The sequence below is a fragment of the Pseudonaja textilis genome, chromosome 1 (assembly GCF_049901715.1).
Source record: "Pseudonaja textilis isolate UNSWEBS1 chromosome 1, rPseTex1.2, whole genome shotgun sequence".
In the NCBI taxonomy this organism is placed as follows: domain Eukaryota; kingdom Metazoa; phylum Chordata; class Lepidosauria; order Squamata; family Elapidae; genus Pseudonaja; species Pseudonaja textilis.
In genome coordinates, this window is record NC_141990.1 from 259,166,593 (window position 1) to 259,310,771 (window position 144,179).

Sequence of the window (144,179 nt, forward strand, 5' to 3'; positions counted from 1 at the left end):
TTATCCAAATTCCCTTGCAGTTTTAAAAATTATCAGAAATACTTAACAAAATTTCCTTAAAAGGAATCCATTTTAAATCTTCTTGAACTTCAAGGGCAAATTTAAAGCAAAATTTTGCTTACAATGATAGAAACCACAGAATGTGATTATTTATTGGTTTCTTGTTTCTTATTTTAGACAGAATATATCTCAGAAGTCTTGAAATCTTTCTCAAATTAAGTCAAAAAGTTCTCCATCATCACTTAAATAAGATTAAGGTAGGTAAAAAATGACTATGTGGATTAAAACATATGAATGGTTGCAGGAATTGGATATGTCTACTTTAATGAAAAGGATGACTAGGGGCAATATGATAGTAGTGTACCAATATCTAAAAGGCTGCCACAAAGAAGAGGGGATCCACCTATTCTCTGAAGCAGCTGAAAGCATGAGCAGAAGAAATGGATGGAAACTAATCAAAGAGAGAACCAACCTAGAGCTAAGGAGAAATTTTCTGACAGTTAGAACAATTGACCGGTGAAATGATTTGCCTCCAGAAACTAGAGGTGCTTCAACACTGGAAGTTTTAAAGAAGAGATTGGACAACCATTTGTCTGAGATAGTTTAGGGTTTCCTATTTGAGCAGGAGGCTGGACTAGAAGTCCTCCTTCCAATTTTGTTATTCTATTATATTATACATGAGCCTTTGGATAGAAAAAAAATAGACCCGGGGAAGAGTTAGCAGCTTTCACTTCGTGTCTAGTTTTATATGCATATGCGTAAACCATATGTTTTGGAATATTCACTCTGTAAACTTTGTTACAGTTAAATATCCTCCTCCTACAGAATGACAATGAAGAAGAAAGAAGATCTATGAAGATATTGTGAAATAGTGGTTGGTGGTTTGGATAAAGATTGCTTTTCTACTTATAGTAGCTCTTTGAACTAATCCTTGGTTGTCTATTAATTCATCTCATGGGCTGAATTAGAGCTACTGAAATTCATTTCAGAATAATTCACTCACATACTCACAAGAGCCCAAAACATTGAAAGCTGTCATGCTAAATCAAATAATTAAGACTTTAAGCTCAATATTATTGATTCATGCAGCATTTCCAAAAAATCCAAGCAGAATATTTCAGCTCTGTCTGGAGATGCCAGGGTCTGAAGAAGGGACCTCTGCAAAGAAGTATAGCCTATGTTCTACTCTGCATTATAAACCTTCTAGCTATATCACTTTTAACTATGTTTGGATTATATTTTAGAAATCAATGCATACTGTGGTGATCCACATTTGTATTCCAACTACAGATGCAAAAATAAAACAGTTCTATGGTGACTATCAACATTTTTTGTTGATGCAATATCAAAATCATAGAAGCTAGTAAAAAAACATATATATTAATTGGAATATGCTGGAGTAATGGGATAATGACTGCTTTTATAGATTTATTGGTTTTGCATTCTAAGTCACTGTTGTATTTTCCTCCGAGTCACGTTTCTGTGAGATGCACTTATATTTATCTCAAATACAAATTGTATTTGTAATATATAAATGTGTTAAACAAATAAACAAACAAATAAATGTTTGGCCTTGGTTTACAAAATGAACAAAAAATTTGTAGAATTTTGCCACCGTAAGTCTACAACTAATATCTCCTTCCAACAATATAGATGAAGTAAACTAAAATATTTCAAACTACAAAAAGTAAACAAAAGCAAATGGATGTCTGTTAATATTGAAAAAAATTCAAACCTTTCTCCAACTTAATACCAACTTCAAGAGAAGACTGAGAAGAGACAAATTATTCCTAAAATGAAATGTTGTGGTATGGAGCATAACAATTAAATGGGACAATTACAGAAATCAAAGTGTGCAAAAATGAGCACACTAAAATATAAATAAGGAAAAAATTTACTTGAGGAAAAAAGATAAAAAAACAATAATGATGTAAATATACTATAGAAGAATTATACAAAACTGTAGAAAAGATTCCTGAATAAATGATACTTATGAATTCTTATACCAAAAAGGATCATCCTAGAAATTGGTGGCACATAATCAGCCAACGAAAAGGCAGTTCCAGAGGATGCTCAAAATACTGAACAATTGCACTTATCTCATATGCTAGCAAATTAATGCTCAAGATTTTGAATGTGTTACTACAGTTATAAATGGAATAAGAGCTGCAAAATATACAAGCTGGATTCAGAAGAGGCACAAGCACCAAGTTTCACATTGGTAAAATCCAGTGGATAATATTAAAGTGAAACATTTCAAAAAGTTATGTATTTTTGCTTTATTAATTTTAGAAATATTTTGTAAGCAACAATGAACATAGATAGCCCTTAGAACATCAATGTACCAAACAACCTCATCCAATTATTGAAGAATTTGTATATCTATAAAGCACCAAGTAGAATGGAATGTGGGGTACATAGTGAACAACTAAATTGGAGAATGAGCGTGCCATACTTATTATAGTATGAATTCTCTATTTTAAGTTATATGTAGAGTGAAGTGTGAACAGGGATGGGATTCTACCAATTTGGACCAGTTTTACAGAACCAATTGTTATGATTCTGCGCAGTTTGGAGAACCAGCAAATTGTGCCCCTAGCTGGCCCCACCCCGCTCCTCCTGCCCTACCCTTCCCTGGCCAGTCAGTCCTTATCGCACATGCGTGACATCACGTGCATGCCCAACATCACTAATTGCATTCTCCCCAGCCCAGTCACTCCTTAAGATATGTCTTTTTATCCACTCCTGACGATCAGCTGTTCTCATGATCAGCTGTGCCAGGGTCCTCCTCGCTGTCTTACTGCTTCGCCAAGGAGGCTTCCATGAGGCCCAGGAGGCAAAAATGTACATGGGGGAGGGATGCGGGGAATGCAGGGGTGGGTTAGAGTTAGGGTTACTGGTATTTTGCCTTTTGGGGCTCCAGGGGAACTTTCTGGGAGCAAAAACACCCCCCAGGAGGCTTATCTGAGGCCCAGAAGGCACAGACAAGGTGTCATGCTTAACTGAAAAGTGTACAACACTCAAAGAAAATTAGCAAAATCAGATATTCAAAAGCATGCAAAATGTAAGTAGATAAATAGGTACCATTTCAGTGGGAAGGTAAGTGTGTTCTGTATGCCTTAACATATAGTCATGCTGGCCACATGACTATGGAAGTGATTTTGGACATTGCTGGCTCGCTTGGCTAAGAAACTGAGATAAACACTATCTTCTAGAGTTGGGCATGACTGAAAAGGAGAAACTTTTATCTTTGCTTTTATATTTCTGTAGATAGTAAAGAAGATGAACCTTGTAGGGCTGTCAATTTCAATGTTTCTTCTATAAAACACTGAAATGATATGAGCAATCAGAAGTTGGTTGCAAAATCATGGATGGTCATTAGCTGGCAGCAAAGAAGAAACTGAAAACTGGGTTGTTGTTTTGCACATTTAGTGATTTCCCCAAATTTTTACAATGTCTTTTGCTGACATGAAGCAAAAACTATTACTCAGATATTTTATTTTCCTTCCTATCCATTCTCATGAATCCAACAGTGACAATTTCTATTTATTATGCAATATATTCTTAAAGTTCATAAATGTTGCCAGTTTTGAGAAATTCAACTTTGACTATTTCCAAATTATTTAAAAGCTATAATTCTTTACAGTTTAATTTTATTCTATATGGTTTCATATAGATACATATTTATTGTCCATTAGAATCAGCTCTTTTGACTATACAGCAATTATAATGAGCTTCAGGGCTGTTGTATGACGTTGTGCTCATGAAATCTAATACATATAACACTATGAACCATAAAGTTTAACTACTCCAGCCAAAATAAAATTCTTAATTAACTTTGCCTTTTTGGTCATTTCTGTCAGAAATGTAACATCTCCATTCCCACTTCAGGGAAAGGATATTGCAAAATCCCCATTCTCTCCCCACCCCACTAACCTGATTTCCAGCTTTGTTTTCCTGTGCAACAAAAGAAGACTCAGCCAATCTGCTGGGACTCAGGAGGCAGAGGATAGATGGGAGCAGGGCCAGTCAGATGTGGTATTCCAAACTACTCAAAATTTCCGCTACTGGTTTTCCGGAACTGGTCAGAACCTGCTGAATACTATCTCTGCTTCTGAGCTTTTGGACTCATGCTGGAACCCATCCTTAGGGAACTTCTCTCTCATCAGAATGTGAGATATGAGTTCAAAAGCTCTTGTCCCACTAAACCTCTAGACTGGATTAATTAGAAGACTGAGGGTAGTCTGCAGCACAAGTCCAAAAGCTCGGAAGACTAAATTTCTGGTCCTGGGGATTGATCCAGACTGGATCCTGCAATGTGTAGGTTGTAAAATTACTTTTTTAACACCATTGTTCCTTCAAATAGCAAGTAAACAAAGAGGTTTTTTAGCAAGGTTGACCTGGAGTCCAGTTGATGGATGTGAAGGGGGGTAAGGAGAAAGATAGGTTGTCCTTCCCTCTCTTCTCCATCAGGTAGAGCCTCCCTCAAATCAAAGGATTTTCTCTAAGTTTACATAAGAACAGGTATGGCTCCAAGCCAGGAACTATATAGTATTTGACTAATTTTTATAAGACAAAAATGTTCTGAGCAGTTAAGTTCATGATAACAAAAAAAAAAACAAAGAAGCTGAAGTTTAGTTTTTAAATTGGCTAACAGTCAATATTATATTAGGAAAGGTAATGAGGTTGGTCTCAGTTTTAGAATTTTAAGAATATTGTCAAGTGTAATTGTAAGTCAATATCTGCTTCCATGTTAATGAAATAGTTTTCTCCTGAAATATTTCAGTGCCAGAATTCCACCAAGCAAGTTTGGTCTAGTGGTACAGGCTACAAACAGGCAGACTGTGAATTCTGGTCTAACCTTAGCTGTGAAAGCTAGCTGAATAACTTTGTACAAGTCACTCTCTCTCAGGCCAACTCACTTTACAGGTTATTAGGAAAATAGAAAAATGGAGATATGTTTGCCAATTTGAATTATTTATAAAAATAATGAAGGTAGGACATAAATAAAATAAATATGTGATGTTATAAGCATTACCTGAATATTTGCCCTATCCTAAGATTACCTCATAAGATGAAAAGTTATACAAGTAAATTTCCAAATATAATGAATTGTTGACATATTTATTTATTCATTCATTTATTTGAGAATTATGTAACAAGTTGGAGACATGCATTTTGAAAGAGAAAATGTGGGCAAATTTCCACATAAATGTCACGATGGAATGAGTTCTTCACTCACTTTGAAAACTTCTCAATATATACTATGTTCACATAAAGTCCAAAATCTTCATCAGAACTGGAAAATCTGTAGCATAAAGACTGCATCCTAATTTTGAGATTATGCTAAATGCTATTTTAAGCAGTTATTTCAGACCACAGTGAGGTAATTTTTGGCACTTCAGATAGTGTGGAATCACGCTTCTTAGCCACAGTGGTGTATTAACCATTAAGCAGACTAAGCACATGCTTAGGGCACCAGTCCCAAAGGGGGCACCACAAAAACTTTTATGTAGCCTAAGTTTGGCTTTGTTTGTAGAGTATGTACAAAGGAGGGGGCGCCAAGGTTTGTCAGTGCTTAGGGCACCAGTGAGCCTTAATCTGCCACTGCTTAACCATGATTATGCTTCCCATGGATATTGGGGGTTGTAGTTCAGCAACAATGGCATGTCAGCTTTTAGAGTGACAACATTTGGAACATCTTAGATTACTCATCTCTGCATTAAATCTAAATTAAAAAGCTCTGCAGCTTCTAGGGTTTAGAATAATGGTGAGAAATAAGAGAAAAAAAGTGAAAAAAGTGAAAAAAAAAACTGTTTCTGGTCACATTTTTCTTACTTGATGTTATTTCTATATTTCCTTTTGGCAACTATCACTAAGACCAGCATAGACAAGAGTTTATAAAAGGTGTGTGAAGTAGACTGCTCCTACAGATCTTATTATACAGAGCAATTTATAATAAAATGGTTGCTATTTAACAACTAAAACTCCAAAAGCTTACAACAGGCTTCCCAAAGTTCATGGTATTACGACTCCTAAAATGATAAATCAACTTGTTTGAGAATGACATGTTTAGGGAGTTAGGGCAAGAAATAAGTACATCATTTTCTTTTAATCACTACAATTTCAAACTGGTTTTCATGAGTGTTGTTAGTGATTGGGGACAAACCCCCAAACAGAATGTGCAGCAGCAGTCAAGCCAGGCAGCCAAATGAGAGAGGAAGGGCCCTAGAGTTTACACACACTGATGACAAACACTGTTTTTGTAGTTTAAATAGTTGTTTAATCCAATTAGAGTTTAAACATTGTCAATCAGTCCATATGTCATTCACAAATATATCCATTCAGTAACTTAGTTCATTCACTAGTCAGTTCTATATCCTTATCTGCTTGTAAAGATATCTTCTCCTCTGATACCTTTCCTTTTGAAGACAACGCTGAGTATTCACAGGATATCAGCACATCAATGAAATAGTCCTTTCGTTCAGGTATTCAAACAGTTGTAGCAAAACAGTAGCAAACAAACAGTAGCAAGCAGATAAAACAAGCAGAGAGAGGTTACGTTTCTCTTACTGCCTTTTATTGCCGTTTGTAACCGCAACCTTAATTAGTTAATTACAAGCAGTTTGGTGCTTAAAGCTACAAGTTACAAACACCCAAACCTTGGTTTTATATATTTATTCACCCAAACTTAGTTGGTGTATCAATGTTATACCCAACATTCTCCCCTTTTGGGTGATATAAATATACAATACCCTTACAATCTAAAACCATACTTTACACAACTCTCTTGGTGCTTAATGGCACCTTGGGCTTTAGTAAAGTTATCAGCTATATTGTCCTCCGACATGCAGTACTCCAGCTGTATCATTTTACTCTTTACAGATTGTCTAACATTTAAATACCTTAAATCTGTATGCTTGCTCCTAGTTTTTACTGCAATATTTGTGGCCATTTGAATTGCTGCCTGATTATCTTCATGTACAATTATAGAATAATTTACAGTTAATCCCATGTCATTCATCATCTGCTTATACATGATTAATTCAGTATATAATAACGACAAACAGGAGAATTCTGCTTCCATAGTAGACAAACTTATATGCTGTTGTCTTATTGACTTCCAACCTATTAATGTCTTACCCAGCATTATGGCTGTTCCTGAAGTCGACTTTCTTGTGTCTCTTTCTGATGCAAAACTAGCATCTGCATAAGCACTCAGTATTAGATCACCTTTTGGTTCTAGATACAGTGCATGGTGTAATGTTCCTTTAAGATACCTTAAAATTCTCTTTAATGCCTTCCAATGACATTGAAGTGGATCATTATTATGTCGTGCCAGTTGATTAACACCATAAGCAATATCTGGCCTTGACCAATTGCTAATGTATGATAAGCTACCAATCAAAGATTGATATATTACCTTATCAAACTTGGGACTTTGAGTATCCATTTTGCAAATATCCTGACTCATTGGAGTCTTTGCAGTCTTACAAAGTTCCATCTTATAATCTATTAGCAATTTAGATATCTTATCCTCCTGAGATATCTTAAAACCTTTCTGTGTTTTCAGTATATTCACACCTAGATATTTCTTTATCTCCCTAATTGCTTGATTTTTATTTTCTTAGCTAATGATGCTATTATTTTGTTGGCTTCATCATTAGTTTCTGTAATCAAAGCAATATCATCTGTGAATAATAGTAATAATGATATTTTCCCATTTGTCTCCCTTTTAAATAGACATGGATCGGCTAAACCAGCTTTAAACCCTATATTGTTTAGTTCCTTTACAATATACTGGTTCCATTCATAGCCTGATTGTTTAAGACCATAGAGGCTCTTTTTAACAACCAATAATCATTATTATTTTCACCTTTAAATCCAATAGGTTTTTTCATGTATACAGTATGTCTTAGTGGAGCGTGCAAGTAAGCAGTTTCTACATCTAGATGGTTGACTATATATTTCTTACTTGCTGCCCACACTAAAGCTGCCCTTAATGTTGCTGCTTTAAGGCTAGGTGCAAATACCTCATCATAGTCATTGGCATCTTGTCTAAAACCTTGGGCTACTAATCGTGCCTTATGGATTATATTACCATCTTTTTCAGTTTTTATCTTAAAAATCCATTTGCAGCCAATGGGTTTTATATCAACAGGTAATCTCGCATTTTCATATACTTTCATATCCTTTAAGGATTTCAATTCCTTATTCATTGCTGCATACCAACTTTCCTTATCTTTAGTAGGATACATGTTTATTTCATCTACAGTATATGGAACTTTATTAATCTGGCACACTGTGTTAGCCTGGTATCTATCAGGCGGTCTAGATATTCGTGTAGTTCTTCTGGGAATTGCTGGGCTAGTATGAGGACTTTTTTGAATTACTACCTGTTCATGTTCCTCAGCTTGCTCAGCTATTGGTACTATTTCTTCCTTTATGGGCTCTATCTCTGCCTGTATTTGTCTCTTTACTTTATTCTTAAAGTTACAGGGATAATTAATGGGATTTCTATAGGATTCAATAATTACTTCTTTATTGTTATCCTTATCCCATCCTACGTGCTCTAGAAATTGGGCATTGGCACTACATAACACCTTAGACGTGCCTTTCTCCCAAAATCTATATGCCCTATGGTTTGCTTGGTAACCAACGAAGAATAATTGTTTAGCTCTGTGTTGCCCTTTACGCATGAGTTGTGTAGGGATATGCACCCATGCTGGTGCACCAAATGTGTGCAGGTAACTCAGATCAGGCTTCCTGCCATGCCACATGGTGAATGGTATTTCACCAGTAGTTGTATTAACAACGTTGTTTAATATGTTATTAGCACACATTGTGGCCTCCCCCCACAAAGAATCAGGTAATCCAGAATCAGTTAACATTGTTCTAACCATTGCCTGTAGTGTTTGGCCTCTTCTCTCAATAAATGCGTTGTGTTGTGGTCTGTATGGTGCAGATTTCTTGTGCTCTATTCCAGCTACCTTTAATCTATTCTGGAATTTGCTGTTAACAAATTCCGTACCATTATCTGTCACCAGGGTTATCAGTTGCCGTTTAGTCTTTCTTTCTGCAAATTTTAACCAGTTGAAGAAATGTTGATATGTTTCAGTTTTGCTTTTCATTAGGTAGCAAAACCCATATCTAGAATAATGGTCCATAATGCTCAGTATATATTGAGCACGCCCCATACTGGGTTTCTTTGGACCTATAATGTCTGCAAATACTACTTCTAAAGGTTCTTTAGTTTTGAAACCATTTAGCCTATTTGCAGGCAATATTTTACTCTTATCTTCACAGCAGACATTACAACGCAAATATTTATCACAAGGTTTTAACCTTATTCCATCAGATAACTCTACTGTACGTTTTAGCATTTTAAAATTTACATGCCCCAAACGCCTATGCAATAAATGGATACATTCATTATGAGGCTTTATATTGTTAAATACAGTCTGTGCCTCCCCTTTCTTACTATCATGTAATACATACAATGTTTCATTTAAAGCTGCAGTTACTCTTTTGTTATCTTTTTCAATTATGCAATTATTATCCTTAAATGTAATTACATAACCTAGTTTGTCTAATACCCTTACAGAAAGCAAGTTCACCTTTAACTGTGGTACATACAACATTTTTATATCCTGGTTTAAGCATGGACAGTATGCAATACCTTCTCCCTTGGCCTTGAGGTTCCAGCCATTAGCAAGTGATATATGTTGAGAGCTTGTAGACAGTTTTATAAATTTTTTCTTATCTCTCGTGATGCAGTGGGATGCACCACTGTCCACCACCCATAAATCATTCTTCACATCACAGTTGCTAAACGTGGCTAGTTCAAAAGATTTCTTTGGCTTTTTTACATTCTGGTTTTTTTCTTTTCTGCAGAATCTTGCCAAATGTCCTCTGCCTCCACAATTAAAATACTTTTTAATTGTGTATGCCGTCGAAGATAAATTCTCTTCTTCCGGGTGCTTTAATTTACTTAGTTGGTTTCTTTCAAGCTTTGAAGATAATTTCTCTTCTTTATTAGGTTTATCTTCTCTCAGCTGGTCACGTTCACACCTTCTTCTGGCTTCTTCTAATAGCCTGCCGGTAATCTCGGTTAATGATAAACTATCTTTTGGCAATACTTCTAAAGCAGTCACATAATCATCATAGCTTTGATCTAATGAAGACAGTATGATGTATACTTGTTGCAACTCATTAAATATAAGCTCTTTTTCTTGTAATTCCTGAAAAATGCTCTTCATACAATTTAAATGAGTTAACATGTCTCCATTCTTCTGAAGATGTGTTCGAAATAGTTTGCGTGTAAGATATATATGAGCTCCTACACTGTCCCGAACATATATCTTCCTGAGGTTCTCCCAGCAGTTTGCAGCATTTTCCTCTCCACGGATATGGATAAGTTGCTGGTCAGAGAGAGTCAGTCCTATGATGCATAAAGCCTGCTCATTCTTTCGTTTATAGTCTTGTATCTTTTTGTCATCCTCTTCAACATTAGGATCTAAGTTAGTCACATCTGGTGGGTTTGTTATTATGTCCCACAAACCTTCTCTTCGTAGAAGTAAACTACATTTCATTGACGATGATGAAACTATGATGAAACATAGTTCGTTCCATCTAGTCTGGATATCATGGACAGATTTGGCAAATTTACTTGTGCCATTGCTCTTCAGATATGTAGCTATTTAAAAACTACTGAAAAAAAAAAACAGTTTGTTTTTACAGTAATGTGCAACTCACACCAACTCTCACTGCTATATCCTCGTTAGTTAGACTGTGCGCACTGGGCCCATAACCAATGTTAGTGATTGGGGACAAACCCCCAAACAGAATGTGCAGCAGCAGTCAAGCCAGGCAGCCAAATGAGAGAGGAAGGGCCCTAGAGTTTACACACACTGATGACAAACACTGTTTTTGTAGTTTAAATAGTTGTTTAATCCAATTAGAGTTTAAACATTGTCAATCAGTCCATATGTCATTCACAAATATATCCATTCAGTAACTTAGTTCATTCACTAGTCAGTTCTATATCCTTATCTGCTTGTAAAGATATCTTCTCCTCTGATACCTTTCCTTTTGAAGACAACGCTGAGTATTCACAGGATATCAGCACATCAATGAAATAGTCCTTTCGTTCAGGTATTCAAACAGTTGTAGCAAAACAGTAGCAAACAAACAGTAGCAAGCAGATAAAACAAGCAGAGAGAGGTTACGTTTCTCTTACTGCCTTTTATTGCCGTTTGTAACCGCACCCTTAATTAGTTAATTACAAGCAGTTTGGTGCTTAAAGCTACAAGTTACAAACACCCAAACCTTGGTTTTATATATTTATTCACCCAAACTTAGTTGGTGTATCAATGTTATACCCAACAAGTGTGTTCAGACTTTGTAATATCTCAACTCTCTACTTTTAGGCTTCTGTGGACAAAATGAGGAACAAAGCTTACAGTATATTTTAATAGTGCTCCAGTTTGATCTGAATAAGTTGTGTTTTTATAAAACATGTTACTCTCATCTTAATAGCTCATAACCCCTAAGTGGGCCTTACCCATAGTTTGAAAATACCTTAGACTGATCTCATAGCTTTAAATGCTGGCTATTTGCCAGTAAAATTAATCATTTAAACTGCTGATCATAGCAGGTAGCAAATATTTGAGAGGGTTGTTCATTATCTCCCACAATGCACTACTCAGCAGCATTACAACTCTTTGTACAGTGAACAAATGAGGAAAGGAAATCTTTCTCTCTCAGTCTTCTGTTGATATATACACTTCTCTGATATGCATGATATGTATATATTTGAAATCAGACGTTTTGATTCATGAGCTTATGCTTTAAAAAAAAGACTCCTCAATTATAAGTGTGTATAAAAACAATTTTAAAAGCACTGGGCCTTTGGAAACAATAACAAAAATAGCAAATAAAAAGAAGGGCAATAGCAAAAAAGCCAAAGAGCAAAGAATTCCTGCCTGAGTTAAGGCTCTATTAGATCCCTTTCTTGAACAGCACAGCATTGGTGTAATTTGCCCCTTAGAATCCATATAGCAGCTACTCAAGAAATTGGTGAACATCCACTTCTGGAAGAATGAGCTTCATATTTTAACAGGGGTAGAGTGCCCTTTTGTATGACTTATGAGCCCAGCAGTGATGATAGCAAGCTATGCCTTCTGCTTTCTTACACTGGTTAACCACTTTTTTAATGTAATGTTGCTTAGTGTTGTCAAATAACATAAGATCAGGAAAATTCCATTGGTTAAATTCATACCTGGCATGAAGATGAGTAATTAAACAAACCCACCAAACAACAAAACACTGATAAAACAGAACAAAGCAAAAGTTATCAGTGCCAGAACCTGTCAGCTATCTCCAGGTACTTGTGATATTGAACGTGCCTCTCTTTCAGCAAGTTGATGCTGATGCAGGCAATGTCTGGAGATGACAAGAGCATAAAGAAAGAATGGCATCTCATTTGGTAATTCTGCCATGGGAAATCAATTACATATTGGAATTTTGCAAGGATGAGCACATTTGAAAGAGTACATGCAACATGTACCTGGAATGTATATTCTGCACCTAGAGACACCATCTGCACACAGATATCTGTCTGATGATTTCTGTCACAGACAGGCAGGTAGGCAAAGCTATAGGATTCTTACACTGTTCTTAACAAAGAGATAGTTGGGGAACTGAGTGTCTATATACTTTGCTTTTCATTAGATAGCCATCTCTCCTGCAGCCTGTAATCTACTTAGTTTTCCATGCTTCAATTAATAGAAACAAAATCAGAAATAGGTAAAGGACTGTACAATAACAGTCCTTTATTCCAAAGCTGAGATGAAGGTTTTATTCAGAACATTTGGATCTAAGCTCCACACAAAAATAGTGAATTGAATTATATGGTCTCTTTTCTATGTCCTGTGCTATATTAGTTAAGACTTGCACTATGCAAATCCAAACAAGCCCCTTTCTCTGGGGTTTCTCAAAGCAAGTAAATACAATTTAAGGTAGATTATCAGCAAGGTTTCTTCAATACTGGATGCAATTTATCTGACCTAGTAATTGTGAGAGTTGGTGAACAACAACATAATTATAGATCAGACCATTTTCTAAACAAGGGAGAGATGGAGAAAAAAAAATAACCCCCAGATGGGCAAATGAAAAAGGGTTGCAAATGTGTTGGGAAGTTGAATCTATACATGAATTTGTACTTGAAATCCTGTAGCTTTTGGAATTCTGTTGTTATGGCTTTATAATATTTCTACAATTTGATCTTGCCAAATTGGTTCCATGTCTTGCCTTACCAAATGAAGGCTAAGATAAATTAAAACTCTTTCATAGCCAATCAACATTCCTTTAAACTTGTTTTTATTAATGTCAAACTTCAGACCTGCCCTTTACTTGCTGATCTCAGTTGCCTGATGCTAGACAGATTTTCACCAAGCAGCTTATGTACTGGTCATGCTTTTGAATACATTTGAAGAAGCCCTAATTAGTATTTTTCCTAGCTTTTATTTTTTTACCTAGCTCTGCTTATGCTGAACTTTAGCCTTTCTGACACTCACTTTGAGTATTTTTTTTCTTGATGACTTCTCTTTTTACTTTTTATGCTGTTGTTTTTTCTTTCCATATGCTTGCTAAGTTTTAATTATCCACATCAGCTTCTGTAGCTCCTTGAGCATCCTTTGTTTTTTTGCTCTGTGTCCAACTTCAAGTCAACCTTCTATGAACTTCTTAGTTCCATTCACATTCTTCTCTTATAAGAGACTGTGTGAGACTGAAGTCTAAACTTCTAGCTTTTTCCAGCCTCAGATTATCATTGCAATGTGGTTTATAGTTTGGAGAGATCTCTTGACAAACTGCTGAACAATATTTACCTTCTCCATTCTATCACAGTTCCCAGTAAAATGTTCATGGATTTCTTAAATGGTGTTCCATCCATCATGTGAATGGATGAAGAGGACCTTGACATCTAACAGATTGTGGGCTGTCCACGGTGTGTCTGCAGGTGCCTGGTAAGGCCTATATGGGCACAAAATGTTCTGCCACATGTTAAGCAGACATGTGTGGACATCATTGTTGCAGCATTTGCATCTCTGGCTTAGTGGAGAGCTCGCTTCTCTTGTGCTATGGTTGTTCTTCTGTCTTCAAATGTCTGGCAGCCCTGGTGGATCAATGTGTGCCATGTCAATCAATCTTGTGTCATGGTTTCCCAGGAGGTGGTGTCAATATCCAGGGACTTGAAAGAAGATTTCAACATGTCTTTGTATTGCTTCCTTCATCCCCCTCCTTTGTATCACTTCCTTTGTCCCCCTTTCCTTGAGACAGCTCACCATAGAGGAGATGTTTAGGGTGGTCTGGCATTCTTGCAACATGGCCTGCCCAGCATGTCTGGGCTTTCATCAGCAGGGTGTGAACTGATGGCAGGCCTACTCTGGAGAGAACTTCTGTGTCTGGAACCTTGTCCTGCCATCGGATCCTCATAAGTCTGTGGAGGCAGATCATGTGGAAGTGATTCAATTGCCTAGCGTGCCTCCTGTATACAGTCCAAGACTCATTGGCATACATCACGGTAGTTAGCACTACTGCTTGGTAGACCTTGAGCTTTGTAGCAGGGCTTATTCCACAGCAGTCCCACACTTTGGTCAGTAGTCCGCCAAATGCATTTTTTGAGAGATCTCTTGACCAACTGCTGAACAGTATTTACCTTCTCCATTCTGTCATAGTTCCCAGTAAAATATTCATGGATTTCTTACATAAACTATCACAGTAAACCACTCATTCAGTGACCATTTTAAGTTTTGATGGACAGAAATGAAGATTTGCAACACATCATCAAAGTTGTGACTATCAAATTGTCCCTGTGGCCATGAAATCACAATTCCAGTGCTTGACAATCATCATGCATTTATGACAGGTGAAGCATCTTGGAAGCACATGATCACTATTTGTGATGCTCTGTGACTTTGACAAGCAAAGTCAATGGGGAAACCAGCCAGAAGGGCAAGATGTTTCCTGTGTGATTCATTTAACAACTACAACTAGAACTGATATCATATGTTGGGTACACTCACATGACATTTCACTTTGGTTTTTTTTAAATAGATTTTATTGAATTTACAATTTAAAAACACATTGACTATACATTTACAAAATAGAAAGAAAATGGCTAGGGGGAAAGAAAGAAAACACCTGGCCTAACACACCAGATAAAGGCCGGTTGGAGGGAAGAGAAAAGATATAGAGGGAGAAAGGGGAAGGGAAGGGGAGGGAGAATAGGGTAGAAAGTACAATTAAAAACAAACGATATCTTTTTGTGACAGTCTGTAAGGATCATTTCTCTTCATCATATCCAATCTACTCCTACATTTCACTTGTGTAATCATGTTTCCTAGTGGTGGAATTGCTGATCCCAGTAAATGAGGACTAACTGTACAAGGAGAAATATGAAATCTGGAATCAGACTGTCTACTATTGACCTCACCCCTTTCCTAAGAGGTCTGTAGGGGGTGTGCATAAGCGCACCAATGTGCCTACTGTCACTGTCCTAATGTTCTTTTTATTCATATCCATTTCATGTATTCATAGCCATGTTTATACTTATACCTGTTATCTAATACTTGCTTGACAAATCAATCAATCAATCAATCTGCTAGCTACTATATCCTTCCTTTTAGTAAAATTAAAAATATGATAGCATTTAAGTCTTGCTTTTGTATGATAGTAAACATAAGTAATCAGAAAGTGCAAACAGAAGAAAGCTATCAAATGCAGTATTAGATTGACTATGATATGACTAAAACATTTAAGACTGAAGAAGAAACCCCTCTTTGTAATCTACCACCAGTGGTGGGATTCAAAACTTTTACTACCAGTTCTGTGGGTGTGGCTTGGTGGATGTGGCCATGTGATTCCATGGCTGTGGGGTTTTTTGCACCCCCCACCCATTTTGGGGAGCTTCCTAGCCACAGAGAAGCCTCGGGGGGTGCGTTTTTGCTCCCCTAAGGCTTCTCTGGGGCTCTGGAAGGCAAAAAATGGAGGGGGGATGAGCTCCTCCCTCCATTTTTTGCCTTCCTGGGCCTCAGCAAGGGCCATCCCACCACAGCTGATCATATCCACAGCTGATTGTCGGGAGGGGGGGGGGAAAGAAATACCTTAGGCAAATGTCAAGCAGGCGGGTAGGGTGACCAAGCATCGGGTGGGAGGGTGACCGGGTGTGGGGCGTGGCCAGCCAGAACTTACTACCAGTTCGGCAACCCATGTCAAATTCTTGCTACTGGTTCACCCGATCCGGTGAGAACCGGCTGAATACCACTACTGTCTACTACATTGCTTTACCTTGACAAGCATATTGTTTATCACAGAATTGTAGGGTTAAAATGGGCATCTGGGACACCGTAGTCCAAATTTCTGCTGTATGCAGGAAAACAATTAAGCCATCCATGAAAAATGCCATCCAGCCTCTTCTTAACAAATTCCAGAGATGGGGAATTCAATTTTTCATTGTTCCATTGATATGCAAATATCAATCAGAATAGATTGGAATAGTTGGAGATATTCTAGTCCAACCCCTTGCTCAAGCAGGAGACCCTATACCATTTCAGACAAGTGATTGTCCAATCTCTTCTTAAAAACCTCCAGTGATAGAGCACCCACAACTTCTGGAGACAAGCTATTCCACAAGTTAATTGTTCTCACTGTTAGGAAGTTTCTCCTTAATTTTCACCTTGATTACTTTCCATCCATTGTTTCTTGTCTTGCCCTCTGGTGCTTTGGAAAATAAGTTGACCCCCTCTTCTTTGTGGCAGCCCCTCAAATACTGGAATACCCCTGGTCCTTCAGAATCGTTTTCCTTGTGTATATTTAAACAAAAATTATCTATCTGCAACTTATATCTGATCATAGTTTCAGTTGCCATGAGAATAATTCTTTAGCATCTTTTCCATAGCTTCCTTTTATGTACTTGAATATAGTATACAGAGCTTCCCTAAGTCTTCTTTTCTTCATTCAAAGTTCTTTCAGCCTATCTTCATATGGCATTCTTCAAGTCCCTGACTTGTCCTACTATGAATCCTTCATAACCTATAATATCCTTCTAGAGAAATGTTGGCTGGAATTTTGCATAGTACTCAGTCTCACTAGTGTCAAGGAATACAGCTAGTCCTCGTCATGAGACCACAACTGAATCCAAAATTTATGTTGCTAAATGAGACATTTGTGAAGTGAGTTTTGCCCCATTTCACGATACATCCTTGCCACAGTTGTTAAGTGAATCACTGTAGTTATTAAGTTAGTAACATAATAGTTAAGTGAATCTGGCTTCCCCATTGACTTTGCTTGTCAGAAGGTCACAAAACATGAGCTTGAGACATTGGCAACCATCATAAATATGAACCAGCTGCTATGCATCTGAATTTTGATCACATGACCATGAGGATGCTGCAATGGTCATAAGTGTGGGAAAAGGTCATAAGCCAATTTTTTTCGGTGCTGTTGTGACTTTGAAAGGTCACGAAGTGAACTGTTGTAAGATGAGGACTACCTATAATGTCTTCACATACTTTTCATAAAATATTTCTAAAGCATTCAAAGTGTGTTATTCTTTCTAAAAGCTGTCTCACACTGCTGATGGTATTTAATTATTATCCTTTTTTACTCTGTGAATAATCTCAAAGTTGTATAAAAAGATGAAGTGATGAAGTATGACTTATATGTTACCATCAATCTCATGCCACATCTCCATTATTTTTCACATGGTATCCATATTTCTTGGGAGGAGTGAGGAGAATGAATCTAGCCGTATTTAGCCCATATTAGGCAATAAAGAGTGAAGAATATGGGGGTCAAACCTTTCCAATAAGAGAATGATGAATGTGTGCTCTTGTTCAGGTTTATATCCTTAGGCTTAAATCAAAGATTTCATAGAAAATGTCAGAAAAGGAGCTCAAGGAGCTTCCTCACCTATAGGAAACAAGGCAAAGGAGGTGAACACTCATATGGCAGGATTAACAGCTCACAGTAAGGGATATAGAAAGATATGAGAACATTTTTTTGAGGGTGAAAGTCAAAGTTTTGGATCAAAGGAAGGGCCTCCAGTGACATAAAGAAAGACTCAGAAACCTTGAACGTCACTCCAGTTCACATTTCAGAACGTGCCTTGCAAAGAGAGGAAATAGCACCTTTAACGAAAAGATTCTTCAAGACCCTTTACAGTTCCAGTAATTTTTCAACCAGTGTTGCTTCTCTTGTAAAAACAATTGAAATAATAAAAATAAAAAATAGATATTATTTATTTCCCAGTGTTTTTCTACGTAAAAATGAAAGATCATAAAAATACACTTAAAAATAATTTCTTATGTTGGATTGTGAGGAAAATGGACAATAAAGCCATACTGGATTTAATTACCAAGGGTTGTTATGCAATTTTTTTCTCATTTTTTCTCACTTGCAACCAAAACTAAATAGACACTGTTACTATAAAGGGTGGTGGGTGAGAAACTCTAATATACAAATACTGGAAGTGCTTGACCTACAACTGTTCATTTAGTGACTGTTCAAAATTACAACATTGAAAAAAGTGATTTATAATCTTTTTCACACTAAAGATCATTGCAGCATCTGCATGATCATGTGATCAAAATTCAGACACTTGGGAACTGACTCATATTTATGATGGTCGCTGTGTTCCTAGGGTGATGCGAACATCTGTCATGACCTTCTGACAAGCAAGGTCAATGGGGAAGCCTGGACCACTTAACAACCATGTTATTAACAACAACTGCAGTGATTCACTTAACAACTGTGGTAAGAAAGGTCATAAAATGGGGCAAAATTCACTTACCAAATGGCTCACTTAGCAATAAAAAAATTGGTTCATTGTGGTTGTAATTTGAGGATCGCTTGTTTTTAGTTTTTAAAGACGAAGAATCAAATAATTAGAATAGAGCTGGAAGGGACTTTGGAGGTCTTCTAGTCCAATCCACTGCTCAAACAGGAGACCCTATATCCATGATGGCAAACCTATGGTATGTGTGCCAGAGATGGCATGCAGTGCCCTCTCTGAGGGCAAGCGAGCCATTGCCCCAGTTTAGCTCTGACATGCATGTGCACACACCTCCTGCTGGCCAGCTGGCCTTCGAGTCTCTACTGCGCATGCACGGGGGCAGGGAACATGGGGGCGCATGTACATGTGTGGGGGCAGGGTGCATGTGTGGGGGTTGGGACACATGCACAGAGGTTACACATGCATGCAGGGGCAGTGTGTGTGGGAGGGTCAGGCATGTATGTGCATGGGGTGCTTGCATGGGGTGCATGCATTGCATTTTGGGGGTTTGGACATGCACGTGCTCATTCGTATACATGCACACTTTGGGCACTCAGTCTGGAAAAGGTTAGCCATCACCGCTCTATATCATTTCAGACAAGTGGCTGTCCAGTCTCTTAAAAACTTCCAGCGGTGAAGCGCCCACAACTTCTGATGGCAAGTTGTTCCACTGGTTAATTGTTCTCACTGTTAGAACGTTTCTCCTTAATTCCAGGTTGTTTCTCTCCTTGTTTAGTTTCTGTCCATTACTTCTTGTCTTGACTTCTGGTGCTTTGGAAAATAAGTTGACCCCCTCTTCTTTGTGCAGCCCTTCCGTTTTATAATAAATTCTTGAAAACTTACTTAAATAAATATTTTGTGAATTATAGCTCATAAAAAGTATTCAGTTGGCTCATAAAGTTCAAGTAAGTAGTATAAAACAGAGTGCAATCTCATTTCTCACAGATGAGGCCCACATAGCTTCACTTCGGTGGATAATATGTTTCTAAGTATGTGTAGCAAACTGTAGAAATAAAAGTTCTTCACATCAAAGCAAAGCATCTCATCAAGGAGGACTGGATGGGCCTCTAACTTCAGGATATAGCAGTACATATTTTATCAACAAGATGCTTCACTTTCCTCAGGTTAATCTACATAAGTCTAATTTTGAGATGGATAGACTTATCACCAATAATCAGTGGTCTCTAATCCTGTGAAATCGTCTGCCTTTCTATTCGTTGAACTGATCACATTTGTTCTACATATTAAAATGGAGGAGAACAAGATCTGGGAGATGGGTAGATGTTATGTCCAACTTTTCTAATCTTCTAAATTTTAAATACAGATTTGTGATAGTAGTTTTTAATTTCATTAGAATGTATTGAAAAAGCACCTTTGGGACAATTTCATTAAAATTTCCAAATTGGGGTGGCTCTCTCTCTCTCTGTGTGTATGTGTGTGTTGTGTGTTCTAAAGATAAGAAGACTAATTAGTAAACAATGGAACAAAGTAGTACAGAATCTTCGTTGATTTAGTCATCTGACCATACCAAATGTATAAAATCACTTTTTGGCCTTTTGTTTAAGATCTAATGTGCTGTAGTAATTAATAAAGAGGAAGCAGTAAGAGAGAATAGAAACTGAGACAGAATCCTGAAGTTATTATACAGTCCAGGTGGTTGAAGCGGGTTTTGGTGAAAATGAATAGACTTCTTAATCTATGATCTAAGGGAGAATGAGAGGAAAGAACAGAAGACAGCAAATGTAAAGTAAAATGACTATATTTCTGTTTTAATCCTCTGTAAATCATATATTTTAAATATAAATAATTTGTATTAAATTAACAGCAGAATGGGAATAACACATTCCTACTTGTTCCGGACTAGCAGGCTCGAAAGCCTGCAACTCTGATTGGCCCGCAAATAGCAGACCGTGATTGGTCACCGCAGACTGATCTGATTAGCTAGTAAACGGGCTGCTGCGATTGGCCCAGCCAAGAGCGGCATACTCAAATCGCCTTCATTGGCTGCCTAGCCGCAGCCAGCCCTATATGAGGGGCTGCTGCTGCTGGGATAGTTCGCTCAGATCTGAAGTCACTAATAAAGAACTGTTGTTGTTATCTGAGACTTGCCTCCGTTCTTGAACCATCCTCCCAGATCTAACACTACTGGTCACTACATCTGAGAGAGATGAAAAGAGCTGAAGCTAACGGTATTTTCTTGAAATGTTAAATAGCTACACAGTATTCCTACCAGCAAATAGATTAAATAATATATCACTACTGCACACTTGATTATTATTAAATCAATATTCCAGTGAGAAATTCTTTTTAAGTAGGGTTGTTCTATAAAGGAAGTCAGAGAAATTTGACCTAGAAATGTAGCTTTTCACAGCTACTATTTATGTTTGAAATGAATTCCAGCTAATGCCATGTGAGACCATGAATATGTGCTGACGTTTCATTAGCCACATTGCAGAGTAGATCTGAAACTGGAGTTGGCAATAAATGACAGGCCTTTATATATTGCCTGTGTTCAATGGAGCAGAATGCCCACAACCAATTACTATCCACCAGTAGATGACAACTGATAACCTTTCTCCCTATTTAAATTGTTTGAAAGTTTACTAATTTTAATTGGCTCTGGGGAAATATGGCTAGCAAACATTAACTTATTTCTGTTGTCCCACATGATGATAGTCTGGAATCATTTTGTTAAATTTGATCTGCATTTCCCATTCAACCTTTGTGTCTAAAATTATATAGACATGGAGGATGCACATCAAATTTTATTTGGGGAAACTATACAAATTATATATCCTTGATAAAATCCTGCACTAAAATTGCAAGATAAGTTTTTTTTAAAAAACCACATATGCATACACAATGCACAATATAAGGACACCTGAGGTGGATGGAAATAAATGACTGTTGAAAGAATAATCGGAACTTTTTCACAAGGGCTTCAAATAGTCTACTCCAGTTTGGGCATTCTCCACATATATGAAATTCATCTTCTAGAATTCCCAGCTATCACAATCATTCTGGCATTTGTGTAACAGAAGTAAATTTTAGAAGCTGAGTCCCACGTATTGGAGAAGGTTGGACTACTAGGTGAATACTTGTGATATTGACACATAATCAATATAGACTGATCTACATATTAAGTTTTCCAAACACTTGTACAGGACTTTTATACATTCAATGTCATAAATAACAGCAATTCAGAAATGCATATTTTATCATTAGGTCCTTTTCACTGCTTTGAAATATCTATTGTCTTGAGGTAAAGAAAAGAATTATGCAATATTTTCAAAATGTAATAGGGTATTTTTCTCCAGAATTAATTAACAAAATAAAATTGCAAGATGCCCCAAGTGCTCATTCAGTAATAGAAGAAATAAAAGCTTTATATCACCAATTTCATTTTGCATTGCAGGAACAATGAACACAAGCAGTGAATATGTGTATAATATAAAAGTATACAAAACAAGTTATCTCAGATCTGACACTACAGATGATCCATTCTTTTGCCTCAGGTGCTTCCTATGGGTTTCCAGAAGATGCTTAGAGATTTTCTCAAAGGCTTCACTGGCAGCCATAGTGAGAAATACAGCAGCAAATTAGACACCTGAAACAACAAAGAACTAATATGACCAAACATATGGGAGTAAGAATAATGAAGTACATATCACATTCAGAGGCAAATATTCAATGGCAGTGTTTAAAACTACTAAACTACCATGTTTCTCCAACAATACGCCCCCCGCACAATAGGAAGACCCAGCATGTTTTCTAGGCATAAGGTGAAATTAAGCCCCTCCCCCCAAATTTAGGCCTCATTTAAAACATGCGAAATTGGGGGGTGGGGGGAATTTGCCGTTAGTAGCACCCCGCGGGCAGCTATGCCTCCCCACCAGCCAGTCCTAATGGCCGATCATGGTGGAGCACAGAGTGTGGAGAGCTCCCTACCCCTGCCAAATGCCTTAATCCTCTGATGAATCTTCCTTTGGGGTGGATCCTTTGGGAGAACCCCACAGGAGGATTCATCAGAGGATTCACCCCAAAGGAGGGGAGTGCATTTAAGGGGGTGAATCCTCCTTTGGGGTGGATCTTTGGAAGAATCCTCTGGGAAGCTTGGTGCTAAGGGTCTGTAGGATGATTTCTTTTCTCTTCTGTTTGGATTGGAAGGTTTGCCTGTGCTCAAAGGGCAAAGTGGATAGATGGTTCCCTTTTTAAAACTACCGGCAGGGGTGGGGAGGAAGTTGCTGGCCAGTCTGTATTCTTAGGGAACTGATGGAGGAAATGAGAGTAAAGAAAACTTAAATGGGGGGGAAGGTCCATGGGGGTTTCAGGCAACTGGAGCAAGAGGAGAGCACCCGACTGTACAAGGGATGAGACCATGACCCAAAGCTCTGGGGCAGGAAGCAAAACAAGGAGTGGGGAGGAGAGAAACGATGGCATCACCCTCCTGCCACTGCTTCCACCCACCCAAACCCAAAAGACTCACCAACTTTCAGGACCTTGTCAATGCAGCTGCTGTCAATCAAAGCGATGCCCCTGCGGGAGGGCAGGCGATTCTCATTGGCAGCGCGGTCTGTCTCACTGCTGCTACCATTGGAGATGGTGCTGGCGAGAGAGGCACCAGCGCCGGTGGGAACCGTGGAAGCTATGGCTTCCCTGCCTGAGAAGAGGCTGAAATGCTGCCAGTGGAGGAATGTACAGCACTCCAAACGCAGCAGCGCACAGGCAGAAGGGAAAGCAACAATGGTGGAGGAAGCAACAGCAATGGGCGCGATGCAAAGTGCCCCACCACCAGTGAGGCCAACATCCACACTGCTGCCACTTGCCCGCTGACCCAGCCTGCACCCAGCATCATACCTGGGTCTGCAGCAAAGGCGCTTGGTGGGGGTAGGGAGCTCTCCACGCTCCACCAGGATCGGCCGTTAGGAGCGGCTGGTGGTGAGGCGTGGCTGCCTGCAGGGTGCTCTAGGCAAGGGTGCACAGGGGGGAGAAATTAAGTCACCCCCAAAAAGACAGCCTAGACACTTTTTGTGGGGGTCAAAAGAAAATAAGGCCCAGCCTTATTTTCTGAGAAACATGGTAGCTAAATTAGCTGCTAACCATTGTGATTCATTTTCCTAGCAGTTAGAGAATAACATTATACATTTTCACTCAGAATTGACTTGGCAAGTCTAACTGAGATGATAGAGACCTTGGTTTGTAAGGTTATCTGGCAGCATTTTGCCTGATGTTTTGTTGTGGAGTCTGGATAATCTCAGAGGACACTTAAACACATTAGTATGCCCAAAAGAGAAAGTCCATATTTAATTCTGAATATAGTTGAAATCTCCAGATGTGCAAGCTAGCATTCTGGGGGTCCCTGGGACTTATAGCTTTGTTCAGTGATGGGATCCAACCGGTATAACTACCAGTTCTGTTGCTCTGTGTCATGCGCACATGTATGCTCTCTGTTTGCTGCTCTTCAGAGCAACTGGTTCTACAGAAGTGGACAGAAATGGTAGAATCCCACCCCTGGCTTTGTTGAACCAGGGAGCTGTGAGCAAAGGTTTCTTTCTTTCTTTCTTTCTTTCTTTCTTTCTTTCTTTCTTTCTTTCTTTCTTTCTTTCTTTCTTTCTTTCTTTCTTTCTTTCTTTCTTTCTTTCTTTCATATAGTCACCAACTCCAGCAAGTTTGCAAGGTTAATACACAAACAATAAAAAAGTAAAAATCATGCAAGCATTAAAACAGTTAAAAACAATTAAAGCCATACTATAGAAATAACAGGAAAGGACAATTAATTCAGGAACAATAGAACCATTCTATGGCTCCCCATTTTCATTACCATTACCTAATCTCCAGACTAGATGTCAAAACCACATATTCTGGTATTTCCAGAAGGCCATCAAGGTCAATTTGATGTTGCAGAAATTGATGTTCTGTCGGATGGGTGCTGTCACAGAAAATGCTTACCTCCTGGGTTCTGTCAGGTAGCACTCTTTTATAAATAGAAGCCACAATATACCCATTCTGCCAGACCTAATAGAATGGCTAGAGATAATTGAAAACTGGTCCCTCAACCAACCAACCTTTTCTTTTGGGGGGGGGGGGAAATCATTTTTGCCCTTGTTATTTTACATGCATTGCATCTGCTTTACATGAAGCTGCCCTTGAGGACCATTTTCAAGTTGATTTAGTTTGCAGAAGTCAACGTATATTATATCTTGGGTTGTTCACATCACACCTCTACTACAGGATCTACAGCTAGCTTCTAGGTAAAATTCAAGGTGCTTCAAGGTGGGTTATTTTTAAAGCCCTACGTGGCTTACATCTAGGCTATTTTTAAGACTACCTGCTCTGAGTACCTGCCTATACAATGAGATCAGGAAAAGAAGGATGTTGAAGATTCATTTCCCAAATGGAGCACCTCCAGGGATCCTGATGTTAAAACTTCTTTGTGATTCTTCTCTCTTCTGGAATATTATCTCCCAGGTATAAGAATTGTCTCTTCTCTATTGAATTTCTGAAGTGCTTTGAACTTTATTCTCTCAGAGGGCCTTTGGAAATGAGATTGATGTTTATTACCCTGGAATGAATGTTGTGGAAGCCTATATTGTGCTGAAAAATCCTTAGGTGGGGGTCTCATGATTGGAGACAAAGATATCTGAATAATACATAAAAGGATAAATAAAAGTTTGGACCTCGTGCAAATAAAAACATAGTATCTCTATACTATTAATTAAGACATATTTTTCAATCTTTCATATGAGCCTGGAAAAAAACAGTGCAGTTGCTTTAATGAATTAAACAAGTAAAGCAACAGCATCTTTAGTATTATTCTTAAAAGAAACACACTTTCTCTCAGGTTTCCATGAAAGCTGGAAAAATATGCCTCTGATTTAATCAATAGCAGAAGTTAATCAATAGCACAGAAGTTTTTTGTTCATATAGGGTCCAAAGCAGTGGTGGGATTCAGCCAATTTGCACCACTTTGGGAGAACTGGTTGTTAAATTTCTGAGCAGTTTGGTAAACTGATTGTTGGAAGAAATCATTAGGGCAGAGAACTGGTTGTTAAATTATTTGAATCCCACCACTGCTCCAAAGTACCCCCAAATAATGTTTAAAGAATTGATTGATTGATTGATTGATTGATTGACTGACTGACTGACTGTATTCTATAAAGGCAATGTAAGCTCTTAGTGACCATGTAAATAGATTTTCTCAAAACACACTTATATGCAGTTTTAACATAAACACTTCATTTGTCATCTTGTTAAAATGCTACAGTCAGGTCTTTGTTTTCCAGATCTTCTTAACTACATCTCTGTGATATTTACTTTCAGCTCTGTATATCCTGGAAAACAGACTGAGGTAGCAATTTGTTTCAGGTTCTGAATAATTGGTTCTAACTTTTCAAAGAATAGGTAATTCAGCAGTAACTTAAATAGGAAGTATGTACCTTGATCTTCAATAACTGCTTATGTCTAATTCATTCCAAGCCTGAAAATTTTCCAGCTATCAAAGACACGTTTAATTCTGTGTACAATCACACCGGTTGTCATATCAGCCAAGTTGCTGGTATTCTCATTACACATGATTAAATCACAACATAAAATGTTGAAAAATAAATGTATTTATCATACTATTTTAATAAAAGTTAAAGGAACTGAAATGTACATTCAGATATGGCCTCTATCACACTTCAGTTTATTGGGTTCAAAAATCCTCGTCTATGGAAAACAAACCCAACTGACTGACTGATCCTTAAAGTCAATGTCTCAGCTTCAGCTTTTAAATCTGCTGATAGAATGTGAGACTGGGGTGGGGATGGGGGGGGGGGTGTCTGGTAGGGAGATAGCCCACCAACAGAAAACAAAAAAAGAAGAAAATTATGTTGAAATACATGGCTCCCCACCAAAAAGTTATTTCAATATAAACAGTAGATTTGGCTGCTTACAAGAAACAGATGCTGTTTTATAGAAAGGGTTGTGAGAATGCACTGCATCAGAAATAAGATATTCCTTGTGTGTGATATTCTTTGTTAATTAGATATAGAGATGTGCAAATTACTTGGATTCAGTTCTATTTACTGCCAGTCTCATTAGAAGTGCCTCTGTTAATATTCTAAGCTGGCAGTTTTCTAAGTTCAGCAATTTGGAATTCATCCACCTATTGTCTTTGGACAACTCACATTCTTCTTTGAAAACAAAAGTAAATGTTTCAGTATCAAAAGCTTTATTTTCCACTAGCTTTTCCAAAGAAATTCAGAGAGATTAAACACATCACATGGACTGCTCCTTACATGGAAGTCTTGATGGTTCCAGTGGAACAAGACTTCTGTAAAAAATAAAGTTTCTGATTTTCATAAATAGAGTTGTAACTGCCTCCTGTTCCAAAAGTCTAAATTCTCTCCTTTTCACTGGAAGAACAAATGCTAGTGTTGTGTGACAAGGCTCTCTTTGCTTCTTTTAATGTGACCTTTCAAAGCAGCTCAACAACTGTAATACACTGCTCAGAAAAAATAAAGGGAACACTTAAACAATACAATGTAACTCCAAGTCAATCACACTTCTGTGAAATCAAACTGTCCACTTAGGTAGCAACACTGATTGACAATCAATTTCACATGCTGTTGTGCAAATGGAATAGACAACAGGTGGAAAGCATAGGCAGTAAGCAAGACATCCCCAATAAAGGAGTGGGTCTGCAGATGGTGATCACAGACCACTTCTCAGTTCCTATGCTTTTTGGCTGATGGTTTGGTCACTTTTGAATGCTGGCGGTGCTTTCACTCTAGTGGTAGCATGAGACAGAGTCTACAACCCACACAAGTGGCTCAAGTAGTGCAGCTTATCCCGGATGGCACATCAATGCAAACTGTGGCAAGAAGGTTTGCTGTGTCTGTCAGCATAGTGTCCAGAGCATGGAGGTGCTACCAGGAGACAGGCCAGTACATCAAGAGACATGGAGGAGGCTGTAGGAGGGCAACGACCCAGCATCAGGACCACTACCTCCGCCTTTGTGCAAGGAGGGACAGGAGGAGCACTGCCAGAGCCCTGCAAAACGACCTCCAGCAGGCCACAAATGTGCATGTGGCTACTTAAACGGTCAGAAACAGACTCCATGAGGGGGGTATGAGGGCCCGATGTCCACAGGTGGGGGTTGTGCTTATAGCCCAACACCATGCAGGATGTTTGGCATTTGCCAGAGAACACCAAGATTGGCAAATTTGCCACTGGCGCCCTGTGCTCTTCACAGATGAAAGCAGGTTCACACTGAGCACATGTGACAGATGTGACAGGGTCTGGAGACGCTGTGGAGAACGTTCTGCTGCCTGCAACATCCTCCAGCATGACCAGTTTGGCAGTGGGTCAGTAATGGTGTGGGGTGGCATTTCTTTAGGGGGCCGCACAGCCCTCCATGTGTTTGGCAGAGTAGCCTGACTGCCATTAGGTACCAAGATGAGATCCTCAGACCCCTTGTGAGACCATATGCTGGTGCGGTTGGCCCTTGGTTCCCCCTAATGCAAGACAATGCTAGACCTCATGTGGGCGGAGTGTGTTAGCAGTTCCTGCAGGACGAAGGCATTGATGCTATGGACTGGCCCGCCCATTCCCCAGACCTGAATCCAATTGAGCACATCTAGGACATCATGTCTTGCTCCATCCATCAATGCCACATTGCACCACAGACTGTCCAGGAGTTGGGGGATGCTTTAGTCCAGGTGTGGGAGGAGAACCCTCTGGAGAGCATCCACCACCTCATCGGGAGCATGCCCAGGCATTGTAGGGAGGTTATACAGGCACGTGGAGGCCACATACACTACTGAGCCTCATTTTGACTTGTTTTAAGGACATTACCTCAAAGTTGGATCAGCCTGTAGTGTTGTTTTCCACTTTAATTTTGAGTGTAACTCCAAATCCAGACCTCCATGGGTTGCTAAATTTGATTTCCATTGATAATTTTTCTGTGATTTTGTTGTCAGCACATTCAGCTATGTAACGAACGAAGTATTTAATAAGAATATTTCATTCATTCAGATCTAGGATGTCTTATTTTTGTGTTCCCTTTATTTTTTTGAGCAGTGTATATTTCACTGGGCTTTGATGGCCTTCATTCAATGAGAAAGACACTCCTGCCATCAATTCTGTTAAATCAAAGCAGTTGCAATAAGGGGATTGTGGTGGAAAGTTTTCTGGATTCCAGGGATGAAGGGAGTGCATTTCAGAAGAACAAAAGACACCTTGCAGTTTAGATAGTTTGTGTGGGAGAAAGAATGTTAAGATGACTCCTCTTATAGTCCCCCGAGACTATTCTTTATGGTGCCAGTAATCTGCTTTACTTTGCCAATATTTCTGCCTATAGGTAAGGAATGATAAAGGAAACTGTTTGGAAGAATCACAACATGTCTCTCTTGATTTTTGGAGCCTCACAGAGGTCTAAGTACCAGAGGCATTACTTTTTTGGGTACAACCACCACCAGTCCAGGTAGGTTTCAACTGTTGCTCTGTGTTAGTCTAGAAAAAAAGGTTTCTGGAAGCTTCTCAAAGGCAATAGTTGCAAGGGCATATTATATCTGCAAGGTCACAACCAAGGAAAATAAAACAAGTGATGCCAGAGTTTTGCAGTGCTGTGGCAATTCCATTTTTAACTCCTTTATTACTTTGTGGCATAGGCCTAAACTAATCCCGCTGTTCTCTAGATTGGCCCAATGAGACTTTTAATAAAATTAATCTTTTCATCCATCTTTTTTTTCAGTGTGGAGAATTCTTATCCTCTTTTAGAAGTTTCCTCATTTTCACTCTTATCACTTTGAGGTATGGCATTATTCTCTATATTCATCTGTTTCTTTTTCTGTATTTCCATAGTACTTAACAATAGGAGACAAATCTCTATATAGGGTCTCTAAGATCCTCTTCTTTTGGACTTATTTCTCTACTTTATCACAATTTCTAAACTTTTTCCCTTCCCCGCATCCTATAACTAGTCGTTCTCAGACAACTCATGTGCTTTATGGTCATAGAAAACTGAAGTAATGAGAAACCTGCAGCGACAGTTCTGTTCAAATCTACCAGTTTAGCATCTACTTCTAGCAAAATTTCATTAATAAAAAACTTTCTGGGTAGTTTTCTCCTTTGCTACAACTTTTCTAAACAAACAAACAAACAAGTATTTTGCATATTAATTTTTCGTTTTGTTTCACAATGTTTTTGAGCTTTAAGATTTTCTTGTAATTTTCCTAGTTCCTCCAATAAATCATATGAGTACTAGGATTTATGTATTTAAATATCTGCCAATAGAAGCTCTTTTAACTGGATTTAATTTCCCAAGTTCCATTTTTATCTGCTTTTTTCCTTAATATATGGTATGAGATGGATTTCAGGTCTCACACTTTGGAATGTATCTATGAACAATATGTTTTCCAGAACTTCCCTCATTAGGACACCTTTCCTAATCATATATGCAAGTATTATACTATTTAAAGTAATAATAGCAATTCCTAAATATAGCTTATTGACTTTATTAATATTATTGGGTATTTTGGGCCATTGTTCAGTAGCATACTTTGTATATTTGAATTAATAGAATAACAGAATAACAGAGTTGGAAGGGACCTTGGCGGTCTTCTAGTCCATCCCCCTGCTCCAGCAGGAAGCCCTATAAGCAAAGTTTGAAGACATGTTTGCCTATTTTCAGAGTTAACAAGCATTCCAACATCACAGCCTTTTTAGGTTACACTTTAAAATGAACTTTAGTAGCATTCTCACAGGTTTTCTTTTAATGACAGATGTTTCTTTTGTTGATAATTATATTATTTTAGGGCACTTTCAGGAGAAAAAGTGATAAAAATAAATTCAGCCATGATGGCATCAACAATAACATCATCGTTGTTCCTCTGGGTAGTTTTATTTGATTAAATTATTTGTTTTACTGCATAGTAAAACAAATCAAAGAAGTATTGTTGGGTTGATTTATTTGTCTCTAATAAGAGGACAATTCTTAGAGTAACTATTAATGCATCTCTTAGCTATGTGGAGATTTAAAAGGGTTTTTTTCTCTATTCCATCACCAATGTTGGTATTATCAATGTATTGACTCTTACTTAAAGGAATCATGCATAGGTAGTCCTCGATTTACAACATTTAGTGACCATTTTGAGTGAGAACTGCACTGAAAAAAGTGACTTATGACTGTTTTTCACACTTACGACCATTTCAGCCTTCCTGTGGTCACATGATCAAAATTCAAGCACTTGGTAACTGACTCATATTTAGGACAGTTGCAGTGTCCCAGGGTCATGTGATCACCTTTTGCGACCTCCTGACAAGCAAAGTCAACAAAGAAGCACTTAACAACCGTATTACCAATTTAACAACTGTAATCATCTAAGGAACAGAATGGGTTCCTAGCCATTATGTCCTTGCTACTATTATTCTTAGATACGTATATCTTTATGTTCTTATAAACAACTTTTTCTTCAGAAATGTCTTCTGGCTTCTCCAGTGGTATGTCTCCATCTTTAATTTTTGCCTCCACCCTTTTTTGGGAGGGTGGGGTGGGGACAAAGCTGCAAAAATACATTTATGTAGACAGTCCTTCTTTAGTAACCACAAAATGGATCTGGCAAAATGGTCGCTAAGCAACATGGCTGCTAAAGAACCTTATGACTGAAAGAGAGAAGAAGAGGAAACTACAAAGATCACTGGTGGCCAATGCCTCATTTGATAATGGTATAGGTCAGAATAACAGAGTAAGGTCAGATGTCTTTAGCTAGGTTGGGGCTTTATCACCTCTGGACTATGAGGAGAGAAAATCCATGCTTAAGCTGATCTTCCACACCTTAGCTGGTATTGAGAAGGCAAGCTTTTAAGTAAAACCACCTAGACCAGATGTGTCAAACTCAAGACCTGAGGGCTGGTTCTGGTGGCAGGATACTTAGATCTGGCCCACAGGGTCACTCTGGAAACAGTGAAGGACCAGCCCACAGTGCCTCTGCCAGCAAAAATGGAGCTTGGGAGAGCCATACATAGCCCTCCCAAGCTCTGTTTTCACTGGCAGAGGGTTGCAGGAGGCCATCACAGCCAAAAGCCCAGGCCACCACAGTCACCCCCAACATGAGTGATGTTGAGATGGCCATGCTCACCACAGCCATGCCCACCCCAGCCACACAAACCTGAAGTCAAACACAACACTGATGCAGCCTTCAATGAAATTGAGTTTGACACCCCTGACCCAGACTATCTAAATATTTGTGTCAGACAGTTAGAAACATAAAAGGATTGTCTAGAATAACGGGTACATCCTATAGATAAAATATTATTTGCATATTACTAATGCCAAGACTTAATAAATATGCACATTGGAATACCATAATAAAAAGTGCCATGTTGGAAGGGTTTACTTCTTATTATAATGGCTGCTATGAATCAAAATAGAAGTGAATTAGTGCATAAGCTTAATAATACATTCTAATATTTTTTTTGCTTATTTGTTCATTATTACTGATCCATTTCATTGTATATACTTTAGAGGTTATTTGATTTGTTTTCAGTGCATCAGTCTTTGATTAGTTCTGCACGTTTTTTGACAAGGTTTTTCTGAAGAGGTTTATTATTACCTTTATTGTCAGAGTACAACATGTGTACAATGAGATTGGCTCAGGTTTACCATTTGTCTGCTTTCTAGGGCTGAGACAGACTGACTGACTACCCCAAGGTCAAGCATTTGACTTTGTACCTAAGGTAGGAATATATAGCTCATAATTGCTAGCTTAGTGCCTTTAAACCACTACTCTAAACAATGCAACTGCTTAATTTATAAACAATCATAATACATTTTCCATTTTTCAAGAGCAAACATCTTTCAGAGATTGTGTTACATCCTTTGAATTGTCATAAGAAAGAACAATTACTACAAAATAACCCTTACATTTATAGTAAGAAAAAAAATCCTTCAAGGGGCAATAAGGTTGTTTACCCATAGATCCATATGAATACAATCCCTGTTAACATTATTCCATAACTGAAATTTTAAATCAATTTGATACCCACAATTCAAAGTAGTAAAACAATGTTATTTTGTAACCTTGGTTTCTTATGGGGTCTTGACTTCAGTTGACAAAAAACAATGGAGAAAATACTGCATTGGCATGCAATGAAATAAGAACTGTACAGCTGTGTTTGTTTTTATGTAAGAGTGTATATGAACACCCTTTGTGAACATCTGACATTGAGCCTTTCAGAAGCTTTTAAAGTCCATGGAATATTGTTCTGAAAATATTGTTTTCTTCCTAACATTTTTCCATAAATGCAGCATTTATTTATTTTTTTCATATCAATCAAATGTTCATCCATTTAGTTGTGGGAATTGACCAACTAGTTTGTCACCAGAAGCTAATATCATGTGCTGGAAGAGAGTTACCCTGTACGGTTTCATGGCTAAGGCAGGACTAGAACACATACGTCTCCTGGCTTTTAGTCTGGTGCCTTAACCTCTAGATCAAACTGACTCTCTTTGGTCTGAAAAAATAAATATACCTTTTAAAATAAATTATTTGCTGAGAAATATACAGGTTGAATGAGTAGCAAGCTGTGTAGTTTAGAAAAGCAAACACTACTTTGTGGAATAGATAAAAAATAATAATTACCTAGCATGTAGCTATGCAACTCCACCTCCTCTTTTATTCAATCTGTTTCTTTTAAACAATTTAAATTCTTCTGGTTGTATGTTCCAGTCATGAGTTTCATGATCTTCCTTAACATTTAAAGCCTTTGTGTGCATTTTTCCCTTTTACTTCCCCCTTCTTTCACAAATGAATTTCCTAAATTAAAAGGCTCCTTTTTCCATTGTCATTTTGGTTATCTTTGAACCTGAACTAGCAATAAAGAGCAGAAAACAATTAATACATGCAGAATCTCTAAGGATAATGGAGAAGAAACTCTAATTTGCAGAAGATAAGCACTGGTAGATGAATTAATCGGCTAACAGTTTATGGGCTTTTTATACATGTTAAAAATCTGTTGTTTTCTCCTTGACTTATACTAGACAAAATTGATAGCTAGAGAAAATGCTGTGACTGCTGGAGATACTTTGTAGTTTCCAGTGAAAAGCAGTCTTTTGCACCAAGCAAAACACTAGATAAGGAAAGTGCAATTTACTGCAATGATTTAATTCTAGAAGCAACTAGTTTATATACCATTTTGGAATGCAACTACATTAATAAAATGTTTGTAGCTTTTTTTGTCTTGATTGGCTGGAAACGTTGTGTTTCCTGTATTGGAGGCTTTTAGTGCAGCTTGGCTCTGAGTAAACGGATGGCTATCATTTATTAGGAAGTTAGGTTTCATCTGGGTGTCTGGTTGGGGTGTGTTTGAGCTGGAGGTATGGGGGGACGGTCTGTTTGTGCCCAGATTTGCCTGGCTTGTGGTGAGGAGATTTTTTTTCTTTGTGAGTGCAGGCTTCCAAATAATTGACAGTCTGGTGGAGTCATCTCTTCTATTCATGCTTTCAGTAAGGGGGAAAAAAAGCTACAAAACAGACAGAAGATATTAGAAACATCAATCAAGCAGAACACAGAAAACTCCAAGACCAATAAACACAGACCAAGACTCCCAACCAATTAGGATGAAGAAAAAACCATTCTGGCACAGCTGTAGGCTAGCACCAAATTTAAAACAGAAACGGCTGTGAAAGTCTGACTCACAGACGAACACAATACAGAAGCCTGATGATGGCAGATGAGATTCTGCCAAAACGTTGCTACAACTTTAAAAGCACAACTATAATGATGTGGGAAAATACCTGAACAAAGCTAAATACCATACACACACACATACACACACACACACACACACACACTAACACACCCCACACCTAGACTATATCAGTGGTTTGCCATTACTATTATGCCTAGGATTTAGAGAGAATGACTGGCTATATTCTTAAAGTGGGGGTAGAATTCATGGTCTTGTTCTAGCCTGAGTCTTTAGCCACTAAATCAAACTGGATCTCAAATAAAAATATAAAGACACACACACACACAAATAATAAACACAAAACCATGCACTAATACAATTTTTAGTTCACAGCATTGCACATGAATCTTACAAATTAGTAGTTTGGTGAAGTTGACTTAAAGCTTGATGTCATGTTTGGTCATCTCCATGACATTTGAATTATAAAGAGTTTTATTTTCTGTATCAAAATAAATGTAAAAAAGAATAAACCAGAATAATGGAAATCTGATGAAGTAGATGTAGCATAAGGCCTAACTAACAGAATCCATCTGCTGTTAAAAAAAATGGTATAGAACAGAAGCCATTCATGTCAAAAAACAATTGAGCTTGACAAGCAAAATGTGTAGCTTATTAATAATTGAACATGATTTCTATGGTCTGTTACTGATGGAATATTTAATCAGTGAATATCATTCCTCCATTTATTATTCATTAAAGATAAATACAAAGTAATGCCTCTGGATGGAAATATGCTACTGCAAGATTAAGAGAACCCAGACTTAATATATTATTCACAAATCAATTAAACTTTTGTGCAGAGTTTAATTACTTAAATAGAGCCTTAGCTCTTTTAAAGCACCACCAAAATGTTTTCCCCCTTTTGTTTAAGAAATCTACAAGAAGGAAGAGTTGGTAAACTGGCAGTTGGAAAAGGACTGCAATTCTGTAAGCAGTTTTCACAAAGAGAAAATATCAGCCCAGCCTGGTTCACACATCTCTAAGTGCTTTGTTCCAATTTTGATGTAAAGCTCTGTAAGTCTTCTTCCTTTAGCACATGCTATGTTATGTCAAGGTACCACTACCTTATTTTCTTCTAGTGTACTTGAAATCTAAAGACCTTTTTTGTTTCTTCTCCAAACTGTGTTCACTGATTCTTTTAAAGAGACTTTATGTAAGATTTCTTTTTCAAAAAAGTAACAGCTATTATTTTTTCTTGTCTGTTTGCATTTACTTTTAAATCTAAGATTAATGAAGTCCCTTCCTAGATTTTTTGGCAGCTTCAAGAGCAGCAGAGGCAAAGTAAATAAATAAAATAAAATCCCCCTCCACCACATTGATTGATTAATTGATTGATTCATTAATACTACTCAACAATCCAGCAGAGAGATCTTATTATGTAAAAGAGATAGATTGTAAAAGGACTCCTTTTTCTTTATTAATCATGACTCTGTACTTCACGCTTTTGCTCTAATTAGCTATTTGGAATTGAAAATCAGAGCAGCTTATTGAAGAAGAATTTGAATACATCCAGTAGGATTCATAGAAATTATAAGTTGAAACATTGTTAGTCTGTGGTAGCCAAAAATTAGAAGGAATCTAGCAGCATCTTTTCAGACTAATTCATTTTATTAAAAGCCATATACAGATATAGATCACTTCATCTGATGAATAGTGTGGCTATAGTAATGTAGAATTTAAATTGGGAAGAAGTGGCAGGGAGAGGAGTAGAGAAAAAAGTGATGAACAAAAACTTACAATTAAATGTGTTAGTTTGTAAAAGTGCTACCAGATTTCTTCTGATTTTTAGAGTCATAGAATGAATATTAATAATTTTTATGGACATATATTGTGGAAAAAGTGTTTACAAAGACTGCATTTTGCCTGTGCCTGCATTTTGTTTTAAACTTACAGACTTGCCTTTGCCTTGTGGCCTTGTCTTGCCTTGTGGACTTGTATTGGGTTTGTTCCTGGAGGGAACTGTGATCTCTTGGTGGGGAGGGTTATATGGTTGTAGATCTGGAGATTTTTGGGGAATACTATTTGGTGTGGAAAGCAGAGGTGGTATTCAGCAGGTTCTGACCAGTTCTGGAGAACCGGCAGCTGAAATTTTGAGTAGTTTGGAGAACCGTCAAATACCACCTCTGACTGGAAATTTTACAGTATCCTTCCCCTGCCACACCCACCAAGCCACCAGTAGTAAAAAAAAATTGAATCCCACCACTGGTGGAAAGCCTCACATAAAACCTTTACCCCACTTGTGACATGTGTGTGGGGGGGAACAGGACAGTAACTATCACAACCATAACAATAACAGCAACAGAAAGAATAATTGTTGATATCCAGGAACAAGTGTTATGTACAAATATCTTAAAGAAAAAAAAATAGAAGACCAGTTTGGAAAGTAAATTTGAATTTTGCTGGGATAAATATGAAAGAACTGACTATGCAGCATAATAACTGGATGTAACAAAATCAGACCGGCTGATTACAAAGGAAAGCAAAACAAAGCATTATTAAATTGGGAAGGTATTATTTATGTTAAAATTATCAATAAGAGAGCAAAAAACAGATTTTAAAATTCAGATTTATTGCTACTTGAAAGGCAACAAATCATACATTGTCATTGAAAAGAACCATGTTTCCTTAATTGATGTGGCCATTCTGAGATGACATAGAACTGGAGAAAGTTATTAAATATCAAAATTTGCAAATATTTAGTGAAATAATTTGGAAGTTGTTTGTTTTTCGAGTACTACATTTGGAACAATTTATGACAGCTACTTTTAGAGGAAGAAATGGCAGATTAAAGTTGGATCTGCAAAAAGTAGAGCAGTTGAATATGTGAAAAATGAAGAGCAAACAAATAGATCAGCACTTTGAACATCTCCAGACATGGAGAGGCTTAATTCACCCATACAAGTGCTCCAGATAGCTGCTGACTGGCAAGATAGAAAGACTGCAGTCTCAAAACATGGTCACACCAATGAAAGGCCACTAAGTTCATATGCTTCTTTTTTCTAGTCACTTTTGAAAAATGTTGATAATGTTTCTTTCAGCTATTAAAAACCTTTGAGGTTTTGCAGCCCAGGGTGAGTTTCCCTTTAATCCTTTGCAAAAAAAACCCCACCCATTTTTAATTACAAGTTTATTTTTTTTGGAAGGGTGATTATAACTTTGAATTTAGAAAATTACAAACAAGTTAAGGGTCCATATAATTTTGAAATAAGATTTTGGAATTATTCATAAAGAATCCTTCCAGTGGTAAAATACTTTTGTTTTGAATTTTGTAAAAATATTCAATAGTATAAGATTTTAAGAATTGGACGCTAGAGAGAACTAAAGACTATAATTAAAGAAGAACACATAAACACAATGTACAATTATAGAATGGAGCAAATATTCTAACATTGGGCATATTGAAAGATATTTTTGAAAAATTGACTCAGTAGTTAATATTAATAATGTCAATAGAGACTTTTATCTCTTTGAAGAGACATGCCTAAAATATATTAAAGAAGAGGAACAAGTTTTATCTGAAAAGATCAGGACTGAGTTAAACATGGATTTACAAATGCCAGGCTGCAAGAATGGAAACGTTGTTACCGTGGACATGCAAAATAAACTAGATGCTGTTTTAATAATTAAAAGTCAAATACAAACAATAAACCAAGAAAGCAATGTGAATATTTTTCCTATATTGGATTTACAAAAGAGGCCTGTTAAAGATGTGAAAAAAACCTCATGACAATGAATGAAGAAAATATGACAAGTAATCAAGCTCTTTATAATATTTGAATGGAGTAAAGATTAAAATTAAAGATTAAAAGTAAAGATTAAAAAGAAAAAAAAAGTAAGTTGGTTTATTTCATCAAGGCCAAAACAGATATATTGTTATTTCTGGTAACCCTTAATGGACTTAGGGACTGAAATTATTTTCATAGAATAACAGAGTTGGAAGGGACCTTGGAGGTCTTCTAGTCCAATCCCCTACCTAGGCAGGAAAACCTACACCACTTCAGACAAATGGTTATCCAACATCTTTTTAAAAACTTCCAGTGTTGGAGTATTCACAACTTCTGGAGGCAAGTTGTTCCACTGATTAATTGTTCTGTCAGGAAATTTATCCTTAGTTCTAAGTTGCTTCTCTCCTTGATAGTTTCTACCCATTGCTTTTTGTCCTGCTCTCAGGTGCTTTGGGGAATAGTTTGACTCTTTCTTGTTTGTGGCAGCCCCTGAGATATTGGATCCCTGCTGTCATGTCTCTCCTAGTCCTTCTTTCATTAAACTAGACATACCCAGTTCTTCATATGTTTTAGCCTCCAGTCCCCTAATCATCTTTGTTGCTCTTCTCTGCACTCTTTCTAGAGTCTCAAGATGATGATGCTTTATGGATTTGTTTATGGATAAGATATGGGATATGAGAAGAACTGATCATTTAATGTATTTAAAGAAGAGGCAATAAGTTACAAAAAAAATATTTATGCTTATTCTGATGAAGTCACTTTACATACAATATTTCTTGTGTTTTTTATTTCTTTTTTAATTCTTTTTCATTTGTCTTTGTATGTTTTTCATTGTTTTCTTTTCTGTACCTTCTACTCTTTATTTTTATTCTTTCTTTTAGCTTGTATTAGTTTTTACTACTGTAACTATAATCTTTAGTAAAAAAAAATAGTTTTTTAAATAAAGGCACAATTTAAGACACCCCAGCTATAAACAGCACCATTGCTGGGTGTCACATAAATTATTACATGCTTTGTTATGATTCCTAAACTTCAAATCATGAAGAAGGAAACTGGCTGTCAGGTGCAGCCCAAGAATGACATAGAACAGTTGACTGAAGATCAGTTCTTTATTTGCTCACACCAAATAGACAGAATCTTGCCAGATTAAATCTTTACTATTCTCACCATAATGGATATACCATGGGAGATTCTAGGGATTGGCTATCATAACACTTTTCCTCCTTTCCAGCCCTGGGCTGTGTTGCCCCTTTCTTGGACTGTGTGACTTCCTTCTGGGAAAGTGCCCAACTTCAGTATAGTATTACGCTGCTTTCCCCTCCATAAATCTCATCCTTCACATTGGCCAACATCAACTGTGACATACAATCTAAACATTTGACTGACTGCAGAACTAGCATCACCACCACCACCACCACCACCACTATCATCATATTCCAGGTCCTTGGTAAGGATAATAACAATAACAACAACAATAACAATAACAACAACAATAACAGCAACAATAACAGCAGCAACAACAACAACTAGTGGGATCATAAGCCTGAAAAAGTGGTAAAAAATGAGCATGCAAAACTACTGTGGGACTTCCAAATACAGACTGCTAAAGTTTTGGAACATAATACCCCGGATATCACGATTGTGGAGAAGAAAATAAGTGTGAATCATTGACATTGTAATACCTGGTAACAGCAGAATTGATGAGAAACAACTTGAAAAATATCACCAGATATCAGGACTTGAAAATTGAACTGCAGAAACTCTGGCATAAACCAGTGCAGGTGGTTCCAGTGCTACTCGGCACACTGGGTGCTGTGCCTAAAGACCTAGGCAAGCACTTAAAAACAGTTGGCACTGACAAAATCACCATTGGTCAGCTGCAAAAGGCCACCTTACTGAGGTCCTTGACAGAGTGAGGATCATCAATGAGGTCATATCCACCTAGCTTATATTTGGTGAACTGATTTTTTTTTTTACCAATGTGTAGGACAGAACATTTGTTGGTTGAGATTTGGAGTTGCCAAATGTTTGACCATTCAGACATATAATCAAGGTCACTTTGAAGTGCAGTAGCATTGTCAGTGGTGTTGAATAGTTTTACATCATCCGCAAAGAGGACGCAGTTGTTTATAAGGTGATCACAAAGGTCATTTATATATAGAGTATAAGGAGTGTGGGTCCTAAAATGCTGCCTTGTGGGACACCACTGTTGACTGCAGCAGGGTTTGATATAGTGCTCCCAATTTTTACTATTTGTTGCCTGTTTGACAGGAATGCAGTAATCCACTTATGAAAGGATCCGGAGAAGCCATAAGAGTTTAGTTTTAACAGTAGTTTGTTATGTACCACTGAATCAAAGGCTTTGCAGAAGTCTATGTAAATTGCATCTATTGCTTTACCCTGGTCGAGTAGAGTAGTCCATATGTATTTGCAGTGTAGGAGTTGTAGGTTGCAGGACAATTTTTTCCTGAAACCAAATTGTTTTTGGGAGAGTAGGTTGTTTGACTCTAAGTGGAAGGTGATGAATTGGTTAATGATTGATTCCATGACTTTATTTATACATGTCCATTTATTTTCCTTAGGAGCTGTATCACTGCCAGCTTTACTTTTGGGATCAGCAAGCCAGATTCAAAACTAGATTGCTTAAACAATTTAGAGGTAGATATAAATAAGTTAAAAGAAGTGCCACCTCCATGACAGTTTCACATACCCTTTGAGTGGTCAGTTGCAAAAAAGAGGAATTTTGGTATATCCCAAAATACCAAACTGAAGAAGACACTGTAATGCAGAAGAAAGTGTGGCCTTTGTCTGTATTCTAATACACTAGTCAATTTACAGCAAGTGGCCAGCAAGGCACCATCTCATTGCTTGTCATGCGAGAAGGGTGAAAATAATTCCCAGACTAGATAGATCCACAGAGAATTGTGCTAGATTTTTTTCTCCAGAGCATCTTCTCATTAAATGTGAAAAGAACAGACAAGGTGAAGTGACTTCACCTTTTAAAATGGAAGTTCACCAGTGGCAGCATTATTGTGTCACAATACATAGCTGCGGGAAGTAAAAAGAAGAAGCTGAAGAAGATGTGACTGAAAGCTAACAGAATTTTTGTCAGGAGAGGAGAGAACTTATATGCCCTACTTGTAGAGAATGTGCATGTAAATAATTTTATTACAAATTTGCTAAATTCTTATAAAGGGCATTGTTTAATTCAAAAACTTCTGTAATCCAAAATGTGCTTGCTAAAGTCAAGAAAAGCATTTTGTATCACAGTTTAGTTCTTTTTCAAACCAGTTAATTTAAATCTTTAGCTCCAAATATAAGCAACTGCAAGCAAGTATAGCTCTATGGAGAAAAAAGCTGGTTGTTTTAACCCAGATCAAATTTTGCTTCACCTTCCCTCCTCTTCTTTCCAGCATTATCCATTAAGAATGTGAGATTTGTAGTTAGGGATTTTTTTTCTCTTTCTTACCTATAAATGGATCGATTCTTATGCAACTCACAGCCTAAAGTTTGACAATTAAAATTCCAGAAAAACAGGGGGCAAGAGGCTGCAGACCAAATAGAAAAAGAAGTGATCGATTGGGTATGTTGGCATTGGTACCCCTCCTTTCTTTCAGATTAATCTCCAGTTCAACTTTAGTTTCAGTTGGGAGAGAAGAGTAGGTTATGTGAAATGGAAGAACTGCTTGGTTAAGATTATCAAAGACTATTCAGAAGAAAGTATTTGGCATTCCCCAAGCAGTAGGAAGGTCTATATGAAGATTTACAGGGCATTTTTTTTTTTTTGTGAAGAAGGAATGCTAGAAATCTATAAGAATGGACAAAACTGTCAAAAACAATATTATTCCTTACCGTTTTGTCCATCTTATTTTATCCCACTTCCACATGCACTTGCAGGTTTTGTTTTAATTTGAAGAAAGGAAAGAGAGAGAGAGAGAGAGAGAGAGAGAGAGAGAGAAATCTGCATCACATTTTCATGCTTATTTCTCTGATTTAGATATCTAGAATATTTTGCTAGATATTTTTGTTTCCATCTCTTCCAAAACCATTACTATTTTTGAATGTGATTTTGCTGCTGTAATTAATTTGGGACTAGAGTTAATTGAACTAGGTTGCTTGGATTACGTTTTTATTCTTTACTTTACTATCATATTTCCTACTCTAATCTTTCCAGGGTAAATCTGGAAAGAATTAAGTATTGCATTCATAGAAGAATGTAGCAGAATGGCATACATATTCCATCTTTCCTTTAGTTCTCATAATAGAGAGATACATATAGGTAGTCCTTGACTTAAAGCCATTCTTTTAGCAACCATTTATTTACTGAAGAATTTATTTAACAAAAATGTATATGGCCACCCCACTCACGCTCAGTGACTCTGAATGGCTTACAAAAATAAAAACCCAATACATAAACAATTTAAAAAATAACTCCCCCAACCCTTGGTGATAGCGATCAATCAGATAAGCCACTTGATGGACTCCAACCCACTAGGTTCCCTAGTCCCTTTGGCAAAAGCAGGTCTTCAAGACTTTGTGAAAGAGTATCAAAGCGAGGGCCAATCTAATGTCTTGTGATGTCTCCGGTGGAGCTGCAAATGGTCCAAGTGGTCTTTGAGTGGGATGTTGGAAACCATATTCTGAAAAGTAGTGGAGCCAAAGCAAAAAATAATTTTGCCTGAAATTGAATTTAAATTCAATTCAACTACATTTAAATGGCTATTTACTCAACATATATTTAGCCATCATGTTACATTAAACATTACAATTTGGATCACTAAAGTTGGGGGAACTCTAAAAATTGGGTAGACAAAAGGATTCAGTATTGTCCTTCTGGTTTATAGACATAGGATGAACTGTAGCTTTGTCCTCCAAGAGAGGTAAACAGCCAGGGAAGGACTGCTGTTGCAATTCCTTCCTCCATAATAGCCAAGGTCTATTACCTGAGGCAGCATTTACACTCTGTCTAAAAATAGAACAAGCCCAGCCCTTTCAAGTCTTGCCATTCATGACGTTAGAGCAGGAGCTGAGTAGACATTTTTATTTCTTTATGCACTTATATCACTGCCTGGCTCAAACTGCATGCAAAAAACCAATAAATAAATAAATGTTTTAAAAAAGAAACCACAATTAAATGATCCACAATATCATAGTTTATTAAACTATACTAAACAATAAAATTGAAACAAAACTGAAAACTCCTACAATCCAAAATCTGGAGGAAGAACCAGAGCATAATTACCAACTTAAAAGCCTGCACCATTGGGGACAATTGTATGCTCTGAGAAGATTACTTGAAGGAACAGAGGCCATGAGAATGTAATAGAGAGGTTTCAAATCTATGACGGGCTCAGATAAGGATAATAGAACAGAACCACGGTGATGCTCAATCTTTCTTAGATATTAGCATTAACCAAATAGCTAAACAGAACTGTCATGCTTATATGAGCAGAGTCTACCTCTTCCAGTTTAACAGAGCTTCAGACAGGTAGCAAAGCTTGTTCAGTCTTTCAGTTCAAACACATGTTTCCTATATTTTTAACTCTAGTCCCACAAAACCACACTAAAATATTGTCAACTTCTGTTGTATGGTGCAAAGCCCATCTGTTCACTCTGTCTGACTTTGACTTTGGCATATTAGCAACAAAGCAGTTCAGTTTATAGTATCAGTAAGGTAATGAGTTGCAATGTTACTTTCCCAAGGATTGTTATAGCAGGGGCTTGTTGTAAATTTGGGTTTAGTTCTTTTGTAGCCCAATATTGGCAGCAGGATGTCAAATGGTATGTAATTGTAACATAAATTTATCCAGAGCTGGAAGCTGTTGGGAGTTATGGCTGAGTTTATAAATTGATTTTTTAACATAAAATTATAAGCACTTAGAACATCTTGGTGCATACAAAATGGTACTACTTAAAATACTCTATCATAGTACTTATACACAAAATAATGCATGTCCTATGTTTCTTCAAATAAATCATGTATAATATCTCCATGCTAATGTGCAATGCTGCAATTTGCTTTTGAAAGACAGCTGACCATACACACTTCATATTGAATTCATAATATATATTTAACTCTAGATATAATAGAAGTGTGGGTATAAATGAACTCAACTGGATTACATTGGAAATATGGTATGCTTTAATGCTAATAATGTCTTGCTTTATCGGAGTTCAGCCACCTTGCAGAATTCACAGGGGAATTTAAATGTTTAGTTAGCACCAATATAACCTAACTCTACTGGAGAGAAAAGAACTGGTACTTAGTATAGAAAATAAATGTTTTGAACTATATCTTTAAAGGTCCCCCCTGAAAGCATAGAGTTCAAGTTCTCTAAGGATCACAGCCATAGGCCAAGTGGCTAAATAAGATTATCTTGAAAACCCAGGTATGTGGCCTCTAATTTTATTGTTAAAAAAGAAGAATGTATACCAAGGATTCTCAGAAGGATTTCCCTATTTTGTCAATGCTATTTCTTTCCATGTGGTCTATGCAAATTCTGAATGTAGTCCTCTCTCTCTCTCTCTCTCTCTCTCTCTCTCTCTCTCTCTCCCCCCTCTCTCTTATGCCATTCATCTCCTCTATAAGGGGACTCTGAGAGGCTTTGCTTTATTTCAGAGTTTTATCCTAGTTTTCTTCATTTTCAGGAAGAAAGAAAGAAAAGAAAGTAATCTTTCTATTCTAGTGGCTGCAAGAAGATAGCATAAGACTCTGAGCAATTAACAACGCATTACAGAAATATGTTTTTGTATTTTCAGAAGGACTGTAGTCTATGCTCAGGGTTTGTTTGTTTTACAGTTTTGGAATTATAATGTGAAGCAGTGTTAAAGATGAAGTGAGTGTTCTGAGAATGTGGAAATGCAAGTTTTTAACCTCCAAGAAATTTATTGAGGGTTTCCTTAAATTGAACCTGTCTTGTACACATACACACACACACAAAATAACAACTTTCAAGTAAAAGACTATACTATGTGTGTAATTCAATTCTTTATTCAAGTTTGAAAGCCTCTGAATAGTTAGATTAATGCCTTTAATAAGGCTACAATGTAATGGAACTGTCATTCATGAGTGTACACACAAAATCCTGTTTTTTTTTCATAACTGCAATAACAATGCAAGATAAGAACTGTTACTGATATACTGCCTGGCGCTTTCCTTCATATCTTCATTTACTCAAGTCTGGGACTGAGTGAATTTGTAAGAAAGTAATGATGTGTTTGGAGAGAAGAAAGTAATGGTTGCATAGAATTATAGCTCCCATTTTTTCCCCTAGCAGAAAAGATTCCCTGCAATTGATTCACAATCTTTAACTCTTATGGCATTGGCATTTATTTCTGTTTATTCTGCCACTCTGTTCCATTTGCTTATCCCAGTTGATTCCATTTCCTGAGCTACCCTTTTTCAAGGTCCAATGACCACCTTGGCAATGCACCAGCATGTTTATTCCCCCAGGTGCTGTGGTGAATAGCAAACATCTGTAATCAGCTCACTTCACAATTCATCAGCTTCATGCTTGTAAAGCTGGTAGGGTGAATGGTGTAAACTGGACTTCACTGTTGTTTTCTTCTTCTCCTCCTTTTTCTTCTTTTAATGCTGCCATTAAATGCACAAAGAAAGAGAGAAAGAGTTTAGTAGATGCTCCCTGCTGAAGAGTTTTCTGATTTTTTTCTTGCTAAAGGCTTACTAAACATCCCTTTTAAAAAGAGAGGTATATGCATCATTCCATGGACAGACCCAACTGTCCCATGGACAGTCCCTACTGTACAGACCCAACTGGACAAAATCAATCTGATTACTATTTACTCGTCATTATAAAATGCTATTACACAAAACATTATGGCTGAATGAGTTGACTTCCTTCCTTCCTTCCTTCCTTCCTTCCTCACAGGTGTGAAGGATGGGGCATATGCCTTTATTATACTTTTCTTTGGAAGAATGGGGAAGTTAAAGTAAATGTTTACCTGATTAAGGGCAGGCTTGTTCTGTTAAAATAATATTAAGATAAGGAAATATCAATTCCTAACAGTTGATGCGTTGTTTAATAAGAAGTCAGACAATAGAATAAATTAGCAAAGTTGAAAATGTAGGAAATGTAGGAAAGGAATGTTGGTGGTTTCTTCTGTGCTACTTTCCAAAATTAATGTGGAGGCCAGTGATGTTTCCAGTCTATTGTGCAATCAATCTCTGTGAGGTGCAAAGACTGAAATGAAACATTAAAGGAACAGCAAAAGGTTTGTAGAAAAACTAGAAAAAATGTGTGAAAAATAGTGCAATAACACAGAAGTGTGTATGTGTATACACTTTCAAGCCAGTGTTCACTAGTTGATTAGTTCCTGCAGTTTTTTTGGCAAAGCTTTCAAAAATGGTTTGCCATCTCTTCTTTCCTAGAGGTGAAATGGGATGACTGGTCCAGGGTCACCAAGTTGGGTTTTTGCCTAAGATGGGACTAGAACTCATAGTCACCTGGTTTTCAATCTGGTGCCTTACCACTACACCAAATTTGCTGTCACAGAAAGACTATGGGGGTGGCGAAGCATATCATAATGAGTGCTTTGTGTGATTATGTTTTTTTCAAAATCTGATTAATTGGTTTTAATTTTTAAAAAATCATTAGGTGTGCAACAGCCTTATACACTTTCTCTTTCTCTGATGGCTGCTGGCAGAGAGGAGATTTATAGCTAATAAATCATACATTAGCAGCAAAGGTGGAGGGATGAGGAGAATGTTTCACACTGGGGAATTGAAACCTGTCGTCTTTATTCATCAATTGCCTGTCTTTTGCTGTTTGTGCTTATAAATGAGGGCAACACAGGACAACATGGAAGGAAAACCATTTCTAGATGTTGCAGTTCTTTGATTATCGGCTCCAGTAGTCTTTTTTTTTTCTAGTAGACCTTTTCCTGAATATGTGAAAAGTGCAAAGTGGTGAGAACACTGAACTTTAGAGGCAATCCTGCCCTATTCTCCAAACTCTGTTTCTTTAAGTCAGAGAACTGAAGAGAAGTTACTTGTGAGAGAGATGGAAGAGAGTTCTAAGTGTGTTCTTAAATTCAAGTACAGCTGGTTCCAGATGCCATTGTCCTTGCATTCAGGTTCAACCCCCTTTCAGTTCTTGGGCCCTGAATATATGAAAGATAGAGTAAAACCAGAGAAACCTTTCCCTCCCTACATTCATCTCTTCATCTGTTTCAATGAAGGTATGAATTGAACCTATTGTGAAGAACTTTGTTCAGGTATTTATCATGAAAAATGAACAGATGTTGTCAAAAGGCAAAGCCCAAATATAATTTTATCAGGCTAACTAAATAAAATAATGCAGTTCTCTGTACATTATGACATCTATGTGTATGTTGCCTCCCCATATCTATTGAAAGGTTATGAAGAGAAGGAGATTTTACAGTTAATTGAGTGAAGCAAAATTGGTGAAGCAAAGTCTATTGTGATATTTATTCCCAAATAATATCTCTTTTACTGTAAGCTTTTATTCACTTTCTTAAAGATACTTTGTTAGTCTTTTTCAACCGCTTCCAATTCTTTTCCTTCCAACAAAACTGTTCTACTATATTATATTCTTCCAACCTCTTCATTTGTATTAACTCAGAACATTTTTGTTTAGATTGTATTTGTTAGAATGTTGCACAATTTATTTTCCAACTCATCTCTGATTCTTCCATTGTTACCATTCAATGGATCATAATGTGCATCTATTTCCAACCTACAGGTTCCTATATTCATATATGCATGCAAAAACCTAGTTGGCATCTTCATAATTTTTGATGTTTTATATATATATGTATGTATAAATTATGTCATATAATTTTAGGTTATTTTCAAAGACTTTCAAACAATATCAATAATCCAAACAATGTAAAAGAACAAAGAATATTAATTTAAAATAATGCACTCTACAGAACTGCATAAAAAAGGGAAATTGATCCTGACATAAGTTCAGGGAAATGCCTGAAAAATTAAATATTTTGGACTTTTTAGGATAAATTATTAATTATCTGTGGGGTTGTTATGAAAGGGGAATGTATTGGTCTCATAAAATATGTCCTCCTCACACTAGCTATGGCCCTACTATTCAGTGTTATGTCTGAGAAATGTAAGCAAGCTGAGCTTTATATGAGCTAATCTTTAATGTTCGCAATTTGCAAATGATGAAAAAACTAAATAATTGCTAACATTTATTCTGTGCTTTTGAGTGGTGAGGTGGCCTAGAGGTGGAGCTCTCGCCTAACAATCAGGAGGCTGTGAGTTCAATCCTAGGTAGATATTTCTTTCCCTGAGCTTGATGAGAATATATCTGCTGAATATAACTCCACATTGGTGACAGGAAGGGCATCCAGCCAGTAATCATTCAGCTCCATTCAGTTGCCCAGACTTCACTGTGCAAGGGATTATGGGGTCATTAAAAGATGATGATGATGATTTGGTCTGCACTTCTAACCTATTTTTAGACTTTTAAGTCTAATACTTAAAACAGTTACCTCTTGAGATTTGCAGTTGTCTGACTTTTGCAATCCCTTAATTTCAGGTCCAAAATACATATAGAAAATACATTTATGGCATTCAGCTTTGTTCGGGTATTTTCCCATGTCATTGTAGTTGTGCTTTTAAAATTGTAGCAACGTTTCGGCAGAATCTCATCTGCCATCATCAGGCTTCTTTATAGTACTAGTATAGTAGTATAGTATACAGAAGCCTGATGATGGCAGATGAGATTCTGCCGAAACGTTGCTACAACTTTAAAAGCACAACTACAATGACGTGGGAAAATACCCGAACAAAGCTGAATGCCATACATGTAAGTACCCGTGAAAACTTAAGAAAACAGAAAATACATTTCTATACATTTTCTGGAAAGAAAGACATTTGGGGTGAAATATAATAGAATAGGAATAGGAATAGGAATAGAAATAGAAATAGGAATAGGAATAGGAATAGGAATAGAATAGAATAGAATAGAATAGAATAGAATAGAATAGAATAGAATAGAATAGAATAGAATAAAGTCACTTTGGTATTGTTTTTAAGGCATCAGGCTACAAACCAGGAATCTGTGAATTCTAGACCTGCCTTAGGCACAAAGCCATATGGGATAACTTTGGGCCAGTTATTTTCTCTCAGCCCTAGAGAGAAAAAAATGGTAAACCATTTCTAAAAAAAAACCCTTGCCAATAATTTGTCTCTGAGAATTGGACATAGAATAATAAAAGAAAAAAAAAATAGAATAACATGGACAGGAAAAGTGGTAGACCTTATATAGATTAAATGATTGATTCCTAACCAGTTAAAGTCAATCATTACATGAGACTCCACAATCATTGTAAGTCAATGTAGTCAGTGCAGAATCAGTTTAATTTTTCAATGCATCCAAGTGAAACAAGGGGAGGCTTTCTAGCTGAACTGAATGTATAGGCGGAGGGCATGTCAATTTCTACTAATGTCCATTGATAACTTTTTAAAATCTTTTTATCTTTCAAGTAATTAATGTTTTATATACTGCATTTATTGTCTTTATCCTCTTCTTTCCTCTGTTTTGCTCATGCTGCTTTGTGGTGGCAGAAAATCATGTCAGGTGACTATTACCAAATTTAGCCTTTGCTACAGAAAAGAAAAAGTTGAGATAGTTGGCCAGTTCTGGGACCATGAAGCAGATGATGATATGGATACAGTGATATAACAGAAGCTGAGATTTAAGGAGTATGCCATTCTTTTCTCATTTTTCAAGCTTGGCGTGCATGAATACAGTCTCTTCATTATCCCTTCATAAACTGCTATAAATCAGGAATATTTGTAGTAGATTGACACCAAATCCTTATGCTGTTTTTCAAAAAAAGTTTTCTAAAGGGCACTTTTAAGCTCATAAGCATGTGAATCAGGGAAGATGTCAGCTTAATTTAAATGCTACAACTGACAGATATGGATCTCAAAGGAGGCATTCCCTAGCTATATGTATGTATTTTAATACTGTGAGTTTGCCTTTGTTGTCTCTCTAAAGTGATCTGCTGTGGGGCCTATGTTTTCCTACCACAGCTTTCAGGGAAGGATTATGAGACAACCAATGGTAACTAATGTTATGTGATGTAAGCATAGCTCATACACAAGTGAGTTGAATTCTGTCAAATAGCTTCATTATAGAAAAGATGCCTGACATCTAACTTATGGATAGTGAGATATGAAGGGACAGACCAATGCTGTCATTGTTCAACTAAGAGATCTGTGTTTTCATTAGGAATCACACATAACTATAGAATCCCATTGTTCAGCTCAGGGGTGGGCAATTAATTTCCCCCAAAAGCTGCATGAAAAACAGGTATTGTTGTAGAGGGCCAAATCAATAGGACTGTGAAGGTGTAAATTGCAAAAAAATAGAGTTGCCTTCAAAATAAAAGCAACACAGTTGGATTGGATGTATGGTGTACACTTAGTTACATTTGATTTCTAATTTTGGATTGACCTCCCAAGGGCCAGACAGGGACGGCCAAGAGTCAGGTGTGGCCCAGGGATGATAAAATACCCAGGTGTGGTCTAGCTAGTGGATATATTTTTCAGGCTCCTCTGGAATTTCTCTGTAGCCCCTAAAACTAAATTATATATAATCCTAAATAATATATTCATACTTGCTTTGCATAAATGCTAAATGTAAATCTTCCTTAAAGGAAATTACCTCTTCCTGAATACTAAAATTATAATACATAAGAATACAATCTGGATTGAAATTATGGTATGGACAGAATATAAAACTTCACATTATATCTTTCAGTCCACCATGATGACAGGAGAACTACGAGAAGCTCAAATCATTTGTGGCTTTATACTAATTGTAGAAACAAAAAAAATTAAATATACTTATACTTAAACCACTTAATGAAAAGTATCTAAGCCATCTAGATTTAACATCTGGGGGAGAAAGGGATGGAATTGAATTAATTGGATTCCTAAAAACAATCAAGACATCTGGTCTAATACGATTTTTCACATACTTTTAATTTAGCTGTTGAGACAATATTTTAGCATTATTCAATACCTAATAACATAGCAGAATTTCTGGAAGCAAGAATTTGGATTTTTTGGGGGCGGTGGGGAGGGAGGCGGGACTATAAAATATATTGCCACTATCACTATGATTGGATCTTCCCTTTGACCTTCAATAAACAAATAAAATTAAGACACTTTTATTTTAAGTGCTTTTAGTAGACAGAAGCTACTATGATGTTGATAAACTTTACTTTGTTTTGAAGTGGAGTTACTGAATAGGTTTAGGGGAAAATCAAAGTTTTAAAACGTAATATCTTGGTATTCAGCAGAACAGACCAAGGCTTCAAGAAAACTAAATGGTTATTTTAGCATTTCATCTAACAATCTTCCACTTGATTATTTGATAGGGATGCAATCTGGGTGAAACCAATATTTGGATTATTTTTTAAGAACTTTTGTTATTAATTCCCATGACCTCCAAAATTGCTAAAAACAAAAGACGGTAAGGATATGTGTTTGTATGAATGTTAAATATAGTATAATTAGGGCTGAAGTCCATTATTTTTTTTCTAAATACTTTTTATGCCTTTCAGTGGTGAATATTTTTGAGTTCACAGTTTACAACAGTTAATATTGTACAGATCAACAACTGAAGAAGATGAATGAAGCCAGGTGGAAACAGAAATTCAATAACCTAAAGGTGAAGTCAATGTTGTAGCTTGTATTTTATAAGATGTCTGAAAATAAGTCTTGAACCTCACCAGTGGTACATATTGTTTTTTTTTTCCAATACAGTAGTCTAAATATATTCTACTATAGAACAATATAGTAGTGTACTATATACAATAGTTTTCAATATTTCATAGCATCTGAAAACTTAAATGAAATAGAATGAATTTGGCCATTCATATGATTTACACATTTGAAATCTGGGAGATTAGGTTAATCAAGAGTTTCACACATACTAGTCTACACAAATACATGCATTTCATGATCATGGTGTACAATCTACTTTAGCTTTAAGACTTTTCAGTCACAGCATAAATAAAAAAGAAACATTCAGTATCTTTCAAATTTTGGCAATTATCCTAATTCCCAGTTGCATTCTTCAAAGCCATTATTATTATTACATTTTATATTTTGTTTTTGAGTAATGATAGAAATATTTTTCCCCTCATTACCTCATTGACCAAGTCCTCTATGAAGAAAACTATGCAGTTAGTTCTTCTTTTTCTTAGGTTAGCTGACTAATTGGTATCCAGAATAATGTTTGGGCTTTCAAGTTTCCATACTGTATTTCAAAGACCATGCAACTTGAACATCTTATATTAAAATGTACTTTTATCAGGGTGAGAAATGTCAAATGTAATATAATTTAGCAGAAAAAAAATGACTGCAGCGAAAAAGTATGTAGGATAATTCTCTTGTTTAAAAATATCACCAAAGTTCAAAGGAAAGTATGTCTACCTTTTATTAACAATTCTCCTCACTGCCACATGCCAAGCTTGGGTTTAATCTTCTCTGCTGGAAAAACTTATTTTTCATATGATCTAAAGTGGAATTGTGTCTTGGAATGTTCAATAGCTTTGTTCAAGCTGCACACCCATCATGTAGGCTGAGCATCTGCTAATTAGATAAAGTTTTTTAAAATCCTGCTCATGCTGACACAATTTCCACTACTATTCTTTCCTAGTGTTCATACCATCTGCTACAAGGATGGGATGTGTATCATAAAGCCCAATTACCTTCAGTTTGATTTGCACAACAATCTTTCCACACTCTGGCTTTTTATGTCTCCTGTGCAAATCACAGTGAAACTGTCACATTCTCATTTAGAGTTATTTGCTTCCACTGATTCAAAGCATGGGGAGGATTCTGATGCCTCTAGTTGAGCCATTTTCTTTAGAAATGTTACCAGCTCAAGAAATCCTGAAAATGCATTTCTTATGTCATTGGATCCAACACCATAGTCAAAGTGAATGTGTGTTGTGTGGGGGAGAGTTATAGCCTGTAGATAGTCACCTGAAATGATTCTGAATGATGAGAATCAGTAGCCATGTGCCAGTATTGAGCAGGTAACAGCTCACCACTGATAATCATAATAATAAAAAAACTAAGCAGGGTTGCGCCTGTTTTCTACTTGGAGGGAAGACCAGCAGAAAAACCTCACTGTTGTAGACTAGACTGGGGAATAAGAAGATTGGAAGAAGGTAATGACAAACTATCTTTTGACTTCCATACTCTTCACCAAAAAAAAAAAAAAAAAAAGAGTAGGAAGGGCATGTCATATGTCCCATCTGTTAAGGAATATCATCTCATGAGACCAAGGAGGCAAATCTTTAGTGCTGTAACTCTCACTCTTTGGAACACCATCCCAATCTTTATGGTTTTCTGTTTTGTTTGTTTGTTTATTCAACAGATCTGGAAATCCCGTATATTCTGCCAGAATATTCCATTCAGTTAAGTTTGCTATCGAGAGATGGACTCTTAGAAATCAGATCTTCATTTGGACTTGGAAAACTTTTGTATGCTTCCTGAATGCAGTATCTACTAATTCAGATGTCTACATGTCATCAAATATATAATCCACTGACACACCCAAGTAAGGATTTCATGTTTGTTCAAATCTGCCAGAAATAAGTAGTTTAAAACAAAGAACTAGAAATGTTGTAATTATAATTGCATCTATCTTTAACATGTTTGGATCTAGGAAACTAGAAACAAGTGGTTTACAACTAAGAACTAGAAATGGTGTAACCAGGGGTAGGATTCAATTTTTTAACAACCTGTTCTGTGGGCATGGTTTAGGTGGTGGGCGTGATTTGATGGTCATGTGACTGGGTGGATATGGCTTGGTGGTCATGCTATTGGCTGGGTGTGGCCAACTCAATATCACTCACATCGAGGCATGCATCTCCTCGCCTGGGCTCTCATGACTGAGGGGATGCTGCAACAGTAGTAAGTGTGAAAAATGATTATAAGTCACTTTGTTCAGTGCCATTGTAACTTTGAATGGTCCCTCCACACAAGCAAAGTACCAGCAAAGGAGGGGAAAAAAACTCCAGAGAAGTTCCTGAGACAGGAAGTCTAGTCTAGTGCAATCCTAAGTTGTATTAACAGAGGGATACAATCAAGATCAAGGGAAGTACTAATACCACTCTATAAAGCCTTAGTAAGACCACACCTAGAGTACTGCATCCAGTTTTGGTCACCACATTATAAAAAAGACATTGAGACTCTAGAAAAAGTACAGAGAAGAGCAACCAGGATGATTAGGGGACTGGAGTCTAAAACATACAATGAACGGTTTCAGGAACTAGGTTTGGCTAGTCTAGTAAAGAGAAGGACCAGAGGAGACATGACAGCGGTCTTCCAATATTTGAGAGGGCTGCCACAGGGAGGAAGGGGTCAAGCTATTTTCTAAACCGCCTGTAGGCCAGACAAGGAATAATGGATGGAAACTGAACAAGGAGAGATTTAACCTGGAAATAAGGAGAAACTTTCTGACAGTGAGAACAATCAACCAATGGAATAGCTTGCCCTCAGCAGTTGTGGGAGCGCCATCACTTGAGACTTTCAAGAAGAGATTGGACTGCCATTTGTCAGAAATGGTGTAGGGCAGCAGTGGGTTGGACTAGATGACCTACAAGGTCCCTTCCAACTCTGATTATCTTTTATCTGTTAATCCTGCCAAGAATGTAATAACGGTTAAGGAGGCAGTTTCTGTAAGCAACACCAGAATGTTTCCTTTCTGCCTTCCTTATAGGATTAGGCCAGTAATTTCTTCTAACAACTGGTTCTCCGAACTGCGTAGAATGTTAACAACTGGTTCAAGCAAATAGGTGCGAACTGGTAGAATCCCACCCCTGGGTATAATTATAATTGTATCTGGCTTTAACATGTCTGTAACAATGTATTTATACATCAGTCCCAAAATTCTATTTTGCTTTGATATATGGGCCTCAGACTTATTAATAAATGTCCTTGTCACTTCTGTAGGTGGATGGTTTCTTTGGAACCATTCCCAGTATTGCTGATCTAATGGAGGCTGGCTGATCCATCAATATGGAAACCCAATCACCTTAATATTAAAATTTAATCACGACCAAATTATTTTTGGTTCATAGGAACAAATGTCTGTACAACTTATATTTGAACAAAAATCCAAGCTCTGAGTGAATAATATTGGTAGCAAGGATCTAATAACATTAATGGGACTTCTGTAAAATCAAGGTTGCCTACATATATTAGGGCTTGATTAAAGAAATAAGAAGGATTTCATTCCACCTCTATTTCATTTCATCGTTTTTTTCTTTCTCCACAACAAAATGAAGATAGATCTGGGGGTATATGTAATTTTAACTAATTCCTAAGCACACTCAAATAATATGCAAAGAATGAAATCTTTTTTTCATTTTCAAAAACATCTTATGAGCAAGTAATAAGTAATCATTTATCCTTTTGTCCTAGATTGAAGAGCAGAGATACCTCTCACTGGAATGTGATAGGGGGTGGGTGGAAATGCATTGTGTCCCACCAATAACAATCTATTTTAACAGAACTCAATGTTAAATGTTGGGGGTCTTTTTGGCATGTCATCTTGTTTTAGGGGAGAGAAAGAGTATTTATATGACTAGGCACATTTCTAATTGCCAGAATTAGAATTCTAGTTAGAATTCTTACTCTCATAGATGCCTGAGTTGGCTGGCTCTGATTTATAAATAGTCAGAAACACTCGTAGGATTCAAAAAAAATGATTACTGGTTCTGTGGGTGTGGCTTGGTGGGCATGGCTTGGTGGGCATGGCTTGGTGGGCATGGCAGGGGAAGGATTCTGCAAAATCTCCATTCCCACCTCACTCCTGGAGGAAGGTTACTGCAAAATCTCCACTCCTTCCCCACCCCACTAACCTGCTCTCTAGCTCTGTTCTCCTGTGCAGGGCAACAAAACAAGACCCAGCTGATCAGCTGGGACTTGGGAGGCAGAGAATAAATGGGGGTAGGGCCAGTCAGAGGTGATATTTCAAACTACTCAGAATTTCCACTACTGGATCTCCAGAACTGGTCAGAACCTGCTGAATACCACCTCTGGTCAGAAAGGCAAGAAAAGTCTTTTGACTAGATATATAAATTATTGCAATGGTTCTCTGGTCTGAATGTGTATGGGTCATTTGGACGATACAAGCTTTTGAAATGCTGTTATTGCTATTTTTGGTTTTATTTTTTATAGAACCATTACCTTTCTGCTTGGAAGAGTACTGGAGGAGCAAAACAGTGGTGGCAAGAAGAGAGAAGATCAGTACATTTAATGTTAACAGCAATAATTCCACAAATAATATCCCCTTACTCATCAGAGCCATCATGGAACGTGAACAGAAACATCCAAATGCCATTTTATTTGGTCTCAAAGACACCAACAAATCTGATGACATCACCAAAGTTCGTGATATCATAAGCAACTGAAATACAACAAACATCTCTCCTAAAGATATCATTGAAATAACCAGAGATAGTCATGAGTACAAATACAATGACGGCTCTGTAGCCCCAAGATTTTTTAAAGTTGTTTGCAAAAATGAGTCCAGCAAATGTATATTCATTCATACAATAAACGCCATTGCAAAATCCAATCCTACCCATAAAATACTTCACTCAAGACCAGACATATCCATACTGCAAAGAATCCACTCCCATGAACTCCATGCAGAACTCAAAAACCATCTGGACAATGGAGAAAAGGATCTATACATTGACTACAGAGCTGATTGTATCAAAAGAAAGTCACACAACCCACAACTGCACATCCGACCCCACCCCATCCAATCCAACATCACTCAAAACTAGGCACGCACACCCCTAACTACCTCTATTCCAACCACAACTGGCCTTAAATGCAAGCCACTCAATGCAAGAAGCCTTGTAAATAAAATACCTGAATTTCTCTTCTTCCTAAACACGGCTAAATTTGGCATCATATTTGTCTGTGAAACATGGCTCATCACATCTCTCCCTTACTCCATTACCTCAATAATAGACTATCATGTTTATTGATCAGATCGTGAAATCCGTAGAGGAGGTGGTGTTGCTATCTTCTATGAAAAGTCCCTACATCTAAAAAAACATCCAAGTTACCTAGGAGCTTACTCTTCCTGAGACCATTGTCTGTGAACTTTCCTTAAATATCACATTTCAATTCTTACTATGTTACAGAGCCCCTGATTATGACATCGAACATGCAAACAAGCTAAATACACTACCAACATGGGCAGCATCCTGCCCACATGCTTTTATCTTTCTTGGTGACTTCAATCTACCTCATATTAACTGGACCCTTAACAAATGTAAAACTGAACCCACACATGCAACCATCTACAATGCAGTAACAAATCTGGGACTGGAACAACTAGTAACCAACAATACTAGACTTAACAACTGCCTCGATCTCATCTTCTGCAATAGTTTGAATTTAATTTACGGAATACAAATTAAAGAACCGTTTTCCAACTGTGACCACAATATGATTGACTTTTGTCTCAACATATGTCCACACAAAAACCACCACAATGACATAATCCCCAATTATAACTTCAAAAAAGGCAACTATGATCTTAAAGACAACAATCTCTCATCCCTTGATTGGCAATCTCTATTCACTGGATACAATACTGTTGAAGACCATTACAACATATTTTTACTTGAAGTCAAAAGAGTGATCAAACTATATGTACCAATAACAACTCAAAAAAAAAAAAAAAAAAACAGATTACCCATAACAATAAGGAAACTTCAATCCAAAAAGAGATCATTCTGGCAGAAAAACAAATCTGGTCACGTTGCCAATTTCAAAAACCGATACAAAAATTTATGCCACCAGATAAAGATTGAATGCACCAATTATCACATTAAACAAGAGGAAAACCTTCTAAGCATCAATTCCACCTGCACATTCTACAATTTTATAAACAGCAGACTAAAGACTCAAGGTCCATCCCACCCCTGATAGGACCTAATGGTAAAGACTGCAACAATGACACCATTAAAGTCAACATCTTTAACACATTCTTTGGCTCAGTATTTGTAAACAGCAATTAGTCATGCCCAGTATTTCCTAGCTGAACCACAGAAAACTACAATGATCTAATACATATCAATTTTACAGAAGATAATGTTGAAAAAGCACTATGCAATCTAAAGCCATTGGACTGGACTGAATATGTGCCTACTTATTAAAAAAATCTATCCACTTCATATCTTAACTGAACCTTTAAGCATAATCTTTGAAAAATCTTTCAGGACCAGCTCCTTACCTAACCTATGGTCACAAGCCATAGTCATCCCCACCTTCAAAAAGGGAGACCCCATCTTAATTGAAAATTACAGACCAATCTCCTTATGCTGCGTCACCTGTAAAGTCATGGAATCAATTATTAACCAGTCCATTATCCTCCACTTAGAGTCAAACAACCTACTCTCTAATAAACAATTTGGTTTCAGAAAAAAACTATCCTGTAATCTACAACTCTTACACTGCAAAAACATATGGACTACACAATTCGATCAGGGCAAAACAATAGACGCAATCTACATAGACTTCTGTAAAGTCTTTGATTCAGTGGTACACGACAAACTACTCCTAAAACTAAAATCTTATGGTATCTCTGGACAACTGCATAACTGGATAGAAGCATTGCTGTCAAACAGACAACAAATGGTCAAAATTGGGAGTGTCCTATCAAATTCTGTAACTGTCAATAGTGGTGTCCCCCAAGGCAGTGTTCTAGGACCAACTCTCTTCATATTCTACATAAATGACCTCTGTGGTCATATTAAGAACAACTGCGTTCTCTTCACTGATGATGTAAAGCTGTTCAATGCCACAGACAATACTGCTACCCTTCAAAAAGATCTTGACTATGTATCAGAATGGTCAAGCAAATAGCAACTTCAAATCTCAACAAATAAATGCTCGGTCTTGCATATTGGCAAAAGAAAAATCAGAAAATAAAATACAAGCTGAATAGTCAAGACCTTGCTGATGATCCAAGCTCTGTAAAGCAGTGGTCCCCAACCTTTTCGGTGCCGTGGCCCAGTACGTGCATCACAAAATCATCTGCGGCCCGGTACCGGCATCAGCACGCATGGCAAGGCAAGCCGAGTGACTGGCCAGCCATCCGTCCTCCGCTTCTCCCCGCCACCTTCAACTCCTCCTTTGTACCTGTGTCGATGGGCTTCGCGACAGCTTTGGGATGGTTGCTCGGCTCGCCTTGCCATGCGTGCTGAAAGAATCCTCGTGCCTTAGTTCTGTTCGGAGCCGCCCCGCCCTCGATGAAACTAAGGCGCAAGGATTCTTTCAGCACCCAAATGCTGCTTTCTACCTGGAAAAGCTCACCGGGAGCACTTTTTCATCAAAACAAGATGGCGGCGCCCAGCAAACCGGCGGCCCGGTAGAAATTATTCCACGGACCGGTACCGGTCCGGGGACCAGTGGTTGGGGACCCCTGCTGTAAAGGACCTTGGAATACTGATCTCTAATAATCTAAGTGCTAGAGCCCACTAACTACATAGCCAAAAAGGCATTAAGAGTTGTTAACCTAATCCTACGTAGTTTTTTCTCTGGTAATATCACACTACTAACTAAAGCATAGAAAACATTTGCTAGACCAATACTTGAATAGTCTGGAACCTACATTATGTATCTGATATTAGCACAGTTGAGAAAGTCCAGAAATATTTCACAAGAAGAGTTCTCCACTCCGCTACTCATTGTAGAATACCTTATGCCACCAGACTTGAAATTCTTGACCTAGAAAACCTTGAATTACGCCATCTTCGGTCTGATCTAAGTATGGTGTATAAAATCATACATTGCAATGACTTACCTGTCAATGAATGCTTCAGCTTCAACCATAACAACACAAAAGCACACAATAGATACAAACTCAAGGATAACAGCACCAAACTTGATTGCAAGAAATACGACTTCAGTGACAGAGTGGTCAATGTCTGGAATAATCTACCTGAGTCTGTGGTTTCTTCCCCAAACTCCAAAAACTTTAACCTTAGATTTTCTACTATTGACCTCACCCCTTTCCTAAGAGGTCCGTAGGGGGCATGCATAAGCACACCAATGTGCCTACTGTGCCTGTCCTATTGTTTCTTTTATTTTTCTTCTATGTACCCATTTCATGTATTCATAACTATGTATATACTTATACCTATTGACAAATTAAAAAAACAAAAAAACATGCTGGCCACGCCCACGCCCGGTTTAGCAAAGGGGAAAAAAGGCCCAATACATCATGTGACACTGTCATGATAACACGAGTTTGACACCCCTGCTCTAAGAGAAAGAGGGGCATGCAAAGACCTTCAGGGATTTAACTTTTTTCTCTCCACCCACCGTCCTTAATTTGGAGTACTCAACATGGGGAAAATTTGGAGCTGTGGTTCTCTCTCATCAAAAATTTCTGCATCTGTTCTCAAGTTGTTTAGAATATCTCAGAGTCACTAAGAATTGATCAGCATATTAGTGTTATTCTTGTTTTTGTTCTGTTGGGGGGAAAATTTTCCTTGGTCTTCTACCTAGTTTTTCCCCAAGGACCAGGGCTTCTCCCCTGACAGCCAACCCCATTCTTCCTTTCTGGGTCTTGGATGAAGCCACCACCTGCAAACAACTGGATCCCTCTTTCCTGATCTTAGTCTCAGACGGGGCTCTGTCCTTTATGGGTCCCCAGAGAAGCCACATCTGAACTTTTCTTCTTTCTTCCCATCTGTTATTTTGTGTAAAAACTAATAAGGTATTCACATCAGGGATTAAGAGGGAATCCACAGTTGATTGGTTCCCAGCCTTGTATAACAATGCAAATGAGTACGTGGATTCATTCTGGGACTTGTTATATGTGCACTACTTGACAGATGGTGTAAGTCAGTAGGAGCTGCTGCAATGTGCATGGAAGTAATTTGTACTGGAGTTTCTCATAGAGGCTTTTAGTACAATGCCATCTTGCTGCTGCTGCAGGGATCTTTTTCCTCCAGTCTTTTGAAAACCTAAATGAGCATTGACTGTGCTCTCTTCTGCTTGTGGTGTCCTTTATGTTCTTGACTTTGGCATATGTCCTTACTGTATAGGACACATCACCATTCTTTCAAAGTATGACAGGTTGCAAATAGAAGCATCATAAGCATCATAGGTGGCTGTGGCCCAGTGCTTTGACCACAAGTCCTCTCTCCCTCCAAAGGCTGAAGGTTGAGGAATAATTCTAACGAATCAATGTTTAGTAACTGGTTTTTTTTTCCTATTTAGGTCAGGTTTTTTCTTCCATTTTGTGGGGGAACCCAAATGTTAACCACATCCCAAATGTATCTGTGAAGACTGCAGATACCTATTTTATACTTTCCTTTCTTTTCTTTTTCAGTGAAAAATAATTTCCATTTCTTCACATTAATTCTTGCTTAATGAAACTGGGGGAAAAGTTTAATTTCTTTGTAACGTGGTAAGGCAATATTTCCCATCATGGAATCCTTTTTAAATATTAAGACTAAATACAAAATACTAAATGCAAAAAATGTTGAAGCAGCATAATCTATATCTTTCTATAATTCCTAGTAATTATAACTAAACACATCTAGAGAATATCAAGCTAAAAACAGCCATGTTAAAGTAGCTTAGCTTTTATACTTACATTATTTCAATGCAATGAGATGACATTTTACAAGCTGAAAAATACAATAAAACAAAACTTAAAGTCAGCTATACTACAATATACTTTATGATATTATGACATTGCTAATTTATAAAGAAATATTTAATGTAATCCTACATTTTTCTTCACAGAGGAATCATATAATATTAAAGCAGAAAAAAGTCAAAAATTTAATTTCATGGTATTGCTTAGATATGAAATTCAGATTTTTATCTACAAGCAGTTGTGTCATTGTAGCATATAAAATATTATCATATAAAATATAATACATACAAATACATGTAAAACATCTGAATGTCTGGATCAGAAAAATATTTATTTTTTCCCACTTTACTTTTCAAAGAAATAGAATTATACTTTGACAGTAGGGCCCAATACACTTTACAATACATTATTTGATATTTACTGCTGGGTTTTTATTGACTATGAGTTTTACTTCTAATGAGTAGCAATACTGCTTAATTAATTATAGGAAAGGTTTATATGATTTATGCCTTTAAGCTTTAACAATAGCAATATTACTTCAATTATTTTATTTTATTTTTATTTATTTGGTTTGTCAATTGCTTACAGGATAATAGGTATAAGTAAAAACATAGTTATGAATACATGGATACATATAAGAAAAATAAAAAGAGAAGAAACAATAGGACAGGGATGGTAGTATTCCAGACACTCTGTTGCTGAAGTCATATTTCCTGCAATCAAGGTTGGTGCGATTAACCTTGATTTTGTATCTCTAGTTAATTGATAATGGTCTCAGAAAGAGCAAGCTCCTGGGTAACTTGGATGTTTTTTAGATGTAGGGACTTTTTATAGAAGATAGCAACAACACCTCCTCTACGAATTTCATGATCTGATAGGTAAACATGATAGTCTCTTACTATGGTAATGGAGTCAGGGAGAAATGCGTTGAGCCATGTTTCACAGGCAAATATGATGTTGAATTTAGCCATATTTAGTACTCTCAGCCATTAAATTCCACAAAATCTTATGACCCTGCATTCAAACTCAAAACTGCACTTGGATAATAACTGTTCTTAAATCTAGTCGTCCTTGTTCTTAATACCCTGAATCTCCTTCTCGATGGTAATAGTTCAAAGAGCTGATGTCCCGGATGAGAGGAGTCATTCAATATATTAAATATCTTCCTCTTACATCTATTCCTATACCGTTCTTCCAAAGAGGGGAGTGAGCAGCCAATGATGTTTTGGGCCATCTTAATCACCCTCTGAATTGCCTTTTTCTCTGCCACTGTGCAGCTCGAGAACCATACACAGAGACAGTAGGATAATATACTCTCAATTGAACTCCGATAGAAGGTAGTCAGTAGACTCTCAGCCAGTTGTTGTTTCCTAAGAATCCTTAGTAAATACAACCGTTGTTGTGCCTTCTTAATTAAAGCAGCGGTGTTTGCACTCCAGGTCAGGTCATTTGTAATGATGGTCCCGAGATACTTACATTCAACCACCTGTTCCACACAAACTCCCTCTATATACAGTGGCTGAATGTCTGCTCTTTTTTTCCTATAGTCCACTATAACCTCCTTGGTCTTCTTAATGTTAAATAGAAGATTATTATTTTTGTACCAGTGGGATAGCTGTAATACCTCATCCCGATATGCAGACTCATCATCCCCAGAAATAAGTCCTACAAGCGTAATATCGTCTGCAAATTTTTATTATCTTATTGTTGGGATGTTTATTTGTGCAATCTGATGAATAAATGGAGAACAGTAGTGGACTAAGGACACAACCTTGCGAGTGCCAATGCTAAGTGTCTTGACAGTAGAAATATAATCATTCAGTTTAACTCTTTGTGGACGATTTGTTAAAAAATCCAATATCCATAAACAAATAGAATCTGGAAAATCTAGATCTTTGAGCTTGGCTATTAATCTGTGCGGTATGATGGTATTGAAAGCAGAACTAAAATCTGCGAACAACATTCTTACATAATTCCCGGTGTTTCCAAATGGGATAAGGCCATGTGAAGCACAGTAATAATTGCATCCTCGGTTGATCTATTTTCTTTGTAAGCAAACTGAAGCCCATCAAAGGAATCAGGAAGGCAGGAGATAATATAATTTCGAACTAGCTTCTCAAAGCACTTCATTAAGATAGAAGTTAGTGCCACCGGCCTATAGTCGCTAGGACCATTTGTGGGCAACTTTTTAGGCAGTGGAACGATGGTGGAAGCCTTGAGACACACAGGAACCACACTTTGTGTCAAGGATCGATTAAAAATTTCGAGCTCTCAGCCAATGTGGAAAGTGTCAAATGTATTTCATCAGGGGAGATGGTTGATGCTTGATAATCACTGATGATGTTTTGGACAGTTGTGATGTCATCATTGTCATTGATGTCCTCTAGATCAAATAAGATGGCATTTGGACGTTTCCATTCGCACTCAACAGCTTCTCTGATGAGGATTGGGATATCATTATTTGTCTGATTTATGTTTTTTTGTGGATTGGGTTGTGGATTGGGTTGTGGGTGTTGGGTAGAGATGTGGTTTGTAACTTTTGGATGTTCAGGTTTTTGCATTGTGTCTTTTTTTTTCAAGGTTGGATAATCTTTCTTTTAAAGCAGGGATGCTACTATGGTGTCAAGGGATGTTATTCATGTTTCTATCAACTCTTGGTATCAACTCTTTCAAACAAATCCAGTTTGGGTCTGTATAATTTGCAGAGGTATGGAAACTCATTGGATGATTCTAGGTATTGAATCATTTGCTTGGGTAATCCCAAGCAGTCATGATGAGTGTATTTGTTACATAGACAACATTTTATGGAATTTTCATTATCCTTTAGAGTTTTATAGCATTTAAGGCATGTGCAGGAGCCTTTTGGTTCTTTGGTGGGGATTACTTTCTCTTTAGGTTGTGGTTTGGCATTGGATTTTTTTCTTGGCATGGTAGGTTTGTTTGTTAAGATAGTAAGTTGATTAAATTACTTAATGAAACAATTTGGGGTAATCAATGTGGCCAATATCACACCAATCAATCAATTGCAATAATCTCTCCAGTCAAATAATTTTGCAAAGCAAAAATCAGCTTAATCAATTAATTACACTAATCGCTAACCAATTAATTACATGAATCATTAATCACACTGTTCAATTAAATGTGATCCAGCCCGCATGCTAGGAGTTGACAGCCCTGCTCTAGAGCAGGGGTGTCGAATGCATGTCGTCATGGCAGTGTCACATGATGTATCGGAACTTTTTTCCCCTTTGCTAAACCAGACAAAGGCGTGGCTATCACATGATGCATCTGGCCTATGGCCTGGGAGTTTAATAGCCCTGCTCTAGAGTGTATTTTCCTAACTATTTGAAAATGGCATATCTTTTAGAGGCAGTAAGTATAGACTTTTTATAAACAGTATTTTTCTTTTTCTATCACAGGCTGTAATTGAAGAATTTGTTACTTCGCACTGCAAAAGAGAAAAGGATGTAATATATCATGGCTAATACCAATCAGTTCTCTGAAACTCCTCTAATTCAGACATTAAGGTTTCAAGAATTTTATAGCTTTCATAGTGGCATTTCAAATAGAGATGAAGGGGCTAAATGAAAGGAGATAGTCACACTAAAAAAATGATTACATAGGCCTCAAATGCAGGGAAAACAACCCATTTTAAGTTATATCTCCAAACTCAGAATCTACTCAGTTTTTCATCTATAAGCAAGAATTTTACTTACATTTAAATGTTCTTCTTTGCTCCTTAAATTAATTAAGATAGGGAGATATCTCTTACACAGCTAGAAGATGCGATTAACAGAGAGTTAACACAGTCTTATATGATTATAAACTCTCATTATTTAATGATTGGACTCTCATTACTTTAAAAAAAATCAAACTAGGCTCTGAAGGAATTTGAGTGACTACAAGGTATCCATAGATATAAGTGATTATTTTCCCAAACCCCTTTTCTGTTAACACAGCTGAAGAAATTCACAAGTACACAAAGGAAGAGAATGCTTTTAAGAGTTAAAGCAATATGTGCAATAAACAGAAATCTCCCTGTTGACTAAAGATCAAAACAATATGAATAAAATTCACAAACACACACACCTGGCATTACAGATTGACTTGGCAACTGATTGTAATACAAATGAGTTCTTTTTTTTCACTTTACTTCTGTGCAAGTCAAATCCCTGCATGTGGGGGATAATTTTTTGATCAGGATAATTTTGGGGGGGGGGTTATCTATAGCCATTTCTAAGCCAAAATGGCCACCAGATAAATACCAATGACAAACCCACAGGAATAAGACCTGTTCATCAATAATCTCTACTGGTATAATAAGTTACGCAGGTGAGGGAAGAGGAGAAACCCAGCTGATACCCAACCAAAATTTGGACCCTTCAATTCAGTTTGTTGCTAAATTTATGCCATAGTTGAACCCCAAGAGGTGTCAGAGATTGCCTAGACCAGGGGTGTCAAACTCATGATATCACATTGCTATCACATGACATTTTGCAATATTTTCCCATTTGCAGAGCTGGGGTGGGTATGGCCTGCACATGATGCATCCGGCCTGTGGGCCACCAGTTTGACACCTCTGGCCTAGACATTGGCTTTTGATCTCTACTGATGAGTAGAACATGAGCATGGACATTTCTATTGACCTATACTGTTACAGGTGGTAATCCTATACTAGAGATATCTTTATCTTCACTTAAATATTTAAATAAGAAATAATTTTAGTCCAGGAAACATGGACATGACAAGGGCTTAGAATAAGTGGTTACACACAATAAATTGTAATCCCACCTCTGATGGACAGACCCAAAGGAAAACTTTCACTGCTGATGTCTATCATTTTAGAAGTGGTAAGTGAAAAGCTTTTCCATTACAGTTATTATGCTAGGCAGAACAAGAAGCAAAGGATGGAAACTATTCAAGGAAAGAACAGTAAAAGCAATCAAGCAGCTAAACAGATTGCCTTCACAAGTTATAGGTGTTTCATCACTAGAGATTTTTAAAGAGATATAGGACAACCATTTGTCTGAAACGGTATAGAGCTAGAAGACCTCCAAGGCCCCTTCCAACTATGTTATTCTATGGTTATGCATGCCCAGCAAACCACCATTAATATCTATTTGTCCACCAGAAAATGTAAGTCCCAGACAAGGGCACCTGGATGTTTTGGAATTACTCTCTTCTTTTTCTTTAGACTATAGTGTGATTGGAGGTGATTTAATTCCAGGATAGGGACAGATGACAATATATTATGTGTCTTTTACTGTTATTGCTCACCTCTACCTGAGGGACAACATCAAAAATTTAGAACTTTGTCACAGATAGCCTATCAACTTCAGTTTGCATATTTTGAAGATTTCTCTCTCTCAAATGATCATCTAGAGCAGTGGTTCCAAAAATGGGCAGTACTGCCCCCTGGGGGGGGGATGTCTCACGGGGACACTAAGAGGCAAGGGTGCTGGCAGGGGGCACTAAGAGGCAAGGAAGGGTGCTGGAGGAGTCCAGCCACGCTGAAAAAAACATGCGGCAGCTGGAGATTTTTCACAGGCACAGGAGATCAGTGCAGCACTGCAGGCAGGATTCACCCTTCCCATCCCAGAAGTCTTGCCTATACTGAGCCGCGACAGGTCCCCAGATGGGCTGGGTCAAGCCAGCTGCGAGGAAGGTCTTCCCAAAGAAGCGAGGTAAAAGCGCATGCGCCACCTTGTAGTTGTGTCGCAGGAATTACGTAGGGTGGGCCTTTCAGCATGTTGAGTGTTCTTGGTGGAGTTGAGTGTCGGGAGGTTTTGCTTGGTGGGCCAAAGTCTAGAACAGGCTTGTCCAACCCGCGGCCCATGGGCCGCATGCGGCCCAGGTTGCCTCGTAATGCGGCCCAGTGCCCACCCCAACCTTCGTGCCAGAGCCAGCGAGGAGGAGGAGTAGAGGCAGGCGTGAGGCGGGACGAGGCAAGCGCCAGGCCAAGCAGCAACAGAAAGGCAGGCGCCGTCAGAGCGCCACCTCCTACTGTTGCCGCTGCCGCCACCGCCACCGCTTCTGCCCCCGCCATCGCTGCCGCTTCTGTCCCCGCCACTGCTTCTGCCCCACTGCCACTTCTGCCTCTGCCACTGCTTCTGCCCCCGCCCCCGCCACCACTTCTGCCTCCGCCACCATCACCGCCGCTTCTGCCCCCACTGCCGCTGCCCCACCGCCGCTTCTGCCCCCACTGCCACTTCTGCCCCCGCCCCCGCCACTGCTGCTGCTTCTTCCCCCGCCACCGCTGCTGCTTCTGTCCCCGCCGCCACCGCCGCCACCGCCCCCGCTGCCGCCCTCGCCGCCACTGCTGCTTCTGCCTTCCAGTCCTGCCTCTTCCAGCAGGGCCATTTGCAGGAGGAGAAGTAGGCGTGAGGTGGGAGAGCTTTCTCCCTCCCCCCACAAAATTTGGCCAGAAAATAAACCGTGATAAAAAACCGTGATAAAAAAACCGTGATAAAAAATAAATAATTTTTAATAAATAATTAATAATAAATAATAAAAACACCTCACTAACTTCATTTCCAAATAAATTTAATATGTTAACTATGTTTTCTATGGTTTTTGGGGATGATCAGGTACTGTTACTGTTATTTTATTTTATGTGCGGCCCAAACCAAATTTTCATCTTCTAATGTGGCCCAGGGAAGGTGAAAGGTTGGACACCCCTGGTCTAGAAGTTTGTGCAAAGCGATGTTGGGGATTACAGGAGGTGGGATGGGCTCTGCTCGGAAGTGGCTGCTGAAGTGGGGCACTAAGAGGCGGCAGGGGGGCATTCGAGGCACTGGCACCGCAGGCTCATCCCATTTACTGTTGCACTGGAGCGGGGCAAGGGGCTCAATGGCGTTGAATGCAGTGGCAGCAGCACATTGGGAAAGTCACTTTGGCTTTGCTCTACTTTCCCAAAGTGCCGCTGCTGTCACATTCTGTCTGTCTGTCTGTCTGTCTGTCTGTCTGTCTGTCTGTCTGTCTGTCTATCCATCCAAAAGGTCTGTCTGCCTGCCTGCCTGCCTTCCTGCCTACTTACCTACCTACCTACCTACCTACATATCTATCCATACATACATCCAAAAGGTCTCTGTCTGTCTGTCTGTCTTCCTGCCTGCCTACCTACCTTCCTACCTATCTACCTATCTATCTATCCTCAGGCACATCGGGAAAGTAGAGCAAAGCCAATCAGGGATGGAGGGAGGGAGGGAGGGAGGGTGTGTGTGAGAGAGAAACCTGATGCATCAAATGAGGCCTAGTTTAGATTGAGTCCCTTTTCCACATTGAAACATCTATGCTAGTATATTGAAACAACATGGTCAAGACTATCAGGAAGCTCTCACTTTTTGTTGAGGCTTTAAACAGGACCCATTGAACCAGATCTCCACCCTAAAAAACTACTTTTCCCCAATGTTTTAAAGTGCCAATTCTGAAAAAGGCAAAACCAAAATGTACTGGTAAATTACAAGAACACACACACACACACACTCCCTTCTAACCCTGCTGGAGCAGGTGATTGGACTAGAATAGACATTTCATTACCTTTCTTCTCCCTCTTTCTTTATTTCTCTTTCTTTCTGTCCCTTCCTTCCATCCCCCCTTTCTTTTTCTGTCCCTTTATCATTCTTTCCCTTTTCTCTTTCTTTTCTTCCTTCTCTCTTTCTCTCTCTCTTTATTTTGTCTCTCTCTTTTTCTCTCTCTCAGGCTCACCCCATTGACTTGGTGCACCGCTTCACTCGGACTTGCTTGGGCAGGTCCCTCCGGTGCAGCAGGCTCAGTGGGATGGACCTGTGGGCCCAGCACCTAGAACATGGCAGTGGCAGCACGTTTGAAAACTAAAGCAAAGCCAGAGGTCAGTAATTTTTGCTGCAAATAATCACAAAAGCTTCTGGGCTGTGCGCAAGAAGGGACACACATGTCAATGCAGTTCAGCGACATAAAATAAAGAAATACAAATAAAACAAATGAACAAGAATCAGCAAAGCATCTCTGATTAGATTCATTCACTACTAGAATCTAATCACAAATGCTTTGCCGATTGTAGTGTAATGACCTGCTCCAGCAGGGTTAGAAGGGAGTGTGTATGTGTGTGTGCATAGCTGTCAAAACTCCAAAAACATGTCAAGTAGCTCTGGGGAGGCCAGTCATAAATTAGAACACTTGCTAAACAACCAGCCATTAAAAGGTGGTTGGAGGTGAGGAACACTTGTATTTGGTTTGCCAGTTACCTGGCCACACCCACCGAGTCACATGACCACCAAATCACACCTACCCAGTCATGTGACCAGCAAGCCACGCCCTCAAATTAGGTCATGCCCACAGAAATTTGAATCCCACCCCTGGGTGAGGGGCACTGAGGATGAGTTTGTAGCACCAAGGGGATGGTGGACTGAAAAAGTTTGGAAACTACTGATCTAGAGGAACTTTATTCCCAAGTAGAGAATAACATGAGTCTGACTGTGTAATTGTGTCTGGAAACTTTTAATTTATCAATTTATTTGAGGTTTACACATACTTTATTAGTGATCAACTTCCATTAGCAGCCAACTTCACACATTACCTTTTAGCTTTGCAAGTGGAAAGACTGTATGATTCCCATTTATACTCCACAAGATGAATCTATCAAGTTAAATTGCTGCACATTTAGCTACCAGCAGGGCATTCCAGCTCTGAATTTCTGCAGAGAATTCACCATGTAATACTTTTAGAAGAATCAGTGAATTCTCACCATCATAAGTTGAGATGTAAAGGTAAGCTTTACTCCTAGCCAGGGGTGGGATTCAAAATTTTTAACAACTGGTTCTGTGGGTGTGGTTTCGGTGATGGGCATGGCTTGGTGGTCATGTTATTGGCTGCGTGTGGCCAACTCAATATCACATTGAGGCATTCATCTCCTCGCCTGGCCTCTCATGACTGTGAGGAAGCTACAACAGTCGTAAGTGTGAAAAATGGTCATAAGTCACTTTTTTCAGTACCATTGTAACTTTAAATGGTCAATCCACACAAGCAAAGTACCAGCAAAGCAATGGAGGGGGAAAAAACTCCAGAGAAGTTCCTAAGACAGGAAGTCCAGTCCTGCAAGAACGTAATAAGGGTTAATGGAGAGGCAATTTCTGCAAGCAACACCAGAATGTTTCCTTCCTGCCTCCCTTACAGGATTAGGCCAGTAATTTCTTCTAACAACTCCATACTGCTTAGAATGTTAACAACCAGTTCTAGCAAATAGGTGCGAACTGGTAGAATCCCACCCTTGCTCCTAGCCCATGACTGATTGAAAATGCAAGTTGGCCAATAAATTTCTCATTGCTAATTGTAGATTATACAAATCCCATCCAGAATGTTTTTCACCTAAAATCTCTTAAGACAGAGGTTTTGGGCACCAGGGTCCAGTTCCATGGAGAGAGCTTTTTCCGCAAACCAGAGAGGGCATGTTTTCCCATGCTGCCTGCATCCCACAAATGGGCTACACCTGTTGCATAGCCCAGTTTCTGATATGCCAAGGTCCAGTGCCAGTCCATGGACTGGGCATTGAGGACCCCCGTCCTAAGTTAAAAGACTCTTTATAAACAATTTCTGCAATGAAAGAAGAGGAAGGAAATGAAAGCAGCATGGCTTCATCTCCATCTCTTCAGTTTGTTTCATTTTTGCTCCTTCTTTGTCTTTCTTGTGGTGCTTAGTATCTGATGGTTTGATTATTCTTGTTTAACAATTTTATTTATCCAGACAGATGGGAAATGATACAACTATACAACTAGATGGATTCCTAAGTATTGGGTTATTGTAATTATAACACCTGTATATTGGAAGGGCAATTTCAAGAATTCTTGGAACTGCAGACCAATAAGTTTGGGTATGGAAGTTTCATGATTGGCTGGAGTCAGGAATGGGATTCAACTGGTGCAACAACAGGTTTGGTGAGCGCATGCTTTGTGCGCATGTGTGCAATGTTTGAAAACCACCCAGTTTGGGCTCTAAAACTTACCTTCTGCTACAGCCCCACTGAGTGAAACAGCTGAGGCATGGCAATCTACTGTGCCACGTGAATCAGCTGGGCTGCAAAACACAGAAATAAAGGACAGACTAGGACAGGGGAGGGTGGCTCAATAATGGCCATTTGTACAGAATGGTACAGGGTCTCCTGCATAAGAGGGGGAATTGGACTAGAAGGCCTCCGAGGTACCTTCTGATCCTATTATTCCATGTTCTATGTTTTAAGAAACTAGTAAGAATAAAAGCTTTTCTGAATTTTGAAACCATCTTTGTTATGTCTGTGGTACTGGTTGGGGTCCCCAACCAGGTCCGCTGTTTGAGCGGGAGCACCAGCAGCTCCCATTGGTTGGCTCCGTTTGACAGTCGGCTATATAAGCCGGCTGTCGAGCAGAGCCAGCCGTTGTCGCCCGCTGGTCTGCAAGTTAGCAAGCAGACGTGACAACCCTTTATTCTTTGCAATAAAGCCTGTTAGTTGTACGCTCTGGTCTCATGCCTCTTCCTTACCATCGCTCTACAACACTGGCGACGAGGATGGGATGGTTGAAGGCTAACCAGATGCGTTTATTCAAAGAGCTGTAAGTCACGGAGAGTGAAGCCACGGGCGCTGTAGCCGCAGCCGCCCCACGCTCGCAAAGAGCGCGAAATTCAAACTGATATTGTTTGAGCTGATTTGCTGAAACGAGCCACAGGCGCCGCAGCCGAGGCCGCCCACGCTCACCAAGAGCGCGATTTTCAAAAAGAGCTATGCAGCCCAGAGAGACAGCCGCAGCCGCGTTCTTTTAAGAGCGGAAATTCAAATAGCGATTGAAGAAGACGAACCTGTTCTTTTCTCCACGATGAGTACTAATTCAGCATTCCCTCCATTCAAACCTAACGAGGAAACATGGGACTCCTACAAAAATCGATTCAGCCATTTTCTTGACGCCATCGGTTTAGCCGACGCTGCGGAGCATAGGAAGAAGTCCTATTTCCTGTGTTACTGCGGAGCCGCCGTCTTCGACACCGCTACAGCGTTAGTCGCACCCCGCGCCATCAGAAGCGTCCCATGGGACGAGCTACAGGAAATACTTTCAAATCACTATTCGCCCAAACCATCCCAAATAGCCAGAAGGTATGCCTTCAGGGTCAGGAAACAGGCAGAGGGGGAGTCGATCAACGAATACATGGCCGCCCTGAGAACAGCCGCTTTACAGTGCGGATTCAAAGAACATTTGGAAGACATGCTGTTGGACCAGATCGTCTGTGGGGTGAGAGACCTAAGACTCCAGAGGCGTTTACTGGCAAAAAAGGACTTGACTCTAGCCTTAGCCATGGAGGAAGCCCTGGTTGCTGAGCTCTCGGCCCAGTCAGCAGCTGAAATTCAGGGCACTCAATCTAAACCCAGCACGCCAACTGTCCATTCTGAAGAAGTAATCAGCGAAGATGACCCCACAGACGCATCTGACATTAACCGCCTTAAACATCAGAAGCCTTCACAGGTAGGAGCGGGGCAAAGAAACAGCTTCACCCCCAAACAACCTCCCATGTGCCTAACCTGTGGAGGCTCCCACCCTAGGGCATCCTGCAGGTTCAGAAACGCCATCTGCCTGAACTGCCAAAAGAAGGGTCACATCGCTAGAGTCTGCCAAGCAGGGCGATCTTTACCTCAAAGGCCTCCACCACCTCCTAACTTCCAAAGGCAAGTGGAGGACTGCTATACCTGCTACCACGCTAACCATACTTCCCAAACCCCTGATAAAATTAAAATTTCTGTTTTCCTAGAAGGTAAACCCTGCAGGATGGAGGTAGACACGGGATCCGCGCTCTCAATCATCTCCTGGGATACCCTGAAGAGGATCCAGCCCAGACTGTCAAGGAAACAGCTACAAAGATGCCACTTGATGCTGCAGGACTACCAGGGCAAGAACATTCCTGTCCTCGGGAAAGGCAAGTTCCTTGTTCAATTCCAAGCCTTTAAGGGCCATCTGCCTCTAGTGGTTGTTAATGGTATCCTCCCTAGTCTATTGGGACTTGATTGGTTTCCTTCTCTCGGCCTTAGTGTAACCGGGATCCATGCTGTCTCAACTTCTGATGTAGATACACTATTTTCTGATTTTTCCGATGTATTTAGCAATGAGCTGGGTTGCTATTCGGCACCCCCATATCATTTTCAGTAGACCCCCCAGGCAATCCCTCTTCATTTAAAACCACGTAGGGTACCTTTTGCCATCTGTCCCAAATTGGACGCAGAACTAGACAAACTACTTAAGCAAGGGGTGCTAGAACCCACTGATTTCGCTAAATGGGAGACCCCCATAGTCACCCCACTTAAGAAAGATGGCAGTTTGAGAATCTGTGCGGATTACAAAACCACGCTCAACCGCTATCTGCAGGTCAGCGCATACCCTGTCCCCGTTATTCAGCATCTATTACACACTTTCGAACCCGGCACCATTTTCGCCAAGTTAGACATGTCACAGGCATACCAACAGTTCCCTGTCGATGAGCAGACAGCGGAATTACAAACCATAGTCACGCACAGGGGGGCATTCAAGTGTGGGCGCCTCCAATTCGGGGTCAGCGTGGCCCCAGGCATTTTCCAGTCACTCATGGAGAGGATTCTCCAGGGTCTCCCAGGAGTGGTCCCCTACTTTGATGACATCTTAGTCTCAGCCACGAACCGACCCCAGCTCATTCAGAGAGTCAGGACAGTGCTGGAGAGGTTTAGACAGCATGGCCTTAAACTTAAGAGGGAGAAGTGTGCCATTGCCACTAGGCAGGTGGACTTTCTGGGTTATAGAATAGACGCCTCTGGCATCCACCCCGTTGAGTCCAAGGTGAAGGCCATCCATGAGGCACCCACACCCACCAACAAGACTGAACTTCAAGCTTTCCTGGGACTCCTGAACTTTTACGCCTCATTCCTCCTGCACAAGGCATCGGTCGCTGAACCATTACATAGGCTACTAGATAAAGACTCGCCCTGGCACTGGGGACCCAAGGAAAACCATGCTTTCAAGTCAGTCAAATCCTTACTCACATCAGAAGCGGTTCTAGTTCAATTCGATCAACGTCTTCCCCTGGTCCTGGCTGCTGACGCATCCCCTTTTGGCATTGGGGCTGTCCTGAGCCACAGACTCCCCAACGGTTCCGAGGCACCAATTGCTTTCTTTTCTAGGACCCTTTCTTCAACTGAGAGGAACTACAGCCAAATCGATAAAGAGGCCTTGGCTGCAGTGGCTGCAGTTAAGAAGTTCCACGAATTCTTGTTTGGCCACCACTTTGAGTTAGTGACTGACCACAAACCTCTTTTAGGACTTCTGTCTGGAGATAAGCAAACCCCGCAGGTACTTTCACCCAGAATGACCAGATGGACCCTGTTTCTGGCCGCTTACTCATTCAAGTTAGTACATAGTCCCGGTAAGAACTTGAGCCACGCCGATGCCCTCAGTCGCTGCCCCCTGCCAGTCCCAGTCGAAGACCCAGCGCCTATCCACGCCATTTTTGAGGTCAACGAACTCAAGCTCCCAGTGACAGCCGAGGACATCGCGGCGCACTCAAAGAAGGACAAAATCATCGCCCAGGTTCTGGACTGGGTGGGAAGGGGGTGGCCGGAAACTCAATGTACAACTGATTTTGTCCCCTTTAAAACCTGCCAGCAGGAAATGTCGAAGTTGCAAGGTTGTCTATTGTGGGGAACAAGAGTGGTCATCCCAGCCTCCCTTCGAGTGCCCATCCTGAAGGTGCTTCACGAGGGTCATCCAGGCATCGTAAGAATGAAGGCCCTGGCCCGCAGCTATGTCTGGTGGCCCGGCATGGACGTGCAAATCGCCAACTGGGTAAGCTCTTGCCAGCCTTGCCAACAAACCAGGGCTGCCCCTCCAGCTGCCTCGCCCACCAGATGGGAGAGTGCAAACGCCCCTTGGTCCCGCTTGCACGTCGACCTGGCTGGGCCTGTACATGGCAGGACCTTCTTGGTGGTCGTGGATTCATACTCCAAGTGGATTGATGTAGCCTTACTTCCCACAACCACCACCCAGGCGATAGTTAAGGCCCTAACCCGTCTATTTGTCACCCACGGGCTTCCTGACACGCTGGTTTCAGACAATGGCCCACAATTCACATCGTGTGAATTCAGCATGTACACTGCTAACTTGGGCATCAGACACGTCCTTACAGCACCATTCCATCCCGCTAGCAACGGGATGGCAGAGAGAGTAGTTAGGTCAGCCAAGGAGGCACTCGCCAGGTTTGGCCAGGAGGATTGGCACTCTAAACTGTCTTGTTTCCTGCTCAGCCAGCACACAACGCCCTGCACCACCACCAACAAATCTCCTGCCGAACTTCTAATGGGGAGACGCCTTAGAACCACCCTGGACAGGCTACACCCCCACTACTGCCCAGACACCCCCTTAGGGTCCGACAGTCTGGTCAGAAACTTCGCCCCACAAGACCTGGTATACGCCAGGAACTACACGGGGGATCCGTTGTGGGTGCCAGGACAAGTCGTGTCAGTCACAGGTCCCAGGTCCTACAGGATCCTCCTAGAGGATGGACGTTTGTGGCGGAGACACGTAGATCAACTCAGAAGGCGGCGGAAGGGCACGACAGATACCAATCCATGCCAACCTGCCAGTGCCAACGACGCCTCACCAGTGCCTGATGCGGATCCCCTGCGGAACCTGGTCTTCCCTGACGAGTGAGAGGACTGGCGGGAGAACACGAGTTTCCGGCCAGAGTCACCACTCCAGCCACCGAGCGACCCAGTTGACCAGCCGGACCTCGAGACTCAGCCGGGCCAACCAGAGCAGGGGTTTTCATCAGCACCACAGGACACTACACCGGGGCAAACCCACGCCCCGACGACCGCTGAGGCACGTTCCAAAGACCAGGACTTGACACCGGCCGACAGTTCACCCGAACTGCGACATTCTGGTTGCCAGCGAAGACAACCCTCGTATCTACAGGACTACGCATGTCCCTAGCTGGGGGAAAGGGGTGTTATGTCTGTGGAACTGGTTGGGGTCCCCAACCAGGTCCACTGTTTGAGCGGGAGCACCAGCAGCTCCCATTGGTTGGCTCCGTTTGACAGTCGGCTATATAAGCCGGCTGTCGAGCAGAGCCAGCCGTTGTCGCCCGCTGGTCTGCAAGTTAGCAAGCAGACGCGACAACCCTTTATTCTTTGCAATAAAGCCTGTTAGTTGTACGCTCTGGTCTCATGCCTCTTCCTTACCATCGCTCTACAACAATCTTCTTATTCTGATAATTGGCTGATTTATATTTTGGAAACTGGTTGTTAATGAATATAGCAGCTACACAAGGGCAGCTACACAATCCATTTGGCCTTCTTCATCTAGAACCTTTTGTTTCAAAATTGAGTTGGCATGCACAAAATTGCTAAAATTTAGTTGGCAAAAGAACATCTCAGGAGAGAAAATCATAAAAATGTCCTCTCAAAGAAGTGGCCCTTTTCCAAGATAGAAACTAATTTCATATGCTATAGTTAAAGGAACCAATCCAGTTGGTCTTACACAATAATTGCAAACAAAAGTTAATAATCCAGATTTAACTTTTGTGGCTGCTGCTTCTCAGTAAAGCTCCTTATTTGAGCCACAGCAAGGAACCTGGGAAAAACATTTCTCAAATATTGGACTGGACTTTCTTTAATGTTGCTCTCTTACTAGATGATATTCATTCAGCCCTGTATAATAACTGGACATGAGTCTTAGCTCTAAATAATTTAACAGCATACTGAAATGTGTGCCTCAATTAAAATACAAAGTTTGCATATAAAACTTTTAAATATTTAGAGGTGGTTTTCCAAGCTTCAAGAGCCTAAAATGCCATTTGGGTTTAAGGTACTAGATTATATATCCTGGAGCTCATAGAGATCACTTTCAGCTTCCGTATTTGTGATTTCAATGATCAGGCTGGCTTTACTTTGTTTAGTATTGGATTATTTGCAGTGCAAAGTGTTCTCAACAATTGCCTCCAACAAATCAAAAGCATCATTTTTTTTCACTCTTTGTATTTTTATTTTTTGATGATCCAGCTTTCCCAGCCATATGTTACACCCGGGAAAACAATAACCTTTACAATATGTGATGTGTCTGCACTTTAATATTTTGTTAGATTTGTGAGAAAGCTTATACACATTCACTGTTTCCCGCAGCACAAAGACACTTTGCTAATCATCTTGTTCATAATGTTATTGCCATTTCGTCCCTAGCTTGCTACTGATTCCACAGGTTAGAGTTGCCTTAAATCAGGGGTATCCAACCTTTCACCTTCCCTGGGCCACATTAGAAGATGAAAATTTGGTTTGGGCCGCACATAAAATAAAATAACAGTAACGATATCTGATCATACAAGAAAACCATAGAAAACGTAGTTAACATATTAAATTTATTTGGAAATGAAGTTAGTGAGATGTTTTTATTATTTATTATTAATTATTTATTAAAAATTATTTATTTTTTTCACAGTTTTTTATCACGGTTTTTTTATCATGGTTTATTTTCCGGCCAAATTTTGCGGGGGGAGAGAGAAAGCTCGCCCGCCTAGCACCTAGCTCTCCTCCTGCAAATGGCCCAGCCAAGAAGTGGCGGTAGAGGCAGCGGCGGCAGGGGCAGAAGCAGCAGCGGTGGCAGGGGAAGAAGTGGTGGGGCAGCGGGAGCAGAAGCGGCGGCGGGGGCAGAAGCAGCAGTGGTGGCGGGGCAGAAGCAGCAGCGGTGGCAGAAGCAGCAGCGGTGGCGGGGGCAGAAGCGGCAGCGGTGGCGGTGGAAGAAGCGGCGGCGGGGGAAGAAATGGTGGTGGAGGCAGCGGCGGCGGGGGCAGAAGCAGCAGCGGTGGAGGGGGAAGAAGTGGCAGAGACAGCGGGGGCAGAAGTGGCAGTGGGGGCAGAAGCAGCAGCAGTGGTGGGGGCAGAAGCGGTGGCAGGGGCAGCGGCGGCAACAGCAGGAGGTGGCGCTCTGACAGCACCCGCCTTTTCTGTTGCTGCTTGGCCTGGCACTCGCCTCGCCCCGCCTCGCGCCTGCCTCTCCTCCTCCTCCTCGCTGGCTCTGGCACAAAGGTGGGGGTGGGCACTGGGCCACATTACGAGGCGACCTGGGCCGCATGTGGCCCACGGGCCGCGGGTTGGACAAGCCTGCCTTAAATTGTTAAAATTGGGAAGTGATGTCCCCCTTCTTCTTGTGACACACAGTATCCCATGTGGACAATCTAGGGTATTTCAGAAACAAGTTGGCATGTGATATGTGGTCAGAGACAGCCTTCAGCTCAATTCTGTCATAGCAAATTAGTCATAGAAATTCCCCTTGATTACCTGGGCATTGGCTACTATATCTCTGTGGTCATTTCAAATTTGATTTTGAGAAAGCTTAGATACCTATACTTTCAAATCATTAGGAGGCTGATATATTTATCAGCCAGAAATCCTGTCATTCCCCTCCCTCCCTCCCCCCCCATACACACCAAAAGCAAATGTGTGGAATGCCTGATCAAAATGATTTGTGGCAGAAATTGGCTTCAGAAAAGTCTGTCCCAAGTAACAATAGCACTGGGAGAGTGAGTTTCTCTGTTTTATATTTCACATCAGCTTGTATGATCACTCAAGCAGAATTTTTACAGAGAAGGATAGTTTGAAATAGGTATATTGATCTTCTGTTTCTCTGACAGGACTATCAATCTGGATTTCATAGATAATTTCATAGATGCTTTTACCTAGAGGCTATGGAGATTATCTTTCCAGAGCCGGGCCATTGACTTGATCTCAACCTTTGCATATTGTTAATACCTGGATTTTAATGCATACAAATATAAAACACCCACAAATACACAATTATGTTCCCCAATGGCACTTCTGCTGGTACAGGCATATTCTTCGTTACTGAACCATATCTCAACTATACTCACTTTTCTTCAGGAATAAACCCTACTAAAATCTATTCTTCATAAGCCAAAGAAGCATTTATACTACAAAAGAAAGGGAGACAAACCTCTCCCCAGTGCCAAAGAGACATTTGCCCATTCATTTGCTCATAAATATCCAGCTAAACCACAATCCCACACTTTTGCAAACGTTGTATCCAGCAATAAGAAGGAACTACACCTGCAATGTTTGTTTCTTTATTTTTACTTTAAAGGTTCTTCTTGGTATTTGTGTCTCTGTCTGCAAGGACCCTCAGTGCAGATGCCTAGAAATGAGAAAGAGAGAGCAAAAAAGAAAATGCACTCCAAATCTAAACATTTTCCAAGCTCCCACTCCACAGAATCAGCTTCTTATGTCAAAACAAAGTAGCAAAGTTCAGGAAAGGACACCGTAGATAGAGAAAGTATTACTAGCATAAGCTATCATTTTACAATGGAGGATAAGGGCACACCTGCTTTTAAAACAAATATTTTTGTACTTCAACAATCCCAGAAGCGGCACACAGTAACTAAATTATTATTATTATTATTATTATTATTATTATTATTATTATTATTATTATTATTATTATTATTATTATCATCATCATTATCATTATCATTATCATTATCATTATCATTATCATTTATAATGTCAAAGAAGCAAAATGGTATATACCATTTGCTTCCAAGCAGGAACTGGTGGAACCATACAAAAGAGAAAGTGATAGAAAATGAAGAAGCTAAAGTGCTCTGGGACTTTAGAATTCAAACAGACAAGCAGTTGCTGCTTAACACCGCAGACTTAACAATTGTCAATAAGAAAGACCAAAAAACTCTGGATAGTGGATGTTGCAGTACCTGGAGACAGCAAAATACAAGAGAAAAAAACTGGAGTTGACAAAATGTAAAGACCTGCAAATAGAAATAGAACAACTGTGGCAAAAGAAAGCAAATGTAGTACCAACAGCAATAGGCACCTTGGGTGTAATTCCAGAACAACTGGAGCACCACTTGAATGTCGACATTGATGAAATCATCATCAGTCAAATGTAAAAGGCAGCTATGCTCAGACCAGACTATATCCTGCAGTGACACTTTTAAAATAATAAAATGATCTGCCTATCCAAGGTCCTTGAGAAAGACCCAATAGGTGGACAAAAATGCCAAATCCAGCCTAATATCTGACTGACTCTGTGACAAACCATAATAATAATAAAGGTTGAAATCCTAACCTGCCACATATTCAAGACAATGACAGATGTCTGATTATTCTGTTAGTATAACATGCTGGATGGGAAAGAAAGGAAGGACTGGTGGAAATGAACTAATAGCTGTCCTGAAACAGCTCTGCAAATTCACCATAACAGTAGACTGTGGGAGAAGCACAAGTGATGTTGATATACTTCTTAATTCATGGACAGGGACACATACACTAATGTGGCTGTCAGGAAGGGCCCTTTTTCCCAAATGTCATTTCATAGACATAGTTTCCATTCCCGTGAATAGCTATTAGAAAATAAAATTCTAATATGCTTTAGGTTCTTCTCCATATATTTTCAGTGGAATTTCATGACTTGTTGACATAATCTTAGGTATTTTTTTTTAAATATTGAAAGATTGACTTGGATTTTGCCTTTCACTTTTAACAAGGGATTTCTTAAATCTTCCTTTAATTCCTGTCAATTAAATTGATTAATTGATATATGAAGTTTCCTGGCTATTTCAACTCCAATTTCTATTTCTTCCAATGCAGCATTTCTCACAATCAGGGGTGGGATTCAAATTTTTTAACAACCAGTTCTGTGAGTGGGTCTAGGTGGGCATGGTGATGTGGCTGGGCGGGTGTGGCTTTTTTTGCAACATCTCTCCTCCCATTTTTGGGCCTCCTGGGCCTCCTGCGGGGGCATTTTTGCTCCCAGAAGGCTTCCCCAGGGCCCAGAAAGGCAAAAAATGGAGACGGGGTACGGGGCATATCACCCTAATTCCATCAAAATGTTTTGAAGTTGGCCACCCAAATGTCTTTGTTTCTGTTGACTTTGAAATGCTGCGAACAGAAGGAAGCTACTCAGACAAAGGAATGCAGAAGCCATGAGCATTCTCCAAAAAACCAACAGGAGAATGTAAAAATCATGATCTAACCAAAATTTTGGTTTCCTGGTCTGCAGATGAACCTGAGGAAACAAAATTCTTCTCTTGTCCACTCTATTAGGGAAGAGGAAAATAAATTATTTAAAACAGGGGTGTCCAACCTTTCACCTTCCCTGGGCCACATTAGAAGATGAAAATTTGGTTTGGGCCGCACATAAAATAAAATAACAGTAACGATATCTGATCATACAAAAAAACCATAGAAAACGTAGTTAACATATTAAATTTATTTGGAAATGAAGTTAGTGAGATGTTTTTATTATTTATTATTAATTATTAATTAAAAATTATTTATTTTTTATCACAGTTTTTTTATCACGGTTTTTTTATCACGGTTTATTTTCCGGCCAAATTTTGCGGGGGCGGGGGAGAGAGAAAGCTCGCCCACCTAGCGCCTAGCGCCTAGCTCTCCTCCTGCAAATGGCCCAGCTGGATGAGGCAGGACTGGAAGGCAGAAGCAGCAGCGGTGGCGGGGGCAGAAGCAGCAGCGGTGGCGGGGGAAGAAGTGACTGGGGCGGCGGGGGCAGAAGCGGTGGTGGGGGCAGAAGCAGCAGTGGTGGTGGGGGCAGAAGCGGCAGCGGTGGCAGAAGCAGCAGCGGTGGCGGAGGCAGAAGCAGTGGCGGTGGCAGGGGAAGAAGCGGCGACGGCGGTGGCGGGGGAAGAAGTGGCAGTGGAGGCAGCGGCGGTGGGGGCAGAAGCAGCAGCGGTGGCAGGGGAAGAAGTGGCAGAGACGGCGGGGGGCAGAAGTGACAGCGGGGGCAGAAGCAGTGGCAGTGGCGGGGAAGAAGCGGCGGTGGCGGGAAAAGTGGCGGTGGAGCGCGGCGGGGGCAAGCAGCAGCGGTGGCAGGGGAAGAAGTGGCAGAGACGGCGGGGCAGAAGTGACAGCGGGGGCAGAAGCAGCAGAGGTGGTGGGGGCAGAAGCGGTGGCATGGGGCAGCAGCGGCAACAGCAGGAGGTGGCGCTCTGACAGCGCCCGCCTTTTCTGTTGCTGCTTGGCCTGGCACTCGCCTCGCCCCGCCTCGCGCCTGCCTCTCCTCCTCCTCCTCGCTGGCTCTGGCATGAAGGTTGGGGTGGGCACTGGGCCACATTACGAGGCGACCTGGGCCGCATGCGGCTCACGGGCCGCGGGTTGGACAAGCCTGATTTAAAACCTTTCCTCCCCATTCTTTTGGTTTATGCAATTTGTGTTTGACAAATTTTGGGAAAGAGAAATCTGAGTGGTTTGTAGGTGAGGAAAGCTGCCTGACCCTCCAGACAGCATTCCTCTTTCATATAAATGCTCACTAAAAACTGAGATGATAAGAGAAAATAATAGTTTTTTAAGCCAGGTGCTCTCCATCACGTCTGCAAAAGCTTCTATGTATATATGTCTGAGGAGAGAGTAATGATGTACTGAAACAGGAAGCTTAGAGGTGGGAGACAGCAGAAGAGAAACTCCATATGGGTTAGTTTTTAATGGGTTTGTGGATCTAGTTCAGAACTGACTGGAAGGATAAGATCAAATGTACTAAGGTTGATGGTGAAATCTATGGAGAGATCTAAATCTAAAAATGGGAAGCTGGTTGAGACTATTGAGTTCCTGTCAATAGAGAAATTGCCTAATCTAAGCCCCATGGAGTATTAGCACTGCAAATCACTAAAGAGAAAATTTAGAATTTGAGGTATGTCACATTCTAGCTGGAAGGAAATTGGCTTGACAATCTAAAGGGTAATGGAAACACAAAAGTGCATTGATGTTGGGTTGAGACAAAGATCATGAGCAAAGGGACCCTGGAAGGTTGCAGCATTGAATGCTTACTGGGAAAATGCTAAATATTAATGATGTCTGCCACTCTTCATCCTATACTCATCATTCATCTAAACTCTATTGCACTTCCTATGACCTGGTTATGTTTTAATTGGGTATGATGATGGAGAGAATCAATGGAATAGGAAAGGAACTCTCTGGCTCTGAATTTTTCTTTTGAATGTGTACATATTTTGTTATTGAAGAACACCTTGGCAATCAAGGCTTTTTCCATATAAGGTATTAACCAAACTATTATAGTATCAGCTTTTTTGCTGTTTAGTTTCTCAAGTAAATTATCTCTGGATTCCCCCCAAAAGGGAAGCACATCATTTGGGGGGGGGGGGAGGGGAACTCATATTGGAGAGTTCTATGCCTAGCATTAATTTACCCCCTTTTTTTCCTCACACCAACAGTATTGTTAAGTAGGATGGCTTTAGTGAGCTCTTGTGCCCACTAGTGGAATTAAACTTTCTTATCTTCAGAGCCAGTCCAACATTTCCAAATCCCTGAAATTACCTGTGCTGCTTTCTGATTCACTTAAATTTATTAAAATCATGTCTAGATTTTTTATACATATGAGATTTTCATAATCAGTAAAACTTCTGTGATTATCATAATCACTGGATTATGCATAAAGAAGTGAACCTCAAACCCACATTTCTGAATAATTTTTAAGCACCAAGAACTAATTCCTCCAAAAGTAAAGTCCACAGCATTTAATTGAAAGCCAAATATCAATTTAGGATCATCCAACACAAATTGGTGATTACAAAAAGGCTATTATGACCCTGATCACCTAGGCAGTGGCAAATTTCTATAGAGTCCTTTATTGGTCTGCTAAATCTACAACAAATGACCTTACAACAGCCAGCAAAGCTCCACTCCAAACTTCCCTGAAGGAAGCTGTTAGGAATGTAAGTCATGTAATAGTTGGGTTGGAAAATATATAAACCAGGATAGACATTTTAATACTGTTTCTTTACGAGAATGCTAAAACTGTAATTGGGTGTGGTTCCTCAAATGGCCATAAGATGGAGCCAGAAACCAGGGTTGTTTAGTCCTGTTCCTATTCGGTTCTGGAGAGTGTTGCAGTCCCCATTGACTGTTATTCTTGGATTTGATGTAAGTCTGTTACTGAATTGTTTTTGATACTGGACTTTGTTATTGGATTATCCCTGGACTGAAAACTAACTGCTTTAACTGTAAATGGCTTGGACTGCTTGTTTGGACTTTGCTTAACCGTTTTACTGGAAGTAAAAACCTACATTTTACTGTACAGTGTATCTGTATGCTAGTTGTGTGTTATTCTTCACCACTCTCACTACGTCTCTCTGTATGCGCTCATTCTCCTAATGGGGAATTACCTCAACAGAAGCCACCCACAATTCTACAAACAAAAGCTAATAATCACCAGAACTGTATCATAAAGGCAGAGAGGAAGTCCAAAAACAAGGTGCTAGGCCACAAGGTAAAGTTGTAAGTTGTACACAAGATTCCAGGTCCACAGGCAAGGTCAAAAGGCCAGAAACAAGGGTTGAAGTCCACAGGCAGAAATACAAATCAAGGCAGATTTTTTCCAAGGCCAGGGAAATGCATGGCAAAGCAAACAAATGGTTCACAACAAAGACACCCTTCCAGGTCTCTGCTTAAGTCAATTCAAGCCAGGTGTTCTTGTGAGGAGGGGCAGACGATCTTCTCCAGAGCAACCTTACAGAACTCCTTTGAGTTTGCCTCTGCTCCACTTTCCATACTCTTGGATTGTGTGTGGGAGGCAGTTGTTTCTTATCAGAAGGGATCGTCTCCTTCTCAACACCACTGTCTATCTGGACCAAATCCTTCCCACCTGATTGACCACTTCCCCCAATGCCTGAGGGGCCTGGGACAGCATCATCCTCAGCCCCCAGCCTCTCCAAACATTCCAAGGGAGATGTGCCATCCCCATCTGAAGGTTCCAGTTCCAATTTCTGCTACTCCTTCAAACCAGGATCCTATGGGATCGTTACAGAAGGCTTTGATTGCTAAGCAGTAGAAAGTGAGATCCTTTGGTTCCACAGGAGGAGCTATGGAATATGCTTAGGCAAATGGGAATTCCAGAACACCTCATTGCCCTCCTACAAAACATATTGTGGCATATTGGTTTTTAGAAGCCCGGTATGGTTACCATTCTGCTGGTATGAGCCAGCCATTGGATTGAGTACAATGGGAAAAGAAGTTCCTTTCTGGCCTTGAAGAAGAAGGACAATTCATGAGGACTGATGAACTGACTTGGTGCTAGCCAAGTTGTGAGATGTTAAGTATTGAACAAGTTACTAGTTAGAAAAGGCAAATAAAGGTTCAAAGGTGGCTTCCCTGAATGAGGGAAGCCACCTCTGAAATGAGAGTTCTACCATCCAAGAACAGGGAGGAAGGTGACTACAGACAGTGGCTTCCTTCAAGACCCCAGGTGGGAAGAATGGGATCAATCCCTGGCTACTATGGAAGACTGAGCAGAAAACCTTGATAGAGGCTCTTGCACCTATGAAAAAAGACAAGGTGTTTGTTGACCAATCCCAGAAGGAGTTTAAGCTATGCTGAGCATACCTCAGTAAATAAATTCTAAAATGTAAGTTGTAAATATATAAGAGACTGCTACAAAGAAGAGGAAGTCAACTTATTCTCCAAAACACCTGAAGGCAGGACAAGAAGCAACAGATGGAAACTTTTCAAAGAGAGATCCAACCTAGAACTAGTGAGAAATTTCCTGGCAATAAGAACAACTAATCATTGGAACATCTTTCCTCCAAAGTTGAGGGTGCTCCATCACTGGAGATTTTTAAGAAGAAATTGGCCAACCATTTGTCTGAAATAACATAGGATTTCCTGCTTGGGAAGGGGGTTGGGCTAGAACAGGGGTATCAAACTCAAGGCCCATGGGCCAGATCTGGACCATAGGGTGCTTATATCTGGCCCGCAAGGCCGGTCTAGACTGAGCAAAGGACTGGCCTGTGGGGCCTCTGCTAGCAAAAATGATATATGGGTAGGGTGCCCCCCTCTGCAACTGTTTTTCAACTCCGGAGTCCTCCAGAAGGCCTTCCAGACCCAAAACCAAGCATTTGGAGTCCTCCAGGAGGCCTTCCAGTCCCAAAATGGAGCATCTGGGGTGGTCCAGGACGCTGTCCTGGACTCAGAAGGTTATAAAAGAAAGAAAAAATAAAATATTTTACCTTTCAGCCTTGCAGGATTCTGCTACTGTAGCCTATGTCAACAATTTTGTAGTTCTAGTCTTCCTATGGAGTCAGTTTCTTGATCTGGTCCCTCTCTCTCATAAGGTGATCAATTAGATCAAGTAAGTAATAAAAAACCAAAATCACAGAAATGTATGCCTCCCTATTATTATAAGTTTACAAAACCATGTCTGTGGAAGTACTGTCCTGTGTCACGCCCCCTCCCCGGCCCTCCAAGATCAAACCCAATCCAGACCTGGCCTTCAATGAAATTGAGTTTGACACCTCTGGACTAGAAGATCCCCAATCTCACACCCAACTCTATTATCTTTTAAATTCCAGCCCCTTCCTTTCTTTTCATACAGGCACACTCTCTCTTAAGGCCAGAAATGGGGAAAGGAAATGGTTAGAAAGATGGAGTAAACAGAAGAACTAGAGAGGGCTATCTCTAGGACATTTGGGAACTGAGGTAAGCACCACTACTGTGCTGTGGTAAACAAGAAAAAAGCCTCTACTGTCTTGCTTTCTATATCAATTTGCCACCTTTGCAAAACAATATACATCCAATTTTTAAAAAAATCAGATTGTGACACATATATACATGTCATGATGCCACGTTACCAAGACAACAAAGCAAAACTGATTGGTTCAGGTTGGCAAAACGGATTGAGACCAGGCTATAACTCTCCCTTTGTTGTAGTTGAGCAATGAGAGGCTAGACCAGGGCTTGGGTGCAACAAGACTTTATTGTAGCAATAAAGGACTGAACGTGTTAGCCCTGCCTGGAGCAGGCTCACAGCGATCAGCGGCTGGCCGGACCCTGCAGCTGGCTTTTATAGCCGGCTGGCGAGGGAGGCCAGCCAATGAGGGGCAGCAAACGCCCCCGCAGCATGAACGGACCTGGGTGGGGACTTTGGCAAGTTCCAGGGACATAACACCCCTTCCCCCCAGATGCGAACACACATAGTCACTTAAATAAGCAGGCGGTCTGTGCTGGCGCCCCGAGCGCCGTAACTCCAGTGAGTTACCAAGTGTCTCAGAGTTCAAGGCACCCGGTGGGGTTGGTGATGGGGTGCAGCCTCGCCCCGAGGGTTGCACAGGCACCGGTGTTGTGCTTGTGTTTGGTGATGTCGTGGCCCCGTCTACTGGTTCTGGTGGCGGACTCGTTGGGCAGTCCCGGTCTACTGCCTGCTCTCCTGGTCCGGGCAGTGGGGGTGGAGCGATTCTGGCGTGGTCTTCGGTGGGAGCTTGGTGTGGCACCTGGGGGTCAACCTGAGCCCATGATCCGACACTGGCGAAGGTACCCTGTCGCTTCCTTAGCTGGTCCAGGTGTCTTCTCCAGATGCGGCCGTCTTCCAGCTGTACTCAGTACGACCGGGGACCGGTGATGGCTACTATCACTCCTGGAATCCACAGCGGGTCTCCGGCATAGTTCCTTGCAAATACATGTTCCTGCAAGACAAAATCTCTGACCCCCGTCATTGAAGCGAGAGGGGTGTCAGGGCAATAGTGAGGGTGGAGCCTATCCAACACAGTTCTTAGGCATCTACCCATCAGCAGTTCAGCAGGGGATTTGTTGGTGACCATGCAAGGGGTCGAGTGTCGGCTTAGCAAGAAACGGGAGAGTCTGTGATGCCAATCTTCTTTGCTGAATCTGGCTAACACTTCTTTTGTGGATCTAACGGCTCTCTCCGCCAGTCCGTTGCTGGCAGGATGGAAGGGAGCCGTGAAGATATGTCGGATACCAAGATTTGTGGCAAAACGGCTAAATTCTGTTGAGGCAAACTGGGGGCCATTATCCGAAACTATGGTATCTGGTAGCCCGTGTGTTACGAATAGGCGAGTTAGAGCCTTGGTAACTGCTAGCGTGGTGGTCGTGGATAGTTGGGCCACATCGATCCATTTAGAGTATGAATCAACGACCACCAGGAAGGTTTTGCCGTGTATTGGACCCGCTAAGTCAATGTGTAGCCTTGACCAAGGCGCGTTGGCGCTCTCCCACTTTGTGGGGGTGGTGACTGGAGGGGATGGTCTGGATTCCTGGCAGGGTTGGCATGAGCTTACCCACTTGATGATGTCGTCGTCCAAACCAGGCCACCAGACGTAGCTCCGTGCCAACGCCTTCATCCGGACGATGCCCGGGTGGCCCTCGTGTAGTGCCTCTAAGACTGGTGTGCGAAGTGAGGCCGGAATAACAACCCGGGTGCCCCACAACAGGCAGCCCTGTATGCTAGACAGCTCCTGTTGACGGGTCTTAAAAGGTGTGAATTCGGCTGAGAGGTTAGAACCCGGCCACCCCCTCCTCACCTAGTCCAGTAGCTGGGCGATGGTTTTGTCCATCTTGGATTTGGTGGCGATGTCGAGGGCGGTGACAGGAAGGTCGAGCTCGGTGACATCGAAGATGGCATGGACCGGGGCTGGGTCTTCTGCTGGAGCTGGCAGGGGGCAGCGGCTGAGGGCGTCTGCGTGGCTTAGCGTTTTTCCTGGGCGGTGGATGAGCTTGTACGAATAAGCCACCAGGAACAAGGTCCACCTCGTCATTCTGGGAGACAACACTTGGGGAGTCTGCTTGTCTCCGGAAAGAAGACCCAGGAGAGGCTTGTGGTCCGTGATTAGCTCAAAGTTGTGGCCAAACAGGAATTCATGAAATTTCTTAACCGCGGCCACTGCGGCTAAAGCCTCCTTGTCGATCTGACTATAGTTACGCTCTGTTGCTGAGAGCGTTCTGGAAAAGAAGGCAATTGGTGCCTCGGAGCCGTTGGGTAGTCTATGGCTTAATACGGCGCCAATCCCAAAAGGGGATGCATCCGCGGCTAGTACCAGTGGGAGGTGTGGGTCAAATTGAATAAGGACTGCGTCAGATGTGAGCAGTGATTTGACTGCGCGAAAAGCGGTGTCTTCCTTGTGTCCCCAGTGCCAAGGTGCTTTTTTATCTAAGAGCCTGTGTAAAGGCTCTGCTACTGATGCCTTGTGAGGTAGAAATGATGCATAAAAGTTCAATAATCCCAAAAAGGCTTGTAGCTCGGCTTTAGTGGTTGGCGTGGGTGCCTCATGAATTGCCTTGACCTTGGACTCTAGGGGGTGAATGCCTGAGGTGTCAATTTTATAGCCCAGAAAGTCCACCTGTCTAGTGGCAATGGCACATTTCTCCTTTTTTAATTTGAGGCCATGCTGTCTGAACCTGTCTAACACTGCTCTGACTCTCTGAAAGAGTTGGGGTCTGTCCCTGGCCGAGACCAATATGTCATCGAAGTAGGGTACTACGCCAGGGAGGCCCTGTAGTATACGCTCCATGAGGGATTGGAAGATGCCCGGGGCAACACTTACGCCAAACTGGAGACGCTTGCACCGGAATGCACCCCTGTGGGTCACAATGGTCTGCAGTTCGGCTGTTTGGTTGTCAACAGGGAACTGTTGATACGCTTGTGACATGTCCAATTTGGCAAAAATGTTGCCAGGCTCAAAGGTATGTAATAAATGTTGAATGACCAGTACTGGGTACGCGCTAACTTGTAGAAAGCGGTTGATTGTTGTTTTGTAATCTGAACAAATTCTCAGGCTGCCATCCTTTTTAAGGGGTGTGACAATTGGCGTCTCCCATTTGGCGAAGTCTGTCGGCTCAATGACCCCTTGCTTTAACAATTTATCGAGCTCTGCGTCTAGTTTAGGCCGAATGGCGAATGGGACTCTGCGCGGTTTCAGCCGGACTGGAACTGCTTGGGGGTCAACTGCAAATGATATGGGGGTACCATTATAACACCCTAACTCATTGCTGAATACGTCTGAGTAGTCATTGAATAAGGAGTCAGTGTCAGAAGCTGAGACAGCATGGACTCCTGTTAACCCTAGGCCGAGGTAGGGGAACCAATCAAGCCCCAGAAGACTGGGGAGGTTGCCGTTAACTACCACTAGAGGCAGGTGGCCTTTGAAAGCTTTAAAATTAACAAGGAACTTGCCTTTGCCGAGTACTGGAATGTCTTTTCCCTGATAATCCCTCAAGGAGATCTGACACTTCTGGAGCTGGTTTCTGGATAGCCTGGGCTGGATTCTCTTGAGGGTGCTCCAAGAGATGATTGAGAGCGCTGACCCCGTGTCAACCTCCATACGACAAGGTTTACCTTCTAATAAAATGGAGAGTGTTATTTTACTAATAGAGTGACAGGTGTGGTTAGCATGGTAGCAAGTGTGACAATTTAGTACTTGCCTTTGGGACCCAGAATGGGAAAAAGAAGGAACCTTTTGTGCTGAGTTGTGTGCGGCCTGGCAGACTCTAGCGAAGTGGCCTTTTTTGTGGCAATGGTTACAGATGGCACCCTTGAATTTGCACGTAGCTCTCGAGTGAGGCCCGCCACAGGATAGGCACAGGATGATGTGTTTGGGTGCGCTGTTGGTTTCTTGCCTGGCTCCTGCCTGTGGTTGTTTGGCATGGGTGAGGCGGTGGATGTCTGTTTGATCGTTAGGGTCGTCTTCGTTGACTACCACTTCTGAATGAACGGTGGCGCAGCTTTGTTTGGGAACGGGACCTTGAATTTCAGTGGCGGACTGGGTTGCCAGCTCTGCTGCCAAGGCTTCCTCGACGGCCTGGGATAGGTTGAGGTCCTTCCTGGCGAGTAGTCGCCTCTGGAGGTGAAGGTCTTTGACCCCGCAGACGAGCTGGTCGAGGAGCATGTCATCAAGATAGTTCCCGAACCCACAGTGGAGGGCTGCAGTCCTCAAGGCGGCCATATATTGATTGACGGTTTCTTTTTCCGCTTGCTTCCTCATCCGGAAGGTGAAACACCTCGCAATTTGTGAGGGTCTGGGGGAGTAATGGTTGGTGAGAATCTCTAGCAATTCTGCCCAGGGGACATTCTTTAACTCACGTGGAGCGACGAGTGCTGTGGCGGTATCAAAAACGATGGCCCCGCAATAACTGAGGAAGAATGACTTTTTTCTGTGCTCCCCAGCATCAGCTAGACTGATAGCGTCGATGTAGTGGTTAAAACGATTCTTGTATGACTCCCATTTTTCTTCTTCCGGCTTGAACGGTGGGAAGGCTGGGTTGGAGTTCATGATGAGGACTCCTGCATGATATGCTGTTGAGAAATCTCTCTGGGACAACAAAATGACACTTGTGCTCTTGTCAGGTTAGTGACTACAGCTCTGGGGAGGCTCCACAGACCTCTCTGCTCTCTCTCTGGGCTACAATTGGGGCTAAGCTGCAACGGCTGTTGGCAGCATTTTGAAATTCGCACTCCTGGAGAGCGTAGGCGGTGATGGCTTGCCGCCTCTGATAGCGCTTTGAATTTCGCGCCTGCGTAAGTGTCAGTAGCCGGAATAACAGCACCGCGCTGTATTCCGGCAAGAAATCCAAACGACAGCCGTTTGAATTTCGCGCTCTTTTTGTGCTGAGTGGCTGCGGCTCACAGCGCTTCACTTTCCTCTGTAGCTTGCTAACAAGTGGCTACAGACGCTATTACTTTCGCTCTTGCTGACCGAGCTCTCCGGCGGCGCGGCTGCGGCTCAGCGGTTTTAGTGATTTCAGCTGTTGCGAATTGCCTCTGGTAGCCATCCCATCCTCGTCGCCAGTGTTGTAGTTGAGCAATGAGAGGCTAGACCAGGGCTTGGGTGCAACAAGACTTTATTGTAGCAATAAAGGACTGAACGTGTTAGCCCTGCCTGGAGCAGGCTCACAGCGATCAGCGGCTGGCCGGACCCTGCAGCTGGCTTTTATAACCGGCTGGCGAGGGAGGCCAGCCAATGAGGGGCAGCAAACGCCCCCGCAGCATGAACGGACCTGGGTGGGGACTTTGGCAAGTTCCAGGGACATAACACCCTTAATTTATTTAGGCTGGATTGGTGGGAAATTTGATTGAAATAAGATTGAATGTGTTTTTAAGAATGGAGAAAGAAACATCAATACTATCTGCTATGCTGATGATACTACACTGAATATTCAATGATCTGGAAGTCCTAGTCATTAATGTCATAAAGAACTACAAAGAGATGGATGGGTGGAGTCTCCATGAATTTGGAGAGCAAAAAGGACTTACAATGAATACACACTCCATTGGTATGGTTAGGACAGCAAAATGAATATCGCCAAAGAATTTGGATCCTATGGGTATTGTTAGGAAGGTGCTTACTTTTCGGACCTTCCTTATCTACATTTTCTTTCAAAATACATGAAAAATACCATTGCCGGAAAATCCACTTAAAGTTAGGGTTAGGTCGAGTCGTGGAATTCAGCTGGTTCTACCCTATTTGGGAAAATCATTTGTTCACTTTTTGAGCAGTTCTGAGAACTATTTCTGGGGGAAATATCTCCTTCCAACAGCCTTCTGCCCCACACTTTACAGGACTGATCTCATCAGGGTGGCAGGAAGGCAACATTCTGGTCTTCCTCTGTTTTGTTTCTAGCGTAATCCTTATTTTTATTGCCCTGCTCACAGAAACTGCCTTTTCAGTTAAGCCTTGTTACATTGTAACATCTAACGTGTTGCAGAGCGGTGGAATAACCTTAGGCAAACACGGAGCGAACTTCAGCTTTTACTTTATTGTAACAATAAAGGGTTGCCGCGCTAACAAGGCAGCCAGCTGGCGGACAACAGCTGATGCCGTTTGACAGCTCCCTTTTATAGCCGGCTGTCAAACGGCATCAGCCAATAGGAACGGTCCGTGTTCCCACTGGAAACACGGACCGGAGTGAAGACTTCAGCTCAGTCTTTTCAGAACGCCACATAATGGTTCTTTGCGGTATGCCCAGACTTTCTGCCATCTGAGCTGCTTCTCTTGACTTTCTTAAAGGGGAAGAGTTTTTTTTAAGCTTTTTCCATTTTTTTAGTGGTTCCTTTCACTTATAGTTTTGGGATGTACTTTCAATAGTCAGTATGCAAGCTTGGCACTGTTTTTTTTTACTGTTTTTTTCTGGGGGCATGTGATCTTTCCTTAAATAATGATAATTTCCTAAGGATATCTTATGAGGTGTGTGAAACCAGCTGGTATCTTTAAGTGGTGCAAATGGATCTAAGGATTGCTTCTCCTGGGTGGGAAAGGGTGCTTTGTCAGTTCTCTGAGCACTGGAGTCTCTTGTCTATGAGAATTCTTCAGTCATTTAGGTGCTTTTTTCAAGAGGCAATGGACATTCTTGAGTTCCAGAAAGTCCAGTTGACTTTTGAAAAAGCACCTTTGGGACAGGAGTATCTTGCATTGTTTTGGAGTGGCTAAAACACATGATTGCTCACTGATAGTAAGATTTTTAAAAAAAGGAGATAGAGGTGTGGCTCCTCCAATTTGTCTTAGTTTTCTCTCATGATAATATGGCTTAGTAACATGGCACTGGGCTGTACTAATTTTATTGCGATCCTGACAAGCTTGGGAGGCTTGAACCAGGGTCCCCTATATGTATCGTTAATTTGTCTTTTTAGTTTGGCATTTTGTAGCCCAAGTGCACCCACCCACTTTCTAGAGTGCTGAAACGACCTCTCTGCTAATGAGCAAGAGTTGGCTGCTGATAGTTATCATTGCATTTTAACTATTTTAATTCATCAAGTGCTCTGGCACCCTGCCTGATTCTGAACTCTGGCTTGCAGGTATTGCTGATGAAAACGAAGGTATTCAGACAGAATGGTTCAGGTTTCCATGATGGCTGTGGCTATCATTGGTCTTCAGTGTGTATTCCCTCATTTCTTATCTAGAGATTGGTATTTATGGCAGCTTTTTGCAAGCAAAGAACCTTTTTGTATTTTTACAGGTAATCCTTGACTTACAACAGTTCATTTAGTGACCATTCAAAGTTAGAGTGGCATTGAAAAAAGTGACTTATGATCATTTTTCACACTTACAACCATTGCATCATCCCCACAGTATGAGAGGCTGGGCAAGGTGAAGCACCCCTCACTGTGAGTGGGGTTGAGTTGGCCACCCCCACCCAGCCACGCCTACCCAGCTGATCATTAGGGCAGAGAACTGGTTGTTAAATTATTTGAATCCCACCCCTGGATGGGACTATGATTAAATGTAAAGGTAAACAAACTAATTGTTACAGAGGTAACATACAGCTTTAGAATTGATAATAAAGACACAAAAGTGATAGATAGCTGCTACCATTTATGACTGATAACCAGCAGTAAAGGAATCAGCAGTCAAGAAGTATAGTACAAACTATAACTTAGTACGGTAACAATTAAGAACTTTAAAGCTCTTCATGACATAGGTCCAGGCTACTTGAGGGACCCACTGTGTTTCGTCCCACTGGGATTGGCCCTTCTCACTCTGCCAACAGAAGAGGCATGTTGCAGGCCCATTGGCCTGAGTATTCCAGGGTCCAGGAAAAGGACTTCACTGCCATTGCATCTACCCTCAGGAACATCTTGCTCCCAGAGTCAACCCTCCAACCCTCCCAATCTTCCATTAGCCCCTAAAGATCTGGCTCTGCCAGTTAGGTTACGGGGTCCAATGAAGGAGCCACATAATGAAAGTGGTTGATCAATTAACAACATATCTCATCTCCCTCCCATCCTGCTCCCACCTGCCCCAACTTTTAATTGGATGACTGTATTTGGTTATGCCCAGTATTTTATTTATGTTTTATAATTGTACAGGGTTTTTAAAAATATTTTTTATGATTGTAAATTGCCCAGAGACACCCTAAGGTATTCAGGAAGGGTGGCAAATAAGAAAGAAAGAAAGAAAGAAAGAAAGAAAGAAAGAAAGAAAGAAAGAAAGAAAGAAAGAAAGAAAGAAAGAAAGAAAGAAAGAAAGAAAGAAAGTCAAAGTGACACTTTGTGGAAGCCAAGTTGAATTTGAAAAAGCAGGCTAGAAAAAGTGTTCATACTGTTGAACATTGGTGTTGGAGAAGACTCAGAGAATACAGGTAGGAAAATAAACAATGGGTCATAGAACATATCAATACAGCAGTTTCACAATACACAAAGGACCAGGTTCAAGGTATCATAATGTGGACACATTATGCATTGACTCCTGGAGAACTCCACAGTGTTGCAGAGATGGGAGATAGAGAAAAAGGGATAACTAACAGAAAAAAACCCAAGGATAAACTCAATTATAACAGCAATGAATACACTATAATCCACCCCAAAATCATCACAATGACAGAATCCCCAATTATAACTTCAAAAAAGGCAACTATGATCTTATAAACAATGATCTCTCATCCCTTGATTGGCAATTTCTATTCTCTGGATATAATATTGTAGAAGACCATTACAACATATTTTTACTTGAAGTCAGAAGAGTCATGAAACTATATGTACCATTAACAACTCCCAAAACCAGAAAAAAACAAATTACCCATAACAATAAGGAAGCTTCAATCCAAAAAGAAATCACTTTGGCGGAAAAAACAAATCTGCTCACGTTGCCAACTTTAAAAGCCGATACAAAAATTTATGCCACCAGATAAAAACTGAATGCACCAATTATCATATTAAACAAGAAGAAAACCTTCTATGGACCAATTCCACCCACACTTTCTACAATTTTATAAAGAACAAACTAAAAGACTCAAGGTCCATCCCACCCCTGAAAGGACCTAATGGTAAAGACTGCAATGATGACACTATTAAAGCCAATATCTTTAACACATTCTTTGGCTCAGTATTTGTAAACAGCAATGGATCATGCCCAGTATTTCCTAATCGAACCACAGACAACTACAATGATCTAATACATATCAATTTTACAGAAGACATTGTTGAAAAAACACTGCGCAATCTAAAACCATCTCTATCTATTGGACCAGACAGAATATGTGCCTACTTCTTTAAAAAGCTATCCACTGCCATAGCTGAACCTCTAAGCATAATCTTTGAAAAATCTTTCAGGACCAGCTCCTTGCCAAAACTATGGTCACAAGCCACAGTCATCCCCATCTTCAAAAAGGGAGACCTCAGCCTAGTTGAAAATTACTGACCAATCTCTTTATGCTGTGTCACAAATAAAAATAAATAAATAAAAATAGAAAACTATTGACAGACCTAAAAGGCCAGATCATCTTAGGGAAAACCTATCTATGTGGTTGCTAAGAGTTAACACCAATCTGGTGGTATTGAATCATCAATTAAGCTTTCTTAAATATATATGAAAATGTTCACTGAAATTGTTGATTCAGTCTGTATTTACCTAAAGTGGATAAATGGATGAATATGACTTGTTCAAGTTTTTTAACTATGATAAACCTTGGACGAATATCTGGATCTTTCATTCTATGATACTATTGCATTCTATTTGTCTATCAGTCCTTGTATATACTGTTTAATCAATTACGGGACTATAATATCATGTATACAGAATGTATTTTTCCGTCTTACTATCTTTCACTTGTGTGCAGCAGAATTTGGATCCCCACTAAAATTTCAGTATTCTTCCTTGTAGAACTACTGGTTTATTTCAAATGAATATGTTTGTAGTCAACCAAATGCAATAAAGACTCTGTTGCCTTTATTGCTGGGCATATTTAGGTATTTATTTGAATAACATCTGAATGCATATTTGTTTACTTTTAAAGTAGTTTGCATGAATGTTTTCAGTTCCCATTTTTTCCCTGTGGGTAGTTTATTCAAGAATGCACATGTAACAGTCTATCTCTTCTTTTTTTTTTAACCAAGCACAAAGCAAACTTGATAGAATAAAATATAAAAAGGGAGGTTAATTGTCTACAGCAGCAAAATGCACCATATGCATCAGAAATCAAAGCATTTGCTGTAGCATTGTCGATCATGCTTATGGCCCCATTGAGTCTCCTTTTTTAGAATTATCCATTAGTAAAAATGTGGGGGTTTAGGTGAAAGCAAGCTTGCTTCATAAAATCTCATCATAATTTCCTGTCTAGCTACAAGACAGTGAATTCTTGCCAAATATCAGATATAAAACCACAAGAGGAAATTAAGGAATTTATCTTGATGAGATTCTATATTTTAATCAGTTTAGCATCTTTAATGAATTGATTAAAAGTTGATTGAAGTAAAACCTCTCTGCCATTGTTCAAAGGTATGTTACTCAAATATTTCTCCACTGTCTTTTGGGAGAAGGAAGAAGATGTTTGGTGTTTTAAGAATAGAAAACCACTCACAGAGGAAAATTACTTTGCCATTTAATGATATGAGCTTTGAAGAGAAGCCTAGTGAAAAGTATTATTCTCTTGTCAATGATATTTCCATTTCCTTAATATCAAAAGCAGTTCAGAAGTCCTATTGTAGCTTAAGGACATAATACTTACATATCATAGCTTAAGGATTCACATTTTGAAAACTGAAAACACTCTTTTAATATTTACCTTGTAGCTATTTATATTTTGACATTGTTCCTACTCCATTTTAATTCACAATGAAATAACACCTGTTTATCTAAATTACTGTATCACTTTTCCTTCTTTCATTCTTTTCTTCATATTTATTTACCATATTTTTTGGTGTATAAGATGCACTCCCCCCCAAAAGTGAGTGGAAATGTCTTATACAGCAAATGTTTCCAAAGCCGCACCCAGCTGCCACCACCCCCACACCTCTGCCTCTGCATCCCAGCAATTTGCCTTCTTGCAGCAAACAGCAAACAGCCTGTTCAGCCTCAGCACAGCCTGATTAACACAAGCAGCTGATTGTCAGTTGGATCGGCCTACTGACAATCAGCTGTTTCAGTCTGCAAGGATTGCCATTGCCTATTGCCACCTCCGCATGCCCAATTTTCGGTCTCTGCTTCCCATTTTCGGCTTCCGCCTGCCCCATTTTGAGCCTCCACATGGCCCATTTTTGGCCCATTCTGATCCCTGGAATGCGGAAGCTAAAAATGGAGCACATGGAGGTGGCAATAGACAATGGCAATCATTGCAGCTTGGAACAGCTGATCATCGGGAGGCCAGTCCAACCAACAATCAGCTGCTTGTGCTAATCAGGATGTGCTGAAGCTGACCAGGGTGCTTGCTGCTTGCTGCAAGGAGAAAAATTGCTTGGAGGCAGAGGCAGAGGCAGAATTTTTTTTTTCTTATTTTCCTCCCCAAAACAGCCTGGTCAGCTTCAGCACAGCCTAGGTGTATCTTATACTTCAGAGCATCTTATAGTCCAAAAAATATGGTATATATTTCCCTGTTATCTTGTTATTCTGCTCATACAAGTGCTTAAGGCAGCTAGCCATACTTAATGCACAAAACAGAAATAGTTTTTCTTTAAAAAATATGTGAATGCCATTAGGAAAAGAATATTATCTAATTCTTCTCCAGATTGTGTTGTGGTAAAAGAAGCCTTCAATTACAAGCAAGGAAACATTTCTGTTGCCTGAAATTTACTGTATAAATGTGTTTTTTCTCCAGTACTTAAATCACCAGAAAAATACAGTATGCTGATATAATTTGGTGTGACTCCAAAGCTGAAAAAAAAATTTCTGACTTAGTGGTAAAACAAGAAAGTGGTTACAGTTTCAAGGCAGGACACTTTATAGGCAGCAAATAATGGATTCCAATGGATTCATGTCTTTCGCCACCTAATCTCATCTATCAGCAGGAAAAACAGTCATCCGTTGCCCTCTTTAAAGGAGGCAGGGCAGGGTTAGGTGAATGTAGTAACTACTAGGGAGCGGAGGTGCCACTATCTTTCAAGTTGTCCAAATAACAGGTCACCAGTGTGGTGATGATACTTTGTAGGACTTACAATCACAAAAGTAGATAGAATAAAAACATAGGGACATAAATAAGCAACCAACCAACCTGTCAAGCTCTTTTTAGAAATAGGTTTAGTACTACTTCAAAATAGCTTGGGTGATGGGTCAAAGGCACATCGAAGGAATGCAGAGTGAAGCTGAAGGAGAAACTGAAAGTGTGATCAGTCCATTGGGCTAAAGAAGAACCCAGGATCTTGAACCTGGCTTCTGCATGCCTTGGAATGATTACATAGTTGTGCAAAGCATCAGGCTTGAAAGAGAAGCAGAGTAATACATTATTACCACATGATAATAAAACAAGCAACAAAATCAGTGGTTTATAAACTTCCTTTTAGGACAATCTTAATGTATAATTCTCTCCTGAAAATCCAAACACCAAAATGAACACAGATGAACAATGAAAACAATGCAATAATGGAGAATACTTAGTTTGGTCAATGGCCAGATACAAACAATACAATGAACTTTGGGAATGATGAACTTATTGTAACAAAATACAATTAAACACTCCTTCACACCCCTCAGACCAGGGGTTGGATTCAACTTTTTTAACAACTGATTCTGTGGGCATGGCTTAGTTGGTGGGCATGGCGTTGGTGGTCATGTGACTGGGTGGACGTGGCTTGGTGGTCATGTTATTAGCTGGGCGTGGCCGACTCAATATCACTCACATTGAGGCATGCATCTCCTCACCTGGCCTCTCATGACTGTGGGGATGCTGCAACAGTCATAAGTGTGAAAAATGGTCATAAGTCACTTTTTTCAGTGCCATTGTAACTTTGAATGGTCACTCCACACAAGCGAAGTACCAGCAAAGGAGGGGAAAAATCTCCAGAGAAGTTCCTGAGACAGGAAGTCTAGTCCTACCAAGAATGTAATAAGAGTTAATGGAGAGGCAGTTTCTGTAAACAACACCAGAATGTTTCCTTCCTGCCTTCCTTACAGGATTAGGCCAGTAATTTCTTCTAACAACCGGTTCTCCAAACTGCTTAGAATGTTAACAACCGGTTCTAGGGAATAGGTGCAAACTGGTAGAATTCCACCCCTGCCTCAGACTCTGTCTGCACCTTTTCAGTGGTTAAAATGCAATATTGCAAGCTAACTCTGTCCACAGCTTGGAATTTGATCCTGATGGAGCCCCAGGTTACCTCCCTCCTTCTAAGGTCAGCAAAAGGAAGACCCAGATTGTTGGGGGCAATATGCAAATAATGCTTACATTGTAAATTTTTGAGAGAGTGCTGTAAATTGTATGGGGAGGCCTAGATGCTTTTGCTATATTTCAGTTTGTGAAACCCTGCCTTAAATCTATGAAGGCTGTAAGGGAATGGCAGGGTTAGCTGTTAGTAGATGGTGCCTACAGAATTAGAAGTAGCATATAGATATACAACATTGGGCAGGCATATGCCAAATGGTGTTCACCAAAGTGATAAGCAATAAAACAAAAATTTGCCCTAGGAAACTTCCCATGAGCAAAATAAATGGGTAATTGAGTAATGCATTCATTTGTGGCAGAATGGGTAACACACTGATTACAGAACCAGTCTCTTTCTCTTCGTTTAAATTTGATTTTGGTGCAGCAGAGGATTCCCAATCTCTCTACAGAACTAGTTCTCTTTTAAAAATAGTTTCTTTAAGGAGTAACTGGTGCTTTTCAAGGTGTTTATTAGGCATTATATGATCTAGAACAGTGATGGCTAACCTTTTCAGCACTGAGTGTCCAAAGCATGCATGCATCCCCAAAATGCAATACACGTTTGTCCCCTGCACATGCCCCATGCCCCCCCACATGCCCCATGCTGCACACATGCGTGCATGCCCCCATGCATGCATGCACATCCCCTGTACATATGCCCCACCCCCCACATGCTCCTGTCCACTGCGAATGTATGGCAGAGACCTGAAGACCAGCTGGCTGGTGGGAGGCATGCATGCATACATGGCAGAGCTGAGCTGGGGCGATGGCTCATGTGCCCCCAGAGAGGGCTCTACGTGCCACCTCTGGCATGCCATCATAGGTTCACCATCGTGGGTCTAGAGAGTTTGTCCTGAAGGCCCTGCTGAAATGGCCAAGAAAGAAGGGCATACCTACACCAGCCTAGAGTGGCTATCTGCAATGGACAGATCACAGTTTCTGATTGCATCACCAATCACACTAATGAGGGAGGCAATGTAGATTTTGTCCATAGCAAAAATTGTACTGGGAGAAAAGTGAGATCATTACTCTAAAACTAGAACAGCTAAATGCTACTTTATCTTGAACAACTTAGCCTGAACAAAGCCTGGGGATGGGAAGACAATCATCAATGGCTCATGGGGTATTTTCAAGCCAAATTTAAAGTGATGTGGGATCAAGACCTTAATGTTTAAGCTGATATGAAGTGCCAGACGATTGACTCCCAACTCTGTCAATCCTTTCTAAAGCTGTGATTTACTAACTCCAGAAAGAGATAGCCCCAAAGTCAGCAGAAGTCCAAAAAGATATCCAGCTTATCTTATAGCCCTGAGAGACTAAGACTCTAGGCATTTTGGGGGATGATTCCTGATCCAGAATGTTGGCAAAAATGGAAATGACAGCATTGCAAATAAAACTGTTTTGATAAAAATTAATGCAACTGAGATATGAAGCAAATATTTTGACTTGGGATCATATATGCTACTTTTTATCAAAATCAGAAAATGCTGCATCTCTTCAGTTAGAAAATGGATCCATAAAGTGGCAAAGGGATGCCAGTGAAAAACAAGCCAGTGATCTAAACAATGACAGAGATTCAAGATCCTTGTGTTCCTGCTCTGCGAAAAGAAATGTTGGCAAAGAGTGGTGATTCTAAACTTAGGAAGAAACCAAAAGCATTCTAAATTAATATCCAACCCCACTGTGATGGCAGATTCTGGTACTCAACTAAGTAACTTATATGGATGTTTTCACTCTGGGTTCAGACCGGAGCATAGTTCCAAAACAATAGTCCTTGCACTGGTGATAGACAACCTCTGGAAAGCTCAGGATAAAGATGATGCAACTGTCCTGCTATCCTGGATCTTTCAGTGGCTTTCAATACCATCAGCCTAGATATTCTTCTAAGCCAGCTTCAGAAATTGTGAGTAGGGGAAAATGCATTACTCATTTCAGGTCAATATGTAATTTTTAATGTACCCTTTTAAAAAACTAAAATAGTAAGTAAGCAAAATTTCCCTCCCCTTAATTTTAGATGCTTCCTAGTGCTACCAACCAAATACTGATTTTAATTTCTTTTGGGGAAAGGAGAAAAACAAAAGATAATTAGAAAATATCACAGAAGGAATGCAACTATGTCAGAAGTCCCCAGGTCCTATTAATCAGCCAGAAAGATCATGGAATCATGGAACAATAATACAAATTTGGAAACTCTGAAACATATTCACCTGGATACTTATATTGCCCTACATATTTGTCAGTGACACTTTTAGCCAAACAAAATGGAATTATCAATTTTTATAGCCTCTTCAAGTTACACATTCAGCAATACTCTTGCGGCCTTAGCTACAACAAACTTGGTATCTATTTTAAAGTATCTATTAATTTTAATTTTACCTCACAATGTTTATCCCTAGATAATTATATTTAACTTGTGTAGCCACTGTCTCTCTCCTTACTTATTTTTTTTTCCAAAGATTTTTTATTGTTTTTTGACATACAAACAAACAGACAAAACATAAAAACATCAGCTCCCCCATATTTATATACAAACAGTGAGTCGGTTGGTTCATCAGTTTTGTGCACTCATCTCATAGTCACAATTACAATTACCTTGTATAATAACTCTTATTGTCAATACAAACTTATAAATCATAATATCACTATTAAAAAAAGAAGTTTGACTAGACTTTTGTTCGATCATGCCTTTGTGAGATAACTATATTTTAAGTAATTTATTCTAAAACAAATCATATAATCGTGCCAATTCTATCCTAAATAAGAGGGAGAAAAAAAAAGAAACAGAAAAATATTATATAAATATAATATCCAGTACCAAAAAAGAGAAAAGAAAAATATAAAATATTGAAACAAGTACTTGGGCGGATCATAACCTATTGACAATTAAATGGAAGGGACAAAAAAAAAGATCGAGATGGACGTTAAATAATACTATTTTAAAGGAGAAAGAATTTACACAATGGATGGAGAAAGAACTGGCCTTTTTCTTTAAAGAAAATAGAAAAGAAGACACTTCAATACAGAATGTTTGGGATACAATGAAGGCTTATGCCAGAGGCTTGATAATTGACTATACAAGAAAAAAGAATATTAGGAAAAGGCAAGCTTTCAAAGCCTTGGAGGATGAATATAAAAGACTCGAAAAAGAACTGCAGAAAATGCCACAGAAAAAAGACGTTAAATTGAAACTGGATATAACTAAACATAAAATGGACTTAATAGACAAAGAAGAACTGGCACAGAAAATTAGGAGTGCCAAACAGAATTATTTTGAAGATGCAAATAAGCCAGGTAGATGGCTAGCATATAAGCTGAGAAAAGAGAAAGAGTCGAGGAAAATATTGCAGTTAATAGATGACCAAGGTAAAACTTGTCATGGCAGCAAAGAGAAAAAAAGAAATTATTTATGACTTTTACAAACATTTGTATAAGAAAGAAGATATTGATGAGGAGAAAGTTAAACAATACTTGCAGAATGCAAATTTACCTAAGATACCTAAAGAGATTGAAGAAATGTTAGGAAGCAATATAACAATGATGGAGTTAAGCCAAGCACTTAAGAAACAAAATAATGGAAAGGCACCAGGTCCAGATGGGTTTCCTGTAGAATTTTATAAAACCTTTCAAGAATCATTGTGTATTCCACTGTTAGAAGTTATGAATGAAGTTATGCTAAAAAGATAATACCTAAAACATGGTCAGAGGCTTATATTACACTTATTCCAAAAGAGGAGGCGGACCTACTTCAAATCAAGAATTATAGACCGATTTCCTTATTAAATGCAGATTATAAATTTTTTGCTTCAATATTAGCAGAAAGACTTAAAAAATATCTGAATAACTTTATCCACTCAGATCAAAATGGATTTTTGCCAAAACGACAAATTAGAGACGATATGAGAGTAATTCTGGACACCTTGGAATATTATGAGGCGCATCCTGAAAAGCAAATGGCTTTGATATTTCTAGATGCTCAAAAGGCATTTGATAACGTAAATTGGAGATTTATGTTACTTTTAATGGAACAGATGGGCTTTGCTAGAAGATTTATTCAAGCAATAGAAGCAATTTACAATGAACAAACAGCTAAGGTAATGATGGAGGGAGAACTCACAGATCCTATTAATATAAGAAAAGGCACAAGACAAGGTTGCCCTCTTTCTCCCTTGTTATTTGTATTGACTTTGGAAGTGTTGAATAGAAATATCAGAGAAGATAAAACTATAAAAGGAATGAAAATTAAAAGGAAGAATTTAAATTACAAGCTTTTGCAGATGACCTAGTCTTTATTCTGGAAGACCCTATAGAAACAGCCTTGAAGCTGTTGGAAAGATAGAGGCATATGGGGAGGTGGCCGGTCTGAAAATAAACAAAGATAAAACAAAGATTTTGTCAAAGAATATGTTGCTGAGACAAAGAGAAGAACTGGCAGAATTGTTAAAAATTCAAGTTACAAATAAGGTTAAGTATTTGGGGATATACTTGACGTCAAGATGTAGTACATTAAAGGAGAACAATTATATTAAACTTAAACAACAGATAGCTCAAGACTTGAAAAAATGGGAAAACCTACAATTGTCATTAATAGGAAGGATTTCAACAATTAAGATGAACATTCTACCCAGAATTTTATTTTTGTTTCAAACAATACCAATTAGGCTTGGAAAAGAATATTTTGAGGATTTAAATAAAATTGTTTTGAAGTATATATGGCAAGGCAAGAAAGCAAGGATAAAGTTAAAGCTTTTACAGGATGCTAGATTTAGAGGAGGGTTTGGCCTGCCTAATTGGGAGTTGTACTACCAAGCTGCAAATTTGATGTGGGTTAAAGAATGGATAACATTAAGGAAAACTAGATTGTTGACATTAGAAGGTCATGATTTGTTGTTGGGTTGGCATGCTTTTTTATGGTATAAGGGAACCAAAACACAGGGGTATTTTAGAAGACATTATATACGGGAGTCTCTGTGGTTAAATTGGGAGAAGACAAGAAAACAATGTTATTTGAAAATTCCAGTTTGGTTATCGACGATAGAAGCGTTTTCTTACCCTATAATTTATAAAAAGGAACAAACAGTTAGCTATGGGGAATTACTAGATGAAAAGGGTGAACTTAAATCGATGCAAAAATTAGAGGAACAAGGTATACAGATGAATTGGTTTTCATATTTGCAAATACATTCAAAGTATTATGAGGATTCCAAAGCAGAGGGATTTTATGATAAACAAACTGATTTAGATAAGATTTTGATGGGTACTGATGAAAAGGTGATTAAAAAATTATATGGTTACTTATTGGAAATTAAGTTGGAGGAAGAACAAGTTAAAGAAACTATGATTGCTTGGGGAGGAATTTTGGATATGGGATTGACTTAGAGAAATGGCAGAAATTATGGTTGCAAAATTATAAAATGACAATGTCTACAGCCTTTAAAGAAAATTTGTATAAGATGTTTTACAGGTGGCATTTTCCCCCGACGAGGATAGCAAGAATGTTCAAGAACAAATCCGAAAAATGCTGGAAATGTCATCAGAAACCTGGTTCATATTACCATATGTGGTGGACTTGTGAGGACGCTAGAAAATATTGGACTAAAATCCACATGTGGCTGGAAAAAATGACAAAGAAGCATATAGACTTGAAACCGGAGCTTTTTTTACTGGGAATTTTACCAGATGCTTATAGTAAAGAGCTGAAATATTTGATTGTAAATGTATTGACTGCGGCTAGGATTGTATTTGCAAAAAATTGGAAAAATGAGAAAATTCCATTGCAGGAAGAAGTCATAAAGAAAATATTGGAATGTGCTGAGATGAGTAGATTGACTTTTGAAATCAGAGAGCAAGAAGATAAACAATCTCCTTACTTATTTTTATAGGGTTTTGACCCCTGAACATAGGTCATCTCTATGTTCCCAGAAGTCAAATAGGTTGTCATATGTCAAATATCCTGCCTTTCAAGAGGAGCATCTCCCCATTCCAAGAGTCAGTTCTCCTGCTAATTTAATGATCTGGGTGTCTTTTCCTCTAAGTGGGAAGAAAATGAATGTGGGAGTGGGTGACTTGCTGTGTGAGTGTCTGTGAATATTCTCAGTCATCCAGCTCATGATTATTCCAAAGGTGCTTTTCAAACCGCAACTGGACTTTCTTTGTTTTCTCCTTGAAAACATTTCCTTCTCATCCAGGATGCTTCAGTTCAGTGGTGGTATGCTACCGGTTTGGCCCACCAGCTCTCTGGTAGCCTCCAAGGAGCAGCTGAGAGGAGGAAAAAAAAGCCTCTGATCAGCTGAGTGGGAAAGAAGAGAAAAGTGCAGGATCAGCCCTCCCACCTGTCCCTGCACTTTTCTCTTCTTTATCCTCTCAGCTGATTGGCGCTGCAGGCCTCAACTGGTGTGGGGAAAGCTGAGCGCACACATTAGATGTGCGTGCACACACACAATCACCAAACTTGTAGTTGAACAGATAGGATCCCACTGATGCTTCAGTTCTGCAGAGTCAGAACTTAAGAAGCCTTTTGGTTGAGAAGCAAAACATCTTCAAGGAAAAAACCAGTCCAACTGCCTTTTGAAAAGTACCTTTGGGTTGCTGAGTGAGGGTTTTTTGTTTGTTTGTTTCTTCCAGCACTGATGTGTTGTTATTTTGCATTGTGGTTTATAATTTTTTTGTTTTATTATGTGATCCTTATTGACTTTTACTGACATTAAAACATCAATGCCTTCTCCAAGCATTGTTGGAAGCTGCAAGATCATTTTTCTGTGAGGGGAACTCAATGCCACTGGTATGTTTAGTTATGTGGATTCTTTAATGACAAATTAATGATCTCCATATGGTATCTAGTTTTCTAGCTAATAGATTGGTATTATTATTAGTATCTGTTCACAACAAAGTGTAGTCACAGCTGCCAGTTCTTTAGCTGGTCTTGGCCTTCATATGCATTGAGTTTTCCCAAGATATTATTGTGGTTAGTTGTACAGTCAGTCTGATGTTCAGATTCAATTTGGCATTTATCCACCTATCAAGTCCTTCCCAAGGACTTTGGATAGGCAGTTGTTTATTATTAGGCAAATAATTATTTGTAACTAAGGTTGGGTTATATTAAAGATGTTGGAAATTATTTTGTAAAGTAATATTCTACCCTGTGAGCAGGTTCCTCCAAACTCCTCGTATTTAAAAATATGAAGTATTTTCTTTGTAGGCCAAATATAAAGACCGTACTTTACAATAGGTGCTGGATTTCATTTATTACTCACTATAGTACACAGTACTGATTAATATGGGCTTTAAAGCTTCATGCGTTTCATTCGTATTTTTACATGTAAATTGATTGACTGACTAAAGTTCCCCCAGCTTGGTTTTTCATGTTGATCAAGAATATTTACTGCACTACTCTTACTTTGTTCAAGAAGAGGGATAATTTCTCAGTGGCTTAAGGTTTGGAGAAGGAGAAAGTTTATGCTGCAGCAGTTCAAGTCCTATTCCCACATGACTTGCCTCAGCTTTTGCCAATCTAGCAGTTCGAAAGCATGCATAGATATATAAATAAGTACCACTTAGATGGGAAAAACAACAGAGCTTTTGCAGCAAGTACAAATCTAACTACTGCTGGACCTGCATGAATGTATTACCTAAACACAAGGTGACATCAGTAAAGAGAAAAGATGCTGCAGAACACTATTAGCCATTCTAAGTGTAGAGCTAGTTTGCCCTCTGAGGTATGTTTTTGGATAGTGTGCAAGCATGAATTAAATGGATTAGCAGTCTTATGCAGCCAAATAATTATTCTGTATTAACACCACGGCCATTCTCTAAATAAATAACAAACTTTGTTTAAGTTACTTCACATAAATTTAGGGTGGAGAAAAGGGAAAACAGAAAATAATAGATAAATATTGTTGTTAGATTTGGGAGGATAGGTTCAATGACGGAGGCAAGACTCAGATAGCAACAACAGCTCTTTATTAGTGACTTCAGATCTGAGCGAAATATCCCAGCCGCAGCAGCCCCTTATATAGGGCTGGCTGAGGCTAGGCAGCCAATGACGGTGATTTGAGTTTGCCGTGCTTGGCTGGGCCAATCGCGGCAGCCCGTTTACTAGCCAATTGGATCAGTCTGAGGTGACCAATCATGATCTGCTATCAGCGGGCCAATCAGAGTTGCAGGCTTAGAGCCTGCTAGTCTGGAACAATTGTAATGGCACCAAATTTTCTGTATAGGTATCTCTGGTGTCATCTCCTCTTTTAGTTTAATCAGCTTTCCCAACTTAGATCAAATCCTTTGATAACTTCTGTTATCATCATCATCATTTAATGATCCCATAATCCCTTGCGGGGTGGAGTCTGGGCAACTGAATGGAGCTAGCAGAGTGTTTTAATGGCCGGATACCTTTTCAGTTGCCAATGTGGAGTTTGTTCAGCAGATATATTCTCAGTATGCTCAAAGAGAAAGAAATATCTGCTTCTACCTAGGATCAAACTCACAGCCTTCAGATTGTGATGTAAGAGTTCCACCTCTAGGCCACACACCATTCTCTCTGAGAACTTCTGTTATATTCTAAATATATGGCTTCCCATGTTCTAAATCCTATAACTAGTGTGGGCAAGGCTTTTCTCTTTCTTATTTTCTTTAATCTTAATGCTTTAATCTTCTGGTTGCTGGGCTGCTTCTGCTGTTATTTTTCACTTCTCAGTCCTTTACTCCCAAATGAGGCTCTGCCCTATTAATTTCTTTCAAAAGATAGCAAGAACATCTCACGGGATTTTCTGGGAAGTGATTTCCTATCTTCATAAGAGGAACTGTATTGTTAGGCCTTTCCCCATTGTTCCAGGCAAAGGTAAATAATGCTGGATACATCATGCTGCAATTATTAGGGAGGAAAATGGTTTAACTGGTATGTTCCTAGAAATACCAAGAATGCAAGTTCTGTGAAGAGAGAAACATCATATGTAACCTGAATTCTGGGAAGTTTCCAGGGTTTTATGTAACGTAGCAGTAGTTTGAAAACAACAGGAAAAAGGCATCACTATAGCAACACAGATATTACATAATTAAAAAACAGAAACGGGTACATGAGCTTTAGATGCCATAGTATTGTCAAAAACAAGATAACTGCAATCTAACTAAAGTTTCTAATATGAATTATTTATTGATTAATTAAATTTTCTTTGATATCAGCTTTCTTTTTAAAAATTAGTAAGGGACCTATAAAAATAAAAATTCTATTATGCTGTACAATTAAAAAAACTGAGATATAGCAACAAAAAGGCAGAAAAACCATAAAATCCATTTATATTAATATAAAGTTTATATTAAGCTACTTCTTTGAAATTTCTGAGAAAAATATATTTAGCCTACCTAATACTAAAAAGATTATTATACTGGCATCTGTTATACCTCCATTGAAAATGACACTGAAACCCTTTTTCTTCTTTTTTTAGGACCACATCATATATAAGGATGGAGAAAAACTACAATTATTAACCTTAAAACACTGAGTGGCTGGTATAAAGAAATTATAGTAAAAATAAGATAAGTGAAAGCCATTTTTCTGTCAATGGTCAAGGCAGAGGAAGGGACTTTTTTTTAAAGCTTTTGCCTTAAAACCAATTACTTTTTACTGGCAACTCTTGTGGGGTGATGTCAGTCCTTCAAGGTAGAACATACTAGGAAACCAAAATCAGGCAGCCCAGTATAGGTAATCCTCAACTTACAACAGTTTGAAATTACAATGACACTGAAAAAAGTGACATGACCCTTTTTCACATTTATGACTGTTGAAGCATCCCCTGGTCACATGATTTACATTTGGATGCTTGACAACTGACTCATATTTATGATGGTTGCAGTGTTCCAGGGATATCATTCAATGGCACTGGATGGCAAACTTGTGTGACATAGCGCTCATATCAGCTTATAAGTACAACATAGGCATCTATTTGGCTACGAATGGAACAGAACATTTAACCATGTAGTATTTTATAGCATAACCCTTTTCATGCCTAAAGGACACCTATTTATTCAGTGTCTATCACCACCTACCTCAACAAGTAACTCTGGGTGGCAAATAATCATAAAATCAATTATAGAAACAATACAAAAAGATAATATTTATAGATGCCATGAAAAAAATCATAACAGTAGATATTAATATCACTAGGAAATGGTGCCTGTGACAGACTCAAGACCCAGGCCTGGGCACATAACCTGTCTTCAAAGCCTTACAAAAGGCCAACAAGTTCAGGGTCATCCTAATCTCCAGAGAGATAATATTCCAGCAGGAAAGATCTATGGCAGAAAAGGAATGTCTCCTAGTCATTGGCTGATGGAACCCAGACTGGATGGGTAAAAGGAACTGGGAGAAGACAGTCACTCAAATAACCCAGTTACTAACATCTTGAATTGCACCCAGAAATGCACTGGCAACCAATGCAGCAATGCTTGCATCAAATATCTGACAAATGAATCTGAGTATTCATTTGCTACTTATGTAATTGATTCTGTACCAGCTGAAGCTTCTGAATGCTGCAGGATCCGATCTGGGCCAGTCTCCAGGACCAGAGGTTTTGTCTTCTGAGTTTTCAGACTCATGCTAGAGCCCTTCAGGGAACTTCTCTCTGTCTAGCTGCAAGTGGGCTCCGGCATGAGTTTGAAAGCTTGGAAGACAAAACCTCTGATCCTGATTGTTCCATATGAGCAGGCTTGAAACCCTGCATTCCTATTGGTCCAGAAAAGCCAGATCGTGACTGGATGGCTTGAACATTCCTGATTGGCTCATACAGGGTTTGCCGCGATTGGCTGAAACCAAGTGCGGCAAACTCAAAAGAGTTGTCGTTGGCTGCCTAGCCACGGCCAGCTCTATAAGAAGAGCTGCCGTGCTCTAGGGTTTTTGTCTCAGAATCTATCTGTTAAATAAAGAGCTGTTGTTCACTACTCAAGCCTCGTCTATTCACGGGACCCACCGACCATACTTAACACTGGTAACCGACTCAGATTGGATCCTGCAACATTATCCTGGGACACATATTGGGATGACCCAGGGTGCGATACAAAACAAACACAGTCACAGAAAACAGGTGAAGCCCCTTTTATTCTTTCACTTTGCTTCCAAGCTCCGAATATCCTTGACTGGAGACAAAAAACACAGTTACAAGAAGAAGGAAAAAAGCAACACAAACCAGGCAAGATAAGGGCTCGAGGATGTCCACAGATAACACACACTGTGAAGGATGCCAAACTCAGGGAGAAACCATAAACTAGAGATATTTCCATGGTTTGTTTTCAACGTTCACCCATAATCAAGTCCATCCTCTTATTCAGTTGTCACAGCTTCAACCCATAAAGAGGATCAAGGCCCTCTCCTCCCAAGTAGACCACATCTCTGCCTTATCTTCTCCTCCCTGCATGCCCTAGGATGGAGACGGGATGAGCCTGGGTCCTTCTCTGACTGCTCAGCCAGCCTCTGCCCTTCCCCAGCCTCCTCCACAACCTCTAGAGCCACATTTCCACTCCCTGTCAGCTGTTCATCCTCTCCCTCAGAGTCAGTCTCCTCCAGGGGCATGACACGTATATTTGCCTTCATTCTTCTGAGAGCTCTTCAAGGGCAGGCCCATATAAAGTGCACAACAGTAATCAAGATGGGAGGTCACAAAGCCATCAGAGACTGTAAGCACATGCTCAGTTACTTTGGGTTGAATTTTAAAAAATAATGCATATCTTTCATTTCTTAACTTTAAAAATATATTGGTGTCTTTTCATTTTATTTTGTATGCTTCTTCTAAATAATATGTACTACAAAAAAAGAACTTTAAGCTGTGAAACATTAGTAGCCATAGGGAAAAAAAATGATATTCTTGTTATGTTGGGAATCTTTTAACAAGATCAATGCATCCAATGCACACTGCAGCTATAAAAATTGTTTTCAGATTTTCTTTTAATTGAGGAAATTTTATTTGGCATATATGTTCTTTTTTCACAAAAGCTTGGTTTAATAGAACATCTTTTTCCAGAGTGAAACGTTCTCTGCCGTTCTCCTTTCCAGCAGAGATATTCCAGGAGTTGGTAGACATATTTTCAAAGGAGCTAAAATATACCTGAACTTCTGATTCTCTTTCTTTGGTGATAAGAAAATCACTCCAAAGGATAGGGAGGGGGGGATGAAGGGAGGGAAAGGGGGGATTTGGAGGATGAAAGGAGAGTGACTTGAGTTTCTGCAAAGCTTAGGCTGGACATGTAAGTGAAGTGATGATAAAAGCAGCAAAATGTTACCTGGAGATTTGCAGTGGAGATACAGATTATAACTAAAAAGAAAAACTTCACAACTTCAGTGGGAACTTCAATAAAACTTAGAACTCCTCTGAAGAAATTGGAAGTTTGCAACTGCCACTTTAATGGGGGGGAGGGGGGATTTTGCTTTCTAACTGTACACAGAGAAAATAGCAATGCCAACTGAATAGGAATAACTTGTATACTCTTTTATGTCTGCTTGAATATGTCTCGGCCCCAGAGTTGCTAAGCATTTAATACCTAAGAACATATAACCACAGAACATTGTGCATGAATATAAAGAGGCTTAGATATAGAATAGTTATGGATGGAGGAACTTCATTGTTCCACTTATAACAAGTCAATAGTTTTAAAATACAAAGGATAGATAGAACCAATTTATTACATATATGGGCTCAATATGATGAACCTAAGCTTGGGTATAGTTTCCAATGCCCTTTCAAAAGTATTTGTCAATTTTTTAGATGGTACATACAGGATAATGGGTTAAACACTCAATGAGCCTTGTTTTTGAAGGTCATTTTAACATAATGAAATTTAAATATAGCTTTTGTCCTAGATTTGCAAATATTTTTGTCACGAATTCATCTTGTTTTTCTCATGAATTTTTTCTCATGAATTCATCTGGTTCTAAGAGGACTGATATTTGGTTTTCAAGTAGTATACTGCTATAGCTAATACTTGAAAATCAAGTGCCAGATATCTTGGTACAAACAATAAAGTCATATAAACCTGTATCACAATGTACACAGAGTTATAAAGCCTGGACCCTTGATACTACTTGTTCACCACAAAATTCAAACAATATCATAATTAGAACATTCCATTTTATAAATGATTATAAAATATGCACTTGGCTGAAATATTCTGTACTGCTATCAGAGAACAGACAATTTTGTCAATTTTGCATATCATTTTTTATTTTATGTATTTGTTTGTATTCACCTTTATTAATTTTACAAATAGCTCAAGTTGGCGAACATATCTAATACACCCTCTTACTACTCCTATTTTCTCCATAACAACAACAACAATAACAACCCTGTGAGATAGTTTGGGCTAAGAGAGAGAGTAACTGGTCCAAAGTCATCCAGGGGGCTTTCATGTCTAAGGCAGGATTTGAACTCATGGTCCCCAGCTTTGTAGTCTGGTGCCTTAACCACTAGACCAAACTGGCTTATTACAGCTAAGAAGTGGAACAAGAATACTTATTTGGACTAACCCAATGAAGCTTAGAGTACCATCTGATTGTTAAGATGGAACTCTTATTTTCTTAGTTGTAATGGATGCATGCTGTTCCAGGTTTTATACCCTCAGCACCAGAAAGTTAGTCACTGAAAAGAGTATGGCATATTAGTATGAGTGTAATGGGGCTATAATTACCCACCTCTATCAAAAGGTGAATTGCAGCCTTTTGTAGTATTTGAAAAATGACCACTCAGAACAGCATTATTCCCCCTTAGCATAATAATTCAGCCTTGAAGCTAAAATGCATGAATGACAGTCACTCGGTCTGTTTTGGAGGCCAAACTAATATCAGGGAAACATACATTATAATCACTAGTGAAACTGGAAAATGTGCCTAGTAGACACTTGTAGTAAAAGGGAAAAAAGATGTATCTATTGCTTCATTAATATTCTGGGATACACTTGCCTAACATTCAAGTTCCCCATAATGAAACTACTGGACTTAATGTGGAATGTGAGTATTCCTGGCTACTTGATTTGTGCAATGATTATGGAAGCAGGTTTTATAAACCTGAACAAATTTAGGTAAAACAATAATTATAGGGAAAGGTAAAACCTAACTACGTCCTACCAGGAGGAAAATCAAAGATCATGTGCCTTATATGGGTGACTGGGAAGAGAGGGAGAAAGATCAATAAGCAAACTCCTAAGACAAAAGACCAAGTAGAGTGATAAAAAGGGAGGGGGGATAATAACAACAAAAAGGCAATTTGTAGGCCAATTGCTTTAAAGGAAATGAATTTGTAGACATATATATTATCTAATGATTTTATTAGGTCCTAAATCATATACTTTAGGTCCACTTCCCAATTCTTGGGCTAAATGTACACTTTACTTATTTCACAGCAATCTAAAAAAATACGGATACTATTTTTATATCAGCCATTTGAGGGTTGTATCATTTCTCCTACAAATGTAGATGCTTCAGATGCTTTTCAGATGTAGATGCTTTTCTATGCAGTAAATATGGGATAAGCTTAACTTTGCTTATCTATATGAAATAGTTCTGGTTAGTTTTTTTTTTTTTTTTTTGGGGGTCTGAAGTGGGAAAAGTATGCATTGAAGAAAGAGCAAAAAGCAGTAGGTTCCATGCAGTGAAACAGCAGAAGTTTCATAGAACAAAATCACATCACATTTAAGCAGGACATGAGATATTTAACATAAAAGAGAAAGCAAAATAGCTATTGTTGTTTTCTTATACTTTATTTTTGAGCAGAGTTTTGGCCTAACATAAGATAGATATTTATCTTTTTTTAGTTACTGAGGTTATATTTAAAGAATTCATTTCTCTACAATTTGATATGATCCCTAGTTTTACAAATTGAATTAAGCAATTTGTCCAATTTAATATCTTGAAATTTATGAAAAAAAATCTTTCAATAAGTTATAATCTGGAAATAATATTAGAAATACATCTTGATATGCTGTACAGATGAACATGTTACCATGAAGAGAATGGATCATGTAAAAAGAAAAGAAAAGGGGGGGGGAGGAGAATAGCAAATCCCTTTCATCATCGACTGCTGCTATTCCTCCATGTCAGGGTAGCCAAGGTTTTCTCAGGAAGCAGGGATATAATAAAAATGAGACACAGGGGACATGGGGAACAAGAGAAAAAGGAAGTTGAAAGTCTTACAGGCCAAAAATCTCCAGGAGGCATGCAGGTTCAGAAGTTAGAAGCTAAAACGCAACCTGCTGAACTGGAAAAGGCACACACAAAATTGGAAAAAATAGCAAGAAAGGCAGCAACAATAAGGCCTCTCCAGTCACGGTAGAGAAATGCTGTTGCTCGTAATATTTTGAGCTCCTTTCCACTGTTCCTAATTTTCCAGAACAATTTCAGGCTGAAACTCCTCTCATCTCCTGATAGGAAACCCAAACACTGTCAATACTATCACTGTCATTGCTTTTAGTTTTTATCTCCAGATATTTCAATTTAATAATGGGAGGCAGGCTAAATATTTCATTTGATTCTATAGGCAGCAATTCTTTATGTTGAGCTCAATTGCACATGATTCTTTGGATGTGATTATGTAATTTTCATAGCAACAATTGAGTTTGACTGCTTTTTTTCTCCCTAGTTGTGGTATTCCCTAGATGACCTTCACTTAAGACTCTATCCACCTCACTTAAATTAGCTTTTGAACATAGCCAAGATCAGTAAATGTTTGGGGGACAGTCAGGGGTGGGATTCATTTTTTTTAAGAACTGGTTCTATGGGCGTGGCTTAGTTGGTGGGCATGGCTTGGTGGTCATGTGGCTGGCTGGGTGTGGCCAACTCAACATCACTCACATAGAGGCACGCATCTCCTCACCTGGCCTCTCGTGACTATGGGGATGCTGCAATAGTCGTAAGTGTGAAAAATGGTTATAAGTCACTTTTTTCATTGCCATTGTAACTTTGAATGGTCACTCCACACAAGCAAAGTACCAGCAAAGGAGGGGAACAAAACTCCAGAGAAGTTCCAGAGACAGGAAGTAATAAGAATGTAATAAGGCTTAAGAGAGAGGCAGTTTCTGTAAGCAACACCAAAATGTTTTCTTCCTGCCTTCCTTACAGGATTAGGCCAGTAATTTCTTCTAACTGGTTCTCCGAAATGTTAGAATGTTAACAACCAGTTCTAGTGAATAGGTGCAAATATGTAGAATCCCACCCCTGGGGACAGTGAACAAACTGGAAGTTTGTGAAGATGTCAGTGGAGTTGAAGAGTCTGAGGGCCCTTGTTCTAAAGTCTACAAAAGAGTACAAAAGAAAACAAAAGTGATTTTGTTTTCGAAGTTGTCAAAGGATGTGACAGGTGGCTATAGTATCAGTGGTGGGATTCAGCAGGTTTGCATCAGTTCTACTAAATTTGTGAAGTAGCTAAAAAAAATTTGGAGTTCGGCTGAAAGGAGGGATAGGAAGCCCTGCCATGCCTGGTGAAGTGGGGGAGAAGAGATGACAAGAGGAGTTTCATCTTGCTCCATGCGTCCCAATGAAAGGCAGCAGCAGCCCAGCCATTTTCCTTCCCTGCCCTCTCTGGTTCTGGAAGCCAATTGTCAGCCACACACCCAGTCACCCATTGAAAAAATGTTGAGGCTTTTCTTTGTGTATATTGTAAGCTACCCAAGATCTTTTGGAAATTCAGGAGGTCTCCAAAGAATGGAAGAATGAGTAGAAAGTATGTCCAGAAGAGGCACGATGCTGTCCAATAAAATGAGTGTAAGAAGTTGTTATCTAAGTTAGCCCTTTAATTTGCCATCATTCTGTGTGCAATGAGTGAGTGAGTGAGTGAATGAATGAATGAATTATCTAAGAAGAAAATGTGCCAGTTCTAAGCAAGATGCTCTCCAACATGTGTTAGAACTAGAAGCTGTTATCTAAGCTAGCCCTTTAATTTGCCATTTAGCTTTTTAATTTGCTATTGTCCTGTTTTCAAATTGGATGAATCAATAACTAATCTGAGAAAAGGTACCTAGTTCTCTGAAAGATGTTATCCAACAATGAATGAAGATGAATGAATGAATAAATAATCTAAGAAGAAAATGTGCCCATTTCTCAGCAAGATCTCTCCACGTGTGTTAGAAGCTGTTAATGCTCTATAACATCATTTTGAGGGTAGAAGTTGAAACCGTTTATGTCCAGGATGTGAGGAGTCTCTAAATATTTTCATAGCCCTCTTTTTGACTCGTGCATTATATAGGTCACACTGTCTGTTTATTCACATACAGTGCGACTAAAGGAAAGGTTGCTTGCTATTCTGCATACCTTGGATTTCAGTTGAGAAGGTATTATTGCATAGCACTAGAGCCTTTTAATTTGCTATTGTTCTGTTGTCAAATTGAACAAATAAATGAATGAATTAATGAATGAATCAATCAATCAATCAATGACGAATCTGAGAAAAGGTACCCAGTTCTCTGAAAGATGCTCTCCAACAATAAATTAAGATGAATGAATGGATGATCTGAGAAAAGTCCCCAGTTCCCTGAAAGATGCTAAGACATTTTTTAACACATAATCATAAGAAGCTGTTACCTAAGTTATCTCTTTCACTTGCCATTGTTCTGTTATTTCCATTAATTCTACTTAGACATGCTAAGACATCCCTCCCTAGTTACATTCTGAAAATGTTTCAGTTTTCTACATGACACAAATACCTAATTTATTCAATGCCTTCATTTTAGTTTTTGTATATAAAAAGGGATCACCCCCCCCACAACTCTGCCTTAAAGCTTTTTTTAAAAGCTAATTCCTTAATGAAATTAATAATTGGCTTATGTAGTCTTTTCAAAGTGTTTCATTTATCATTAGCTGAAAATGACAGAAGTTAAGCAAACACATCTAACCAACAGTTAGGTGAAAAATTCCCAATTGAAAGAAACATAAGGGGAATGTCAAAACTGAAGAAAGAAAACCTTTGGGAATTTCCTTACTAATGAAATAACTTCTTGACTACCATAAAGTATTTAAATTGCTATGCATATTTTAAAGTTGATTTTATGGATTCACTTTTTCTTAACATTCCAATTAAGAAGCTATCATGAACAACACTTTGACTTATTTTTTCACTCTTTTTCTTCCAAAATATTGACTTCTTATCAACTTAGCAGATTATCTCCTTTAGCTGTACACAATGGAAAAGAATAACTAATATTATGCAGGTGATCTTCAACTTGCCAACAGTTTGTTTTAGTGACCGTTCAAAGTGACGACATTGAAAAATGACCATTTTTCACAGTTATGACCTTTGCAGCTTCCTCATGTTCATGTGATCAAAATTCAGATGCTTGGCAACTGGTTCATATTTATTATGGTTGCCATGTCCCAGGGTCATGTGATCAGCTTTTGTGACCTTCTGACAAATAAAGTCAATGGGGAAGCCAGATTCACTTAACAACCAGGTTACTAACCTATCAATTGCAGTGATTCACTTACATGGCAAGAAAGATCATAAAATGGGGCAAAACTCACTTAACCACAGAAATTTTGGGCTCAGTTGTGGTTGTAAATCAAGGACTATCTATACTGTCTAAGTGTCTTTCAATGTGTTTGCTTTTCTTTTTAAAGGGGAAATAAAAACTGCACATTTCAGCATCAACAGAGATTGTTTTCTTGTGAGCCTTAAACCCATTCAACTCATGGATTGCATTTGTGTGTATGTCGAGGCTCCTTGCAAAAGCCAAATTGTGCTGTACCGCATTGATTATGAATGAATGAATGGTTTATTGGCCAAGTGTGATTCAACACACAAGGAATTTGTCTTGGTGCATATGCTCTCAGTGTGCATAAAAAGAAAACACACGTTCGTCAAGAATCATAAGGTACAACACTTAATGATACTCATAGGGTACAAATAATCAATCAAATCATACTAGTAAACAGTCCATATAAATCATAAGGATACAAGCAACAAGGTTACAGTCATACAGTCACAAGTTGGAGGAGATGGACAATAAGGAGTGATGAGAAGATTAATAGTAATGCAGACTTGGTAAATAGTTGGACAGTATTGAGAGAATTATTTGTTTAGCAGAGTGATGGCATTCTGGAAAAACTGTTCTTATGTCTAGTTGTTCTGGTGTGCAGTGCTTTTTAACATCATTTTGAGGGTAGGAGTTGAAACAGTTTATGTCCAGGATGTGAGGGATCTGTAAATATTTTCACAGCCCTCTTTTTGACTCGTGCATTATACAGGTCACACTGTATATTTATTCACATGCAGTGTCACTAAAGGAAAGGTTGCTTGCTATTCTGCATACCTTGGATTTCAGTTGAGAAGGTATTATTGCATAGCACTAGAGGTTCCTCTGTGTTCGCTGTGGAGAGATTCCTAGTGTCTACAGCCTGACTTATATTTCTAGCAGTTGCTTTTGACATAATAATTCATGCTATGGAGGAATATAAAAGAATGTTAACAGATAACAGATAATCAGAGTTGGAAGGAATCTTGTAGGTCATCTAGTCCAATCCCCTGCCCAAGCAGGAGACCCTATACCATTTCTGACAGATGGCAGTCCAGTCTCTTCTTGAAAGTCTCAAGTGATGGCACTCCCACAACTTCTGAGGGCAAGGTGTTCCATTGGATGTTGCCACGATATGCAATGGAAGGAAATGTGTGACATTCTGTTGTCAGTGGAACTGCAGTGATATGAAAGCTGGACCCAAATTACAACTGACTAGCATTTGAAATCATTTTTAAACAAATCCTTGGGAACCCAGGAAAGTAATCCTTATTCATTTATATTAAAGATTTATAGAATAAAATTACCAGATTAGAAATATGCATCCATAAACCAGATCGGATGGATTGTCTTAAGCACACATCCACAGTAATATAGTAGAAATGTGTTTAAATAGTTCTGTTTGTTCTCTGGTGATTTTTCCTTCCTTGCTGGTCTTTATTGGAATCTGCCAAACCAGTGCGCTCTGATGATCATGTGGGCACACCCACCCACCCAGGGGTGGGATTCAAAAATTTTAACAACTGTTTCTGTGGGAGTGGCTTAGGTGGTAGGTGTGGTTTGGTGGTTATGTTATTGGCTGGGTGTGGCCAACTCAGTATCACTCACATCAAGGCACACATCTCCTCGCCTGGCCTTTCATGACTGTGGCGATGCTGCAACAGTCTTAAGTGTGATAAACAGTCATAAGTCACTTTTTTCAGTGCCATTGTACCTTTGAAAGGTCACTCCACACAAGCGAAGTACCAGTAAAGGAGGGGGAAAAAACTCCAGAGAAGTTCCTGAGACAGGAAGTCTAGTCCTGCCAAGAATCTAATAAGAGTTAATGGAGAGGCAGTTTCTGTAAGCAGCACCAGAATGTTTCCTTCCTGCCTTCCTTATAGGATTAGGCCAGCATTTTCTTCTAACAACTGGGTCTCCGAACTGCTTAGAATGTTAACAACCGGTTCCAGCAAATAGGTGCGAAGTGATAGAATCTCACCTATATCTGCTCAGCTGATTTGCATGGCAGAACGGATTGCCGCACCTCAGCTGTGTTACTTCCTGAAGTAACATTAAAGAAGTTTTGAAAGCTGTGCATTCATGCACAAAACATGAGATTAGTGAACCGGTTATTACACTGGCGGCATCCCACCACTGGATGTCTCTTCCTTCACTATGTTTCACAAGCAGTGATGGGATTCAAAAAAATTTACTACCAGTTCTGTGGGCATGGCTTGGTGGGCATTGTGTGACTTGGTGGGTGTGGCTTGGTGGGGAAGGATACTGTAAAATCTCCATTCCCTCCCCACTCCTGGGGGAAGGTTACTGCAAGATCCCATTCCCTCCCCAGCCCATTAACCTGTTTTCCAGCTCCATTCTCCTGTGTAGGGCAACAAAAAAAGACCCAGCCAATCAGCTGGGACTTGGGCGACTGAGAATAGATGGGTGTGGGGCCAGTCAGAGGTGGGATTTGCTGATTCTTCAAACTACTTAAAATTTCTGCTACTGGTTCTCCAGAGCTCGTCAGAACCTGCTGAATAACACCTCTGTTCAGAAGATGTCCAGACTGCATAAAAATAAAAACACCATGGCAATATAATCTCAGTGGCAGCTTGTGTTTATGATGCATTGAGTTCACATTGAGCAGCACTGAAGCTCAAGAAGTCATTCCTGAAGCCCATTTATGCTAAACAAGGCAATGAAATGGTCTTGCTCTAAATATCCATTCTGAGAATATGTCATGCACTTCTCCACTTTAAAACAAATAAATAAATAATTGTGTGGCTTGAAAAGCCCTAGCCGGTATCAGGAAACTTTTATTTCATCTCCTTTTTTTCTAATGCTCCATTAACCTCCAACATCTGCTTTCTCTGTGTGCCATCAGCAACTCCACTAATTTCTCCATACTCTCTGTTCCCTCCTCACAGAAAGAGTCATCTTTAATAATAAAAGAGTGCTCCTCTAGGCATCTCCCCTCTGCTCCTCTCAAGCTCAGCCGTAGGGGGTCCATAGTGCTGCGTTGGCATAGGTTTTCTATTGTCTCAGCTCTTTCAGCAGCTAAAAGTGTCCATGTACTTACAGGACCATTTAGAAACAATACCCATTTTTTTTTATTCCAGTGTGTACTAATCCTGGAAATTCAGAATAAATTCCAACTAGAGGAATAGATGACCAAATTTAGCAGATTCCATATAAATTCAGGCTGTCCTTGGACAGTGTTTGAATAAGGGTGGAAATGCTATTCAACCCAAGTGTGCTGCTAAAAACATTGTGGCAACACAAGGACAAAAATGCTGCCAGAGCATGTCTGTGCCATTATTAAATGCAACAGAACACATGGTCTAAGACAACAAATCAACCAACCACTGAATTCTATTGAGAAATAGAACACCAAGGCACTTTTATTCAGTAACTCTCAGAAAGATTATTTTCATTTGAAAAGAGCCAGCAGAGTGACCAATTAAGAATCTGAATAATCCCTTTTTAAATCTAAACCCTATAGGACAGGCATTACAACACATGGTAAAAATCATCATAGAAACAGTAAGGAGGAATGGCAATTTCGTGTAACATTAGAACTAGGATGTTTAGAGGTAGCTGGCTATATGTGCATGTGCACAGTTGTGCACTCATTGATTTCCACATTAAGCAGATATAATTGCAGAGAAAGCAGACAACTTGTGTTCAGTGCACATGCAAAGACCTTCTCTCTGGGCTGTTGGTCTGAGCTCCAAGCTTGGCAGTTTGGTTGCAAACATTTTGTCACCATTCAAGGGGACATTGTCTGTATGCTTTGAATTGTGCTTGTCTGTCAATTCAAAGTGCACTGACTATGTCTCCTTGAAAGGTGATGAAATGTTTGCATTTCTTGAACCCACATAATTATGAGATCCAATGTTTTTGCTGTGAAGCACTGCCAGTTTCCAAACAGTAAAACTGATGAAAGCATTCATGACATGAGTACTGGGATTCTGTAGAACTATTGCAAAACTTTTATTTTAATATTGGCAGTCTGTTTCATTAACTTTATTTATAACCCAACTTAGTTCTTATATAAATCTTATTTGTGATGGACCATCCGGGTTGCAAAGTGATTGTAAAGATATAGTAGGAACACTCTTGCCCCCTAGTGTTCATTTCCTATTTGCTGGCCATTTCCTATATCAATTATTAGGGATTATGGTGGGGTTATTCATGTGAGTGATGGAGAAAGGTGAACCTTTTTCAGGTTCGAAAATCCTCTTTTTGATCTCAGGAAAATATATTTTTCTTCTCAGGGAAGGTTGTAACCTCAGAAGAAAGGCAAAACATACATCCTTAAATCAGGCTGATATATGATGGTGGTGATTCAGTTATACATCAACCAAATCTCAACTCCAAGATGGACTAATTATAGATTAGGATCTAAAGATCTGATCAAATTCTGTTTCATTTCACTATTAAGACTGAGAGGATTTTCAAGAACAGATTGTAATATAGAAAATCTATCTGCTTTTCAGTTGACAATAAATGAAGGAATTAATCATATTTTTGGAGGACCTAAAATCACTCTTAGAATTTCCACTCAAATGACTGCTTACAGAGAATCCCAGAAACATGTTTTTAAGAACTATTCAACTTATATTGACATAAAAGCCTACATAGACGGCTTTTGTAAGTTGAATTACAAATGTTTTGTGAAAGCCAAGAAGGTGGCAGAATAAGAATAGAATAGAATTGGACACTTCCGGTTGTCAGCTTTGCTAACAGCAGGGATTCGCCTTCTCTGCGATTCCTGCTGTGCTAGCCGCCTTGGTGCCTCCGATCCTGACGGTTTTGGAGGCTAAGGCTGCCCTGTTTGGGCAGCTGAAGAGAGGGGGGATCCGGACGGGGGTGAGGAGCATCGCAACCCCCCCCCCCAGCCGGCAATAACCCCTTTTCTCAAGACGGTTCCAGCGGTGGTCTTTTTATGGCCACCATAAAGAAGCCGGCAATTGGATCAAGAATGCGCAGGAGGGAGAAGGAGTTTTCTTTTTTTTTTTTAAAGAAAGTTTTTTTCTTGGTTGAACTGGGACCTTAAGGATATATTTAACACCTGGGAAAGTAATGACTTGGAAGCTATTGTTCCAGATTGCGAAGAAAAGTGACGAAAAGGGGAAGTTACTCTCCCTCCCTTATGGAATTAACAAATGGACAAGGGAAACCAGCCTTTTGGTAGAAGGTAAAACCTAAACTCCTTTGTTATAAGTGGGAGGGGAGAGGCTTGGGAAAACATTCTAAGACTTTGCTGGAGGAGATGCCTTGAAGATAAAGAGAATTTTCTTTCCCTAATTTGACTTCACCCCTAGAAGAGAAACTGTAAAAAGAAGAAGCTTTTACTCTGCCTGGATTGTTTGATGACTGTGGGACTTTGGGACGTTTGGGAACTGTTTTAAGCCTTGAAATAACTGATTGGTTTAAGAAGAGGATACAGAAAGAGAAGAAGAAACTTTAAAATGGCTCTATCTCTTGATGAACTTAAAAAACAATATCTAAAAACAAAGAAAGAAGGCAAAGATGTTATGGAAGAAGCCCTTTGTTTCCTAGATATGGCGCTTGCTATGTGTCAGCAAATTAAACAGCAGCTGGAAGAAATCGAGGAAGAAGAAGCCATTTTTAATGAACTAAGCGGTGTGACTAAGAAAGAAAGGAGAAAGAGAGGAGCGAAAAGGAAGGACTTAAGAAATAAAAAAATATTTATGAAAGAGAAAAAGAAGATGCAAAAACAACAGAATGCTAGAAAGCAAAAGGAAAGAGGAATGCAGAAAGGGGAAATTAAGAAGACAGAGGTTTTGAGAGGAGGGGGTAAAAAGTTTATGCGGGCTAAGAAGGAAAGGGAAAAGGGGGAAAAAAGTTACAAGGATATAAGACAAGATGGAGATAAGGAAATTTTTTTCAGGGATAATGGGTAATATATGGGTTTTTTTTTTTAAAAAAAGGGGGATTCTGCAAAGTACACATGAGTATTGTAATAGTGGTATTTGTATTATAAGTAGATAACCAGAACTTTTTAAGATCTAATAAAAGGCTAAAATATCAAGGTATAACTTTTAAAGGTTTAATAATGAATGATAATAAGCTTTAATAAACTACTAAAGGAAATGTTTAAAATATTAGTTTGAATATAGAGCTTAATGGATTAATGTGTTGATTGTTATGGATTTATTATTGTAGTATTGGTTTTTGAAATAGTAGAATGTACTAAGCAGAATCTGATTGGGATTTAGGTGTTATTTTAAATTTTAACTTAGGGGAATGATAGAAAGGCATCATACTCCGATTAGTGATTCCAGGGGAAACTATTCTTTCTTAAATTGGAAATGAGACTGATGTAAATGGAGAAATGGACAAAAGATATAAAAATATTTTTTTTTTTAAAAAAAGCAAGATTAAATATATAAAACAGAATTAAGATGAGGCAAAAGTGGAGAGGAGTTATATAATAGATATAGAATGGTAAATAAGATGGGTAATGGTATATAAGAAAAGCGTGAATACAACTGAGTCCATATAAAAAGAGGTAATCTGGGGCCAAGTTACTTTCTAGAAGAAAGCTTTATGTTTTTTATGTCTGTGTTTTATGTGTGTGTTTAATTAAGAATTAAATAATAAAATCTCGGAAGAAGACTAGATGAGAATAATTATAAACAAGCCAGAGGGAAATATAAAGTTGATGACTGGATAGCAGATAAATCAGAAAGGAAATATGATTAAATAATGATTAAAGAGAAACAATGTGGAATATGGTAAAGGGAATTTATGTGTTTATATGGAAATGGGATAAATTATAAGTATGTGATATAAAGCAATATGTTACCTGCCTTGTAAGGATCTACAATGGAAAGAGGTTTTATGTTTTTAACGTTTAATGATGTTTTGTCTTGTTTGTTTGTTTGTAAAATCAATAAAACTGTTTAAAAAAAAAAAGAATAGAATAGAATTGAATAGAATTCTTCATTGGCCAAGTGTGATTGGACATACAAGGAATTTGTCTTGGTGCAAATACTCTCAGTATACATAAAAGAAAAGATACATTCGTCAAGAGTCAAGAATCATAAGGTACAACACTTAATGATAGCCATAGGGTACACTAAGCAATCAAATCATACTAGGAAACAGTCAATATAAATTGTAAGGATACAAGCAACAAAGTTACAGTCATACAGTCATAAGTGGGAAGGGATGGATAATAAGGAGTGATGAGAAGATTAATAGTAATAGTAGTACAGACTTTGTAAATAGTTGGACAATGTTGAGGGAATTATTTGTTTAGCAGAGTGATGGCTTTTGGGGAAAAAACTGTCCTTGTGTCTAGTTGTTCTGATGTGCAGTGCTCTATAGCATCGTTTTGAGGGAAGGAGTTGAAATAGTTTATGTCCAAGATGTGAGGTGTCTGTAAATATTTTCACAACCCTCTTTTTGACTCGTGCAGTATACAGGTCCTCAATGTGAGGCAGGTTGGTAGTAATTTTTTTCTGCAGTCCTAATTCCTCTCTGAAGTCTTTGTCTGTCTTGTTGGGTTGCAGAACCAAATCCGACAGTTATAGAGATGCAGATGATAGACTCAATAATTCCTCTGTAGAACTGGATCAGGAGCTCTTTGGGCAGTTTGAGCTTTCTGAGTTGGTGCAGAAAGAACATTCTTTGAATAATGAATCTTGCAGAGACAGAAAAAGCCAAGTGGAAATGCCTGATCAAATTGTATTTAATTAAAAAGTTAACTAAATACTATAGGTACAACCTCTGATTAATGTGTATAATGGATAATGGATATAAAATAAGATATTTAATGTTCCAGATGATTATGATATTTTATCCTAAACAGTGAATGTTTTATTTTTCCATTCTAGTGAATCAGAAGTGTGCCAAAAACTCTCTGCAAAATAACAATATACAGTGTCCCAAAATGCAGTAACATTTTCCAGGGAGGTTTTTCTTTTCTTTTTTTCTTTTTGTAAATTTTATTGGTTTTTAAAAACAAACATAAACAAACAAAACATAAAAACATCAAATTTTCTTCCATAGGTATACAAACAGTGTGCCGGTTGGTTTACAAATCATTTTGTGCATCCATTTCATAGTCTTCAATTACAGTTACATTACATAAAAGCTCATATTATCAATCAAAAATTAAATACCCTAATATCATTATTAATCAATCATTTGACATTAATTTTATTCGTTCATATTTTATGAGATAACCACAATTTACTTAGTTTATTTTATAACAATTCATATTATCCTCCCAAATCTATCCTAAAAACATTTTGTAGATATAATAAAAAAGAAATACATCTTTATATATTTACTATTTTCTAAAAATCTACATATTTCATTATTGTATTTTATTATCTAACCATTGATAGAAAAGGTCCCATATTTTATAAAATTGTTTATCCTCTTGTTCTCTAATTTCAAATGTCAATCTACTCATTTCAGCACATTCCAATATTTTCTTAATGATTTCCTCCTGTGATGGTATTTTCTCATTTTTCCAGTTTTTAGCAAATACAATCCTAGTCACTGTTAATACATTTATAATCAGGTATTTCAAATCTTTGCTATGTTTCAGGTAAAATTCCCAATAAAAATATCTCTGGTTTCAAGTCTATATGTTTCTTTGTCATTTTTTCCAACCACATGTGGATTTTAGTCCAGTATTTTTTAGCGTCTGCACAAGTCCACCACATATGGTAATATGAGCCAGGTGTCTGGTGACATTTCCAACATTTTTCAGATTTGTTCTTGAACATTCTTGCTATTCTTGTGGGGGGAAATGCCACCTGTAAAACATCTTATACAAATTTTCTTTATAAGCTGTTGACATTGTCATTTTATAATTTTGAGACCACAATTTTTGCCATTTCTCTAAATCAATCCCATATCCAAAATTCTTCCCCCAAGCAGTCATAGTTTCTTTAACTTGTTCTTCTTCTAGTTTAATTTCTAATAAATATCCGTCCAGTTTTTTAATCACCTTTTCATCAGTACCTGTCAAAATCTTATCTAGATCAGTCAATTTATCATAGAAACCTTCTGTTTTAAAATCTTTATCATACCTTGAATGCATTTGCGCATATGAAAACCAATTCATCTTTATACCTTGTTCCTCTAGTTTTTGCATCAATTTAAGTTCACCCTTTTCATTCAAAATTTCCTCATATCTAACTGTTAGTTCCTTTTTATATATTATAGGATAAGAAAATGCTTCAATAGCCGATAACCAGACTGGAATTTTCAAATAACATTGTCTTTTAATCTTCTCCCAATTTAACCACAAAGACTCCCGTATATGATGTCTTCTAAAATACCCCTTGTACCATAAAAGTTCCCTTGTACCATAAAAAAAGCATGCCACCCCAACAACAGGTCATGTCCTTCTAATGTCAACAATCTAGTATTTCTTAATGTTATCCATTCCTTAACCCACATCAGGTTTGTAGCTTGGTAGTACAACTCCCAATTAGGCAAACCAAATCTTCCTCTAATTCTAGCATCTTGCAAAAGCTTTAACTGTATTCTCGTTTTCTTACCTTGCCATATATATTTCAGCACAATTTTAGTTAAATCTTCAAAGTAGTCTGTTCCAAGCCTAATTAAAATTGTTTGGAACAAATATAAAATTCTGGGTAATATATTCATCTTGATTGTTGAAATTCTCCCTATTAGTGACATTTGTAGATTTTCCCATTTTGCCAAGTCTAGCGCTATTTGCTGTTTAAGTTTGACATAATTATTCTCTTTTAATGTACTACATCTTGCTGTCAAATGTATTCCCAAATACTTGATCTTATTCGTGACTTGAATTTTCAATAGGAGGTCTTTCCTGAAGTAATTTTTTTTGCTGGTACCTCAAGGAGTTTGATATTTGATTATTTATTTACAGATAAAGAAGTTGGTCATTGTTAATAGAAATCAGAATAGTACTATTTTGTAAACAACAAATCAACTGACTCTTCTTTAAAGCCCTGGCTGGGTTTCATTATTATTATTTTTTCAAACACAAAAGCTTAGTTGATCCCAGATTTCTTACATTGTTCACCTTCTCTATTCTAATCACTCCATGCTATGCATCTAAATTTGTCAGGGTGAACCCTTTTGGCTTTGATGGCCTTCTCCATTAGAGCAAAACAGTGTCCATATTATTGCAATGCCACTGCACTGCAAAGTAGAGGAAAAAAGCCTGGCCGGGAGCCAATGTCCCCAATCACTAGGCAAAAGATCAGAGAGTTCTTCAGGCAAGCACTTTCCACTTGGCATAGAGGCAGCAAATGTTAATAGTTCTTTGGGGGCAACAGGAAAGGCCATCAGGAGCAGCCATTGTGAGCAGACCTGACAATTTTGCTAATATTCCTCAGTGGGCTTACTTGTTATTAAAAAAAGAACAAGAGAAACAATGGATTAACTTAATGAAGATGTAGATCTGACTAGTTTCTTCTCAGCTAAGGGTAAAGAAAGGAAGTGCATTTTTATTCTTGCCACCCAAGGAAATACTGAAAAGAGATCATAGAAATGGCATTGAGATCTTCTTTGTCCATCAGCATGATGACTTTCCCAGAATTGAATAGAACAGGAAGAAATTTGGTGTGGAGGAAGAATCCACCCCGCAAAAAATGTTGTGCGTGAAAACAGACTGATTCTGATTAAAGACTTTGAGGAAGGTGAGGACATTAGACATTCCACTGGTGTATCCCTATAAAAAAGATAATTAGGCAGTGGCTCATTGAGTTGGTCAAGTATAAATGCAATACAAGGGGACAGCAGAAATACACAAAGGAATGTAACACAGAATAAAATACATAACCTCCTATGGCCTCTACTATCAAAAATTATAGAAACTTTCATCTACTTTTGGCTGCCAAACTTAACTAATAAGCATTAAAAAGAATTAAGACAAAAGCAGGTGTTGGCCTTTGCTGTCTTATAAGAAGCTTAAAACATGTGTGTTTGCTTCTAGAAGGTGAATGTATCTTTTTTTTTAAAGTAGGACATCATGCCAAATTAGGAAGCAGCAAAAATATTGTGAATTTTTGCTTCTATTTTAGATCACTGCTCAAATTAGCCACAAATTATTCACTATCTTGCATAATTGTGACATTTTAATAAATTGATGATACTATTAATGTAAGCTCAGTATTTACTGAACATCCAGCCATCATTTTATTAGCTCTAAATGAAGTGCTGTATGAAGTGGGGCACTTAATCTAAAGTGCTGATCATAACTACTGATTACTGAAAGCAAATAAAGATTGTCTTCATGTAGATTAGGTATCACAGTTTCTGGCAGTCACATGAACTCCAGACATAATGTAACTTATATTTATAGATATACTTCTGCCTTAAAAATATTCCAGAATTTAAAGGTTACAGCTAATTTGCAGCCATCAAACCATTGTGCCATCGTGCCATCATCCTGCCATCATGCAGGTAAATAATAAAGTACTACCTATTTGATTATGTCACAAGTATTGGTTTATTTGTTTACTTTCTTGTGTTATAACAATAGAGGGGTACTAAAAAAGAAGGAAAACTAGTTACAATGTTTACTTGTAAAGCATGTTTGTCTCTTATAGTAAATAATTAGTTTAGCTTGTAGCAGTTATAGAATGAAATAATGCATTTTATATAATATTTTATACATAATTAATGCACAATATCTTATCTGTGTCCATCTTTTTATGTAGATTTGTGATGCAGTTTTGGCACAATACAACCCCTGGTATTCATTTGTTGTTGTTGATTAAAAAAAATGCTAAAAACTTTTTCTCTGCCTGCTCTTGTTCATTCTTTTCATTTTCTCTTTTTCTTCTTGAGAAAGAAGAGTATATAATATATAGTAAAGTTTATCTGAGATTGACTCAAATTTCTCTTGCATTGTTTGCAGTTCAAGAATAAAGACAGAAAAACAAGGCAAAAAGAAGTAACAGTAAGCCAGTCAGAGACTGACAAATATGGAAAAGCAAAAACAAAGATCAACAGTCTAAAACATTAACCTTCAACTTTGAGTCATGGCAAACTATTACTTTGCAGCAGATAAAACAGATGTGATGCTATTCATAATGACACCAATAGAGAATCTCCTTCCACATCCCCATCAAAATAATAAGCAAAGAAAGAAAGCAATATAAATGACTGATAGCAATAAAAAAGAACAGTGCATTGAAGGAAAGAAGGCAGCAATCATTCCCAGAAGCGAAAGCGTTAATTTTTTTTTTCTAGACATTGCTTTTGCTTTGTCTGAGTACTAAACCATAGTAGCTAGAACGATATATCTCACCAGGAGCAACATGGTAGGATACCCTTCCATAAATTACATGCATAGGAGGAACAGAATTGTGACAGTCCAACCTGTTTCCAAGAGTTTTTATATGAGTTATAGTGGAAAACAGGAAGACATATTTTGGGCTTTGAGTATCATTTATGTTGTGTGTGTATGGGTGGGTAGGTATGTCTTTGAATCAATATTGATTCCTGTCTGGACCACTCTCTGAAATTTTCTTGGCAAAGTTTTTTTTAAGTGTCTTGTCTCCATTCTAGGGCTGAGAGAGTGCGGCTGGCCCAAGATATCCTAGCTGGCTTCATGTTTAAGGCAAGATTAGAACTCACAATTTCCCAGTTTCTAGACTTAACCTGTACGAAAGTGGCTCTCTTTCGGTATCATAGGGCCATTTAGAAAAAAAAAACTTATTTCATCATTCTATGCAGTTTGTTTGTTTGTTTTAAATGGGAAACATTTAATTGTTTCATTCTATATGAAGTGTGTTTAGTACTTGGTAGTGGTAATTTGGTTCCCATTTCCAAAAGGTATATTTTTAGCAATGACCTCAAAGGAAAAAAAAAAGATAACACACTGAAATTCTATCTTCAAGAAAAAAGGAAACCAATAGTAATTAGCCACAGACAATGTATAAATTAGTTGATCATTTTGATAAATTTCCAGATATAGTAACAACAAAGCTTGAAAATTATCAGTGATTATGAGTGCCACAAACTGCAATAATACAGAAATAGTTGTACTGAAATATATGTCTTTGTTTTAGCACCAGGGTGTACATGAAATTACAAAATTTAATCTAATGATCTAAGTGCTAGAGCCCACTTTAACTGCATAGCCAAAAAGGCATTAAGAGTTGTTAACCTAATCCTATGTAGCTTTTTCTCTGGTAATATCACACTACTAACGAGAGCATACAAAACATTTGCTAAACCAATACTCGAATACAGCTCATCAGTCTGGAACCCACATTACATATCTGATATTAGCACAGTTGAGAAAGTCCAGAAATATTTCACAAGAAGAGTTCTCCACTCCTCTACTCATTGTAGAATACCTTATGCCACCAGACTTAAAATTCTAGACCTAAAAAACCTAGAACTACGTTGCCTTCGGTCTGATCTAAGTATAGTATATAAAATCATACATTGCAATATCCTACCTATCAATGAATACTTTAGCTTCAACCATAACAATACAAGAGCACACAATAGATACAAACTCAAGGTTATCCACACCAAACTTGATTGCAGGAAATGACTTCTGCAACAGAGTGGTCAATGTCTGGAATACTCTACCTGACTCTGTGGTTTCTTCCCCAAACCCCAAAAACTTTAACCTTAGACTTTCTACTATTGACCTCATCCCTTTCCTAAGTGGTCTGTAGGGGGCGTGCATAAGCGCACCAATGTGCCTACCATCCCTGTCCTATTGTTTCTTTTTCTTATATGTACCCATTTCATGTATTCATAACTATGTATATACTTATATCTATTATCTTGTAAGAGATTGACTAATCAAATAAATAAATAAAATAAATAAAAAATAAAAAGTACACATTTTAGGTACACCTTATAGATAACTGATACTCTTTATATATCTGTTGCCCTGTGTGGCTATCAGTTGTCTTCAGATACTTGATGAAGAACTCTATGGCTTGATATTCAATGCTAATCAAGGAGAGAACCAACTAAAGAAATATTGTGATGGTTAGAACAATTAATCAATGAAATGACTTGCCCCCAGAATTTGTGGGTGCTCCACGATTGGAGGTTTTTAAGAAGAGATTGGAAAATTCTTTGTCTAAAATGGTATAGGGTTTCCTGCTTGAGCAGAGGGTTGGACTAGAAAATCTTCAAGGTCCCTTCCAATTCTGTTATTCTGTTACCCGGGCCAGCTTGTGGATCCTTCTATATAGAAATAAGTACAAAGAGTTTTATTTGTTAAACTTGTTCAAACAACATGAATGACCAGAATGCAGAACATTCCTTAATTCATTATTGTTCTTTGCTCCTGACTTCTGGCTTGATCCAGAGGTCTGGATGTGACCTCTGATCATTTCCTTGCCTGAGAGTTCCTGCTTTAATTCAATTTGCTGTGTACAACTCATCCCGGATCATCCTGATATCCAGTGCTAATAAAATCTCAGCAATATCTTCCATGAAAACCAATGAATAGAGTCAATGGAAATATCTTATGTTATGACTTGGGGCCACAAGAATGTGAATGCTGACTTTAATTAATTTATAGACAGAAGGGATATGAAATCTTTCTTCATCCTAGGGCAGGCATAATTTAATCAAGGCCTCCAAGTCACAATTAGTTGAAGGCAAAACTATATTCCTATTCACTCTTATCAACAACGTGCCCATAGACAATCCATATATATGTTCACTCTCCCTACAGGTTGGAAACACACTGTTCTATACAGCTTATTCACATAGTTATTTTTGAAAAAGCCTACCCCTCAGTTAATTTACTACTTGTGAGTGAAGGAATTTCAGAGTAGGGCACCATAAGACATTATCTTCCAAGTTTCAGATAGGCATGGAAAAATTCTCCATTGGTTTCTAAGGGGAATTGTTTCAATAGATCCTCTAGTGAAAAATGTGTTTTTTTTCTGAACTACTATAGCAGGCAGAGAAAAAATTGCAGCTAGTCAGGAATGCATGTAGGTTGTTGTGACCTTACATTAGGAGTAATGTTCCACAACATATTTCTACTATTCCTCTTCCTCTCAAGGTAAATTTTAAGTTACATTCAGTGTGCTGCAAAATACAGCAACAGCAAAAATGATTTGTGATATTTATGCCCTTTGACATTCTCCTGAAATTCCTTTTCATTTTAAACATGATTTGAATGATCTGAAGTATTACATGAAGGACAAAAATGGTATTTTTTCTCTTCTTATGTAAGTCTCTGTACTCTCAGTGATATTTTACAGTCAGTAACTCTGTCTTTTCTTGACAATCTGCTTTATTTTATTAAAGTTTAACACAACTCTATGGAATAAACTTTATAATATTAACATCTATAAAGTAAATAAAGTAAATATAAACCTAAGTCAAGGTGGTTTTTTTTTTTTACCCTACTTAGATATACAGGAAGCTATAATGTGCTCATTTAAAAAAAGTACAGAAATTCTGGAAACATAGAAAGTGATTGAAAATAAAATTGCATATAATACGTTATCATGCCTATGCATATCTATGATATATCCACTTCGAGAATACTGTTCACAGGCCTGGTTGCCATTTTTGAAAAGGATATCTCAGACTTAAAAAAGTATAGAAGATGATAAAGGTGATCCAACACATTCCTCGTGAGAAAAATCTAGAATATTTGGGATGATTAAATTTGGGGGTTGTGGGGGAATGAATGAAATGTATTAGAGTATGCAGAGCATGGAGAAAAGGGACAGGAGAAATTATCTCCCTCATTCAAAAATAACTCTGACCAGATCACCCAAAGAACCTAATTTGAAACAAATTTGTGAAAGGCAAGAAAAGGTACTTCTGCAAGGAGTGCATAATTAATGTGAAATTCATTGCATTATATGATATAGCTACTAATTTAGACAGCTTTAAAAGGCACCTGGATTAGGTCATGGAGAAAGGATCTGTGAAGTGCAATTAGTCCTGAGAAGTCATTGCTAATTTCATGTTGGTATCTAGTTGGCAACTGGTTACTCTAAGAAGCAAAATGCCTTGACCTGATCCAGCAGAATTATTTTGCAATCCAGATGACTGTGCAGTATTAGGGATTTGGAGATAAAAAGATGCAACTTCTTACTCTACTGTTCCTAGATATTCAGCTGCCCTGTAATCCCAGGAAAAGGTAAAGCTACATTGAATAATTTATTTTTTCAGAAAATGTCTATGCCACCCATCTTCCCTACAAGGCAATACTGGAATTGCAGATAAATGATCTGCTTATGCCCTTGTCTCTTTTAAAGCACCTTTATGCTCCTTTTGCAACCAAGTTCCAGGGATTCCATATCTTTTTGAGTCTGAATCCAAAGCACCGTATAGCCATATTCTTGTTTTTATGAATTGAAATCCATTGCTTAACTTAACTTAGAAGAGGCACAGTTGTGTACATTCCACCAACTATATTTTGTGCTTTTCTGTTTCAAAAGAATATACTGCAAGGAGTTTTTCATTTCCTGGTTGCCTCTAGAGTTACTTCATTGTCCCTGTTGCTACTAGAAGTACATAATGAAAATAAAACAGAATTAAAGGACACTGACACTACACACAGTTCTTAGAACTGTTTCTATTGCAGCCCAGAAAAACTGCATGTTACAGCTGCAATGATTACTTTTGTGAACCCTCCAGTAGCTGAGAATTACTTGTAGTCAAGGGAGGGAAGAAGCATGTTTTTCAACATTTTGCTCCTTAATGTTGTCAAAGGAGTTATCAAGAATCTTTCAGTAATGGAGCAGCATGGGCACTTGAACCATTACACTTATGTGCTGGGGCTGTGGGCAGGAGTTCTATTAAAACATGTTATCAGCAATATTTTTCAAGGTCTGTAATGGCCCATTCAAGAGTTCAAATATTTAGATCTATGAGTTACAGTCTAAACTGCTCAAATAACCCTGTATTTTGCAAAGACTCATAACTTTAGTTAAAATATCTTTAGGAAGGAGATGGCTTCCAGTTGAGCAAAGACTCTGATAATTCTAGTATTTATAGAAAATGAAATGTACACGAGGGGTCTGAATCTTGTGGTCAGTGGTCTGTGTATGACCTTCCAAATCATTTTTGTTGCCCATAGTAACAAATGGTAGATGCTGACAATGATGCCCAGAAAAGCCAGGGCATTGAATGCTGCTGAGAAGTCTAGCCATGGAAAGTGCTCCAGAAGCAAAAGAGTTCTAGTGATGGTAGCTTTTCAGTTAACCTCCATCCAACCGAATAACACCACTGACACTAGTAGATCTTAATTGGGCAGGATGTCCAGTTGGTGTCCTAGGCCTGTCACAATGAGCAATGTTACAATTCAGGACTCCAATCATTGGCTTTGTAATAGGCATTGCTTCTGAGATAATGCCAAGATCTCCTGGCAGGAACAGCAAGGAGACAATGCTTGGCTAAGGAAGGCAGGCTAGAAGGAATGGATAGAAGGAAGACATACCTGTGGAACAGGACCAAGTTCTGGCTGTTCTACTACAGGAATCTCTCTGTAAGCAAGGAATTGGGGAAAACAGAGAGAAGAAAAACTCCAGGATGGATTTTCTAAATTAAACTGTCCCTGATATGATACTGAAAAAAATATTGATTATTAAATACTTTATTTGGTGAAGTGTGCTTAGACATATAAGGAATTTGTCCCCGGTACAGAATCAATTATTAATGAAATCAGACATTGGCATTCTGGTTAATGAAAAATGCTGCTGACTGAATAGCCAAAATAAAATGAGTCTTTTCACAGTAAAGTTTTTAAAATAAATTTTGGTACTGTTCATCATTTTCTTTGATGTTGATTTGCTAGACTTCATACAGTATATGTAAAAGCTTCAGTAGTAATCTAAATGAATTAATTCTCAAGTGGTAATCATTATGATTTGAATTTGCCAAATTTGCCCTAAAATATTGTACTATATAGGTAATGCATGCTAAGATCTAGTTTTGCCTTCCCATTCCCCAAATAACTTCCTCTGTCCCCACTTCAGACTGATTCATTTTCAATAACAACACCTACATTCTCAGAATTATTACTGGTGATGTTAAATATCTAACTATTCTAATTTCCCATAGAAAAATAGGCAATTGACCAGGCTAATTTCCTTACCAACTCAACATGTCAAACACGTAATCTAGATTGATTCTTTGAAAAACCACTTCTTTATCAAATTAATATAATCCGCATTTGTAGGTTTTGGAAGTGTCATTTCATCTCCAGGGGAAGATATTTCTGAATGGAAGATTCCTCAGAAAATCGTCTGACTAGCCAATCATCAACTGGAAAAGCAATACAAGTGTGTCCTGTTTCCTAAAAGATATTTGAGGATATTTCTTTATGTAATACATATCATTAAATTTTGCTTCAACCAAAAGGTAATAAAATATTGAGCAATTTGAAAGTTTGAAAATGAACAAGTTTCCTCAGAGCCATTTTATATTAATATATAGCCAACTCCATATTTTTCTTTTATCTCCAAATCTTCATTATTCAGGAAACATACTTTTATAGTGTTGGAAGGAAAATCCATCTGGTTAAGTTCTAATCAGGGAGAAAGGCACTGGAAACAAAATGGAGGCTGGCGGCTGATTGGAAAGAAAGGTTCTCTTTATTGATGAAGCAGAACCACCAACCGCATGTGATTCTGGGCAGCTGACAAAATGGAGTTGAGAGTGGGTGGTTTTTATACCTTCTTTGGGCATTGTATTTGAGCTTCCTGTTCCTGTGCAAGAACATGTCCTTTAATATTCTATTGGCTATTGTCAGATCCCTATGACATCATATAGCTGTTTTGTAGGGGTCATAGCTGGCTCTATAGGCAAAAGAGGAAATGCAAATCCTAGGTGTTTGAGCTAATTTTGTCAACCTTTTGTTTGTTACTTATCTGTTGCTTGACCCAGTCTTTTAGAATGGATTACCAAATCTGCATTTCTAAAAGTTGGTCTCCTCAGTTTCTGCTTGCGGTGGGGAAACTGTGGCTGGCTTCTGCCTCCCTTAAGATTTTTTTATTTCTCCTTTAGGGAAAATATTTTATCCTACTTTTTAAATATTTCACAAAATATTTCATTCTTCTGGGAGGTTTTTTCTATAATAGGAAACCTATAATAGGAAATCATCTTATTCCTCTGTGCTATACTAGCTAAAAGGCAACATTTCTTGCTCATTATTCCGTTCTCCTGTCCTCCTCCAAAAAAGAAGAATGAAGAGGCTGGTTTGTGGTTATACCTGTTATTTTTTCTTCTTGGACTTACAACACTTAAAGAAAAAAAATACAACTTTTTTTTAACCAGGCATCTTTTGGTTAAAGAAAGGAGCATAATGTATCAGTAGTACAGACTTATACATGACCAAGGAAAAGCTTTTACAAATGAAGAGCACTTTAAAAAAAACCCCACAATTACAAAGTTCCTGTTCAGTAGTTTGAAATATAGACTCTGTGATGTGTTAAATTTGTACTAAAATCGAAATAGTTTCAACTGGGGGTGGGAAAGGAAAGACACATAACTCTATAAATGGAGCTCCAATCACTGTAAGTGGCAGCAAAGAATCATTACAAAAGACAAATGAAGTACTTTTACAGTATATTTAGAGAAATCTTAACTGCTGATGAGCCCCTTCAGTCTGTTAAACTGCTAAGCTGCAAGCTTTACACTTTCTTTCTGTAAAGTATTTAGAGCAGGAAACATGGTCTCCCATTCCCCTCTTTTCTTTCAATATTGACACTGTTGTAAATGCAATGGTCCATAAGGAGAAGTTGGAATCCTGTAAAAGTTATTCTTCTGGTGCAGGCTTGAGCATTTGCTATATTAATAACCTTGCTTTCCCATGCTTATGACATTCTTTTCCAATTTTATGGAAATTTGCATGTAGCATGTTGGGCTCTGTAAGATGTAATAATGGTGGCAGTTAAATAATCATGGTGAAACCCCTTTAGTAGCTGCTATTCTGTCTTCCTTAAAATGTTTTTGTGTTGTTCCAGAGAAAACTGCAGGACATTTGGGAAAAGATATAGCAGTTGTAACTACAACTAAAGGATCTGGAAAGTACCTCCTTCCAATTATTTGCAGTCATTGTAGAGACTGAATGAACACAAGCTGGATTTCTAAATTTTAAGAGGTTAACAAAGAACCCAATAGCTCCCACCCATCCTGAAATGACCCAAATACATTTCATGCCTACCATGAGGATTTGGTTCATCTTAAATGCAATGACCTAAGAAAACCATGCATCAGAGAACTAATGAAGCTGGTGCTTCTCCTTTCCAAATATCACCACCAGTCTTCATAATAAACAATACTTGCAAGACGGGATATTAATGGAATCACAGAAAGAACCTATGTGCAATAGAAAATTAAACTAGATACTAGATTAAACTAGATACAGTTGATCATTTTTTAAAATCTCTTCCAGGTTTTGAGTCAGAATATTTTTCTCCCAACCTATATTAAGAATAAGGAAACTGAAATGTAATTAGCTCCTTTCTCAGATGTTAAAAATAAGCCCTGTGCAGTACAGAGAGAGCTGAAAATGGAAACACAGCATTGCTTCTAGAGCTGCTCATGATTAGATTTCATTGTGTTTTTTATTGAGGGAAAGGATTCCAATATTTATTATCTTCTTGTTATATTGTTTTGAGTATAATGTTGGAAAAGGACATCAAAGCTTCAGGAGAAAACTACTAGTTAACTATATTTGTCCTGAAAGCCTTGTCATTGCAGAGTAAAAATACCACAACATACTGCTAATTATCAAAAAAGCTTTTTAATATAAATAAATACAGTTTGAGAAAAGCTAAATGGTTTTTGGGAATGCCTCTTGTTTTCATCTTCTCATCCTTTTCTTCTTTTTTACATAGTTTTTGCATTCCATAATCAACTGTGTTCAATTTGTTGTAAACAGAGTTGTAGAATTGCATGCTTTGTTTCCTTGACTACAAAATAGCAAACTTACCTGCATGCTTAAGAAGTTTTTTTCCTGAGATGAACAACATGAAGTCTTTTTCCATCCTCGCCTCTCTAAATCATATATATATATATATATATATATATATATATATATATATATATATATATATATATATATATATATGTATATGTATATGTATATGTATATGTATATGTATATATATATATATATATGTATATATATATATATATATATATATTTGTTTTCTTAAGTTTTTTGCGAGTACTTACATGTATGGTATTCAGCTTTGTTCGTGTATTTTCCACATCATTATAGTTGTGCTTTTAAAGTTGTAGCGTTTTGCAGAATCTCATCTGCCATCATCAGGCTTCTGTATTGTGTTCATCTGTGACTTACAGACGAACACTATACAGAAGCCTGATGATGGCAGATAAGATTCTGCAAAACATTGCTACAACTTTAAAAGCACAACTATAATGACATGGGAAAATACCCAAACAAAGCTGAATACCATATATATATATATATATATATATATATATATATATATATATATATATATATATATATATATCTTCTATCTATCTTTGGTTGTTCGGGTTTTCTCCCGTAAGATTCGAAGTATCTAGGCAACGCGTTTATGAAGTCTCATTCATCATCTTCAGGCTTCTGTCTCCGCTCTGTGCTTCTCAGAGTAATGTGAGATTGCAGCTGCTTCCTCCTTTAACTGCCAGTGGGGTGGGACTTGATTGGGTGGGGGCTTGGCTGTGTTCTGATTGGGTGGGGGTGTGTTCTCATTGGTAGGGGGTTTGGCTGTGTTCTGATTGGTTGGGGGGTTAGCCGTGTTCTGATTGGTTGGAGGCGTGTTCTGTTCAGGTGGGGGCTTGGTTGTGCTCAGGTTAGTCTTAGTTGCTGGGGGATTTGAGCTGGTGAGTTATATCCCACTATGAAGATGCAGCAGGACCACGAACTAGAAGCCAAACAGCAAGATCACAACTCACCAGCTCAAATCCCCCAGCAACTAAGACTAACCTGAGCACAACCAAGCCCCCACCTGAACAGAACACGCCTCCAACCAATCAGAACACGGCTAACCCCCAACCAATCAGAACACAGCCAAACCCCACCAATGAGAACACACCCCACCCAATCAGAACACAGCCAAGCCCCACCCAATCAAGTCCCACCCCACTGGCAGTTAAAAGGAGGAAGCAGCTGCAATCTCACATTACTCTGAGAAGCACAGAGCCGGAGACAGAAGCCTGAAGATGATGAATGAGACTTCATCGAAACGTTGCCTAGATACTTCGAATCTTACGCGGGAGAAAACCCGAACAACCAAAGATCCACATACAAATACCCGCGAGAACCTCAGAAAACACATATATATATATATATATATGTGTGTGTGTGTGTGTGTGTGTGTGTGTGTGTGTGTGTATCTTTGGTTATTCAGGTTTTCTCCCACGTAAAATTGGAAGTCTCTTAGCAACGTTTCGACAAACCTAATTCAAGACTCCACATACAAACCCCTAAACACAGACCCTACCACCTACCGAGAAAAAAACCACCAGATCCAAAATAAAAGCCTCCCCATAAGTGAAGAAATCCAGCAAAGAATCATACCCAGAGAGAAATCATCCAGATGCCCTAAGCTTTATGGTCTTCCCAAGATACAGAAAGAAGGAACCCCACTTAGACCAATAGTCAGCTCCATAGGCTCACCTCTACAAAACCTAGCCAAATTTCTCGCCAAACAACTACAGCCCTATGCACAATCCATCAACTCACACGTAAGAAACTCATTCCAGTTCATTTAGATCATAAAGAAACAAAACGTACAGCCCAGTGACCTACTAGTGAGCTTTGATGTCATATCCCTCTTTACCCAAGTGCCTATAAAAGAAGCCTTGACAGCCATCCAAAACAAACACAACCCCGCCAAGCACATCCTAGATCTGACCAACCACCACCTGTCCAATACACACTTCACCTACAATGGACAAAAATACAAACAAATAGAAGGAGCACCCATGGGATCACCCCTCTCACCAGTCACCGCAAACCTCTACAAGGAACACTTTGAAACACAAGCTCTAGAAAAATATGATCACAAACCCAAACTCTGGCTCAGATACGTAGATAACACCTTCATAATCCGGCTGCATGGGAAAGAAAAGAAAAACTGAACAACTTCCTCACACACCTCAACAGCCTACACCCCAAAATACAATTCACCATGGAAACAAAAGCTAACAATCAACTTCCCTTCCTAGATGTCTTAGTATACAAAATTCCAATGGCTCCCTAGGACACACCATCTACCAAAAGAAAACACATACAAATCACTATCTACATGCACTCTCACACCACCACCCAGCACAGATCAATTCCGTAACCGAGACACTCATCTCCAGAACAAAATGCTTAGCCAATGAACAACACCTAAAAACCAAACTACACACTTTCACTAACGTACTAACAGTCAATGGATTCCAAAGAAAGAAGATTACCCACCTAATCCAAAAAGAAACCCCAGCCAAAGTCCAAGACAGAGAACAAGAGAACGACAAAGCCCTCCTCCCATATATAAAAGGCACTGCAGAGAAAATCAGCAAGATCCTCCAAAAACATAACATTAAGACAGCATTCTGCATAAACAGAAAAATATCCATCATCCTAAGAAAACCTAAAGAGAAAAATGAGTTAGAAAACCAAGGAGTATACGAAATCCCATGTGCCGCCTGGCCCACCACATACATCGGACAAACGAACAAAAGAATAAGTGCACGCATTGAAGAACACAAGAACTCACTCAAAAAAGAAGAACCGACCTCTTCCCTGGTCCAACACCTCAAAGCCACAGGACATGAGATTGACTTTAAAAATATCAGGACTATTGCCAAAACCGAACAGTTCAACAACAGAATAATCAGAGAAGCCATAGAGATAGAAAAAGGCCCACACAGTATGAATAAATGAGATGATACCTCCCACCTACCAGCCATTTGGAAACCCGCGCTCACCAACAAACGAGTACCTAACATGAAGAAGGACACCAGACCCACACCCATGAGGGCCACACAAGATGCTATCACCACACCTCCACGTAGAAAACAGACTCAAACCCACACAGATGATGAGACATGACCATTGACCAGAAGCCATACCGCAGCTGCATCACTACCTGCTTCAAACCCCTCTGACCCATACATGAAGCGAATGGATGCTCACCATGAAGATGTGGCATGACCACAAACACGAAGCCAAACAACAGGATCACAGCTTACCAGCTCAAACCCCCCAGCAACTAAGACTAACCTGAGCACAACCAAGCCTCCATCTGAACAGAACACACCTCCAGCTAATCAGAACACAGCCAACCCCCCAACCAATCAGAACACAGCCAAACCCCCAACCAATCAAGTCACACCCCCACTAGCAGTTAAAAGGAAGGAGCAGCTGCAAGCTCACATTACTCCAAGAAGCACAAAGCTGAAGACACAAGCTTGAAGATGACGAATGAGATTTTGTCAAAACGTTGCCAAGATACTTCCAATTTTACGCGGGAGAAAACCCGAATAACCAAAGATCCACATACAAATACCCATGAAAACCTCAGAAAACACACATACACACACACACACACACACACACACACACACACACACATATACACAGACACACATATATATATATATATATATATATATATATATATATATATATATATATATATATATATATGGATCTTTGGTTGTTCGGGTTTTCTCCGCGTAAGATTCAAAGTATCTAGGCAACGTTTCGATGAAGTCTCATTCATCATCTTCAGGCTTCTGTCTTCGGCTCTTGCTTCTCAGACTGATGTGAGATTGCAGCTGCTTCTTCCTTTTAACTGCTAGTGGGGTGGGACTTGATTGGGTGGGGCTTGGCTGTGTTCTGATTGGGTGGGGGTGTGTTCTCATTGGTAGGGGTTTGGCTGTGTTCTGATTGGTTG